Source organism: Trichosurus vulpecula, chromosome 4 (genome assembly GCF_011100635.1).
Source record: "Trichosurus vulpecula isolate mTriVul1 chromosome 4, mTriVul1.pri, whole genome shotgun sequence".
Classification (NCBI taxonomy): domain Eukaryota; kingdom Metazoa; phylum Chordata; class Mammalia; order Diprotodontia; family Phalangeridae; genus Trichosurus; species Trichosurus vulpecula.
In genome coordinates this window covers 292,703,811-292,847,989 of record NC_050576.1, presented here as the reverse complement: position 1 = coordinate 292,847,989, position 144,179 = coordinate 292,703,811, and the positions used below count along the sequence as shown (strand labels likewise).

Genomic DNA, 144,179 nt, shown 5'->3' with positions numbered 1-144,179 from the left:
ATTAAGCTTTATTACAACTACAAAGGAATATTTAAACATTAATCAGTATTTTTTAAAAGGTGTTTTTTTGGGGAAAAGAAATCTCAGCAACTTTTATGTGCCGTGTATACTATACCTATTGATTAGTATTGGGTATTTATATGATTCTTAATTTTAAGAAGTTCATTAAAATCCATCATTGTTCTCTATGGTGAGAGTATAGAACCACTAAATCTTAGAATTTATAGACTCGTGCTCTCTTTCCTTTTCTCTCTGAATGAATTTACAGTTGGCTCATTCCATCGAGGTTTTGGCTTCTTGGAAGATTCCATCTGTAAGTCTATGTGCTGTCTCACCTTTGCTTTATACGATCTGCCTAGCATTTCTTTATATGATTAATTTCTTTTAGTACACATGTTACCCCTGACCTTTTTAAGATGCTATTCACTTGTGATTATGCAGGGAGATTCTGAACATCCTTCCTTCACATGAGTGTCTGCTTTCAATGGATCCATCGCAGACAAGGGTTCTAATTATATAAGTTAAGGTAGACAAGGCTATGGAATAAGCTATTTCTTAGAAAAATACATACTAAAACAGCAAAAGCTACAGTCACCAAAGCCTCCATAGCCCTCCTGTGGTAGCTATTTATTTGATTTTCCAGTAGAACTCTTCTACAGAGGAAGAGTGGCCTCAAATCTTTAAGCAGGAGAGATATGTGATTGAAATAAATCTGTAAAGCTAACAAAACAGTTCACTAACAAATCTCTTATATTCTGCCTCCACCCCATCCCCACCCCTGACATTGGTGACTCTAACCTGGGCCAAAGATGGGAGATGAATTAAGGTAGAGGCAGGCCAGAAAGTGGAATTTGAAAAATGCTGTCAGTGCCCTATAAATTTCCCCCCTTCAGGAGAAATCCCAAGTTGTTCCAACTGAGGTTGGGGTAGTTAGGAGGTACGGTAGATGGAGTGATGAGTCTGAAGTGAGAAAGACATATTCCTGAGTTCAAATCTTGCCTCAGACACTTAATTAGCTCTGTGACCATGGGCAAGTCACTTAACCTTCTTTACCTCAGTTCCTCCTCTGTAAAATGAGCTGGAGAAGGAAACGGTAAACCATTCTAGTATCTTTGGCAAGAAAACCCCAAATAGAGTCACAAAGAGTCAGACTTGACTGGAAAATGAATCAAAAACTACAACAATAGATTCTAAATGAGAGGAGGCTCTATTAAAAGGAAGGTGAAAAAATTTCAGTTATTGTATGATATGTCTTACTAAAAGCCATGCCTTAGAAAATCAGAACAAAACAAAATTTTTATTGATTTTTTTATTTATTTCATTTAGAACCCATACTCAATGGCAGATGTAACTAGAATGCAGCAACTCAACTTTCCCAAAGGATATGCAGTTTAAAGGACACTGACAGTATTTTTCAGATGAGCACTTTCCTGTCCTGATCCTGCTTGGTTCTGTCTTCCAATAGTGACCTGCTGATGATCTGGGATCTCTCTCTAAGGATGCCATTCTTTGATAATGTCCTGGTGTCTCTGATTACTCACTGACAGTGGGTGGTATCCAGGACTTCCTTCCCCTATAAGATCTTTATGCTGAGGACTGAGGTATTTTCTTGCCATCTTACCTATTCTCCCCTCCCCTAAGTAAATTTATTAAAGTGATTTGAGGGCACCTTTACTTCTTGCCCCAGTTGTGCTTTGTGTTGTGTGCTGCAAGAGGTATAATTATTAATTATAGCTCTGCTCAGAATCTGCATGAGGACTAGCTACCAATATCGGGCTGTACAAGTATGAGGGCTGGGTTTCTAAATACCATAAACTACTTTAACTCTTCTATTCCAACAGATGCACAGACTATTTTTAACAAGTACAAATCAGTACCATTTCCAATCTAAACACTAAAGTCTAAAATAGATATGCTTAGTCATTGGGATGCACATTTCTTACTCCAGATAGCAAAAACAATTAAAAGGGATTATAGTAGTTTGCTCCAACTGGTCAGTTTTCCTTAACTCAGTCACCCTTTCATTGACAAGGGGCTTCCAAATAGCATCTACTGGTGAGATCAAAGGGAGACACCCCCAGGTTCCCTCGGCCTAACAAACTTGTATCTGAGCAGTTTCTGAACAACAGAACCTCCCACTTGATCTTTACAAAGGCCCCAAGAAGCTGGAATCAGGCCAAAAATGTGATCTAAGTGAGGTGATCTAAGTGGGCACCAGCTCAAGAATATAGTAGACATGGCTGATTATTTTCTCCCTAACATGGAAATGCTCAGAACTAGTTGAGTCACTGATTTCATTGGTCATTTTAAAAATCAGTAGCAAAGCTCATTTAGATACTATAAGTAAAGTACCACAGTATTTCACTTTCTCCAAAAAAGCTTTCTTGGTTCCCCTTAAAGGTAGTGTCTTCCATTTGCTGATTATCTCCAGTTTATCCAGCATATATAGTTTGGCCAAAGCTGTTTGCCTGTTGCCACCCCATTCAACATAGAGTAGGCACTAGTTGTTTTTTTTTTGTCTTTATAAATTCTCTAATAGAATAGTATCTGACACATAGCAGGTGCTTAACAAGTGCTTGTTCACTGACTGACACAGTGATGTGCAGATTAACATATTGGTCTGATTCCTTTTATGAAATCAACTTTGAAATGTTACCTTTCTTTTTTTTATTAGACATGTGACTTCACTGGTGTAGGGTACTCTGCCAGCACATATTGATTCTCACTCTAAAACTGATAATGATAATAAATAATAACAATAATAGTTAACATTTATTTAGTGCTTTAAGGTTTGCAAAGGGCTTTAACTACATTATCTCATTTGAAAATAGACTTTGGTCAAAGTTCTAAAATCCTGGTAACATTTGTGTAGAGCTTTAAATTTGCAAAACACTGTGCAGAAGATTAACCATTCTGTCTCTCACAATAACTGTATAAAATATATGCCACCGTTATCCTCATTTTACAGATGAAGAAATAGAAGCCAAGAGTTTAATGATTTGCCAAGGGCCCAACAAGTAGTAAGTATCTAAGGGAGGATTTGAACTCAGGTCTTCCTGATTCCATTTTCAGCATGCCATGTACTGCATCCAAGTCATATAGCTAGTAAGTGTCTGATGAAGATTTTGAATCCAACTCCTCTTGATTGGGTTTTATTCACTGTACCACCTGGCTGCCTCTAAACTCTGCCCCTTTTCTAAAATGTTTTAATTGATACATGTTAAGTATTTGTCTAATTTCAGTCATTTTCATTCCTTGCATTCCACAGGAACAATAGGAGATAGGTACTCATGGAACATTTTCATTAAGCCCTGCCAAAAAACAGTGATTTGAGAATTAATTCCATTTCAGTAAATTTATTGTTGGTCTGTCAAAACTATAAAAATTAACTAATTTAGAGCAATGGTGGGTGGTTAAATGGATACACCCTCCAAAGTGTTACATGTTACCCCAAAGTAGCCTGTTCTTTTCTTAGAAAGACTCTTGGGTAAGCTACAGTCTACTGGGGAATATGGAAGGCACCAGAATCCTATGAAATTGAAAGTATTTATTTCAGGAGCTTGGGCTAAGCATATCAGTGGAATCAGTTTAGTTTAGAAAGTATACAGAATTGTAGAGGATAGTTAAGCTGTGTTTGGGTGCTAATTATTGGCACCCTCAGAAAAAGTTGATAAGCATTGATGTTAAAATCACCACTATATTATGAAGGAAGGCTGTCATCAAGGACCTCCCCACTCCTTTTGGGAGGTGACTTTTAGTACCCTCCCCACCTCCAGTCACTTAGTGCTTTTATCCTATGTGCACCACTTCTTGGGAATCATCCCATGCTTTGGACCCCCATCACTTGCCCCTCTGCCTGGCAGCTAGGTGACACAGGGGTTAGAGCACTGCTCCTGGAGTTGGGGATGCTTTAGTTCAAGTCTGGCCTCAGACAACTTCCTACCTGTGTGGCCCTAGGCAACTCTATTAACCTCTGCCTGGCTCAGCTTCGTCAACTGTAAAATGAGGGAAATAATACACCTACTTATCTAGGATGGTTGTGAGGATTAACTAAGATAATATTTCTAAAGTGCTTAGCACAGCACCTGACACATAAGGTGCTTAATAAATACTTGTTCCCTTTCCCTCTCCTTTCAAATTTCACTGTCCTCAGGTTTGGTGTAGTCCTGCTTTCCAATGTGACGATTAGCTAAAGTAGTGAATTAATCTAACTTTGTGAAAGACATTAATATACTAAAGGAAAAGAGGGCTCCACCTTCTCCCAGGTAATTTGGTGCTTTCTCATCAGCCATCTGTCTTTGACTCTTCATTTTTTTATCTTATGGGGAATAAAACTAGAGGTGGTGTCAGCCAGTGAAAAGGAAGTGACTTTCAGAGCTCCTCAAAGTAATTGCATTATACATGTGTCTGCTTTATCTTTCTTGGCCAAGGCTTTATCTCTATTGCCACGCTTGAGTGAAACTAGACACTGTCTAGTGTTTGGCATTTTAGAGAAATACCAGGATAAAACAGACCTCCAGCTATTGTGGAAGGTAATAAGTAGTTGGAATTGTCTTTTGCATTTGAAAATACTACCTTGACGAAGTTATTTCTCATGCATTTAGAAGTTTTTGAAAAGATTGAGGACCATGGGAATCCATATTCGCATACATTATAATATTGTGTTTGAGCCAGTCTACTTTGATGGATTTAGGATTTAGTCTGTAAGGACACTGATTCCACAAATAGAGATTATGACCTTGCCCCATAATTTCATTCTCTCAGTGTCTTTCCCCTCTTCACCTCTACTGTTTAGAAGTTCTGCTTTCCTTCAAGCTCAGGTGCCACCTTTTGTATGAAGCCTTTCCTAATCTTCCAGGGCTTCCAGGGCTCTACCTCCTCAAATTATCTTGTATTTAATTATCTATGTTTGGGTTCTGCCCTCTTCTTCAGGAGAAGGTAACCTTTGAAGGGAGGGAGCCTTTCATTTTCATCTTTCTACTGCTGTAGCCTAGTACGGTGCTTGGAACTTAATACGTGCTTGTTGAATTGAATTAATTCTTTTGAGGATCTACCTTATGTTCTGGAAATGTCTCTCTCTCTCTCTCTATATATATATATATTTTTTACTCTCTTAGAAGTACCAGTGAACCATTTGGTCATATGTTGTTTTCTGTCATTTTCAATAAAGGACCGGGATGCCTTGTTTTCTAGTCATACATGTCTATAATTGGTTTTCTTTTGGAGGTGGGAAGGCAGGGTAATTGGGGTTAAAGACTTGCCCAAGGTCACACAGCTAGTAAGTGTGTCAAGTGTCTGAGGCCAGATTTGAACTTAGGTCCTCCTGACTTCAGGGCTGGTGCTCTACTCACTGCACTGCCTAGCATATATGTCTATAATGATGTCTTTGATGCCACTTTTCATTCTTAATAAGGTGTCCCTGGTATTTCCTTCCATTGCCCTTTGGATTATATGCATTAGGATTCTTCAGAAATCTTGTTGTTCCGTAGACATATAGCATAACTGAGAAAATATTTGCGTTAAAGAGATTTTTTGTGTCATTAAGTATATTTCAAACATGGGAAAATTTTCTGACTTTGATTTCATCTCACTTCCAATTCTGGGCCCAACTCATTGTCCATCTCTATCACCTCTCTGAGATATACATATATACATACATACGTAAATACACATATACACACAACGCATATGTGCGTATATGTGTGTGTGTGTATGTGTGTGTGTGAATAGGCTAATTTAATGGGCTGCTTATCCAGCTAGATTTCATAGAACAGACAATATATATCATCTACTTTATTTTTCCAATGTGCTTAATTCAACCAAATACCTTTGACATTACAGATTTTTCTGAGGAGTTTTTGCAGCGTTCAATTAAAAATGTTAACATACATTTATTAATCACTGATAATGTTCCAGGTACTGTTTAAGGCATGGAGGGGGATATAAAATCCAAAATGAAACAATCTCTGCCTTCAAGAAGCATGGAAACAACATGTACATATTAAAGTACATCCAAAATACATACAAGGTAATGTTTGTGAAATGGTACCAGTAGTTGGGAGGAATCAGAAAAGGGATCTTGAAGAAAATAGGGTTTGAGCTGAGCTTTGGAGGAAACTAAAGATTCTAAGAGATGAAGAGGAAGTGAATGAGGGACAGTGTGTGCTAAGACACTGGTGAGAAAAGGAGTGAAAATCAGCCAGAAGGTCAGTTTGACTGGACTAAAGTAGGTATAAAAAGAAATTATATATATATATATATATATGTGTGTGTGTGTGTGTGTGTATGTGTATATATATATATGTATATATATATATATATATATATATATATATATTTATATGTGCACACACACACACACAAAATGAGGTTGAAAAGGTAGATTGGAGTGATTGTGGATAGGGAAGCTGGTTATATTTAATCCTGGTGGTAATAGGATGATATCAGAGTTTATTAAGTAGGAGAGTGATATAGTGAGACTTATGCTTTAGGAATATCGCTTTGGCAGCTGTGTTAAGGATGGATTGGTTTTGAGATAGGGAGAGAAATTAGGAAGTTATCGCAATAAACCAGACAAGAAATGATGAAGGATTGAATTTGAGTGGTAGATGTATTTATGGAGAGAAGGGGATGAAAACATGAAAACAAATGATTTTACGGAAGTAGAACCCATAAGATTTGGCATTAGATATATGGGATGTGAAAGATAAGGAGTATTTGGGGCTTGATGCTATCAGAATACAGTCTTATAGCAATAGGAGCATTTGGAACACTTCACTATCATTTTTTTTTCTTTGCCTGCAAGACAGTTTCTGTGACCCTGGAAAATAACTGAAGTGAACATGTGTTTTCTGTTTTATGCCTTACATTATGTCACCCCTCCATATGGTTTCCCCTATGCCTTATTTAAATGACCTGTGGTTCTTGAAGACTGTCCCAGTGGAGCTCCAGCAAGTTCTAGCAAGCCAGAAAAGCATCGAGTATGGGGCTTCCAATGTAGTTTGGTTCTTCTAGTAGTGTATCATTGACTTGATGATTATTGAAGACCATACCTTAAGAATATCAACAATTAAATAAATGTTTATATGTGGTCCAAGAATTGTGTGACTCTAAATATCCTCTGCTTCCCTTCTTATCACTCACCCTTGTCATCATGAAAGCAGAAAGGAGTCTGTAGCTGTGTTTTATTTACTTTATGGGTCACTGTATCTAAAAAAAATTCATCATCTCTCATGAGTTGGCCAACATCCTCGTGATGAGTCCTCCTACCTTTCCATACTTAACAAACCAGTCCTTGGTTAATAAGATTTATCACTTGGACTATACACAATCCACAGGGACATGGTGGTAAAAAAGTGGGGAAGTGTATTCACAAGCATACAGCTCTTAAACTATCAGTGGATATTCATTTAAATGTTACTCCTTTTAGTGGACGATCTTCATCTAATACTCAACAAGTCAATGATGTCTAAAGCAGTCTAAAGGAACTAAATCACATCTTTATTGAAATTTATGTTATAAATGAAACCAGAAGACATACAGAAATTGTAGCTAGTTGTTCTTAGGCATCTTGCCCTACAGATGATGAGCTTAAACAAATAGAACACCACAAAAATAATTACAGCTTATGTGCCAACAACTGCTACAGAGAATGAAATGGAGAAATTCTGTGAAGAGCCTGACAAGCATCTCTAAATTAAGTCAATATACACCTTGGTACTCTATAATTTTATTAAGTTGAGCACAAGGGAGGATAGCAAAAATACATTAGAATATATAGTTTGGGATCAAGAAATGAAAAAGACATGTGTAGATTACCAAGAAAGCTCCTGCTTGTACAGAATAAATACTCTCCTTAAGAAGTCATAAGTCCTTGAAAATGGTAAGCACTGAACAAAACCAATAAGGATTTAGAAGGAAAGATAAAGATAAGACACTGAATCCCTTTCTATCATTTCTAACCTGATCTGTTTAAAGAAAGCTATGGGTTTCATTTCCATGTCCAAAAATGGTAAAAAAAAAAAAGGCAAAACAAAAATATTCACTTTATTACCATTTCTTAGAGAGTTTTAAATTGTAAAAGATTTACTACAATATGGATGGCAAATTCCAAAAACTACCTCAACCAGCAAACATGTAATCTTCTTGACAAGCTAAAAGACATGCAACCAAAGGACACAGTTGTTTAAGTTCCTGCTCCCCTGCCCTCTTAAATCATTCCAGAGGAGTATGACAGACAATTGTGAACACTATATCTTTCAATAACAACAAAAGGCAACTGAATGGGAAATAGATGTAGAGATTAGCATGAGACCCAGCTGATTTAGATCATCCAATGAGCATTTGCCTATTAAATTGGAAGGAAGAATAGACCTGAAGTTGAACAGATCTGCTAGTGTCTCTATTGTGAACTATTCTTAGTGGTGATAACAATGACGAGACTGTGTAGTTTAATGGAGAGGGTTCTGGAACTTGAGGCAGAAGGTTCAGATCTGGATTCTTCCATTTACTTCCTGTGCAACCTTAGGCAAGTCACCTCCCTCATTGATCCTCACTATCCTCATCTGAAAGACTGAAGGTTGGATTACATGGTCTTTCAGGTCCTTTCCATCTTAAATCTAGGATCATATGATTCTATGAAAAAATGGAACTCTTGCATTTGTGTGATAACATGGCAGTACTTGAGCTATTATGTGAGGATAGGTACCAGACCAAATCTAAACTTTGTGAAAGCCAGGAAAAAACTACATACAAATTAAGAAGAAAATAGTTTCTCTCCCACAGCTGGTTTTCCAGACATCAATAAACAAACATTTATTAAGTGCCTCCTGGGTGCCAGGCCCCATGTTAGACTCTGTGTATCAGTAATTAAGGTGGGCTTTTAGCACTTATTTAATCAAGTGCCCTTGGAAAGTTTGGCCATTGTTTCTTTGATTAAATTAGGAGTCTTTGATGACCTCCTTGTCTAGGGAAAGCCTAGTTTAAGTGGGTGTGAGTCACATATTTGTGATGTCGGAAGCTTTTAGGCCACGTGGGTTTAAGTCACATGTTTGTGACACTTTTAGGTCACGTGGGTGAGTCCAATATTTGTGATGCTCTTTGACCCTGAACAAGATATATAAACCCAGAGGTTGGCGTTCTCCCTTGGAGCTCTTAGTCCCTGGAAGAGTGTTGTGTGACTCTGGCCAGCCATTGTTAAGAGCTCCCCTGTTCGTAAACCCAGATGTTGATGCTTCCCTGGTAACTATGAATTGTGATTTGGTCTGTTCATGTTGTGTATGTTTGTAACTTGTTTGTACTTGCTCTGAAGTTTAGGTTTCTACCTTTTCCTCCTGAACTAAGTGAGTTTATATGTATATGTTGGATTAAAGTAAGATTGTCAACCCCTTAATGTTGCTTTCTTTAGTAAAGCAGATCAAAGAACCTGTGCTGGAAGCTCTTGATGCTGGTCTTGTTAGGTCTTACACCTCAACAGCAGCTGCTAGCCGAATTGTGACTACACTCTGAGTATATAAATTCAAAGAATGTGAAAAACCCTGTAGTTAGGAAACTTGCCTTTTATCAGAGGAGACAATAAGCTTTAACAGAATAAATATGAAGTGAATAAATAACAAGTAATAGGACAGAAGATACAGTGGAGGATGTTGTCAGGAAAGACTTCATGTGAAGGATGGTACTTGGGCTGAGTCTTAAAGAAAGAAAGGGATTATTTGGGTGGGAAGAGAGGAAAATACTTTGTAGCTATGGCACATGGCCAGTGCAATGGCAAAGAGATGGAAAATTGAGTGTTCTGTTTGAAGAACGAATAAAACTTGATATCTATGGTGATGGAAAGATATGTTGGGACAAGGTTGTGAGCACCTTTCAAAGCTAAGCAGTGGGGTTCATGTTTTATCTTAGAACCAATAAGGAGTCTCTAGAGTAGAGTGAACAGAAGAGTCACATTGACAGATCTGTGCCTATTGAATCAGGCAACATGCTTCCCTTCTTCGCTGTTCTTTCCCTTTCCCTTTTCTTATTCAACCTGTTTTCTCTGTTGTTATTTAACAAAACAGACTATGAAATATTTACACTAAAATTTGTACTTGCCTGTCTCAGAGTGATCTGTGAAAAGATCCATCACATTACCTAGGGAAAGGAAAGTTTGAAAAAGATAGCACTGGACTTTTTTGTTGTTCTGTTGCAAAGTAGGTATCATATAACTTTTCTTGAGTTGGCGTTGCTGTTTTTTTCTTCCTATAACTTTTATTTGTTTGTTGAGCAACAACTCTGAAAATCACAGGGATGCTAAAAAGTGACAGGGTGCTAATTAACTTACAAAAAGAGACAGATTTTGGAATGCAAAAATCTAGCTTCATATTATTTTGGTTTCACCATAGGAATTTCACATATCAAAAGCTGGGACTTTATCCACGTCTCATTACGTAACCCAAAGAGCTGTAAATATCTGAGGGATAAAGGAGAGACTTAAGTCACAGTCTGGTTTTCCAGAACAACTCGGCCTCTTTAATGAGGGCCTTTAGAGTAGTGTAGGAAAAAGGAACACTCTTTGCCTATTCCATAACTAGAGAAGTTAACCTTATATGGAATTTAATTGAGAGACTGTAACCTGAACTAGATATTTTTCAGAATAATTTCATGTCTTTGCTAATGAAGAATACAAATGTTACAGCAAATCACTAATAAGGTGCCTGAAATACACACACATACACACACACACACACGTTATTATCATCATCACTGGCAGGACTATGCTGCCATTGTGACTTAATATTCAGTCAGCTTTAAGTTATGTAAATGGCAGTAGTTGTCAGGAGGCTTAGAAGTGATTGACAATCTGAAAGTATCACATGTAGACATCTCATATGGTTGGTTCGATTATAACTATTAACATTCTTAGAGGGGTTTTGTCACCCTGTAGAAAGATAGATACATTTATTCCCTAAACTTTTCCCTTTGATTGGATCTGTTTCTAAACTGCCTTCTCCCCAGAATAAAGGGAAACGTTAAACAATTTTTCTTCATCCTTATTATACTCCCATCCCCTTTTCTTCCCATAGCTCCCAAACACATTTGGGAGAGAAAAGAGGCAAAAATGGCATCAAAAAGATTTTAATATTTTAAATAATAATTGCTTTTATTTATGAAAAAAAGTTCTGCTGATGCTTTATGTATATGGAATTATAAGGTTGACCCCAATTTGGATAAATGACAGACTGTTCATTCTTCTCTCTCTCCTCTCTCTCCCTCTCTCTCTCCTCCTTCTCTTCCTCCCCCTCTCCTTTCTCTCTCCCCTTTTTCTCTCCCTCTGTCATGTAAAATCAGAAATAATATAGCTGAACAAAGTAAGTAGAAATGTACATAAAAGAAATGGACTTTGTCTCAGACTAAATAAATCTAAATTTCCAAGTTATTTTAGCTATGGTTGCCCTATACCTAACTTGGCCTCTGACCTACTTTAGGCCTGGAGCACCAAACCAAAATAATGGCTTTCTCAAGACCAGAACACTCCTGACAATAAATGTATCTGGATGACCTTCCTCATACTTATACTACTCCACAAGAGAAAAGTAAATTAGGCATGTATTACAAGATATACTAGTGGCTCCAAACAATCTAGAGATACAAAGCCCAGTGATTACAAGATGTAGAATCATAGCATTTAGAGCTGGACAGAATCTTAAGATTTTATTCCTCATCTCCATTCTCATTTCACAGAAAAGAAAACTGAAACCAAAAGAAGTTAAATCACTTGGCCAAAGATAAATAAAAATTAGCAGATTCAGAATTCAAACCTCAGTACTTTAATTCTGAATCAAGGTGTTTTACACCACGTCATATCAACTGCTTGGAACTGGCAGCTGCAGAGATTGCCTCCAAGCTGGCTGTTTCATTGGCTTGTTAAGATCCTTGGACTTGGATTTGACTCCCTCCTCTGATGCTTACTTACTGTTGGTCCACAGTCAAGATCTTTAATCTTGCTGGGCCTGAATTTCCTCATCTGTGCAATGCTGGTACCATTTATATCACAGTGATAAGAAGAGAGAAACAGGGCTACACAAATATGAGCTCTTGTTTTATTATTTGTGGGAAGGCAGTGATAGCTTTATTCAAATTAATACATTGTAGTCACAGGGCAGTGACCCAAACAGTAACTATAGACACTGACCAGAGGAGAGATTATGGTTCATAGGAGTGGGTGGAGATCAGCAGGTGACAAATTGGTTGTTCTGGTCATAGTTGAATTTGGAAATAAAATACCCAAAGTGGTAATTATTTGGATGAGGAAGGTCATGACCATCCTTTCCCCCTTGTGTAACCTATGTAAATACGTTTTGTTCTATTCTGAGGCAGTTATGTGTCAATAGGAGACAAAAATGAGACAGGAAGACCTTTTAGCCTCTTACTTCCTTGACCATTCTGACTTAATGTAAATATCTTGCACCTTACCTTCCTAAGTAAAAGTTCTTCCATCTATCCATTTTTGTAATGATTTATTGGGAAAAGTTCTTCACTTAATAAGTCTGAGATGAGAAGTAAGCCCTGGATACTTTCCCTGCCTATCATGCTTAAGCCAAGGAGCAAAGCTAGAATGAGTTTCTCCAAAGGCCATGACCACTATGAAAAGATGAAATGCAGTCCATTCAAGGAGATCTTTACCCAGAGGCAAAAAATGTCAGTGAAGAAAAGAGTTAGAGAGCTCTGCTGAATCTGAGCTAGACTGCCAAGTCCAATAGTAGCTTCCCTACAATAAGTGATTTAACATTTATTAAGCATTTATCATGTATCAGTTTGCTAAGCTCTGGAGATGCAAATACAAAAATCAAGTCACTCTCCAAGCTTCTTAGGGAGCTTACATTCTTTTAAAATTGTTTTTATTTCAATAACTTTTTATTAAATTTTTTATATCACTAAAATTTTTAAAAGTTATCCCTCTACTTTGAACACCTATTATAACAAAGAGATGCCTATATAACAAATAATATTTTAAGAAGACAAAGAAAAACTAGGAGAAAATGTCAAAACTAATCAATACATTGCAAAAATCTGAAAATATGTGCAATATGTCATAATTTTGGACCTCATATCTTGGCGTGGGGAGGAATGGGAATTTCTTCTTTGGAGGCAAAATTCTTTATAATTTTGCAGCACTCATTTTTTATTTCTTTTGTGCTTCCTTCTGTTTATATCATTGTCACTGTGTCTATTGTTTTCTTGGCTTTGCTAATGTCATTCTGCAACAGTTTATGCAGATTTTTTTCTTGCCTCATTGTACGAGTCATATTCATCATTTCTTACAGTTAGGTGGCATGGCAGATGGAATGTTGGGCTTGGAGTCAGGAAGACCTGAGTTCATATCCTGCATTAGACATTTACCAATTGTGCAGGGCAAGAAGCTTAACCTTCATCTGCCTGTTTCCTCATCTATAAAATACGGGTGATAAATATAGGACCTCCCTCAGGTTATTGGGAAGATAAAATGAAATAATATTTGTAAAGTGTTTTGCAAACCTCTGTTTATTACATATTGTACACATACACACATATATATACACACACATTGCACTTCATAAATACTACCTGTTATTATTCTTACAGCACAGTAAGATTCCATTACATTCATGTACCATGATTAATTTAGTCATTTCCCAATCGATAGACACCTACTTTGGTTCCAATTGTGCTGCCATAAACATTTGGATGGATATGGGGACTTTTGTTCTCCCATTGGCTTCCTTGGGGTATAGAACTAGTAATGGAATCTCTAAGCGAAATGATATAAACATTTTAGTCACCTTGTTTATAAATTAGGAATTACCTTCCATAATGGTTGTCCTGATTAATGGGTTCACCAATTATGTGCTTTCCATGTGCTTATCTTCCAACAGTTTTTATTATTTCCATCTTTCATTGCCTTTGCCAGTTTGCTGGGAGTGAGGTGTATCCTCAGGATTGTTTTTATTTGCATTTCCCTTATTATTAGTGATTTGGAGCATTTTTTCTATAGTTATTAATAATTTGCAATTTTTTATTTGTTCATCTTCTTTGACCACTTGTCTATTGAGGAATGATTATATCTCTTTGCCCATATCTACAGATTTCTCTAAATATGTTTATATTATATTCATATTGGATATATTTATGTACATGTATGTGTTAATTGTTTATATATCTTAGATACAAAATCTTTATCAGAAATATTTGAAAGGTTTTTTCCCATTCTGCTTCCTCCTTTCCTATTTACCATGAGAATTATTCGTTTGTGCTGAGGTTTTTCAATAATATGTAATCAAAGTCATCTATTTTGTCTTTTATAATTGCCTTCCTTTTTTCCTTTAAAGGTTTGTTAGAATTCTACTGCAAATGTATCAGGACTAGAAGCTTTTTACTTTGGTAATTCCATTAGAGCTAATTCTCTTTCTTTTTCTGAGATTGGATGATTTAAGATCTCTATTTGATTTCCTGTTGGTTTGGGTATTTTATAGTTTGGAAGGTATTCCTTTATTTATTTTGTGTTTTCAGTTTTGGTATTGCAATTTAGTTAATTTTTTTGCTTAGTAATTTAGATGCTGAGGCATTTGGAGAATATAAAATTTGAGGCTTAACACAGATGTTTCTTTTCTGTGGTTCCTTACAACATAATGTAATTTCCTTGTTTATCTCTTCTTATGTTGTGAATGTTTGTTTTTGCTTTGTTAGTGCTTGTGACTCTTGATTTTTTGGATTCATCTGAAATATGCTACTACTACTGTTAAAATTAGCTAACATTTATATTCCACTCAGGCACTGTGCTGAGAGCTTTACAAATATTATCTGATTGATTCTCATGATAACCCTAGGAGGGAGGTGCTATTAACATCTGCATTTGATAGATGAAGAAACTGAAGCAGACAGAGGTTAAGTGACTTGCCCAGAGTCACACAACTAGTTAGTGACTGAGTTCAGATTTGAACTCATGACTTCCTGAATTCAGGCTCAGTGCTCTATTCACTGCACTATCTAACTGTCCCTATGATCGCTAATTTTTGTTTTTACCTGTCATAATAGGAGAAGACATCACATATAAAAGAGTAGTGTTCAGGGAAGGGTGTTGGTTTGGTAAGTCATAGGGAAGGTCAGTTGAACAAGAGAGTAAATTACCAACTCATCCTTTCTAGGAAGTTTAGTGTTAAATCGATTACTGCTCCTAGAACTAGAGGGGTGTGGTAGTGTAGAAAGGATCTCTGTACAGTTGTGTGAGAAGAAGGTGGCTAGACAACAGCTCGACAGGTCTACCTCTGAGTTAGATATGAATTGTGAATACCAATATTTAGCCTTAAACCCAAGAGAGAAACTAAATGGAAGTATCAGGGTTGGAGGGTCAGGGAGGCTGGGGCTGGGACTAGAAGGCATGGAATGAAGATGGTTGGAGAGTATGACCCCCATTCTTCACTGAAAAGCCTGAAGTCTAGTTCAACTGAAGCTTGTAGTGATAGCGATCCAGTTGTATCTTTGTCCTCTGATAACCCCTCTCTGCTTTATCTTGAAACTCTCTTATTATTCTTTGTTTCCTGGTCTATGTGTGTGAGTGTGTGTAAGGGGCCATAATCTGTGGTCTATAAATTTGTCTTTATAAAACTTGTTTGATAACTGTATTTTGTTGTAATTGCTTTGTTTTGCAATCATTTGTATCTAATTTTTGTATTTAAAAGCATTCTTTTGAGAAAAGGTCTGTAGTTTCGCCAGCATGCCAAAGAAGTCCAATATGTGAAAAACAAGGACAAAAAAACAAGAAGTTAAAAATACCTCCCTAGTACCTCCCCCTGGCAAGTTAGAAACAGGCCATAATAGAAGATCAATTGTTTCATGAATTATTGGTCTGTTCTGTTGTGGTGGTTGAAATTCCCTTTAACTGTACCTGGGGTTAAGACCTGGGACATTTAAATATTAAGAACTCCTATATACTTTATATATATACACACACATATATAGCATCAAATAAAATGTTTAGCATCAAGTAAAGTCATCTGAAATCACCTCCTTAATTTGATCAAAATTAAGAAAGCCAAGATGCAGGATTCAGGCAAAAAAAATCTCCCCCCAAACAAAAAAACCTAAGATAGGGTTCTGATTTTCTTGAAGGTCTTAAACCTTAAAATGTCTTTGTCCTTTTTATACCACTATGTTTATACACAAATGCTATAGGAAATGAATCCCAATCCCATATTTAATTATATATTCTTTTCTATTTTGAGGAAGTTGTTTTCATTTGTTTCTCCTGCATATCATTCTACTTACTTTGGTTGGTAGCAGCAGTATTAGGAGTATTCTAAATGTTTGATCTGAGCAGTTTATGAGAAATGATAGATCTTTTATTTTTAATGATTTTTTTGAGTTTTTCTATTACTAATAAAAGTATTTCCACATGAAATGGAACCGAAAAAGATGATTTTATATGTGAAACCACAAATCTTTAAGTATAGCTTATCTTTAATATTATATAAGAAAAGCAACTTATTACTCTCAAAACCATCCTGCTTATATGTAGTTTCCTCTGAACTTTTATTTCTCCTCCTCCTCCTCCTCCTCCTCTTCCTTCTCCTCTTCCTCTTTTTTTCCTGTTTCCTTCTTCACCTTTCTTCTCCTCTTTTTTTTCTTATAAAAGGGAAAAACAAAATCTTTGAAACAAATGAGCATAATCAGGTAAATCAAATCCATACACTTGTAATGTACAAAAAAAGTATTTTATTCTGGCCCTTGTATTCATCACTCCTCTAACAAAAGGTGGGTAGCATATATTTTATAAGGTATCATAGTCATATCTGGTCATTGATTTGATTATAACTCTTTAATCTTTCCAAGGAGTTTTTCTTTATGATGCTGTTTCTGTTTAAATGGCTCTCCTTGTTCTTTTCCCTTTACTCTGAATCAGTTTATACAAGTCTTCCCGGACTTCCTTGAAGTCATGCCTGTCATCATTTCTTTCAGTGCAACATTACATTCGTATAACCATAGTTTGTTCAGCTATTGCCTGACTCATGCACATTCTCTTAATTTCCAGTTCTGTACTACAACAAAAAAGTGATGTTTCATAAGTGTTTGTACCTAGGGCTCTTTTTCTTCTTTCTTTGATCTCTTTGAGGATATAGGTAAAGCAGAAAGTGCTTAGTGAAGGCTAAGCAATAGTCAATGGAGTTTTGATGCCTGCTAGTGGGCAAATAAAGTTTCAGATTATAGCATTTGAAATCCTAGGGGGACAGTAGTGGAAAGTCAGTTGTTCAGTGAGCATTTATTACATGGTTACCATGTGGCAGAGACTGTACTAAGCTCTAGGGATACAAAGGCAAAAGGCAGTCCTTGCTCAAAGGACACATCATCAGTACCCAAGAGAACTGGTTTAAATCCTGCCTCTACTACTGATGAGCTTAAGAAAATCACTGCTGACCTTCAGTTTCCTCACCTATAAACTGAGGGAGTGAAAACAATGACCTTTAATGCCCATACAAGGTCTAAATCAGTGGTGGGATTCAGCTGGTTAGCACCAGTTTGGGAGAATCAGCACCTAATTTTAGGATGAGTTTGGGGAGCTGGTTGTTAGTGGGGGTGGTGGCTGCACCTTGGCTTGGTTCTGTGGAGAACTGGTTGTCCATTTACTTGAATCCCACCACTGGTCTAAATCAATTATCCTGTCAGCAGTATTATCTGGGAAAATTTTGGTCGCATAATTCTTTTCCCATTGAGCAAAATAGCTTCCAGTAGGGTGAGAATTATGTGACCAAAAGCAGCACGTGTGGATGACGTTCACATAAATAAACATTTTTGTTTCCTCAACAAGGTACTTAAAAGGTGAATAGTGCATGGAAATGAAATAAATAACAAAACCACAGGCAAAAAAAAAATAAAAACATGAAATTCATTCATTGGAAATATTACTTATTTAGGAAAAGTATGCTATGGGCAAATGAGTAAATAGAAATTATTCTTTTGTTCCAAAATTTAGATAAACTCTAACAACCCCAGCATTGGAATTTCATTCATGTAATATCATACTCAATGCATTTCCAAGTGCATAAATGTGATGAGAGATATGATAAATATTTTTCTGTATTTTTAGATGATCCTAAGGAAATGTGCCTAATGTGTGAATCATATATGCTCTTTCTAAGCATAGAAGAATAAGTCAGATTTATGTAATGTAGAACAAGTCCTTTTATCTTTCTCAACCTTAACTTTCTCATCTTTAGAGCTAGTTGGGAAGGGAATAAGCATTTACATAGCATCTACTATGTAATTGGTACTATGCTACGTGCTTTATAATATTATCTCATTTGATTCTCACAACAACCCTGGAGATAGGTGCTGTTATTATGCCCTTAAAGTTATTTGCTCAGGGTCACACTGCTAATAAGTATCTGAGGCTATGTTTGAACTCAGGTCTTCCTAATTCCAAGCCCAGTGTTCTATCCGCTACACCATGTGACTTCTCTTGTGAGATGAGTCTACTAGATCAACTATAAGTTGGCCAATCTGTCAACAAGCATTTGTTAGCGTTTACTATTGGCAGACACAGTGCTAAGTGCCGAGGCTACAAAGAAAGTCCAGAGTAAATTAAAAAAGGCCCTTCCATCAAGGAGCATACAATCCAAGGGTAAGATAGAATATAAGGAGCCAGGTGCATAGAAGAGATATAGAAAGTAGATAGAAGGTAGTCTGAGAGAAGAGGACATTAGTACCTGAGGGCACTTGGGAAGGCCTCTGGCAGAAGGTGGGTATGAGATGATTCTTAAAGGAAGCCAGGTGAGGAGGTAGGACATTCCTGGAGTGGTGGTGGGGGAGGCAGCCAATTCAAAGAGGCACATTGATGGTAAATACAATACTATGTTAGAGGCACTGCAAGTGAGTCACTATAGCTGGATTGTAGAGTATGTGGAGGGTAGTAAGGTTTAAGAAGACTAGAAATATGGGGGTCAGATTATGAAGAGCTTTAAATGCCAAATAAGTGGTCTTCATATTTGATCCTGGAAATAAAAGGAACTCATTGACATGGGTTCATGACATGGATTAGAAAAAATCATGTTGGCCCCTGAGTAGACTGGAGTGGGAAGAGACTTGAGGCAGGGAGACTAATTAAGGGGCTTTTTTTTTTTTGCAAAAATCCAGACCAAAGATGATGAGGGCGTGAATTATAGTTATGGCTGTTTTGATTTCAAAGAAGTGGACACGTACAAGAGATATTGTGGAAGTAGAACAGACAAGATTTAGTAACTGGTTGGTTATGTGGGGTGAGTCAAGGATGAGAGCAAGGCTGCAGGCTTGGTTAACTGGATGGATTGTGGTATCCTTGACCCTCTTAGGGAAGTGTGGAAGAGGGGAAAGTTTGGGGGGAAAGGTAATGAGTTCTCTTTTTGGACATGTTGAGTTTGAAATTCCCGTTTGACATCTCAGTGAGGAAGTTGGACACATATAACTAAATTTTATGATCCTATGATTGATAAGCTAATATCCTCGTGCCTAATTATAAAGGTAGGCTTCCCATTCTTCCTCATTCTTGAGAATTAAATTTCCTTTCTCCTGGCTTCCATCTTTTCCAGATTCCCTCCCTCCAACAAACTTCTGTTGAGAGTCTAATACAGAAAATGCACTTAGGCTTGTAAAAGGTAGAGAGTAAATTCCATCTATCTTTACTTTTATGTTAAAATTGATCTGAGAAAACAGTAGAAACATACTTCTTTCTAATTCATTTACTAATGTGCTTGGAAATGTAGTTGGTTCTTTTTCTCCATCTAGAAAATATTAATATATTCTTGCAAATCAAAGACCTAATTTAGTGACCCTTGGGGTTCTATTCAAGTTTGAAAAGGCAGAGAAAAAAGAGACCAAACTAAATCTTGCTTGACTGCATCACCTCTGGTGTGTCCCGTTGAAAGGAAAACTATTTCATGGATATGCAAAAAACGTGGAAATACTGAATTATTTGAATAATTATTTTAATGGCATGGTTGGGCTTGGCCTCTGGAAGTCTAGACTGTATACTGTAAGAGTATGAATGGAAGAAGACAGGTTCAGAAAGATAAAAAATGGATGAAGAGAGATTTAGATAACCAACTGTTATCTCCACTTCTCCACATGGTGGTTGATAACTTAAAAATATCTTCACCTACCTTTAATTTGAACATCACCTTCTTCTAAGAATGTACCTCTCCTCCCTCTCCAAATCAATGAATAAATCATCCTTTCTAACTAGATATGTAATATAACACATTCCTTGCTCCCCACCTCTGCAAATAAAAGGATCAGATGCATTTAGTCAAGTCTTTTATTGTGTCTTGGTTATTACAATTACATAGCATTCCATTTAACTTTTTTACTTTTCATATATTATTGTAATCATTTGTGATGTTTAAAAAGTTCAAGAGACATAATTTCTGGATAATTATCCATTTTATTTAAAATGCTATCATTTTAATAAAAGGTCAGTGGCACTCTCAAATGCCAGTCAATCATGGCGGCAGGCTCAAGGCTCATATGCCCTTGGAAAAGTGGATGTTCCAGATGGTGGCAATCAATGTTGATTGGTTAACAAGTAATGAAAGAAAATGAATATTATGATGAGGGGCTTGAGCTATTCAAATGAATTTTGATTATGTTATTTACTTCTATACGATCCCCAGCCTTGAGGAATCTAATCAAAGAATTTAGCCCCACACAAACCTATGTAGAGCACAACAGGCTTCCCCATCCTAGATTAAATTCCTCTTAAGGTTGTGTGGGGTCTGTCCATGACTGAGAAGAAAATTCAGTCTTCAGAGATTGAGCTTAAAAATGAGGACTTTAGAAAAAGGGGGAATTCTAGATCTCCCCAAATCATTGGTTATTAATAATTATTTCTCTCACATTGTATATATTTCTGCTTACTTTACTTTGTATCAGGTCATATCCAACTTCCTGCTTTATTTGCTGGAGTTTACCTAAGTAGATCTCTACCTTAGGGTTTTTTTGGGGGGTGGGGAGGAAGGAGGGGTCTTCCATAGTTACTTTATGGCATGTTCAATTAATTTTTGAGATGGGATTGTTTAATATCTCCATTTCATATTATGTTAATTTATATTTTAATAGAAAATCCTCCATTTATTTTAAAACTTCAGGTTTTCTGGCATAATATTGTGGTTAGTAGGGTTGGATAATTCTTTTCCTTTCTAACAGTGATTTCACATTTTTGTTTTAATAATTTAATTTTTCTTCATTTTCTTTTGTTTCAGGCTTACTGAATGTTAATTAATTTCATTAATCTATTCAGAGAGCTTTTACTTTATTAGTTTTATAATCTTTGTTTTCCATTTTGCTGATATTTCTAATTTAAAATATTTCATCATTTGTCTTCATTTCCTAATTTCTAATCCTTGCTTTTTCTGTTTTGCTTTTGAAAACACATTTTATCCTCTGAGGATTGATTTAGGTGCATCATTTCTGGGGATAGTTACTATCTTTATGATTTGCTCATTAGTTCATTTACTATTATCATAAATGATGGATATGGACTTATTACTAAATCTTTTATTAATGATTGGGCTTACTTGCTTCATGTTTCTATTGCTCGTGGTGTTTGCAAATTGAATAATCTGCTTGTCTCTCTTTTTTAAAAGCAATGTCTCACATGCTTCTAGTTGTTGAAATTCAGTTTTTTCTATCTATGATCATCTTCAGGTTTCTAGATTATGTTATTTTGGGTTGTAGTTTAAGTTTCTTTGTTTTATAAAACATACTATTCTGTTCCCTTCTTGGGAATGAGGATTAGTTCTGGGTCATTGGAATCTCCTTTTCTTTTATATTTGACAATATCCCCTGCTCCCCTTGTCTTTTTGAAAAAAAAATTGTTTGTTATGGTTCATTTGAAGTTTTACCATTTCATGCCTTGAAGTAATAATTGTGGGGCTTTTTTCTGATGGTGTTCTGGGGTTCTTCTCACAATTAAAAATGGGACAGTTTCCTTGTATTTTTCCTAAGTATGGTATTCACATTTTTTATTTAGTATAGAATATAATCTTGTTAGGTTATCTTTGTTTTTCCTGTCTTTAAGGTCCATTATTTTTAGATTACACAGGATACATGTACTCTTTTAATATTATCCTTTGTTTCTCTTCTTCCAACTTTTATTCTACTTCAGTATTTTTTAAAATATATATTCCAAATAAGTTATTCTCTTTTTCAGGGCCTCTACTTCTTTGGAAAGCATCTCTATCATTTATTCTTTTTTTCTACTCTGCTATTATCAAGTTTTTAATTCTGCATTGAAATCTCTGATTTCCTAGATGAACTCATTCATTCCTAATTCCTTCTTTTAAAAACTTTATTTCTTTTTTGAACCATTAAGAAATTTCCTGATTTTGAAATGTTCCATGATTTTTAAGAAGTGAGTAAAATTCTTTTTTATTAGATAATTTTGAATCATTTCCCTTTGATGTTTAATTCCTTTTTTTAAGATTTTATTTAGTATTTTATTTTTCCCTAGTTGCATGTAAGAACAATTTTTAATATTCATTTTTAAAACTTAGAGCTCTAAATTCTCTCCTATCCTTCCTCCCCTCCCTCCTGCCATTGAAAAAGTCTGCAATTCCATATAGGTTATACATGTGTAGTCATGCAAAACATAGTCCTAATAGAAATGTTGTGAAAGAAAACACAGACAAGAAAAAACAGCAAGAAAAATAAATTTAAAAAAAGTATGGCTCAATTTGTATTCAGACACAGGAACAGTTCTTTCTCTGGGGATGGATAATATTTTCCATCATAAGTCCTTCAGAGTTGTCTTGGATCATTGTATTGCTGAGAATAGCTAACTCATTCAATTGATCATCTTACAGTATTTCTGCTACTTTGGGTACAATGCATTTCACTTTGCATCAGTTCATGCAAGTCTTTCCAGGTTTTTCTGAGAGCATCCTGCTTACCATCTCTCAAGTACAATACTATTCCATCATAATCATGTACTACAATTTGTTCAGCCATTCCCCAATTGATAGACATCCTCTCACCTTCAAATTTCTTTACTCGCAGAAAAGAGCTGCTATACAATTTTTGTACATATAGGTCCTTTTCCTTTTTGTTTATCTTTTTTTGGGATACAGACCTAGTAGCGGTATTGCTAGATCAAAGGGTATGCATGGTTTTTTAGCCTTTTGGGCATAATTCTAAATTACTACAGAATGGTTGAATCAATTCACAACTCCACCAACAGTGCGTTAAAGTCTCATTTTTTCCCACATTCCCTCCAACATTTGTCATTCACCTTTTCTGTCCTATTAGCCAATCTAATAGGTATGATGTTTAATTCTTATTTGATATGTTTTGAACTCTTGTTTTTTGCCTTCTTCCTTTATCATCTTCTTTGTTACTTTATTTGTGAACTAAGATTTTATTAAGGCTTTCTCATTTGAAATTTTAGTCATTCAACCTTTCTATGTATTTACAGAGTACTTTTGCTTAGTTTTAATAAAATGTACTAATCATAATTCTTACATTCCTTGTTCTTTTTTGGTGCCCCCCCTTCCACTGCTACACAGACCTCTGAGGTTAGGCTATTATATATCCTTAACCTCCTTTTATTGGGTCTATGACTGTCAGTCTCACCTGGGTCACTGCCCTAAGTAAGCTCAGATTTTCACTCAGTTCCCAGTTCCCTTTCCCTGAGGTTTCTGCTATGTTCTAAACGCTGCTACTGTTTTCTGCCCTCCACTTACCACTTCCTTTAGTTCTCATGTTTTCTTTCAAATGAGTGGGCAGGATCACTGCTTGCCATCTCTTGTGAGTTTGGGGAGAGAGACATACATCAAGCTGAATCATTTCCATGGGGGTAGTAGGCAGAGATTCTCACACCCGGGCCAGAAACCATACAACCCTCAAATTTCCTTACTGTAACACTACCCAACATGTTAGTGGGTTGGGGTTAGGGATGTTGTGTGAAATTTAAGTAATTAATTAGTAATGAGATTTAAAGTTTGTATGATCTTTGTTTTCTTATCTTGTAGACTCAGTTTCTCTTTATGGTTAGTACTTGATTCCTTTCCCTGTAATTTTTGTGTTGTTGGGGGATTTCTGAGAGCAACCACTGTACTATCTTGCAGGTTACATCAGTTAATAGTTTTTATAAGCTAAGATTAATGCTTTAAAAGATTATAGTTAACTTGTGATATAGACTGAGAGATAATGATAATAATATATGCTGGAAAAAGGAAGATAATTTATTGTATCCCTGCAGCAGTTCTGTACATATCCTAACTTGACATGAAATGATTACTATAGTGCCTTCAACTTGGTGAAACTCAACAAGTATTGCTAGCTCAATGGTAATGCAAATGATATCTTATTTAACATGTCATTACCCTATTAGTACCCTCATTACCCACTTCAGTGTAACCATCTTAGCTAGGTCATTTAGCTGAGTCACTACATCTGCTGCATTTGAAATTTTTCCTCTTTTTCATGTAATTTTCATACACATTTTACCAAATGACCCCACTCTCTCAAATTATGGTGTTGTATAAAAAGAAGCAGTTATCATTTCCCATTAAATCCTGTGTCATCTTGAAACATCATATTTTATCCCCATCTCACCTTTTCAGATAAAAGGATTCCATATTCTATAATTTCTTAAGAAATAGGTATATATATGTAGGCATGTATGTATAGGTATCTATGTGTATGTGTTCATATGTTTACATACCTAATTTATACCTCTCTTCATTTCACTCTTACTCTTTTTTCAATTTCATTGCTAACTTTCTTCTTTAGTCCACATTATACACAGTATTCTAGATGAGGCTGCCTTATTATCTGATGTAATAGCATTATGGCATATTCTCTTTAAGAGGCTCAGATCTCTTTTTTGATGTATATGGAAATTCAGAAATTCATTCCATTTACCAAAGAATTGATAGTTACAATTAAAAATGGCAGCTTTGGAATGAATGGGTGGATTGATGGATGAATGAAAGAAAGAGTGAACAGATATCTCTTTCTGTGTTTCTAGAGTACCTTTATTTAGTGTTTTTAATAATGTATACTATTTCATAATGTTTGTCTCTTGGATAAAGAATGTGAAACTCAGAGTATACTTCTATAACTCAATTCTTGCCTCTTTCTTCCCTCACTTTTCCTAGTCCCCTACCAACCAAAAGGAGGAAAAGGAAAAAAAAAACAGTGGAAAAGGGAAAAGGACTGGGTATACTATAAAAACAAGTTGATTTGTTTGTTCAGTTTATCTCTTTGGAATTTAGGCTCTCACTGGTTAAACATCATACCTATTTTTCCACACTACCCCATTCTCTAATGCACCTTGCACATTTATGATGAATTATGTCGGTTCTACTATTGTGTTTGAATATATCCCATTAATAATAGTTGATTCTCCTGGGAAAAGAGAACAGAAAATCCTCTCCACTTGCCTTCTTTTCTTTATCATAATAGCCACCAGGCTTCTACTTGCTATCAGAATTATCATCATTCCATTTTGTTCCATGGATGCATCTCATAATTTGCAGTGTGAATTGTGCATCCCTGCTAAGCTGCAGGCACCATCTATGCTATTACAGTTTGCTCCTCAGTCTTATTGGGTTCACTGGGTCTCTGACTTGCCACTAAATAATCCCTAGATGCAACAACATATTGAGGCCAAAAAAGAAAGGGAAAGAGAAAGGATAGATACCTTGACTGTCATCCCTCATTGAAGAGCTTATGTGTGAAGAAAGTCTGGAGCTGTAGTCAGTGGCACAGAAGTGCAGAACTCTCATTTATTTTCTCTAGTTGCAATTCTATGCATCACTGGCATTAGATTCCTCCTCTGTACTGTTTTAACATTTGGATTTTAAGCACTACTTTGATATGTGTGTCAGCCATACCTGGGAGCCAAGAGTTTTAAATATGGCCTCATAGTTGCATTTTCTTATGTGAGCAGTTGTCGGCTCTTGCACAAAAATTGTATCCCTAAATGTATCAGTAATATTACAATGGAATTGAGATATCCCAGATTTATAATAGCAATTGGGACTTGCAGACCATGACAATTGCTTCTCGAATGCTTGTCCCTCACTATATTATAGGGTCATAAGATTCCAAAGTTGGACCTTGGAGATATCCTCTTCATTTTACAGAGGAAGAAACTGAGGTATAGAGAAGTACAGCAGTTGTCAACTGTTACCCAGCTAGCTGGGGACAGAGTAGCCAGATCAATTGACTCCAAATCCATGGCTCTTTACACTATACATACAAATACATAATTCCAATCCAACCTTGCCTGTGTCTAAATGCCTGGCTCAAGTTGTATCTCCTTCATGAAACTTTGCTCAATTGCTTTGACCTCTCCCCTCCACAAATCCCCATCCTTTCTGAAGCCTCCTCCTCCAATGCACATAGGCTTTATACTATGTTGCATGATACTTGATTACATAGTATTTTGAATTGTACTCCATTTGTGTCATAAGTGTATAGTCTTGTCCCTCTATACCATAAGCTCCTTGAAGCAGTGATTGTGTTTTACACCCTTTGCATGTTCCCTTAGTACTTAGCACTGTTGTCAGACAATGTTATAGGCTCCTAAGGCACTTTTTTGTTGACTATTGATTAAATACTGAGATTTGAACCACTCTATTCATTTTGGGACCCATATTGGTTGGTTGAGAGTCAGTGAGGAATAGTGGGTATAGAGCTAGCCTTAGCCAAGAAAACTTGAATTTGAAGTCCATTTCTGCTATATTCTGACTGTATGACCCTGGACAAGTGACTTAGCCTTTTACCAAAGACCCTGCATTCCAGATAAACTGGTCTTTTCTCTATACCTCACACATAATATTCCACCTTCCATCCCTCCGCTTTTGTAGTAGCTATCCCCCTAGGAACATATTTCCTCCTATTAGAATCCTTTTTTTTTTCAAAACTTAGCTTAAGTACCACATGTTATATGAAGCCTTGCCTCATCCACCCCAACTGTACCGTCCTGTACGCTCCTTCCCAAACTACTTCGTATTTAATTGCTTTGAATTTATTTTCTTTTCATTTATCATGCATATTCTTATCATGGACTTGTCTCATTAGAGCCCTGGATTTGGAGTTAATAGACCTGGCTATTCTGCCTCAAACAGGCTGAATAACAGTAGACATCTGCTATACCTCTCTATGCCTTATTTTCTCCTTCTATAAAGTGAAAAGGATATCTCCAAGATCCTACTCTGGTGAGTAGGGATTATTTCATTCTTGGTATTGGTATCACCAGTACCTAGAACAGTGGTTAACTCATAGTAGGGACTTAATAAATGCTTGTTGAATGATACATTGAAAAATTTCTGTATTGGCAGAAAGAGTTTCTAGGTAATCCATTCCATATGCTGATGAAATCACTGTTTCTTTTTTTTTTTAGTCATGTCCAACTCTTTGTGAGGTTTTCTTGTCAAAGATACTGGAGGGGTTTGTCATTTCCTTCACCAGCTCATTTTGCAGATGAGGAAACTGAGGCAAACAGGGTTAAGCGACTTGCCCATGATCACACAGCTAGTAAGTGTCTGAAGCCAGATTTGAACTCGGGAAGATAAACCTTCCTGACTCTAGCATGGTGCCCTATCCATTGTGACTCCCAGCAGCTCCTAAGGTAATCACTAGTTTGGTTAAAAAAATGATTAATGAGCTCAACCTGTAAAAGGAACCCTATGTTCTTAAAAGTTGGAAGCTTAGCTTTTACTTTAGAAACTTTTAATTTTCAACATGGAGAAGAGAATTATTTTTTTGATTTTTGGTGATTCTCCATCCCCTGTAGTTAGGCCACTTGAAGTGGTGATTCCTGTCCCTTAATGGTTGACTAAATTTAAGGGTTCTCTGCCTAACTACAGATCATAGCTCTAGATGCTCACCATCATGTAGGAAGAATTCTCAAAAAAACCCTAACCAACCACTTGAGTCAAGTTTTGATTACAAACCATGCTGGAGTTTTGTGCATATTAAACATAATTACATTGTTAATTAAAAATACTTCCACAGTTCTTTCTTTTATTTATTTCCTTTCTAAAAATAGTAGTGATGATTGAAAGTATGATGTATTGACTAGGGACTGATAGGAACCTAGCAAAGTCAAATCAGAGGATTTAGAATTGAGATTATGTATTGTAAATCTCTCATTTCACAGATGAGAAAACTGAGTCACAGAGAGGTCAGATGATATGCCCATGGTTCCTAACATAGTTCTTTGGACTCTAAATCCAGGGTACTTTTCATTATACCATATTGTAAGTTTATCAATTTCTGCAAGCTAGAATAAATTATTCCAGGAAGTAGTCTGTCTGGGTTTATAATGGACCATACTTGCCCTCTAATATATGTTGTCTGATGTACCTTGTCCTCCCTAGATTGGATCTTCCAACTGAAGAACAAAACGAGCCTTTTTCCTTTTAAATAACTTAATATATTTTCCATCTTCCTTGCTCTGTTCTTAATATTGAAAGGCCACTGAGCTCACTCACTTCATATTGCATTCCTTATTTGATAAATAGTATAGTAACCACTACTTCCTAGCATCCATCTCATAAAGATTTTTGTACATCAGTGCATTGGAGGATAATATAAAAGGACTTCACACCCCCCAAGTATAAACCTTTTTTTTTCTTTCTAGAATCTATTTATAGTTTTCTGATATCAGCACATCATCTCAAGAAGGCTCATTTTCGTGCACCGGCACATCTCAATTTTGTTCTGACCCAGTGAGTCCTTGAATTACTCAGGTTAGTATCCATAGTAGGGATGAAATAATATGCTATTGTTCATCTAAGAATTATTAAGAGCTTTCTGGGCTTGGTGATAGCAAGATGTAGGTGTAGATAGAGCTTAAAGTGCTGAGATGACTGGCTATATGATTGCTCAAAGACCCTGAGTCATCATGGTGCCTGGGAGTAAACACCGAATGACAGCACTCAGCTCCCTGCTTCAAGCACCTAATAATGCTTCCTAACCAGGGGACCAGAGGCAGCCAGATGACTCAATGGATAGAGCACTAGACCTGGAGTCAGGAAGACCTGAGTTAAAATCTGTACTCAGACACTTACTAGCTGTGTAACCCTGGTCAAGTCACTTAACCTCTGTTTGCCTTATGTACTGAAGAAGGAAATGATAAGCCACTCTAAATCTTTGCAAAAAAAACCCCGTGCACTGGATTGTTGTGCTAAGGTCCATGGGGTCATGAAGAGTCAAACATGACTGAATGACTAAAAAAACAACAAACAAGGGAATAAGTCTGAGTTTGTTATGTGAATTAGATTCTGGGATACAGAAAGCTTGGAGTCATAATATTCTGGCTTAATAAGGGTTTGCTTCAAAACCTAGAGGGTCAGAGATTGACCAATTTTCTGCTTTTTTCCCCTCTGAAACAAATCTGGGCAGTCATTTATAGCAGAACACTTTCAAATCACTGGATAAAAGACAACTAGTGATGTCTAGGCTTTTGGACCTTACTGATAATCTGGGACCACCTTCTGATTGCACATCCTTTTCCCAACTAGCAATTTAATAATTGCAAAATATCGTCCATTGATTCATTCTGCTTTGGTGTTTCCCATTCCAAGTGCTAATATGCGGTAGGCTTTCTATCAATGTTTGATGGCTTTATAGTTTTTCTCTCAATCATCTTAATACTATCAACATTTTCTAGAAGAGTCCTGAGAATGCAGTGTAAGTTCTTTGAGGGCAAGGGTAGTATTTTGGTTGTTATCTGAGTGCCCAGAGCTTAGCACAGTGCTTGGTATGTAGTAAGTGCTTAATAAATGCTTGATGATGATGAAGATCATGATGATGATGGATATGAAGACTTTCCTTCAATGAAGGTCAGCTGTCTCCTGCTTTAAGCCCATGATATTGTCTGTCTTGATTAGTTTCTACTAGAGTCCTCCTCTGATATCTCGTGATGGCATGGGCAGTGTGTTGGTTCCTCAAAAACTAGGCATGAGGAACATAAGACCTGATCATTCCCAACAAGATGTAAACAGGCCTGGTGGAGACAGCTACATCTATCATTTTAGGACCAGCTGAGCCATGTGCAGAGAGGCACACCACCAGGTTTTCCTGAAATAGATGAATCTTTTCATCCGTGGAAACTCATTTAATAGTCTACTAAATTATACAGAACTTGTAATCTGCATGGGTGCAGGGTATGAACATGCCAAAAAAGTTTCAAATCCTTCAAGTGTTGAAGTAATTGGTTTTCCATCATTACCTTTAGTAGTCATGTTCTAAGTATTTTTTATAAAAGTATTTTGGAAAAGAAGCTTGGTTATTCCAGGTTTCATAAACTTATTGTTTGTAATTAAAAAGTATGCTTTGAACTTTATACACTTGGACTCTGTTGTGCCTGATTGCTTACACCTCAAATTTGAAAGACAGAAACAAGAAAGAGTGCCAGAGTTGGAGTCTGATGACCTGGGTTCAAATCCTGCCATTGTTACTTAGTCAATAAGAATTTATTAAGTACCTATTATGTGCCAGGCACTGTGCTAAGCACTGGGAATACACAAAAAGGCAAAAACCAATCCCAGCTTTCAAGCAGCTCACAGTCAAATAGGGGAGAAATACATATGTACAAACAAGGTACATATTGGCTAAAGAGGAGATAATTAACAGAGGAGAGGAGGTTGGAATAAGGGGCACCCTAATGTAAACAGCACAAGAAGGTGAGAGGCCTTGAATTTGGAAGGGAGGAAAAGTCTGTTAGCTTAGTGGAATAGAAAAGTTGCAGGTCAGCTGTAGGGGCTGAAAGAGAATTTGATGCCATTGCCCTTGAGGTGGATACCATCAGGGAGAGAAGCAATCGGATAACCCTGAGGAGAGAGACTGGGGAAACAGAGTTCAACTCTGGCCAGCTTCTGGGGTGGTTGGAGGTCACTGCACCTCCATAGTCATACCTGAGCTTGTCTTTCCCAAGATGATTGTCGCATCTGATCCCTTTTCCTCCTTCCCTCCTCCCAGCAGCTTCTATGGATTTATTTACTACCTGTGTGGCCTTGGACAAGTCACTTGACATTTAATGGCCTCAGTTTGCTCATTTTAAAAAATGAGGGGAATGAACTAGACCACGGGTTCTTATTCTGGAGTCCATGAAGTTCTTACATTTGCATGACTGATGATAGTCAATAGTTAATGATGACAATGATGATAGTTAAGATAGTTTCCTCCATAATCTGATCTATTTAATTTTATGCATTTAGAAACATTATACTGAGAAAGGGGTTGATAGATTTTACCAGACTGCTACCAAAGGGGTCCATGACATCAAAAAAGTTAAAAATCCCAGAACTAGATGATCTCTGAGATCTCTCCCGCTCTAAATCTATAATCCTACAAAGTACACAGCTAACAGGTATCTTTCACCCCTACCTTTCCTCCACCCCCACTGCCTTTATGGAGCCAAAAGATACGTGTGACTTAAAGGGGGGCAAGATGATGAACATGAGGAACCAGATGAAGGGAAATATATTGCTATGAGACAACGGGCATTCCTTTTCTTTTGCTGCTTCTTCTTTTGCTGGATGAGACTGAAAGTTAGGCTGTTTATTTCCTATAGGGGAAAATCTTTCAGACTCACAGTTGTTTAAGGAGGCAGAGATAATTCTAAAGGAATGTAGTAGGAAAAATAGCTATGGCTTGGGGACTGGAAGGTGGATGGGATAAGACCAGAGGTATTCTCCCTCCTGAGACAGAGTCCACTTGCAGAGGGACTGGCAGAAGCAGCCTGAATTCCTGAGTGTCCCTAACACTTGCCAGACCAGGGGTAGAGAACCTGCAGCCTAGAGACCTCCTAGGTCTGTGGGTGTGGCCTTTTGAGGGAGTCCAAGTTTTATAGAACAAATCCTTTTATTAAGGGGATTTATTCTGTGAAGTTTGGATTCAGTCAAAGGGCTGCACTTGAGGACCTAGAGGGCTACATGTGGCCATGAGGCTGCAGGTTCCCCTCCCCTGCCCCAGACTGAACTTCCCAGGATGTTTTGCTGTGGCAGTCTCTTGGAACAGATTCCTTGCTCGGGTTGGAATGCTCAGAGAGGCAATGAACTCTGGGGCTTGGAGGTTTGACTTGCAGGGGATTACATAGCATGTAGGGAGATGCCCTTTGGGTGCAGTAATATCAACTACTTCATTCATTCGCAATATTCTGATTAAAGTTTTAGACACTGTGCTTTGTAACTGAGTCAATGAGATTCAAAGCTAGTGACTTAAGGAAGGGGGAAAGCCATTGGGAAAGAGTAGAACACAACCTGATTGGGTCAAACACATCAGCCACAGTCTAGGAGAAAGGATCTGGGCCAATATGTAGAGGACAGGAGTCAAAGGTGGTGGTGGGAGCAATCTCCAAAGTTTTCTGGGATCCTGAGGGAGACCTGGGGGCCAGGCTGATAACCCTGAGTACTTTCTGGTGTTTGATGGCATACCGAAAGGTGTCATGGGTGCTTAATCAACAACCGTTATGTTGGTCCTAGCACTTTGGGGGAAAAATTTAAACCTAAGTCCTCAAAAAGATGGCAAATAATAGCCTTTCTGCTGCTATTATCATTGTCTAAACCACTATCTCATGGCTCTGTACACATTCATTCACTCAACAAGAACTTAAGTCCTAATTTGCATAGCAGGTGTATATGTGTCTTCACATTTAATATGGAGCAAGTATTTGGGTGACAGACACCCAAAACTAAGACTGTGAGCTCCTTGAAAGCAGGGGACTGTTTTTGCCTTTCTTTGTATCACTGGTGCTTTCCACAGTGCCTAACGCATAGTACTTTTTGTATTGACACATCTAAAAGGATAAAAAAATACAATTACTAAAAGTAAACCTTTAGTGTTTGTATGATGCAGAGCCCTTATGCCATTGCCTCATGTGAATATGTAAGGGAGGGAGGTTACAGTATACCTTTAAGCATCTGGATGAAGAGCATTTGGCCATCTGGATAAAGGCGATAGTGTGAAAGGAAGAACTGAAGGAAGCAAGTGTTTGCCTATATAAAGTAGAGAGTGTCAGGTAATTTTGGGGAAGGACTAGGGCTCTGGTGACAGCTATGAACAATTTGAGTCATGTGTTTTGGATACTGGGAAATAGTGGAGATGTGGGGACCAATGTGTTCAAAGCAATGTACGGAAATACAATTTTCTTTGGTGCCTCTTAGAATCTTTAGTTTGCTGCAAGGCTCAGTTCAGGTGTTGCCTGCCATGTGAATCTTTCCTGATTTACCCTTACCTAGAAAGTGTTCTCCTCCACCTTTAATTATCTTGCATTTATAACTGTAAATGTCACAGAATGTAAGTTCCTTGAGGGCAGGGATTATTTTTCCTTTTGTGTTTGTATTCAAAGCACTGAGCACAGGGTCTTGCCCAAAGTAGGACTTAAGTTCTTGTTGAATGAATGAATGTGTACAGAGCCATGAGATAGTGGTTTAGACAATGATGATAGCAGCAGAAAGGCTATTATTTGCCATCTTTTTGAGGAATTAGGTTTAACTTTTTCCCCCAAAGTGCATTTCCAAATGGAGTATATGCTATCACCAAATGGTGACAGAGTTCTTGATTCAATTTGAATTCATTCTGAAGTCAGTCTTGCTGTCTTAAGTACAAGGATCATACTTTGATAGCAGTACAACTTTTCTATTTCTCTTATGGGCTCTTGTCATTCAGAGGGCATGATTCTGAGAACAGCTGATCAATTAAAATATTAATAAAAAGAAGGCTCATTCACTGACCTGTTCAATTAACTAAAATGGAAGTCCATGATATAAGGAGACACCTGTGGGCTAGGCTTTAAAAAGTACACATTGGAGTAGGATTTGTTATATTGGGACTCTCTAAGCTTCCCAGGGTGGTAACCCTCAGATATCTCCTGCATCCAGATGTCTAATTCCTACCCTTCCCTCTGTGGTCTTCTTCTGGCTCCCTCGCTCATCTGCTCAGCTCCTGTTTTGTGTGTGATGTATCATGGAACTGAAAATGCCAGCTGGAGCAACCTGATAATGATGAGGACAAGAGGGTGGCAGCTCCTTGAAGGAGGAGATTCAAATAAAATCAGGAGTTGCTAATACCTAACAGAACTTGGTCAATACAGAACATTCAGCAGCCTGTTGACAGTCTACGGGATGTATATATGTGAAATATTTAGAGGAGCATTTTGGGTGTAGGACACAAAGATCAAATGATGAATTACCTAAACAAAAGGCCACATATATAACCAGGATTTACTGTATTTGCTGCGATAATAGTTCTTATACAAATTCTTATTTAAATACCCACTAAAGTCTTACTTAAATGCTTTACTCTTGTCAAATGCTTCTTTTTGGAGACCAACCTCTCAGACTGAGCCCAACCCACAGGAAATCATTGATGGGGCTCCTTTGCTGGAGATGGTGCCCCTAGGCTTCCTAGGCCAGCAGGATCTTTACATGTGGGAAAAGAATCAATTTGCTTATGTGATTCTTCCCCAATTGTTGTCCAGGTCTCAAGCACTTTTGCCCCCTTTTTGTATAGTTAAAAGATAAAAACAAGAACACATTAATAGCATATTGTTATTTCCTCAATCAGAGGAAATCTCTCTCTGTGTCTCTCTGTCTCTATCTCTCTCTCCAACCCCCCAATCAGAAATTAATTTACTATTTTTGATGGGTTGTGTGATTTTGTTAGTATAGAGAACATCTGATAAGGGACTTTCTTCCCTAATGCACCTTCATTGTAACTGATATCCTTAGAATGAGTTGTGTGAGTCATTGAGAAGTTAAGTGAATTGTACAGGGTCACATAGCCAGTGTGTGGCATGGGCAGGATGTGATCTTAGATCTTTTTCACTCATAGGGAAGCTTGCTATCTGCCAGGTGCTACTTCCTCTTCTTTCACTGTGAAAAATCTGAACTAATCTTTCTTTACCAAATGGGAGCCTGATTTAAACCATTTTTAATTAGACTTCCTTTTGGCAACTCCCAGTAGGACAGAAGGTCACCTGCAATTATTACAATGCTGTATCTGACACATTCTTCATGCTCCTTATTCAGGGATTGGAACTGTGTTTTGCTTATTAATAATTGCTGGATAGTTACAGGGAACATTTCAAATGAGAAATATATTTAACCAATATGCTTCTTTAATCAAAATAAAAATATCTAGAATGAATTAATTCAGAGTAATTTATCCATATTTAACAATAGATTGCTCAAGCATGTGCATGAAAAAGTTATAATCCATAATTTCACAATGATAAAAGAAAAACAATGAAATTGCCCTCCCCCAACAAATTAGGTAAGGTTTTTTGTTTTTAATATATATAATAATATGTAATATATAAATATATATACACACATTATATTTACATATACACCTATTTATATGTATATATATACACACTTCCAAATACGTATATATATACACATCCAAATACATGTGTGTATGTGGTATATATGTTTATTCAAATACTATATGTATACGTATACTGACTATACACAAACTAAAGATGCTACATACATGTGTATATATATATGCATATATATATAATGTATATACATATATGTATAGTACTAATACATATTACTAGGACACAGTACATAAATATCATAAATTGTGTATATGCACATATGTATACACATGCATATATACAAACATTTGTTTATCCAAATACATGTGCTATATGTACATACCGAGAAATACATGTGCATCTATGTGGATAAACAATGGAATATAGAAATAAAATTGAATAGGCATTCTAATAACAGAAAAAGATATTTTTACAGAAAGTTTTTTCTCATTCTTTCTTCATTTGATGTTGATCAGATCATACCATTTAAAAAAGTTATGCCCATGCAACAACACACTAGTTAGTTTATAAGAGAATATGGAGGAAAGAATAGAAAAAAAAGAAAGCATGCCTTCAACTTTACAGTAGTAAAGCATCAGTTGCATCTTTCCTCTTCTCTTTCTGGTGGTGTAGTTGTATCTATCCCATTGATAGGCCTGCCTATTACTCAATATCTGATCTGCCTTATTGACAAACTGAATTATCCACAAAAGGTTTCCATTGATTGACTAATTGGTATGGACCTTTTTATTTTAAAATGAACTTCATTTTAGCATTTACCATTCTGCTATGCTATCTTGAAGGTAATGTGAGATGGTTCTCATTATTGGGCTTCTGGTTGGTCATGGTGTGCCAGACTTAAGAAAGTAGTGGAGAAACTGTTAATAGTAAGATGAATAACTGTTAATAATTAACTGTTAATAGTACAGTTTAAAAGTGTTTATTTGATTTTTTCAGCAAGCCAGTTATTAAACATTTGCCAAAACAGTTTCGTCTAGGTCAGGAGGAAGGAAATAAGCATACGTAGAACACCTACTATGTGCCGTGCTCTATGCTAAGCACTTTAAAAATATTGTCTCATTTGATAGCATGAAGTATTTGATTTAATCATCACAAAAATCTAGTGATGTAGGTAAGGGAATTATTTCCATTTTGAGGGATGGTTCATATGAGGTTCAGAGATGTCTTAGGATTAGTTCTGTGCCACACAATTTATAAATGACAAAAATGGGACTAAAATGTAGAGCCTATTTTCCCCAAAACTGTTCTCTTTCTCCTATGCCATGCTTCTTCCCTAGTGAGCACATTTATCAGAAGATAGTCCTGGGGAGACATGATAGGGACTATCCTAAGGATTTTGTCATAAGGATTATAAGGCTAGCATCTTAAGTCTGTTGTCTAAACCAACCAACCAATCAAATAACAAGTAATTATTAAGTGCTTACTATGTACCAGATATTGTGCAAAGAGGTGGCGATACAAAGGAAAAGCAAAACCAGTTTCTGCCATCGAGCAACTTACCTTGTAATGAGTGAAACACCATCTATAAATCAATGTATACAAGGTAAACGCAGGGTAGATGGAAGGTAACCTTAGTGGGATTGGCTCTAATAGCTCAGGAAACGGGAAACAGTTCTTAAGGATTATAAACTACCTGAAGAGGTCATTCCTGTTCTAAAATTGCTCTAGAGTAGTGATGTCCAATCAGATTAAAAAAGGAGGCCACCAAACCCTAAAAAGATTCCTTGTAGGCCACTTATTGCTTTCGACGACCACATACTCATAGCATCTATGTTTTATTGTGTTTTTATTTATTTTGTTAGATATTTCCCAATTGATTTTACTTTGGTTCAACAGTTCTCAGAAAGTGTTGCAGGCTGTAGGGGAGAGTGTTTGACACTTTTGCTCTAAAGGGTCAATCAGTTTAAGTGAAAACTCTGTCATACACACACACACAGAGACACAAATAAACACACACATAATTTATATATAGATTTTTTATATAGTTTTTGGTAGGTGAAATTCAGATGAAGTCTTACCTAATGTACACATTAGTTCCCACATTGACTCCCTTACTGTCAATTGTTAACATAGATTTCTTCTCTAAAAGGCAAATAAGGCTTCCTAATGTTAAGATAGCAGTTCTTCAAAGATCTATAACTTCATTGGAGTAGTTAATCTAGATGCAGATCACAATTCTCTCTTATTTATTAAATGATCCATCTCCCAGAGTTGCTGTACTAGAAAAATTCAATGTCCTTTGGCCAACCTGGTGAGGAGCCTTTACAAACTTAGTGAGGTTTATTATAGGTCAAAAGACACATAATCCATTGCCCTTCTAGCTTGATGGGATCTACCAACTCTTGTGCTACATTGGTATAGACACTGAGGTAGCAGAATGGGATTTCAGCGGAGGAAGGTAGACACATCCCAAAAGATAGCTGAAGAATCTGCAAATAAGTCGTTTGCAAATACTGGTGGCTGTATTCAGTCTGCAACAGTTATATTTCAGCAACAGTACCAGGGATGCATCAAATCAGGTGGAAGCTTTTATATCTTCGGTTGCTATTACTCTTTGGTAGTGATAGGGGACCACTACAGTTGCTCAGCGATTATTTATGGTGTGGTCAGAACATGTGTTTTTGAAAGTGGTAAATATTTTAATTATAATTCAAATTTTATTTAGCCTCATAGGATATACCTGGAAAGACCTTATTTGTATGATGAGTAAGGGGAAGCATTCTTCCAGAGATATGGAAATGCTCACCTGATTTTATTTTGTGCTTTTTAAAATTCAGGATGCAACCCCCACCAAAACATGATTTGACTGTGATTGATGGTTGTCTATAAATACCTTAATTTGTTGGTTCCATGATCTAATAATTTATAACAACCCTAGCTAGCACTTTTATAATACTTTAAGGTTTGCGAAGCTCTTTACAAATATTACCTCATTTACAGAACATATTTTTCTTAGTAGTCTCTCACATCACATGAGATGTAGGCCCCTCAAAAGATTTTGGCCCAGCTGTTCACATGGAAAAAACAAAGTGGTTGGTTTCATAGGAGAAAGCCACATATACATATTTTCACTTAAAAAGTAGGTTGTAAAAAGACTAGAAGTTCAGGTGGTTGATAGATTTAACTATCAATAATACATTATTTATTTATTTAGACAGATTATTTATGTATTTAAATATTTATTTAAAATAAATTTATTATTTATTTAACTATTAATGATACATTAATAATGCATCAATCAAAAAATCCCCATGTATTCTGGATTTTTGCCATCCTTCAAAACACCTGTTACTTTGGACATTTTCAAAAATGGAGAAGCAAGATACCTACATAAAAGTTATGTTTAAATGTCAAAGTGGGTAAGTAATCCAAAGTTCATTAAAAATACTCTTTCAGAGACATTATTACCAAAATACCAGGGCAAATGGGGAAGAATCTGGCTAGGCAGTGTGGTAATAGGATTTGAATCTTTTTATCTATGTTATTAGGGGTGGCAGATAGGAAAAGAGGAGGCAAAGTTATACCAAAAGTTATCACAATAAAATAAAGGGGTTAGTCCATTTAATCCATGGGAGAAATCCCTGCTTCCCCTCCCCCTACCCCCAATTTTCAGTTTTTCAGTGTATTGGTAATTTAAGGATGTAGTAATAATGTGTGTGTGTGTGTGTGTGTGTGTAACAGCACCTTTTATAGTTCACTAGGATGTTAAGGGAGGATGTAGAATGGTTTCTCACATTACATTATATCACATCATATGAAGATGTTGACTGCCATTTAAGATTTTAATTTAAGAAAAAATATTTAGATATGTTTTAACAAAAATAAGAATGGGAATACATAGAGAAAAAAGTTTTAAGCTGTTCTCTGTTCTCTTTTAAATGTTTAGCAATTCTTATCATAAAAGAGGGTAAAAATGAGAAATTTAGAGAATTAAAGATAAGTGAAATGAGTAGGGAGTTGTCTCTTTTTAAATAATTTCTTTTAAAAATAAATTATGTTGGTATCTTTTAAATTTTGATATTATCTAAATTTCTCCCAGTACCCCTCTTCTCCCTCTCTCAGAAAGACATCCCATTTAAGAAAGAATATTTTAATGACAAAAAGAGAAAAAAGATCACCACATTGATCATTACATCAAAAAAAGCCTGAAAATATGTATAATATTCCACACCTATACACCTACCATTGCAAAGGGACAAGGGGAGATGTCTTCTCATATCTTTTCTTTGAGGTCAGGCTTATTGTTTGTACTTCTCTAATGTTCATTTTCAAATGTTTCATAGTTATTCATTTACATTGTTGTAGTCACTGTATACATTGTTTTCTTTGTTCTATATACTTCATTCTCCTTCAGGTCATATAATTCTTTTCCTGTATCTCTGTGTTCATCATGGTCATTGTTTCTTACGACAGAATAAATGCTCCATTCCATTCCATTCATGCAGCACAATTTTCTTAGACATTTTCCAACCAATGGGCAGCTGCTTGTTACCATAAAAAGTGCTGCTATGCAAATTTTGTTGTCTATGAGGAATTTCTTCTTATCAATAACCTCCTTGGTACATATGCTTAGTAGTGGAATGTATGGCTCAAAGGCCATGGACATTTTAAGTAACTGTATTTGTATAATTCCAAATTTTTCTTTAACTAACAACATCTCAGTGTGCCTCTCTACAACTCCTCCAACTTTGTCTCTTTACGTGCTTTCACATATCTACAAATTTACTGGACGTGAGGTGAAGTTTCAGGGTTGTTTTAGTTATAATTGTCTATTATTAGTGTTTTGGAACATTCTTTAACATGCAATTCTTTTGAGAACCATTCATATCCTTTCACTATTTATCTTTTGGGAATCTCTATCTATCTATCTGTCTATCTATCTATCTACATATCTATTGGTTGTCTATGTATCCTAGGAAGCAGACTTTTGTGGGAATTCTAATTATAAAATTTTTTCCTATTCTGTCTTATTTTTTCCTGCCCAAGAATAGAGCTGGGCTTTGGCAAAATCTTGTTAGGGATGAGGTTAATCTGTGTTACTCCTGTTTCTGCCCTTTGGGATTCCTCTCATTTTCCCCAGCCTGTATTACCCGCTGCATGACCAAAACTTTACCATAATACTTTATTTGATCTAGCTCTCCACATCTTTCTTCACTATGTCCCCAATGAAAAATATATTTCTCTGCTCCCTTGACCAACTTATTATGAAGGCACTGATTTTTGTTAAGTTGTTTAAAAGTTGTATCTGACTCTCCATGACTCTGGGGTTTTCTTGGCAGAAATACTGGAGTGGTTTACCAATCCCTTCTCCAGCTCATTTTACAAATGAGAAACTGAGGCAAACAGGGTGAAGTGACTTGCCCAGGGTCACACAGCTAAGTGTCTGAGGCCAGATTTGAACTAAAAAACATGAGTCTTCCTAATTCCAGGCCAGGTACTATATCCACTATGCCACCTAGCTGCCCCAAAGGAACTAATAAGTCATCATCATTAATATCATTAAATTTAATGGTAGAGAGGACCTTAGATATTATGTAAACCAGTGGTGTTAAGCTCAAATAGAAATGATCCGTGTGAGCTGCATATTGATTTAGAAAATCACAAATTGATCTCCATGGCCAGGAACTGGGAGGTACTCTTTTTGTCACAAATGTTCTCTACACATTTCATTATTTAGTGCTCCATCTCCCCACAAACTCTACTTGTATTTGTTGGAGAATTTATGCTAGATTTTGTGGAGAATGTTTTGTAGCAATTATTTTTTTTTTGCTTTACTACCATAATAAATACCTTTTGATAGAAGCTTATTGAAGCCATACTGACTAAAATGAATGGGAAGCATATTGATGGGGGCTTGTGACAATCCTAGAAACTTAGCTCCTCAGAATTACCCCTGCAACCTTGACAGAGTGGCAGTTGCCTTCTGGGGACTCCACCCACCAAGACTAGTTGAAGTTAGAGAAATAGACCTGGAGATGATTTTACAAAAGGAAGGAAGCATCTACTAGATCCTTGATTAAACTTACATTCCTGCTATTAGGAGAAGTGACCATATTTTTCTGAAATACATTGCTAGAAAACAATAATTTCTGGGAACAGTAGGAAGGTACAATTCACTCCCAATTTGGAACACCTCTGGATCTCACAAATATGCTTCAGAATAAGTGAGGGAAACTGTAGAAGCAACTAAGCAAACTGCTGATACAAATTTAGCTACTTATGGCCATTAGAATTCTTCACGTGCAAGAACTACATCCAAATCTCCAAGGGAAATCCTACTTGAATAGAATACTATTTGGGATATTACCCCTTAGATGAAATGATACATACTTGTATTATATGTAACTTTTTCTGAAAAGTATAGAGAATTCAGTGCTCTTAGGCAAATATCCCGGCTGCAACAGATCATAGACATCAGAGCTTGTGAAGCAAACATCACTATTGCTTGCCAAGCTCCACTGGTTCAATCTCATTCCTAAAATAGAGAGTAATTAGGGCTTAGAATATATGGATATCAACGAAAGCAGTCTGATCCAAATAAGTTTTTTATTCCTGTTGGAAATAGACAATGGGAAATTGTAGCATCGGTGATGCCAGTCTTTTGACTGATGCAAAAATTCAGTAATAGAATGGAATATTCATGTAAACAAGCCTCACAAGGAAAATATTCATAGCTGGACTGCTTTGATTGACCTGAGGCAGCACACCGGGTCACTAGCATTTAGCATCTGTTGCATTTCCCAAAGGCAGAAAGTCTGTTGCTTTAGAAAGAAACATTTCAGAAACATGCCTGTGTCAGAAATTGGAGCTGAGACCTGAAAACTGATTATAAAAACAGTACGGTGTGTCTTCTTATTTCCCTTCAATGTCATTTAATTCAAGTCTACTCATTAGAGGGTCAGAGAAAATTTCTCAGTGCAATTATTCCAGGTTCAAATTAAATATAACTACTCCCTGAAAAAAATACTTGTATTAAGTGCCTTTTAAAAAGACTTTTAAGCAAAATGGGACAGGATGCCATGTCTGAAGAATATTTGGAAAGAATTCCTGGGATTAAACTATAAAAATAGACCAACACTTACTGGCCAACACACCTGGTATTTTTCTACTTTTTCTAAACCAATAAAGCATTGGAACTTATTGATATTTCCGTGTGAAGGTGTCTAGTTTAGTGGGAACATCACAAAAGCTTAATTTTTCTATTTCTTCTAGGAAAATCAGACAAGCTGGGCCTAGATGTGGCAGAAGAGCAGAAACGCTGGAGGAATCCTAAAGTAAAGGTAAATTAACCTTAGCATCTAGACTGGTTCTATAAACACTAGTTGGACATCTTAAATTACTGAGGATTTAGTCCTCAAACTTGGGTGCCAATTCAGGCACAATTTTAGATTCTTTACATTCTATAACTAAATTCTATTTATATTTTATAAATATATGTGTTTGAACAAAGGTACCCTTTTGGTTATATTCAGAAAACATGAAATTTGTGTTTAAAAACAAAACAACAGCAACAAAAAACCCATTTGTATTTTATAATGCTTTTATTTTGTGAAACATTTTTTCTTGAGTGTTTCATTTACCCTTAAGTATTTTGAGGTAGGCAGATGCTACCCCCATTTTAAAGATGGAGAAACTGAGATAGTGAGGATAGTTGAGTGACTTGAGAAGACTAGATACCTAGTTACTAATGAAGTTGAACTAGAATCATGATCATATTATATTACACTGCATCCTGCCAAAATGAGAGCGTGGCATGTGTGTTTGTGTGTGTGTGTGTGTGTATGTGTGTTGTGGGGTAAACAGTATAGAAGTAGCCAATGCTGTCTGGAACACACCCACATAATCAAAGAAATGTGGAAATGGTACTGAACATTAGGGCATTCTAGTCTTGCACTATATGTATTTATTTATTGCCTAAATACTTATTACAGTGAAGTCAATTTTTTATTTTGCTTAAGCTTCTTTATTTTACCATTGATATGCTTATGTATCTTACACAGAACTTGCCATAGTGCCTGGCACATAGTAAGTGCTTAATAAATGCTTGTTGACTTGTTGCTTTTCAACTGTTTTCAGGTGTCTTCATTGTAAACCCCTTACATTGGGGTGGGGTGTATATTTTCTATTTTTTTTATTTTTCTTTGTGACCATCATTCATTCTAAAGCCTGTAAGTAAGCAGTTTGTGAATCAGTTATCTTTAGGGGACGCATGCAGGAATTCTGGATAAATGAGGTCCTAGGGGTGAGGGGAGGCGGCCTTTCCAGCTGGAGCCTGCTTAGGTCAAAATAATACCAACCCCCAGAATACCACCGTGTAGTTATGGCTTGGGTTGACTGGCAGCTAAAGGAAAAACCACCCTGAGATTTAATGATGAGTAAGAACATCTGTGGGAGAAGTCCATGCCTAACAATCTCAAGAAGGAAAAATGGAAGAAGCAGCAGGGCTTCCATAAAATTAAAGAAGAAGACATCAAAGGGGAGAGGAATGAGCTTTTAATTTCTCCACATGCCATTTTACAATATTCAGGAAATGCTGTTGAAACAGTGCAGCTGAGTACAAAGACAAATGATCACTCCCAGTATGAGCTTCCAAAGCTCTGTTCATTATGTGAGCCCCGTCCAGTGTCATGGTTTTGAGTGGAGCATGAGAAATAAAGCACTAGGCTATTGCTGGTTTGCATAAGTGTCATGCAATATGTCTTGCACCAGCTCTGTAGCAATTTTCCTTATTCCTAGAAAGAAACTAGGTCCAATTGGCCATCATTTTTTTTTTGTTTCTCCAAGCTCAGCAAACTTATTTTCTCATTTGCTCTTCATCTTCTCAGATCTTTGATCTTTCAAATTATTTTCCATTCTCTTAATAGTACTGTTGTATAGCTCAGATGAAGACAATGGTAAAAGCTCACTAAAGGGGGTAGAGGGAGACACAATAATATCTCACTTTTAGGGGCAAAAATCACCTTCAGGCAGATGCCATCTGGTCTTCTTCTTGGTTTCAGACTGCAGAGTAAAAGTTATATACTTTTGGTAATCTTCTTCTGGCAGGGACTGAGCCAATCTAATGAAATCTTTTCATACCACAGTCACATAAATCTACATACATATTAGGTAAGGCACCACATTCTTACAAACCAAATAGAATTTCATGTCGAAATAAACACTTTACTTATAATTTTCACTTAATGCCTTTCATAATTATTAAATCACACTCATAACAGTAGATAATTCTTAGGATTGATACTTTATCATCAAACTTTCAGCAAATTTGACTCAGGAAAGAATATCACTACAATTTCTTCCTCACAATAAAACCAAAATCCAGACACCTGCACTGGCATGTGTAATGTACTTTAGACAGCATCCTCAATTTCACCTTTGTTTTCCTCAGGGTCGGTGATAGTTTCGGTTGGCTTTAAAGACTCCTTTAGTGATATGGCATCCACCTGCTTCTCTTCATTTTCATTGGGTTCCTCGTTGATCCACTGATGGAGACAATCTTGTTCTGAGTTGCTCCTGACATATCCTGGTAAATTCACATGGCTGTCAGGCTGTCTGTTGACATTCCTAGGAGCTTTGCCAGAGATTAGCACCAGGCGGGCACTTGTCACCATCTGAGACTGGCTGCTGGTACTATGAGTCATGTTGGTGAGGACAGAGCCATACCGATAGTTGCCACACGGAGTTGTCCTTTTCCAGTCAACGGCCAGATTCCATCTGGTCCACGTCTTCTTGATTTCAGCTTGAACCTAGAGCAAAATAATTTGACCATATTTTTAAAATCATAAGTGAAAATTGCAAAGTTGTTTTAAGACTATTTGACCAGTTTTAAGTTCTTTGCCAAAAGTGGGTATGGGGCCAAATAGAAATTGCTTATTGGTGGAGAGAAGAAAACATCTCCTGAAAGTAGGTACCATGGGGAGTAATCCACCAAGTAAATAATGTGTACTTAATGCTCACTGTGGATAGATGTGATGGGGGTAGTCTTTAGCTAGCAATGTGAAAAACACTCATCATTTTTTCCCCGAGGAGTACTGCAGGAGGGGAAAAAGGGAGAAAGAAGGAAGGTGTTAAGAATAGCCATTAATGAGAAATTGGTTTCATTAGGTTAGAACTTATCCTCAGATTTCTGATTTTGTTTCATCATGCTAATTGTCCAGACTGATGTATTCTAGAAGAGGGATACAGGGTGCACCCCATTCTTAAAGTGCTTATGAACCCCAATGACATTTGAAATAACATTTGCCAAGACCTTTTCCCCTTGGGGAAAAATGAAAAATAAAACAGTAAACAAACACACATATAGTAATACACATATCTCAAAAGTACAAAACAAAAGTTCTCCTCAAAGATTCAATAAGATTCCCTTCAATTTAACACAGTATGAACTAGTCAATTTCTAAACCTTGGCTGTGTGCGGAATAAATAGCTAGCCAGCACCAACAGGAGCCACAGTTATATTTGCTTATTTTTTCTTTCATCATTTCTTTTCCAGGGCTTACATCAGATTTGTAATAGGAAAGGGAGACAACCTGTAGCTTCCCCCAGCCTAGATCATCAGTAATGAAATTGCCTTAAAATGTTTAGGTCATAATTTGCCACCAGTTTTTTGTTACTTTCTAGTCCATTAGAACTACCTAAACTTGACCCATCACCAGTTTGTAATAGGGGTAGCTAACATGTGGTAAAGGGTTTTTGCTAATTAAAATACATGTTGGAATTTCTTGAGAATGTGGACTCAACCAACCAATATGGTAAAAGAGGTCCAAAAACCAGTGAGGAGAAGAATGCCTTAAAAGGCAGAATTGGCCAAATGGAAAAGGAGGTCCAAAGGCTCACTGAAGAAAATAATTCCTTAAAAATTAGAATGGAGCAAGTGGAGGCTAATGACTTTATGAGAAGTCAAGAAATTATAAAACAGAATCAAAGGAATGAAAAAATAGAACACAATGTGAAATATCTCATTGGAAAAACACGGATCTGGAAAAGAGATTCAGAAGAGATAATTTAAAAATCACTGGACTACCTGAAAGCCATGGTCAAAAAAAGAGCCTGGCCATCATCTTTCAAAAAATTATCAAGGAAAAGTCCCCTGATATTCTAGAGTTTGAAAGAATGTACCAATTGCCTCTTGAAAAAGATTCCAAAAGGAAAACTCCTAGGAATATTGTCACCAAATTCCAGAATTCCCAGGTCAAGGAGAAAATATTGCAAGTGGCCAGAAAGAAACAATTTGAGTATTGTGGAGACACAATCAGGGTAATACAAGATCTAGCAGCTTCTAAGGGATTAAAGGGTGTGGAATATGATGTTCTGGAGGTCAAAGAGCTAGAATTAATCAAGAATTATCTATCCAGCAAAACTGAGTATAATACTTTAGGGGAAAAATGGGTATTCAGTGAAATAGAGGACTTTGAAGCATTCTGGATGAAAAGACCAGAGCTGAATAGAAAATTTGACTTTCAAATACAAATATCAAGAGAAGCATGAAAAAGTAAATAGGAAAGAGAAATCATAAGGGACTTATTAAAGTTGAACTGTTTACATTCCTACTTGGAAAGATGATATTTTAAACTCATGAGACCTTTCTCAATATTAGGGTAGTTGAAGGCAATATACATACATACATATATATATATATAATACAATATATATTATATATGTATATATAGACAGAGGGCACAGGATGAGTTGAATATGAAGGGATGATATCTAAAAATAAAATTAAGGGGTGAGGAAAGAATATATTGAGACATGGAAAAAGGGAGAGATAGAACGGGGTCAATTATCTCACATAAAAGAGGCAAGAAAAAGCTGTTGCAATGGAGGGGAAGGGGGCGGGGTCGGTGAAAGGGAATGAATTAACCTTACTCTCATCTGACTTGGCTTAAGGAAAGAAAAACATACACACTCAATTGGGTATCTTATCCTACAGGAAAGTAGGGGGGAAGGAGATAAGAGGGAAGGGATGATAGAAGGGACAGCAGATTGGGGGAGGAAGTAGTCAGAAGCAAACACTTTTGAAAAGGGACAGGGTCAAAGGAGAAAATAGAATAAAAGGGGGGTGGAAAAGGATGGAGGGAAATATAGTTAGTCTTTCACAATATGGCTATTATGGAAGTATTTTGTATAACTACACATGTATAACCTATATTGAATTGGTTGCCTTCTCAATGAGGGTAGAGGAGGAGGAAAGAAGAGAGAGAATCTGGAACTCAAAATTTTAAAAACAAAAGTTAAAAATTGTTTTTACACGCAACTGGGAAATAAGATATATAGGCAATGGGGTGCAGAAATCTATCTTACCCTACCACAAAGTAAAGCGGAAAGGGATAAGATGGGGCAGATGGGGTGATAGAAAGGAGGGCAGACTGGGGGAAGTGGTAATCAGAATGCATGCCATCTTGGGGTGGGGGGGAGGGGAGAGATGGGGACAAAATTTGGAACTCAAGATCTTATGGAAATGAATGTTGAAAACTAAAAATAAATAAATTAATTAAAGAAATAATGTGACTCAACCTAGCTTATATGCATGGGATATCATAAAGTAATGTTCAATACCCTTAGAGTTAAGTTGTCTAATGTTTTCCTGGAGGGTTTCAAGTCAGTGCTTGGAACATTTAGCCACTGCTTTGTACCTCTTAAATGAATTTATCATATGTTATAATTATCTCATTACTTAAACATATCTACCAGATTCCATGGGCAGTTAGGTGGCACAATGGATAGAGTGTCAGGCCTGGTGTCAGGAAGACTTATCTTCCTGAGCTCAAATCCAGCCTCAGACACCTACTAGCTGTGTAACCCTGTTTGCCTCAGTTTCTGCATTTGTAAAATGAGCTGGAGAAGGACATGGCAAACTATTCCAGTATTTCTGCCAAGAAAACTCCAAATTGGGTCACAAAGAGTTTGACACAGTTGAAATGACTGAACAACAAAAACAACACTAGATCCCAAGAGGATGGGTATCAAGTCCCATTTAGACAAGCACATGGTTGGCACTTAACAAATGCTTGTAGATTAACTGATTTCCTTCCATGCTAGCACTGTGCTCTGTATGAAGCAGATGCTTAATAGTGCTTGCTGAATCATATTTTTATTGAATTGAGAAGTTTTATGGCCCCAGTATTATGAGAACTTGAGATCATAGCTTCATGGACTGAGACTTAGTTTAGAAGTCATCTAGTCTAATCTTCTCATTTTACAGATGAAGAAACTGAAACCAGGGAGGTTAAGGGACTTGTCTGGGCTTAAACTGCTAGTAAATGGCAGAGCCAGGATTTGAATCCAGGTCTTTAGACTTGAGTAGAACACCATGAAGGAACATCAGCATCTGCGAAGCTTTGCTAATTTTCATTGGAATTTGACTTACTGCTCTAAAGTTTTACAGGGAAAATGACTCCTCTTTCTTTTATCTCTTAACACTGGAAAAATTGTCACCTTTCTGAAGTGGCTTGAATGCTGTCACACCCTTAATGAATGCTGTTTTCAACTTACCTCTCCATTGCAGTAGCAGTAGATGATAGAAACAAAGAAACCCTGTGGAACGAAGAATCAGGTAATTAGTGCATTTGAGCATTCAAAGAAAGGAACAAATTATCACCCACTTAATATATCGATATAAAAATGATTCACAACTTTCCAGACCATAAAATCATAGAATTAAAGCTTAAAGAGACCTTAGAAGATATTTAGTCTAGTTCTCTCAAAAAAACTAGAAAGTTTATAGAGAGTAAATGTGAGAGTTGGAATTCGAACTCAAATCATTTAACTCAAGATTCAATACTCTTTACATCATACCACTTTTCCTTCTTAGGGGTATTTATTTCTTCCTTGGGAATCTAAATAAAAAAGATAAATAATAAAGATAAATTATGGTAGAACCATAATTTTATTTCGAAATTTATTCCCACTAGTTCCAATTGCATTATGATTGAAAGACTATGGAGTATTTTTTTGTGATTCTTAGCTACTTAAAAAGGTATAATAATGGCATCCAGCAGGGTATAACAATCAGTGTTGAGAGTTTCAACATACCCAACAGCCACATGGCATAATGAAAAAAAAAGTATTGGACTTAGAGTCAAAAGACTTTGCAAGAAATCACAATTCTGCCACTTAGAAGATGTGAGAACATGGTCAAGTCACACATTTCACTTCTCTAAGCTATATACCTTCGTCAAAAAGAAGCAAAAAAAGGAAGGGAATTGGCCAACATTTATCACCTTTCTGTCCTTTGTACCTGAAAGGAGTTAAAGAAGAGTTCACAGTGCATCCGAATCTGCCATCCTAATCCAGTGAAAGTATGGGGCAGACACCCAAACACAATATAATGGACCCCAAAGACCAAGATCAGAACCAAAGTAGACTTCGCAAGTTTTCTGAAAAAGAACGACAACAATTTTTCCCCTTAGAATTAATTAGAATATCTTGAAGTAAACATGACTCGAGAAAGAAATGGTGCATTGATTAATGAAGCTAGGAGTCTCCCTCCCTCTCTCTCTCTCTCTCTCTCTCTCTCTCTCTCTCATCTATCTTGACTCATCCCTTCTCCAACCCAGCTATGTTGTCTCTCATTCTTCCTTTTACTTCCAAATTGAAAAGTGGACTCTATTCTCATTTCCTCTAATTCTTATCATTGACTTTTCCTTAATCTTGTTTTATTCCTTCAACTTAATAATTAAGATTCTTTTTTTTCAAGCAGTAAGGACTTGGAGTAAAAAGATTGGATTTGGGTATGTCATTTCAACTCTCTAAACCAGTTTCTTTATCTACAAAATGAGAACTCTAATTCACTGAATTATCTTAAGGAAAATTCTTTGTAAAAGCCCTACCAGTTTTAGCTGTAATGCTACTCACGTAAATGAATGCTTTTCATTGTCCTAAACATTCATGATTGCTGAACTTAGGGTTAAGCATCAGGCCAAGTATGGCCATTATAATTACCCAGAATTCATTTAAAATATTTCTCTTTTATCCATTTAATATTTTGGTTGTCATAAGGTATATGGTTTTCCTGCTGTCTTCATTTTGCATCAATTTCTGTGTCTCTCTCTCATGCTTCTGTGAATTCCTCATAGTTATTGTTTCTCATGGCACAATAATGCTCTATTATATTTATATTCAAATCTGGCCTCAAACACTTACTGACTGTGTGACCCTGGGCAACTCATTTAACTTCAGTTTGCACCCGTTTCCTCACCTCTAAAATGAAACTAATAACACCTACCTCCCAGAGTTGTTGTTAGGATAAAATGAGATAGCAATTCTAAGTACTTTGCAAAAGTGAGTCCTATAAAAATGCTAATTATTTGTCCTCCTCCTCCTCCTTCTTTTCCATCTCTTCCTCCTCCTTCTCTTTCTCCACCTTCCTTCTTCTTATCTTCTTCTTTCTCCTCTTCCTCCTTTAATATTTTTCCCTGTATGTTGAACCCATATGTCTTTAACCTCATTGGAGTATATGTTTAACTATAGGATCTCAGAGTCAAAGATTACCAGCAATTTAGTGACAGTATTTTTCTAAATTGCTTTCCATACTGTTGTACTGATTCACACTTCTGATTCTGTCTCAATTCCACAGCTCCATCCAATGTTGATAGTGTTTGTCATCTTTGCCATTTTGCTGGTTGTGAAGTCATACCTCAGTATTGTTTTAATTTTAATTCCCCTCCCTTTTTAGCTATTTGGAAAAGTGACATGACTGATAGCTTCCAATTCTTTTGAGAACTATTTGCTTATGTTCTTTGATCATGTAACCATTTGAGGGAATGGGCTCTTGGTTTTATATATTTATTTGTTTTAGTTACCTACACATCTTAGATACAAGATCTTTATCAGTAATATTTGATATGATTTCCCTCAAAATGACTACTTCCCTTCTTGTCATAGTTGTGTTGGTTTAGTTTGTTGCAAAAGTTTCCAATTTCATGTAATCAAATTTCTCTATTTTTATCATCATATTTATCCCTAATTTGGTTAAGAATTCTACCCTAGACACAAAAATAAAAGGGATCAGATATGTTTTTCTTCTATGTTTTAAAAAAATATTGTGACATTAACATTTAGGATATATATCAGGTTGGAACTTATTGTGGTATATGGTGTAAGGTGCTCATTTAAATCTAATTTATGCCAAACTGCTTTCTAGTTTTCATAGTAATTCTTAGAGTTCTTCACCAAGTAATTTATGTTTTGGTGTTTTTTGAACATTGGGTTACTGAATGTTTCTAATAGTAGTTTATCTAATCTGTTTCACTGATCTACTTTGCTATTTTTTTAACCAGCACAGCTAGTTTTCATTATCACTGATTTAGAATATAATTTGAAATTTGGAAGCACTATTACAATGCATTTCTACTCCTCCACCTCCATTATTTCTCATTCTTTCAAATGAATTTTACTATTTTTCATATCCATTTAAGGTATCTTCCTGGTAGTTTGATTGGTCTGGCACTATCTATTTATTAGATTATATAATATTGTTAGATTGGTAGATTGACTCCCAGATATTTTATACATTTTGTAGTTATTTTATTTATTTATTTTTGGAGGGGGGGTGGTAATTGGTGTTAAGTGACTTGCCCAAGGCCATACAACTAGTAAATGTCAAGTGCTTGAGGTCGGATTTGAACTCGGGTCCTCCTGATTCAAGGGCTGGTGCTTTATTCACTGCACCACCTAGCTACCCCTTTGTAGCTATTTTCAATGGGGCTTCCCTTTCTATTATTTCCTCCTGGATTTTGTTATTGCTTCATAGAATTGATATAATTTTATAGATTTATTTTTTAACCTGCTTCTTTATTGAATCTGTCAATAGCTTCAATTAGTTTCTTTGCTAATTCTTCAGGGTTTTCTAAACAAATCATGGTGTCATCAGCAAATATGGATAGCTTCTTTGCCAGTGTTTGTGTCTTTGATTTTTCTTATTTTTTTGTTCTCCTTAGCATTTTTAGAAACATGTCAAATTACAGTGAAGAAAGGTGAGCATCCTTTATTTACTATTAAATTTATTGCTGTTTTTCTATGCCATATATATACTGGTTTTAATATATCTATCTATCTATCTATATATATATATATCTATATATATATCACACTAAAAACTAATATTTTTTGCCTTTTGATCCCAGTGAGAGAAAATTTGCAAGGCAACAAATTAGCAGAAGATTAGAGGAAAGGGGATTTGGCATATTTGTTGTTAAGAGCATTTGTCAGTTATTGCTCTACATTCCACATGATGTACTCATACATCAAAAGGTTATTCCATAAAAAAGCCCTTCTGTGGTTATACATTAGAGGGTTTTTAGCATAACCATTGTGTTTTGCCAAAGGCTTTTCATGAATCTATTGATATCATGTATTTTAATTTTTTTATTTTTAATATGGCTATGTTCACTCTTTTCCAATGTTCAAGCATTCTTCTATTACTGATCTAAATCCAATTTGATCATATTAAATTTTTTTTGATATATTGATATTGTCTTTTTGCTAGCATGTTTTTTTAAATTCAATTGAATACATATTTACTGGTGATCACCCTGATTTACCTTACATGTCCGCCAGTCCCTTTATTTCATCCTCATCATATCCTTCTTTTATGCTCTATAAAGTACATTTTTTCATTATTCAAAATTTGTCTTTAGAACTCCTTTCTTCAGAAGGACTCTCTGGAATAAATGCAAATACTGTTTGATTTTTCCTATACTAACCCTTTATCTTATATCTCATCTCTGAGAGGCTTTAAACCCTCTGAAATCAGAGGCTTTACTCTCTCTGTGGGATATCACCTAATTGCTACTTTTCTAGTGCCAGCCACTTTGTAGGCACTCAGTACATTTTAATTGAATAGAATACAGCAGAGAGGAATGCCATTAATTTTACCTTTGGTGCCTTAGAATCTTTGTATAATGTGTTTGAAATGCATTCCATCTCTCTAGGGCAGGCATTCTTAACCTGGAGTCCATAGACTCCTAAAGGGTTTGTGAATTGCTTTTGAGGGTCTGAGAAGTTGATGGGGAAAAATTATGCCTTTATTTTCACTTATTGTTAACAGAAATTTAGTTTCCAATTATGAATTTAAAAATTTAAAAATATTATCCTGCTGTCATCACTCTGCATCATTTCCTTTGTCTTCTCATACTTCTCTGAATTCCTCATAGTTATTGTTTTTATAGAACAATATTATTCTATTGCATCCATGCATCATGATTTGTTTAATAACATTTTTTCACTTATCTGTAACTGAAATTTAACCTCCAAGTAGGAAATTAAAAAAATATCATTCAGAAAAGGGTCCACAGGTTCCACCAGACTGCTCAAGGGGTGAATGACCCAGGAAAGGTTTAGAACCCCTCTTATGGGGTGAAATCATAAGTCCTTCTGAGGTGTTTTGTCAAAACCAAGGCTGCTTTGAGAACAGTGACTATATCAATGGCACAAGACAATTTGGTAAAAGTAAAGTGAGAGATTTGCCTCACAATACCACAGTCATTCTTCTTCACTAATGGCTATCACTAAGATGGAGTTTAGTGATCAAATTTTCCAGGTCTGACTTTGGATCTCCTAGAAGTTGTTACAACACCCTAGGAACAGTATGCTGATTTGCTTGGCAGACCTATCTCTGCACATAGGCATAACATCTGCATAGCATACATCATCATTATACGCAGGCTTTGCAGACAGCTCAAATAAGAAGGAATTAATTACCTATGAAATGATTAAAGAAAGTACTCATAGAGAAAGGCCTGCCAGAATCACAAAATGCATGAAGAAGTTAAAATTATTGGGGTCCTCTTAAGAAGGTGGATAAACACATTGTCTAAGTAAAACTCAGAGGAGGACAATTTTAATTTCCAGTGCTTGAATGATTCAATGCTCAAACTATTAAAAAGGTTAGGATTATTTTTCCATGTAAGTTTGAATTGGAAATATATCTTGTTCTTCTAGAGATGAGGATTCCAACCTTCTATTGTCTAGCCAAAGGACTGACAAAATAATAAAAAAAACCCTTTTATCTTAAATTTTATAGATTCTTCTATTTGTTCCTAGCATATAAGTCTTAGAATATCTGAATTAATTTATTTCATTTTAGAGTAAGTTTTAAAATAATATACTACTGTTTATAAGAATGTAATATTTATTTTTAGAAATTATAATTTGTACACATATATGTGCTCCTATTTAATTTTGATGCTTTCCCAGGAGACCAGATCGATGCTTATGAGATGAAACCAGTGTTCAAGAGGGAAGTATTTATTAAAATAGATTTTAAATTTCATTTATGCATTATTACTTTTAATATGACCTCACTTGTTATATGAAAAACAATGTGTGAAGAAAGATATTTTGAAATAAATATAATTTTTAAATGAAATACGAATTTAACCTGTATCAGCACAAACCTAAATTTTTATGCATTAATTTACTTTTCAAATCAAGAACTGCACCAGGATAGAAAACTTAAACACCCATTCACTATTTTAGCCTTTTTGTTTGTAGGATGAAGCCCCAGTGAATACATGGTGATAAGATCTCAGAAGTGGAGCAATTAATAGGGTTCCATATTCAGTATAGAGAGTACAGTGATGAAAAATCAATCCTTTCTTCATACGCCCCACCCATCAGTTTATTCATACCATCCAAACATAACCATTTCTGGTCCCTTCTAATTCTCTATGCATTTTCATCTGACAGTATATGCTTAGTGACTGGCTTGCAGAGGAAGGATCAGTCATGAAATTACCAGTGACAAGAGAACAGTGACTATATCAATGGCACAAGAAATACAATATTTTTTTAAAAGGGCATCTCAGGGGAGAGATGAGAGCAAGTGAACAGAAGGCTTGGAGAAAGATCAAATGATGGCATAAACATTTCTTAGTAACTTACAAAGAGTTAAGAATCATTGCCAATCAGAGCAAATTAGAAGTTAAACAAAAGCATAATCACCTTACATATTTGTATCAAAAACGTGGAATGTCATTGGTTATCCCCCATGCCTGGAATGATGTCATTCCTCCTTTCCACTTCCCATGTTTCTCTTCCTATAAGACTCAACTCAAGGATCATCTTTTACATGAAGCCTTTACTGATTCCCCCAAACTGCTAGTATCCTTCCTCCCAAACTACCTTGGATTTAACTACATTACATGTATTTATACTTATTCTCTTTGTAGTCTTTCTGCATACATTTATATATCTACTCACCTGTTAGCCATTTCTTTAGAGTTGGGATTATTTAATTCTTTCTACTTGTAGCCCATTAAATTTTAAGTTCCCTAAGGGCAGGGACTATCTTTTGCCTCTTTTTGTATCTCCAATGATTATCACAGTGCCTGGCACATAAGTGCTTAATGAATATTTATTGACTATTGACTAATGTTTAATAAATGCTTGTTTATTAACTGCTGATGGATAATTTGATTTTGAAGGCTTAAGTCAGGAGTGATCAGTATGCTGTTGTCTTTGTAAAGAGATGAGGAAATACTTGTTGTAGGTCCAAACAATCAATTAACACTCATTTATTAATTGGTTATTTTGTTTCAGACATTGTGCTAAGTTCTGATAAAAGTAGAAGTAGTCCCTGAACTAAAAGAATTTACATTCTAATGCAAAAGAACACATACATAAATAGGAATATATGAGAAACATATAAAGCAAATAAAAATTAACTTTGAATGGAAGGTGCTAGTAACTGGAGAGGGGTGAAAGGGAGATTGGGAAAGCTCATCTATCTAAGGTATCATTTGAGCTGAGTCTTGAAGGAAGCCAGAGATTTAGAGCTAGAAGGGATCTTGTAGATTATCTAGTCCAAAGATGAGGACCCTCCAGCTGAAGAAAGTATATGGCAGAGCTGACACTCAAACCTAGGGCCTTTTCTACTACACTATATTATGAATTAGAGTAGAAAGAACCTGCATTCTTTAAAGGGGTATCTGTATGGTAGCAACTAGTTTCTGCTTAGGAAAAGAAACACTGGCTGTAGTCCTAGTTGGAGGAACACTCCCCAGACAAACCACCTGTTTATAAATGGGGTGGGGTAGTTTTCTCCCAAAATCCAGCATCCAAAACCAAATATGAAATCTAAAATTTTTTGCTTAAGCTAAGATTGCATCACTGAGACTTCATTTTTCATGTGAGCATAAGGAGAAAGGGTTAGAAAAGGCAGAGAAAACTGAGCATAGGTAGGCATCAGGAGGAAGATAGCAGAGTAAGCAAAGAAGAGGCAGAACTTTAGATTGTTTGCTCTTTTCTTCCCTTTATGAGATGTGGAGTATAGCAACATTTTTAAAAACTGCCAATGATATTTTTATTGCAAGTGACGTTAAGATCATATCTAAAGAGTTAGTGAAGGAACAAATATTTGTTCCATAGCTCAACCTACATTAGCTACTATGTTACTATCATAGGGAGGGGCTATAGGGTTAAGAAAATTTCATTTTTGCTCTGTATTTCAGAGGTCTCATTACTGTATTCACAGACAAAATATTACCCTATTGACTGATTACAGATACTGACCTATCCAAAGTTTATTAAGGCTATTTTTCCCTCTCGTTTATTTGTCCACTTGAACATTTCTTGAGAAGCAGAACAGGGCTGATGGCATGTGACCTTGGCCAAGTTACTTTCCTCATTTGTTAAGTGATGTGATTGGACTAGAATGATCTCCAAGGTCCCTTCAAGCTCTCATGTTTTATTAAATGGAAGGAAGATACCATTTTCATCTGTCCTCCTAAGGGTTTTTCACTAAATTCCTCATTAATCTGATGATAGATCTAGAACTCTTATTTAGTTTGAAGGCTTTCATTGTAGAAATAAAGATACAAGTTTTTCACTTCATTATCTAAGGGTGAAGAGCATAATCGGCACATCTGGAGGTTCTTGAAAGATTATGTTGGACTAAGTAGGTTGAAAGAATGGGGGTACACCCTCAGACTTGTTCTACTGGATTTCCTACCACATTTGTGGGAGAAGAGACCAGAAAAGGAAAGGTGAAAGTGTTTGGGGGACTTTGGAATCACGAAAAAGAGCTGAAATTGAATTTGAGGAAGACCCAAGTTCAGAAAATGAGTTAGAGCTGAAGAAAAAGAATGACTAGGCAAGGAAAAGGGAGAGAACTAAGTGACTTAAGGATATGGTGGGCTGACAAAGGAGAAGAACTTAAGAAAGATGAGAAGATAATTGGTACCACAAAGTAAGACAGTTGTCAAGGAGAGAAAGGGAAGAAAGTTGGCTGTGACCAGGAAGTTGTTAATGAGATGCTAATGAGGTGAGAAGAAAAGTGATAGCTCTTGATTTGAAGAAAGCCCATAAGCAGGTTGCAATAGCAATTCTCCAAGAGCTTCAAAGTGAAAACAAAACTAATAATAATAATAATAATGATAAAACAAGATATCTCTGATAGCAAGATATCATGAGGTAGAAGAATATGGTCCAAGGTAGAAAAGGAAGAAGAACCACTGAGTAGCAGGAAATAATTACAAGACTCTTTCTGAAGAGGTGGCAGTTATATTCCATGAACAAGAAGCAGTGACATCCTCCAAGAAATACCGTTTCTTCACAGGTGCTGTCAAGTTAAAGATCATCTAGAAGAAAAGGAGTGGTGGTCATAGGATTTAGAACTGAAGGGGATTTAGAGGTCACTGGGTCCAATTCACTCATTTATTTTCAGTTAAGGAAACCAAGATGCAGAGAAGTTAAATGATTTGCCCAGAGTAATAAAGCTGATAAATATAAAAGGTAGGATTCAAAATGAGGTTTCTTTGATTCTAAGTTCAGTGTCTTTTCCCCTACAACAGAGGTGCCAAAAAAGTAGTGAGCAACACTCTGAAGCGTTGACTGAACCAGATTAAAATGTAATTGGGAAAGAGTTAATGAAATAAATAGAAATACACTAAAACATAGATAACATTGCATTTAAAAACTAAGTCATTATGTGGCCTCATACGGATCCTTATGTACCAATCAGTGCCTCCCTTTTCTATTTGAGTTTGATACGTACTGGCCTACATCATGTTGCCTTTCTGGTGTGGTGCTTGGTGCTGAGAGGAATTGGAGCTGCTATTTGGTGACTTGATAAGAATAAAAGTCTACTGTCTTCATGGTGGAAGATCTACAACCTGAGTTTTGTCTTACAAAATAGTCAATATGCACTTCTGGGGATGCATGTGGACATAATGTGAAATCGGCAAAAGAAATCTAGGAAGCTTTGCTAAAGATTCTGAAGTCTTGGTCAAGAAACTGAATATATCAGGTGGTGTTTCATCACTTATGCAGATTAAAAAGTGAGGGCTTCTGAACAGAAAGGTAGATTTGGAAATGGAACTGCTAGTTGAGAAGATTATGATTGAGAATGGGATGTGGATTTCTATACCACAAGTTAAAATATAGGCATCACAAATTACTAGCCAGGAATAGTGTACTTAACAAGTGATAGTCAAAATTGTTTTTCTTGCAAATTTGATCACGAAGGAAAGAAAATTGCATGTGTATATCCACCTAACTCTAAATACTAAAGATAACAACAATGCAGGATGAGAAGTTAGCAGTAAAGACATGTCTAAATTCATAGGATATAGCATCCAAGAAACTCTATTGCAATACTTAAACCATGGACCAAAATCTATGCACAAATGCACAGAATATAGGTAAAAAAGATGAATTATAGACCCCAATGACAAGAGGCAAATCTGACTTCACAGGTAGGTGTTGCTAAGATTTTAGTCTAGAAGGGCACATCTTAAAAAAAGAAGATTTAAAAAGGGGGGTGGGCCTGGAATGGCGTTGTATATTAGGAAGGTATATTTAGATGAGAAAATCCAGGAACCAGAAGGGAATGCATAGTGGAGGGAATTTAATTAAAGATCAATGAAGTGTAACTATCCGACAATTGATATCATGGTGTCTATATCAGCAATCTCTACAGAAAGTGGAAATCGATGTGTTCAGGGAACAGACCAAAAAGGGGGGCAGAGGGGTGCTATTGCAGTGATGGTAGTCTTTAATTATTTGGACAGATGCCTGAGTGCTTTCTTGTTTTGCTTAAGAATAATATCATTCTTCAAAATCAATAAGTGCAACTCTGTTCTGGACCTGATTTTCACCAGAAAGGAAAAACTGGTTGTTGGGGTGGAAAAGATGAGGAAACAATTATTCTCTCTTAGAATTCGTGTTAAGGAGAGAGAAGTTGGGAAAAGTCTGACATGAGTCCGAGATTGGGATAGCAAATTTCAAGTACTCAGAAAAAAGACAAATAGGATCTTACAGACTAAATTTCAACAGGGGAAATTGGCCCAGGAAAGATAGTAATTCTCAAGAATGAAATTATAAAAACACACATAGAAGTATTGCTGATGATAAAGTAAGAGGGTTTAAGGAAAAGCTGCTTAACTATTGCAAAGTAAAATGGGCTTCTTCAGGAAACTGCTGGGGTCCTCTGCACCTAAATAAATGGAAGATGACTTGTGTATTATAGCAGGGATTCTCATTCAGGTTTTATATACAGAGACAGGTGACTATCAGTGCCCTTCTAATTGAGATTCTAGGACTTTAAACAAAGCAAATCCATTATCTTGATCTTTCTAGGGAATGCTCATTGTTTTTGTACTCAAGAAAATACATTATTTATTCAAAGTAGGTCCCTTTAAAACATTTTAAGAGAAAGAAAACTGCTGCGCTATGCACCAAAAATAATAATTATGTTTGTAAACATCATTTATATTTCATAAAATATATCCAACTTTTCAGTCAGCTATACCCATGAAACAAAGGAAATGAGGACAGGTTAATCAGCCAGATATTTCTCACAAATGTTTGTTTCTTTGATTTCTGATTTTTTTCCTACACAGAGACATCACCATCAGCCTTTGACGGATTCCTATCCCAGAGTTACCTGTATTGTTTTCTTGTGTCATATCCAACAGCATTGCTCTCCCGTATTTAGTGGCCAAGACCCTCACAGTGTTGAGGAATAAAATAAAGTTGAGCTGAAAAACAAAGTATGAGAAATTAAAAATCAGCTGTGAGTCAATTCGTTTTGTGTAAATAAACATGAACCTTCCTTCTGGGTACATATTCCAGGCCTCAGTCTTGAAAATTATTGCCTTACCTGTTGGTATTTTATCCAACCTTAGAGGTATCTATGCAATGTATTTACAACTCCAATTTATATTCTATAACTTAGCACTTGTTATGTGTCACCTTAAACATTGTGTTGCATGATACATATCTTTGAAAAAGTGAAAAGTAGTACATAGGAAACAGAAGTTGGCTGCTTTATTGACATACTCAGTTTTGAATTTGTTTCTGACAGATCATAGGCACCCACAGGAGGCACTTTAAATTCAATATATCAAGGACTCTTACAGGAAACATTTTTAAAATTAGCAATTATTTATTAAGACTGAATGGTGTACTGGATGAAGAGCTAGCCTTTGAAGCAGGAAGACCAGTGTTCAAGGCCCTCTTTTGATACATCATATTTGTCTTATCCTGGGTAAATCATTTAACTGTTTTAAATTTAATTTAATTTATTTTGTTATTTACATATTATTTTAGATATTTATATATATTTAATTATTTTTATTAAATTTAATTTTATTTATATAACAAATTTATTTTATTTTCAATTCATGGAACAAAACAAGCACTTCCGTAACACAGTGGAATAGACGACACCTTTCTAAATTGTAGAGTAGTCACCAAGTTCTATTGGTGGGAGGAGTTTCTTCACTGGGAAGGCTCTAAACCAATTAAATCACAAATCTAGTTTAGTCAAGCACTGTGCTGTCTGTCCTCCAGGAGCTTTCCATCTACTGGAGAAAAGAATAACACAGATAAGTCAATGCAAATATTGGAAACAAGATTCTCTTGGAAATCATGTATACTTCAGAGAAGGAGATATAGTTATGCATTGGGGGGTAGAAGCCTAGTGTACAAAATGTTGTCTAGCTGGTCCAGCAAGCACTACCCCTTCCCCACTCACAGCCCCTTTAGGGTTTTTTTTACATGGGGGAACAGCATGGCACGGTGAAAAGAGTCAAGTCAAAACAACTTGCTTTTGAATCTTGCTTATGACAGCTTTTAACCATACACCATACACATACACCACACAACAATATACCAGTCATTTCACCTCTGAGCCTCAGTATATTCATCAGTAAGATAAGTATAACAGTAATTATATTAATTACGTTATATTATAATTATCACATATCCTATTTCATAGCTATGTTATGAATATTAAATAACATACTTGTAAAACACTTTGAAAAGTTAAAAAAAAAATTCCATATAGGTTCCAGCTGTTATTAATTAACAATTTACTTCAATGTTGAAGGGGGATAGGGTGAGAAGTGAAAGACCTGGGATTTCTACCTTGCCTTTTCTTCCTTCTTTCAAACACCTGAAATGGTACTAGATTTCATATCTTGCAAATTTAAACACCTACTTATTAAAGTTCTTGTCTCATCCCACCTTCAGGAATCCCACAAGCTTTGCTGCAAATCCTCTTATGTGGAAAAAGTCAGAACTTGCCTGAACTATGTGAGACTGTTGGTGAGTTCTAAATGGCTGGCCCTCTCCTGGGGATTTGGCAGTATGGTAAACTCAAATGAAATATTTTTCTTAGTGTAATTTTTGACATGATGTGATTCTTATGCCATTTCAATTTTATTTTATTACTTATGGGATGGATTATACTTTAGGAACACAATAAATTATTTGTGGGACAAAGGGAACAACCTTTTAGCTCAGATGCTAGTAGACTAGGTCACTATGTCCCTATGTGCTGCAGGGCCATATTTGTTCATAATTATTTATCTTTTAAAGCAAAAGCTTCATTATATCATACCATTCTAAAGCCCTATATAGGCATATCATATATAAGCAAATTTTCTAATTGAACTATAAGGATGGTCATGCCACAATATCAACTATTATGATTATCAGATTGATTTGGTACTAGAAAAGCAGACGGGTTCAAGGATTTAGATGCATGAGAACCAAAAGTAATTTTTAAAAACCAGTTCAATGTTTGGCAAACCCCAAAACATAAATTACTTGAGGAAAAGATTCTCTATTTGACAAGAATTAGTGGAAAAAGTTGAAACCATTTTGCTAGAAACTAGGTGTTTAGACTAACATCTTATAAAATATATATATAATAATAACCTCAACCTGAATACAAAAGGTTACATCGTAAAGAAAGAGACTTCAGGAAGGCAACCCTTGTAACTATAGTTGGGAAGGTAATTTTTAACCAAAAATAAGATGTATGTGATCACAAAAAACAAGAAATAAATTAATCGCATGAAATTAAAAAAAGGATTCACACAACTGAAATCGCAGAAAGAATAAGAAAAATTGTAGAAAAGGGAAAATATTAAAAATCGTGACTGATACATTTGACATCTAAGATATACAAGATAATGACACAAATCTATGGAGCCAATAAATAAGTGGTAAATGATAAAAGTAATTTATAATATAATGTCTTTTGTTGTTATATCACATTCCTTTATTTATAAATTTAGCCTTCCAATTTCTTCTACTCAGTGAGCCATACAATGTGAGAAAGGATTTGAATAGAAGACTATATACATGTATGTCTGTGTATATACACATATACATATACACATATACACACACATATATACATATATACATATATATATGTGTGTCTGTGTATTATGTATATTAAATCAACAAAACCAACCAACATATTACCAGTGTCTGGCAGTATATGCAATATTCCATACCCATAGTTTCCCACCTCTGTAATAAAGAGGATAAGGAGCATTTTCTCACCTTTTTTCCATGGCCTGTGTTGATCATTCTAATTTCACCATGGTCAATTTTATTTTTGTTATTTCCATTTACGTTGTTAAAGTAATTAAGTGGAGGCAGCTACGTGGCTGAGTAGATAGAGCACTGGGCCTGTAGTCAGGAAGACCTGAGTTCAAATCCTGCCTCAGACACTTGCTAGCTGTGTGACCCTGGGCAAGTCACTTTACCTCTGTTTGTCTTAATCCACTGGAGAAGGAAATGGAGAATCATTTCAGCGTCTTTGCCAAGAAAACTCCGTGGACAAAATTGGCATGCTAGGGTCCATGAAATGTCAGGCATGATTGAATGACTAAACAAGTAATTAAGTAATTATTTTCCTGGTTCTTACTTCACTCTGCATTAATTCATAATAATTTCTATGCTTCTCTAAGTATTTCACTTTTATCATTTGTCATGGTGAAGTAGTATTCAATTACATCCATCCATGTACCATTATTTGGTTAGCCATTCCCCAAGTAATCTTAACTCGGAGATGCCTCCACCCAGTGCCTTTCTTTTTTCAGCTGATGAGTCCCTGGTTGTAATGTTAATGGGGCAGGGTGGCGGGGAGGAGGTGGTGGTGGGTGGTGGTGGGTGGTGGTGGGTGGTGGTGGGTGGTGGTGGGTGGTGGTGGGTGGTGGTGGGTGGTGGTGGGTGGTGGTGGGTGGTGGTGGGTGGTGGTGGTGTAAGACCTTCCCTGCCCATTAATAGGCCTCACATGGAGCCCATTAAGGGAAGCTTGCTTGCAAATAGGAAGGCTTGCACACCTTTGGTTAATAAGCTAATTAGGCAATGAGTCAAGTTGTGATGCCTTCTGACTCTGAGCATGTTAGCTGAAAGACTATATATTGTGAGAGGTGAGCTTTTGCTTTGGTTGCTCACTTATGAGAAAAAGATTGTGATTCCCTGGTCATGGCTCTGAGTGTCTATGTTCAGGACTCCCCAACTCCTCAAAGCTAAAGGCTCTCTCAATTCAGTGGTGGATGTAAAGCTTTGACTGTCTGTTGGTCTTTATTTCTCTTTGTATTTTTTCTGTGTAATCAAAGAAGATCATTGACCCCTTCTAAGTTGCTTTTCTTAGTAAATCAGATCTAAGAACCTGCACTAGCAGCCATCCTGGGTATGCCAGTGTGGCTTCTGTTACACTGGTCCAGACTATCATTTCATCATTTCACTTCACTCCAAGATCCACTCATTATTATCCAGACTTATCTACCTCCTCCCCTGTAGCCTTTCCTCTGAGCTAATACCTTTCTTATCACTTTTCTCACTGCATCCTAATTTTCTCTTGAGATTAGAGCCTTTTTGTCTTTTTTGCTTGTTTTTTTGTCCTTCGGTGAATGACAACAGGGCCTGGCACATTAAAAAAACAAACTTAAACAATGTTTTCTGTATCACTAATGGTTATCTTTTTGTTTGTTCTCAGTTAGTTGTTCTTACTAAAAGAAAGTGCTGCTGTGACTATTTTGGTGTATACATGGGCCCTTTTATCTATCTTTGACTTACCCGGAGAAGTATACATTCCTATCAGTGGGATTTTTGGACCAAAGGCTATGAATATTGCCATCATTAATGTAATATCATATTTCAAGCTCTCTGCTCCTTCGTAGTGTTAACTGCTATATCTTGTGTGACCCTGATTTTGGCTTCTCAGTTCTTTAATTCTTTTTTTTCTAACTGTATTAATTTTTCTTTAAGTAGGAAGCTATTGATTTTGGGTATGAGGTTTCTGGGAGTTTTAATTTTGGAGTTTCTTTCATGGAGTGACTGATGGATTCCATTTTTATTTTTCTCTTTGGTTCTAAGAGATCTAGTTATGATTTCATTACATCTCATGCCCAGTTTTTCAGGTAGTCCAATGATTTTTAAATTACTTTCTTTTATCCATTTTCCAGATCAGCTATTTCTGTAGAAGATACCTTCTATTTCCTTCTATTTCTTGGTCTTTTGACTTTGTTTAATATTTCTTTTTATTTCATGGAGTCATTAACTTCTATTTGGTTCATTCTAAGTTCCAAAAAGTCTTTCTTGTGTAAGGGTGTATACTTCTTGTGCTAAGCTCTTAATTCTCTTTCCAAGTTTTAGCTCTATTTTTTCAAGTTCTTTCTGCTAGCATTCTTAATTCATTTATAAAATCATTTAAAAAACCCCGTTGTAATCTCTTGATTAGTTTCTTTAAGTAATTCTATCTGTACCTGTGACCAAGCTGTGTTTTATTTTGTAGCTTATCCTGTAAATATTTTGGAATTACTTTCTTCTTTGAGGTTTGTGACTTGTGTGTTCCTGCCATCATAATAGCTCTTATCGTGGGATATGATTTTCTTTTGTCATTTGTTCATTCTCTCAGCATTACTTCCCAAATACGGACTTTTGATAGGGCCAAGTACTACCCACTTCTGGAAGAAATTTCTGAGGCCAGCTTGGTTTTGTGTTCTCTTGATCCTCTTGTTGCTGCTTTCTCCAGGCGCTGAGTGATGCATTCTGCAGGGATCATAGAGAGAGGTCAGGCTAGGGACTTGCAAGCTTACATTGGGTCCAAAGCTATCAACCTAACACAAAGTCTAATTGCTGTCTTCTTTGTTTAAACTTTGCAAGATCCTGAAACTTGTTTGAGTCCAGGGTTCCAAGAATGGACTTGCACCTTGTTAGAGCTCCATTAGATTGCTGCTGGTCTTGGCCACAAACAGCTGGAAAGCTCTGTAGGTTCAGAGGTGCAGAAATATGGGCTTCCTTTTGCTTCGAGCTTCCTGTCTTCAAAAATCTGCCACATGCTTTAGCTTGAGCTTGGCTGGATCTGAGACTTTATTCCAGGTCCAGAGTCAATGAATACTGCTCACTTCTGTTCTTGCTCTTTGCTCACTGAATAGTTTCAGGCTAGTGACTGCTCCTTACCCCATTCTTTCATGCCTAGACACAGATTTTCTCATCAGTCCCCATTGGATCCAATAACCAGATGAACATTGAGTAATTGAAAAATCAATTAAGAACCAAAAGAGCAGAAAATTAAGTGTATCTCTCTGATCTTCACAAAAAATTGTTGGATTATTGGAGTAGAACGTTGTACACATCATCAAAAGTGGTCATAATGCTTTATTCTTTTTGTTATGGTGGGGATTAAAATCTAGGAGCCGGTACGTGGGAAGAGGAAATAGTGAGTGTTTTCAGAAACGACTATGAAATTCAATTTTTGACAAAAGGCATATAAATTTACTTTGAGATAATTATTCCTATTAGAAATTAAAAAAACAATTTTTATCAGTAAATACTTTGATACAAATATGGAGAAATTAGAGGGCATTCAGAGAAGTATAATAGCATAATTCTTTGAAAGTAATACATCTTTAACCAAAGATTGTTGAAGAATAGACCAAACAAAACTGAAGAAAAGTGAGTTGTTTTGAAGAAATGTAAAGGAAGACTGTGATTACTTTTAGTATTGATTAAAGCAGAGGAAATTTTGGCTAGACATATGGAAGAACATCATTATATTAAGGGCTATTGAATATCAAAATAATATTCTGAGGATAATTGTGGGATAGTTACCTTGTAGATGGTTAAGAAAAAATTCTCCTTGACTGGGTTGTGGGATAAGATGGATACCTTAATGTAATAGTTGTTCAGTCATTTTCAGTCATGTCTAACTCTTTGTGACCCAATTTGGGGTTTTCTTGGCAAAGATACCAGATACAGTTTGTTATTTCCTTCTCTAGCTCATTTTGCAGAGGAGGAAACTGAGGCAAACAAGATTGAGTGACTTGCTCAGGGTCACACAGACAGTAAGTGTCTGAGGCTTGATTTGAACTTGGGAAGATGGGTCTTCCTGACTCCAGAGGCCCAGTGCTATATCCACTATGGTGCCACCTAGCTATCTCGAGGTTCTTCCCAGATATAAAACAATGTGACTATGTGCCAAAAAACAAGCTTTGACTATCATATCTTGGCTGATTTCCAAATCTCTGCACATATCTCTAACCTCTCCCCAATCTAGTCCTGTATCAACAGTTACTAAATGACATTATCCATCTAGATATCCTGTAGGCATCACAGACTGAAAATATCCAGCCCAGAATCCATCATCTTTTATCCTAATCCTCCCCTTCCTCCAGTTCTGCTAAGTATTACCAATTTTGCTAAGTACCACCATCTTTCCAATCCCCACAGTTATTTTCAATGTATAACAACTTTCATTTAGTCTTTTTACATCCATTCAGTTGCCCAATTCTGTCTCCAAAACCTCTCTATGGCTACCACCTTAATTCAGACTCCCTTTACCGTTAGCCTGAACTCTTACAATAGCTTCTTAATTTATCCTCCTCCTTCAAATTTCTCATTTTTCTAATTATATCTTCCATACTGCTACTAAAACAATCTTCTCAAATCAAAGATCTGACCATGGCATCCTAGTGTTAAAATTTTTCCAGTGGCTTCAATTTTAGACTCAAATCAAAACTCTTCAGTATGGTATTTAAAGACCTTCATAATCTGACTACAACCTCCCTTCCTAGACATTTCACATTACTTCCCTTCAAACATTCTACAACCCATAAGAAAAATGACCTACCCGTTATTGTTTGAACTTAGAATTTCATTTCCTACCTTTTTGCCTTCACATTGTTCCCATACCAAAAAGCGCTTCCTCCTAACCTCTAACTCTTAGAAGATTTTATTGTTTTTTTTCAAGGTTCACCTCAGGTACAACTTTTTACATCACCTCCTTCCGGATTTCACCTCTCTCCCACCCCAGTTATTAATACTTGAATCAAAAACAACAAGCATTTATTAAGCACTTACTATATTCTGGGCACTAGGCTAAGTTATCCTGTATTCATTTACCTATTTCTTCAACAGGACCTCCTGCCCCCAAGTGCTTAATCATGGTGTGGTGGTGACCCTGAGTTCTTAAAAATTACGACTATGGAACATAGGCTTCATCAGTTTCTACCATACTGGAAAATCTTCAAGTGTGGTACCAGTAATAGATTATATCTGCCTTATAAGAGCCAGTCTAAGTACAAAGGTTTGTAAGTAGGTTGGTCACATGGTGAAAAATTCTTTGGCCATGCACAAATCATGTGTTTTCTCCTGTATTTACAAAAGAAGAATGATAGAAAGTAAGAAGTTGCTAGAATAAGATCTGCACAAGAGAAGAAGGCATAGATTGGTTGAAATCTGAACCATTGGAAAGAATATCCACATCCATAAGATCACAGATCAATTAAAGTATCAAAGTACTTGTATTCACTAGAATACATATCCATTGGGAGGGTGAAAGCTGCCTAAAAGACAGGCTGCTTTTTCACTTTTCTATTTGTATTCCTAGAGGTAATAGAGAGCCACTGGCATTTATTGGACACAGGGTTGACATCATCAGACCTGAGCTTTAGGAATATGCGTTAGGCAACTGAATGGAGGAGTTACTGGTGGAGGGGAGAGACTGGAGGCAGGGAGGCCAATTAGGAAGTTATTGCAGTAGTCCAGGCAAAGGCTGTGAAGACCTGGATTGGGTTGGTGGCCATGTGAGTGAAGAGAAGAGGTCAAGAGAAGAGAGACTTACAAAGATAGAATCATTGGGAAATGGTAATGTATGCAAAGAACTTTGTAAACTTTAAAGTTCTATATAAATGGCCATTATTATCAAGCCAAAACAGTTTTATCTCTGGCTAGAGGAAGTCTATAAATATGTGGATTCTGTATGCCAATAAGTGGGATCTGATTAGGTAGCTGAGTCATACACTGGTGATAATTAACATGTGCTCATGCATGCCATATCCTATGATGAGTCCTTCCTTGCCAGAACCAGTTCTTGGTCTCATACTTCTCTGGAATTAGTTTTTTAATGTTGTTTCTCTTTGGGGTTATTTTTTTTTAATGTCTCATCCTCCCAATTGGACTCTAATGTTTTTTTTTTTATAACAGCCAGAATTATGACTACGTCTTCCTGCTATGTTTCCAAAGGACTGGTATAATATTTTGCATATAATGGATATTTGAAGATAGTGTGTGTATCGTATGTATGTGTTGAGTATTGATTTTGCCTCCTATGTGATCAGTGCATTATGCTAAAAATAGGAGATAGTGTGATATGGTTTCTACCCTAAAGAAAACGACAATCATTTTTCCAGAAGTTATTAATGGACACCAACTGCAATTTGCAAGTGTTTACATAAAAAAGTACACTAACCTATGATTTCCTACCATGTGACTAATAGCTATGTAACGCAACATGAGTTCACGCTTTTCTGGATCCAAAAATAACCCCCTTGTCTGTGAACAATAGTAACTGGTCCCCATTGCCACAAACCCTCTGCAGTCTCTCTCTCTCCTCTGCCTGCCTGAAATATTGCCAATCACTTCAGTTCTAAAGATGTTAATGCTGGAAGGAAGAATCAGACACAGAAAATGATTTTTGTAATTTCCAAAGGAAGCTAGATTCAGAAAAAACAAAAACAAGAAAGCCATCATGCACATACGGGATTGTTTTTCTCCTTCTCCCTCCTGCTCCTTGCCCTCCACCCACAAACACTGCAGGCATGTTACTGGAATATAGATGATTGCATCTGTGTTTATATAAAGTAATACTGTTTGATTTTTCCTCAAATGTTACTGTTTCTTTCCAGTTGAGGAACTACCCTGTTCTGCCAATGAATTAGTATGGTGACTTGTTTAAATAAAATTGTTATTGAATTAAATTATACTCAGCAAAATTGAGTACATGGAAAAAATCTCATGGCAACTAATATCTCTGTAAAACAGGCTTCTAAACTCTGAGCAATGCCAATGTTTACTTTCAGTGACAATGAGCATAATCCAATTATAAAATAAGAAAAGAATATAGACAGTCCCTTGAAGTCAGGTATGATGGGATTTTTTTAATTTTTATTTTTTCCTTTTTTTAAAATTTATTTATTTATTTAACATATTTACTTTTCAGCATTGATTTTCACAAGAGTTTGAATTACAAATTTTCTCCCCATTTCTACCCTCCCCCCACTCCAAGATGGCATATATTCTGGTTGCCCTGTTCCCCAGTCAGCGCTCCCCTCTGTCACCCCACTCCCCTCCCATCCCCTTTTCCCTTCCTTTCTTATAGGGCAAGATAAATTTCTATGCCCCATTGTCTGTGTATCTTATTTTTCTAGTTACATGCAAAAACATTTTTGTTTGTTTTTGAACATGTTTTTAAAACTTTGAGTTCCAAATTCTCTCCCCTCTTCCCTTCCCACCTACCCTCCCTAAGAAGTCAAGCAATTCAACATAGGCCACATGTGTATCATTATATATAACCCTTCCACAATACTCATGTTGTGAAAGACTAACTATATTTTGCTCCTTCCCATCCCATCCCCCTTGATTGAATTTTTCTCCCTTGACCCTGTCCCCTTTCAAAAGTGTTTGTTTTTGACTACCTCCACCCCCATCAGGCCTCCCCTCCATCATCCCCCCCATTTTTTTGTATCTTCTTCCCTCTTCTTTCCTGTGGGGTAAGATTCCCAATTGGGTATGTATGGTATTCCCTCCTTGGGCCAAATCTGATGAGAGCCATGTTCACTCATTCCCCCCTCATCCTCCCTCTCCCCTCCTCCCACAGAACTGCTTCCTCTTGCCACCTTTATGCGAGATAATCCACCCCATTCTATCTCTCCTTATCTCCCTCTCTCAGTATGTTCCTCTCTCATCCCTTAATTTGATTTTATTTCTTTTAGATATCTTCCCTTCATCTTCAACTTACCCTGTGTCCGCTTGCTCTCTCTCCCTCTCTCTCTCTCTCTATGTGTATATATTTGTGTATACACACACACACACAGACACACACACAGATATATACATACATACACATTCACCCATATATATATATATATGTATATATATATATATATATATATATACATAAACATATATGTATGCATATTCCCTTCAGCTACCCTAATACTGAGGTCTCATGAATCATACTTGTCATCTTTCCATGTAGGAATGTCAACAAAACAGTTCACCTTTAGTAAGTCCCTTGCAATTTATTTTTCTTTTTCTTTTTATTGATTACCTTTTCATGCTTCTCTTGATTCTTGTGTTTGAAAGTCAAATTTTCTATTCAGTTCTGGTCTTTTCACTGAGAAAGCTTGACAGTCCTCTATTTTATTGAAAATCCATATTTTGCCTTGGAGCATGATACTCAGTTTTGCTGGGTAGGTGATTCTAGGTTTTAATCCTAGCTCCATTGACCTCCGGGATATCGTATTCCAAGCCCTTCGATCTCTTAATGTAGAGCCTGCCAGATCTTGGGTTATTCTGATTGGGTTTCCACAGTACTCAAATTGTTTCTTTCTGGCTGCTTGCAGTATTTTCTCCTTGATCTGGGAGCTCTGGAATTTGGCGACAATATTCCTGGGAGATTTCTTTTTGGGATCTATTTGAGGAGGCAATTGATGGATTCTTTCAATTTCTATTTTGCCCTGTGGCTCTAGAATATCAGGGCAGTTCTCCTTGATAATTTCTTGAAAGATGATATCTAGGCTCTTTTTTTGATCATGGCTTTCAGGTAGTCCAATAATTTTTAAATTATCTCTCCTGGATCTATTTTCCAGGTCCGTGGTTTTTCCAATGAGATATTTCACATTGTCTTCCATTTTTTCATTCCTTTGGTTCTGTTTTATAATATCTTGATTTCTCATCAAGTCACTAGCTTCCACTTGCTCCAATCTAATTTTTAAAGTAGTATTTTCTTCAGTGGTCTTTTGGACCTCCTTTTCCATTTGGCTAATTCTGCCTTTCAAGGCATTCTTCTCCTCATTGGCTTTTTGGAGCTCTTTTGCCATTTGCGTTAGTCTATTTTTTAAGGTGTTGTTTACTTCAGTGTATTTTTCAGTATTTTTTTGGGTCTCCTTTCTCAAGTCATTGACTTGTTTTTCATGGTTTTCTCACATGCTTCTCATTTCTCTTCCCAATTTTTCCTCTACTTCTCTAACTTGCTTTTCCAAATTCTTTTTGAGCTCTTCCATGGCCTGGGACCAGTTCATGTTTTTCTTGGAGGCTTTTGGTGTAGGCTCTTGCACTTTATTGACTTCTTTAGGCTGTATGTTTTGGTCTTCTTTGTCAGCAAAGAAAGAATGCAAAGTCTGAGACTGAATCTGGGTGCGTTTTTGCTGCCTGGCCATATTCCCAGCCAACTAACTTTGAGTTTTTCAGTGGGGTATGACTGCTTGTAGACTAGAGAGGTCTATGTTCCACTTTTGGGGGGAGGTGCCAGCTCTGCCACACCAGCACTGCTCCTTCCCCAAGAACTCCCAACCCAGACTGGGCTTAGATCTTCAGCAGGCTGTGCACTCCTGCTCTGATCCATCACTTAATTCCTCCCACCAGGTGGGCCTGGAGCCGGAAGCAACAACAGCCGAACTGCAAACTCCTTCCACTCCCGCAGCTTTTCCCACTAACCTTCTCAGCAATCTTTGGTGTTTGTGGGTTGAGAAGTCTGGTAACTGCCGCAGCTCACTGATTCAGGGCGCTAGGGCATGCTCTGCCCGGTTGCTGGTCTTGTTGGTCCACGCCACTCATGCTGGGCTCTGCTCCACTCTGTTCCTAGCTCCCAACTCTGTGTGGGATAGACCTCACCCAGAGACCATCCAGGCTGTCCTGGGCTGGAGCCCTGCTTCCCTCTGCTGTTTTGTGGGTTCTGCCGTTCTAGAATTGGTTCAGAGCCATTTTTTATAGGTTTTTGGAGGGACTCGGTACGGAGCTCACGCTAGTCCCTGCTTACCAGCCTCCATCTTGGCTCCGCCCCTCCTATTGGATATTTCTTACTCAGGTATGATGGGATTTAACTTACCTAGGGACTAGTTAACACATGGTTAGTTTTTCACTTCCAAGAAAAATAAGCCACCAAGATATCAAAAACCAGTCAAACCACGAGGTATTATTGGGTACCTTTGTGCCTCTAAATGTAAATGACTTCTGACATTCAAATTCTGAATACGAGAAGTTCAAAGAACAAATAAGACCCATCTCTTTCAATATCCTGTACCGGATAGGTCCTTGGTGTATAGTTGTGAAATTTATTCCATCATTATCATTTTTAAAAATCTTACTCTGGTTAAAAAAAGAGGGCTGGCTAAATTGTGATTGAGAAGCTCTAACTTCACATCCATGCACTGGGGGAATGTAGCTGCAGATGTGTTCTCTGCATATTTGTAAATTGAGATAACTTCAGATGCTTAAGCCTCACACTAAAGTGTACTAAGCCCTCCTTAATGTTCTCAATATAGTCTGGTAAGTCTTGTGAATAAGGATGGCTATTTTTGCTTCACTTCTTTAAATGTCAAACCAGAATATATGTGTTTGTGTGTACACACACACACACACACACACACACACGCACGCACACCCCTTCTACCCCACACACATACATTTAGTTTCATCCAATAGACATGGTATTCATTTGCATGTTCAGTATATTAAGTTAATGAACAAACAGGGGCAGCTAGGTGGCTCAGTGAGTAGAGCACCGGCCCCGGAGTCAGGAGCACTTGAGTTCAAATCTGGCCTCAGACACCTGACACATTTACTAGCTGTGTGACCTTGGGCAAGACACTTAACCCCAATTGCCCTGCCTTGTCCCTCGTAAAAAAACAAAAAAGAATGAACAAACAACCTTCTAAATGGTCTGATATTGAAATCATGGTATCTAGATAATGTAAAATCAATATTAATACATTCATCCTTCTAACATTTAATAGACGTTAGAAGATGAGATGCTACTAGAAATCTTCTATAGAAGGGGTTCTGAACCTGGAGTCCATGCACTTGGTTGTGGATGATTTTTTTTAATCATCACAATTCTATTTTAATGTAATTAGTGGCAGAGTAGATAGAATGCTTGGCTTAGAGTCAAGGGGCTCTGAGTTCTAATCCAGTCACAGATACTTACTAGTTGTGTGACCCTGGTCACTTAACCTCTGTTTGCCTCAGTTTCCTCACCTGTAAAATGGGGATAATGCTATCATATACCTTCCATGGTGGTTGTGAGGACCAAATGAGATAATAATTGTTAAGTGCTTAGGATAGTTACTGACACATAGTGAGGGCTACATAAATGTTAGCTAATATTATGCTTATTGTTCCTATTACTATCTAATACTGTGTGTTTTACTTTATACATTTAAAAACATTATTGTGGGAAGGGGCCCATAGCTTCACCAGACTGATACCAAAAGGGTCTATGACACAGGAAAGGCAAAGAACTATTTTTCTATAGGTTTGTCACTCAAGCCCTAAAACATCACCAAGTTTCTTCAGAAAAGTCTTTTGAGAGGCAAAGAGACAAGTCTGACTGTAAACACTAGAAAAACAAAGTAGATGACACATATTGATAAAGCCTACATACTGATATAAAGCTGGTAGCTAGCTTATTGAATTATTCTGTCAATATGTGGATCCTGGATGTTCACAGAAGAGCCATAACTAGCTATTTTAGCACCTTTGGCAAGCAGTATAGAGTAGGGTCTCAAAAAATTTTGTAACATGAGCAGTAATTAGGACAAATTCAATTTAGCAGAAGGGAGAATTATTTACTAAAGTGACTCACAGATGGAAATTGTTAACAAAGTTGGAGTAGTTTCTCACTGTAATTTATACTTTATTAGCTTCTTTCGTTTCTGGGCTCGTCTCCTAACTCTTTAGACTTTCCTCCATGCCACTGCATCATCCCTCACTTTGCAACTTCAATTTGATCCTGGTATCTTTATACTGGAAGTATGTTCTACCCCTTCTTCTGATTGACTGGCTCCTCCCAGTTTCCCCATTTCAAAAAATGTTCCTGGACCAACCACTTCTTTATTCCTCTCAGGGATCTACTCTTTAACTCTCCAGACTTTCTCCACCAGGTCTTCTCTTGGATACCTTTGCTTCTCCCTCTCTTCCCCCTTTCAGCTTCTTTTTCTGTGCTCCTTGAAGGCAGGGACTATCTTTCTTTTTTTCTTTTATTTATATTCCTAATAATTAGAGTAATATTTGCCACATAATAACTGGCTAATAAATGCTTTGGACAGCTAGGTACCAAGGTAGATAGAGTGCTGGGACTAAAGTCAATAAGACTCATCCTCCTGAATTCAAATCTGGTCTCAGACGCTTATTAGCTGTGTGACCCTGGGCAAGTCATTTAATCTTGTTTGCCTCATTTCCTCATCTGTAAAATAAGCTGGAGAAGGAAATGACTGAAACACTACTTAATAAATGCTTGTTGACTTAATTTGACTTTCCTTGTCAACTAAGTTATGATTCCTGTTGATTCAAGCTGCATAAGTGGTTAAATTGTGGTGTTTTCCAAATCCCAGTATTCTGGGGCAAAGCTCTGATTGCCCTGTCCTAGTTATGGTTCTAATAATGAACTGGAAATATGATGGAGGAAGAAGAAGAGATAGGGCTAAACTGTGTGTGTGTGTATATATATATATATATATATATATATATATATATATATATGCATTAATTTAAGTGATTGTACATTGTTTATAGCTGCCAAAGCCCAGCTCCTTAAAATTGATATTCTCCTTGTGATACCTAATGGTTATAGTTCATACTGCACCACGATCCCCAAGGAAATTCAATTACAGGAACAAAAACAAAGACCAAAGAATAATAAAAACCATTCATGGAGGACAAAACCAGGCCAGATATTATCTCATACGTGGTAATTTCTTTGTTCCAGACATATATGGTAATATATATAATATATATTATATTATGTATACAATAATTTATTATATATTATAATAATATTTTCATGATTGAAGATATATATAACTAGAAAAAGGGGTGGGAAATTCATATAGCAAGAACTAGAGATGCCAAATGGACAGTCCAAATTGTACACTGGTATGCTCAAGACAATAGGGACAAAAGGAAGACCTTCATTGGACCAATTTTCTATGGAACACTTCTTTCAAAGCATAGATGAAAACATGTAGCAAGAGAAGGCTTGGAGAGGGTGCAATTGGCAACGTAGGAAGGAATACTCATCAATGACGTCATAGGTCCATCAAAAAAAAGCATAATCTTCAAAGTCATTTTGGCCCATAGATATCATGCTACAGTGTTTCCAAGACAGCATAAATACAAATAATTTCCAAATACAACGTAGTTCCCTTTTTCCTAAGGATAACTGGCAAAAATGCTAGGGGAGCATACAGTCTTAGGATCTAACTCTTAATCCTTCTGGACAAATTTTACATTAGCCTTGCTCTATTAGTCATTGTAGAGGGATTTCTCTCTACAAAAGAAAGGCAATTTGAATCGGATGCTAGATGCCAAGTTCCACAAAACTGACGGACCCATTAATCAAGTGTGACAGGATATCCTGTCTTCCAGCATCTTAGAGCCCCATCTCTGCAATGAAGAGAAAGAAGTACGTTCTCCTATCTCTTCTTGGAGGCCTAGCTTGGTTATAATGACAGTGCGTAGTTTCAATTTTGTTTTTGTTACTCGATATCCATTGCGACAGTCATCGTTTAGATTGTTTTGCTGGTTCTGTTTGCTTCATTTCACATAAAAAATAGGAACCTTCCTAGGCCTCCGTGTATTCTTCATGTCTATTCTATTGTATCACATTCATGTAATAGTCTATGCTTACACGTACCGTACTTATTTAGCCATTCCCTCGATCAATGCTTTTCCATTTTATGTCTTGCTGCTCCAAAAAACTGCTGCTAAAATATTTTAGCATGTATGTGGAATATGGATTTTTAAAGATCATTAACCTCCTCAGGATGTATGCCAAGCAATAGGATCTCTTGGTTAAAGATTATGGCTATTTTACATACTTTTTTAGTATCATTTCAGACTACTTTCCAAGATGGCTAGACAAACTCCCAGCTCCATCAGTAGCATATTATTGTGCACAACTTTTGATTACCCCTCCAACATGGAGCGTTCCATCTTTTGTCATCTATGACAATTTTCTGGGCATGAGGTGAAACCTCAGAATTGTTTTGCTTTTTGCTTTTACAACCAGATTTGGAATTATCTTTTATATGGTTCTTAATAGAATTCAGTCCTTTACTATATAAATAAGATCAATGTGAAGGTATATGTAGAGCCTACATTGGATTACATACCATCTTGCGGGGTGGTGGGAGGAGAGGGAGGGAGAGAAAATTCGGAACTCCAAAACTTGTGGAACGGAAAACTAAAAATAAAAAATAAATTTATTTAAATTTTTTTAAAAATAGTGTTCAGTCCTGATTTACAAAGCTTTCTTCATATCCTTTGACTCCTTAAGAATTAGTGAATATCTTTTGATTATATATTTGTGTTAGTTAACAATATATTTTAGATACCAGACTCTAATCAGATATATTTGATATGAAATTTTTTATTAACTATTTCTCCTATCTTACTTGCATTGATTTTGTTTTTGTGAGAGCTTTTTAATTTCTTGAAATTGGAATTCTCTGTTTTATCTTTTGTGGTCACCTCTAGCCCTTTTGGGGTTAAGAATCCTCCTTCTAGTGAAAGTTATCTTATAATTTCATTTTTATGATATTATCTTTAATATTCAATGTTCATATGCTTTTTGGAGATTACTCTGGTATCTGAAGTAAGATATTGGTTTAAATAATTTATGCCAAATCTCGTTCCAGTTTTCATAATAGTTCTTGCCTAATTGGGAATTATTCTTAAGATAATTTTAAATTTTAGGGTTTATCAAACACTGGGCCATTGCATTTAATTATTCTAGATCTATCTTTTCCAGGATGCTCCTTTGATCCATTTTTCTATTTTTTTATAAAGCAGTATCAAGTAATTTTGATGATTGATAATTTATAGGATAACTAAAAGTCTGCAAATATTTCCAATTTTCTTTTAATATGCTATAATTATATGTGTGTTTAACATATTTAGTAGACCCCATGGGCAGCTAGGTGGCACAGTTGATAGAGTGCTGGGCCTAGAGTTAGGAAGTCTTATCTTCCTGAGTTCACATCTGGTCAGAGACATTTACTAGTTTTGTAAGCCTATGCAAGTCACTCAACCATGTTGGCCTCAGTTTCCTCATCTGTAAAATGAAGTGGAGAAGGAAATTGCTCCAGTATCTCTGCCAAGAAAACTCCAAATGGGGTCACAAAGAGTTGGACATGATTCAAAACGACTAGACTACAGCAATCAAGTAATTTTGATGATTAATGCTTTATAGTATAATTAAAAGTCTGCACATTGTTCCGATTTTGTTTTTTACTATTTACATGAGATCCTATCTACATTTTTTGTTTCTTCAGGTGAGTTTTGTCATTTTATCTACTTCTATACAGTGCCTCTTTGGTAGGTAAAATAATAAATCTGTTATTATTTTATATGCACTGCCCAGTCATGAGTACTGAATCTCCCTCTAGTAACTTATGTTAGTACTTGTATCTATATAAACTGTGCTAAACGGAAATAATGCTTCGTGGTTGGAGATAAATCTGTTCCCCAAATTATATTTCCTTGGGCCCTCCCCTTGCCTTCTTTTTCTTCCAGGCCTTGTTCCTGACCCCACAGCCCTCTCAATCTAGACATCTTTCTCCAAGGCCTGTCCCCTCCTACCACTGATGCTTCCTCCTGGAGCCTCCATTTTTTATTTTATAGGAGGCCAGCCTAGACTTCATTCCTTCCCCACTCTTGTTCCTGGCTTCTAGACTTTAAAACCATACTTCAAAACCATGCCCCCATGCTGGGTACCTTCTCCTTCTTGTCCACCCCTCTTTGAGTTCCTTTCTATGTATTGTGTTCCTTTGGCAGAGGCTTGGGATTTTGTCCCCAGGGTTTAGCATAGTGCTTGGCACATAGTAAGCACTTAATAAATGCTTGTTTCCTTCTTTCTTTGATGCCTAGTGTTCATTCCCAAGACTACATCTCTCCTCTGGCACAATGTTCTCCCTCTCACTCTTGATGCTAGCTGATCTCTTTTTCTCCTGAGATAGAAAATTAGAGCTGTGGATGGGCTGCCTGGGGAGGTTGGGAACTTCCTATCCCTGAAGCTCTTTAAGGGGAGAGGTTGAGTGACCTTAACATGGATGCTGTAAGAAAAGGTCTTTCTATTAACGTACAGACTATACTAGAAGGCCTCTGAGATTCCTTCCACCTCTAATGTAGTGGACTTGGTAGGCCAGGCGAGGGCAAAGGGGATGAGTGGGACTAGTTTGAAGCATACCCTATGGAACACATGAATATTGTTCTGAATTGGGCTGTGTAATAGAGCATGTGCGGAGATGAGCCTGTGCTCTGGCCCCTTCTGGTGATACTGGCCCATCAATACACAGCTAGGTGGCACAGTCAGTCAATAACCACTTATTGAGCAACTATTACATTCCAGACTCTGTGCTAAGTGCTGGGATAAGGCATAGTGAACGGATAGAGCACTGAGGCTGGAGTCAGGAAGACCTGAGTTCAAATTCATTCTGAGACACTAGCTGTGTGACTCAGGGCAAGTTATTTAATATTTGCCTCTGTTTCCTCAACTGCAAAATGGGACTAACAGGAGCACCTACTCCCCAGCAGTGTTGTGAGAATCAAACTAAATAATTGCAAAAAAAGGGAACAAATAAAAAAACAACACTTGGCACAGTGCCTGGTACACAGTAGGTACTAAATAAATATTTGTCCCCATGCTCTTCTTCTCCCTGTGATCCATTCTATGTCCTTCAAACCAAGCCCTACTCTCCTCCCACACTAACCTTCTTTGATTCATGATGGATTGGGGTGGTAGTGGTGGTGCTGCGTATGCAGTCTAGTTAGAGGTGAAAATTTAAGTGGCAAAATTTCATTCACGTACTTTGAAAAAGCCAAGATTTTGAATTGGTTTAGGTCAAACTTAAAGAAAATCTTTAAGGATGTGGTTCTTTCTAAACTAGGCTAAGTTGGATTAAAGGGGCCATCCCTTGATTAACTTCTTAAAGGGGCCTATTCACTGAATGGGCATTACCTCACTCAAAGAGAGAACCTGAAAAGACCTTAGCCTAAAAGGGCCAGGGCTTCCTAATGCATCTTGGGCCATCTCCAGTCATTCTGGTGAACATCAAGCCACTGGACCCAGATGGCTCTGAAGGAGAAAGTGAGGCTGGTGACCTTACACAGCCCTCCCTCACTCAAATCAAAGTCAACTGCAAGTCATGTCATCATTTCTCAGATGTCATGGTCCTCTTCCAGTACGAAGGACAAACAGGCTAAGTTGGGAAGTTTAGCCACCTGCCCTTCCCCTGCTGTTACATCAGGTTCACCAAGACTACCTCAACCCTCAGAATCTTAAATCTCTTTCCCAGAACATTCTTCCCCTTCCTGGCTTTGTGTAGTTGAACTTCAGAAGATCACTTGGAACATTTCCATATTTTAAAGAAATTGATTTTAAATCTGAAGCTCTGCATAAGAAAAAAATACTAGTATACAAACATGATGATTCCCTGGTATCTGGTTATTTTTTTTAGAAAGAAATAAAGAGAAGAGGACCGGCCTGTTTAGTATTTAATTTTTTTTTAAACTAGGCTTGTGATTTCATCAGTATATGGGTCTCCCAGTGAAAAACTCCATTTACTCTGAAACTTGCAGTCTTAAAGAGTAGCTTGGGGGGACTAACAGGTTGAGTGATTAATATAGGGTCCTTAGACAGTAAGTGTTTGAGAGGAGACTGGTCTTCCTGCCTACAAAGCCAGATTTCAATACACTATACCATGCCACCCTCCGGCTCTCCATCAAATGTATTCCAGTGAGCATACACAATTCTTAGGTGACTTGAGATTCTAGAAAATGAGCTTCTGCTATCTAGATGTGTTTCATAGCTTCCTATATTATACCTGACCCTTCAGACAACTGGACACAGCTGTGCTATAGACATTAATGGCACATTTTTCTCTAGGGAAGTCCAAATAAAATCATCCTAAAGATGAAAAGACTGTAACAGAGGAGGAACAGTTTTGGTTGTTTGAAGTGTTTTTCACTGACATAAATTAAATAAAAGAATATTACATCTGATTTAATAAAAATAAATTTGTTGCTTTTCCATTTACAAAGCTAATGTAATTATTTTAAAAATAAAAGGGTTGTCTAAGCTGGAGTCTTGGAACATGAGATTCTTGCCAACTAGTAATGCTTAATCCCTCCTGAGTCACTGCCTTGTTGTGGTGGAAGGGTTTCCATAGCTCAATGAAACTATGAACTATGCTATGTAGGGTTACCCAACATGGAGAGGTCATAGTAGAATCCTGACAGAAGGTGATCCACCGGAGAAGGAAATGGCAAACTACTCCAATTTTCTAAGAAAACTCTACGGACAGTATTAAAATGATAAAAGATATGACACTGGAAAATGAGCTCCTCAGGTTGGAAGGTGCCCCACATGCTACTGGGAAGGAGCAGAGGATGATTACAAGTGGCTCCCGTACTAAGCAAGTGGCTGGGCCAAAGCCCAAGTCAACCGAGTTTGAAGCTCAACTGTGGATGTGCCTAGTGACAAAAAGAAAGTCTGATGCTGCAAAGATTAATATTGCATAGGAACCTGGTATGTAAGATCTCTGAACTAAGATAAGCTAGATGTGATCAAACAGGAGATGGAAAGATTAAACATTGACATTTTAGATGTCAGTGGACTTAAATAGATGGGAATAGCTGGATTTAATTCAGGTGATCACTACGTGGACTACCATAGGCAAGAATCCTTTAGAAGAAATGAAATAGCCCTCATAGTAAATAAAAGGGTGAGAAAAGCAGTATTGGGGTATAATCTCAAAAAGAATCTCAGGCAAACAGTTTAATATCTTGGCAATATAAGTCTGTGTTCTAACCAGTGATGATGAAGAGGCCAAAGTTGATCAGCTCTATGAAGACCTGTAATATTTTTTAGAAACAACACCAAAAAACTACCTCACACTTATCAGATTGACCAGTATGACAAGGAAAATGACAAATGTTGGAAAGATGTCGGAAAATTGGGACACTAATGCAATGTTGGTGGAATTGTGAGCTGATTCAACTATTCTAGAGAGCAATTTGGAATTAAGCCCAAGGAATTATAAAACTGTGTCTACCCTTTAAACTAGCAATACTATTACTAGATCCGTATCTCAAAGAGGTCAAAGAAAAAGGAAAAGGACATACACGTACAAAAATAAAGCAGCTCTTTGTAGTGACAATGAATTAGACATTGAGAGGATGTTCATCAAGTGGGGAATGGCTGAACAAGTTGTGGTATATGATTATGATGGAATACTATTGTGCATTAGTTTGTCCTCAGAAAAACCTGGAAGACTTACATGAACTGATACAAAGTGAAAGTGAGCAGAACTAGGAGAACAGTGTAAACAGTAACAGAGCATTATTGCATGATGACCAACTGTGAATGACAGCTATTTTCAGCAATACAGGGATCTAAGACAATTCCAAAGAACTTATAAGGAAAAATGCTGTCCACCTCCAGAGAAAGAACTGATGGAGTCTGAATGTAGATTTAAGCATTGCTTTCACAACCTAATATGGAAATATGTTTTACATGACTATACATGTATAACCTATAGCAAATTATTTACTGTCTTGGGAAGGGGAGAGGAAGCAAGAGAGTATTTGGAACTCAAAATTTAAAAAAAAATCAAATCTTAAAAATTGTTTTTACAGGTAGTTAGAAAAATAAAATATCAAAGGCCAAAATAGAGGAATGCCATGAGGATGATACATGCTAAAACAAGAATAAAGTTCAGCTAAAAAAGAGAGAAAATAACACCCCCAAAAGATGTCACATTCATCATAGAAAATTGCACTTCTAAAGTAGGAAATCCAAAGATAATTGGAATAACATTCAAATTCGGCCTTGCGGTACAAAATGAAGCAGGGAAGAGTCTAAATGAGTTTTGTCAAAATAACTTGCTGGTCACAATAAACACTCTTTTTCAATAATCCCAAAAGTGACTCTACACATGAACATCCCTAGATGGTCAATATCAAAATCAGATTGATTTTGTACTTTGCAACCAAAGGTGAAAAAGCTTTTTATAGTCAATCCAAATAAGACCTGGACTGACTGTGGCTCAGATCATGAGCTTCTATATTGCAAAATTCAGACTTAAGTTGAAGAAAGTAGGGAAAAGCTTCAGACTGTATTGGTATGACATAACATGCTTGTGAAAATGAAGTAGAATTGATGGATAGATTTAAGATCTGATAGGTAGAATTCCTGAAGAACTATGGACGGAGGTTTGTCATATGGTACAGGAAGCAGAAATAAAAACATTCCAAAGAAAAAGAAGAGCAAGAAAGACAAATGGCTGTCTGATGAGGCTTTATAAGTAGCTGTGGAAAGAAGGAAATTGAAAGATAATGGAGAATGGAGAAAGATAAACCTAGCTGAATGTAGAATTCCAGAAAATAGCAAGGAGAAATCAGAAGGTTTTCTTAAATGAGTAATGCAAAGAAATAGAAGAAAATGATAGTATGGGAAAGAAAAGAGATCTCTTCAAGAAAATGAAAGGTATCAAGGGAATGTTTCATAGAAAAATGGGCAAAATAAAAGACAAAAATAGTAGGGACTTAACAGAAGTAGAAGAAGCTAAGAAGAGGTAGCAAGAATACACAAAAGGACTTGACAAGAAAGATCTTATCATTAATAACCAAGATGGTGTGGTTACTGATCTAGAACCCTAAATCCTGGAGGATAAAGTCAAGTGAGACTTAGGAAGCTTGCTAACAATAAGGCTAGTGAAGGCAATGGAAAGCCAGTTGAGCTAAAGATCATGCTGTTTAAATGTGGCACTAAAAATGCCACCAAATTTGGAAAACTCAGCAGTGACCCTGGATTGGAAAAGATCAGTTTACACCCCGATCCTAAAAAGGGCAATACCAACTTATCTCACACAATAGGAAGGTTTTGCTTAAGATTCCATGTAATAACCTCCAAAATGGCACACAGTGGTGTGAGTAGATAGAATCACATTGGGTCCCACAATACATAGCCATGACTGCTCATTTAGACTTTACTTTCTTTTTAAAATAATATATTATTTTTAACTTTTAGCAGCATATCACAATACCATGGAAAGCTATGAGACCTTAGGCACAGATTCAACCTTTGATCATCCCATTTTTCCTTATGCCTTCTTCCTCCTAAACTCATTGTTTATCCTCACCATGATTTGGCCAACACCCCTGCTCCTGCCTTTCCTCCTCTCAATCTTGACTGTTTCATGAACCATTTCACCTCTATCCTGTTGTCTGTTCTTGAATTCCTTATCTGTCCTATCATTATTTTGTATATTACCAACCTCCTATCCTGGAATCTTCTTACTATTTACCTCCTCTGTTCCTACTCCATATGCTGTGAAAAGAGATGAAAGAAATCTCAACCATGCTGACTGGGTTTACTATGTGCAAGTTATTGAATCTCAATTGGGTCTTCAAAGCAGCAAAGCAATCCTTTTGTTCATAGTCTTTCTTTTTATTTGTATTTGGATTCCTAACACTTAGCACAGTAGAAAACATTTAATCCTCTCTCTCTCCCTCCCTCCCTCCCCCTCCCTCCCCTCCCCTTGCCCTTCTCAGTCCTCCCCTCCCTTCTCCTCTACTCTCCTCTTATTGTTATTTGGTTGTTTCAGTTGTGTCTGGCACTTTGTGACCCCATTTGGAGTTGGGGTTTTCTTGGCTAAGATACGAGAGTAGTTTGCCATTTTCTTCTCCAGCTCATTTTACAGAGAAGGAAACTGAGGCAAAGAGGGTTAAAGTGACTTGCCCAGAGTCACACAGCTAGTAAGTGTTTGTGGCCGGGTTTGAACTCAAATCATCCTGACTCTAGGCCCAGTGCTCTATCCACTGTGCCACCTAGCTGCCATGTAGATATATCTATAAATATTTTTGTGTGTATGTATACATGTATATATACGTATATGTATATATGTACATATACATACATCTGCATGTATACACATATGCACAACACACATGCATGTTTATACAATATATGGCATTTGTATACATGCTATGTATGTGTATGTATATATGTGTGCTAATATGCCTATGTGTATGTGTGTGTATATATGTATACACACACATGCACACACACACACACGCACACACACACACACACACACACACACACACACACATATATATTTGAATGCCCAGAAAGTGTTAAGCCATTTGGCTATGGACTACTTGAAACCATTCTTCTTCACTCTAGCCCTTTTTGGCCCTCTCACCCAGGAGTAGTACAGTTCACACCCCTCTTCCCCCCATCCCTCCCCAACATATTCTTTTGTTTTGATAACTATAGTCAAATTAATCCCTCCATTGCTTCTGGAAAAACCAAATGTCACTTGGCTACGCTGTTGTACTGCCTACTATCCCCCTTGACCTGTCAGACCAAAACACCATTCCCTGGCTACCACTCCCCTGTGTGTATTCTCTTCTTCAGTTAGAAAGTAAATTCCTAGAGAGCAGGGAAGTCATAGCTCTTGAATTTGCATCTCTAGTGCTTAGCGTAATGTTTGACACAAATACTTAATAAAGTTTTTTCACTTATTCATCCATTTATTTTCTCTCCATAAATTTTCCTTGCTGACAGATGACTGAAACCTAGGAGAGTGCTTATTTCTTGGCTAACTGAGGGTCACTTAAAACTCTTAGTTTTAGTTTCCTAAATTGTAAATTAGGAATAATAATATTTGGTTGATCTGCTCATGGGACTGCTGTGAAAATCAAATGAGACAACTGACATAGGTACGTTGCACTGTTTTTCATTTAAAACAATAAATTGCCAACCTGACACAGAAATGAACAACTGTAAATATTCATTTTCCAGTTCTCTTTTGCTGGGCCCTTTCTCCTTACATTCCTCCTTTTCTCAGTTCTGATTTTTAAAATTTCCTTCTTTCTGCCATTTTCCTTCTCCTTGTATTATCTATTTTATTTCTGAAACATTCATTTTTTGAATAGTTATTTCATGTTATGTTCCTACCAACTTAAAGGTGCGCGCACGCATGCGCACGCACACACACACACACACACACACACACACACACACAGAGTTTTCTAGGAGCCTTATCAAAATTTTGGCTTCTATTACTAGTAAACATGGCAGGTCCTTGATCTTTAGGTGGCCACATTCATTTTAAGTTGCTCCTTCAAACATGTTCCAAGTGAGCATCCTCCTATGAAGTATTTCTTTCTTTCATTTCCACATATTGCCCTCAAGTTCTTAACCCTCTCATTAGTGTTTCCCTGCCCAGACAAGTATAAAAATTTTGGCAGCCCCTTCACGTCATTTCCCCAATATCTTTTCAAACACTACTTTGTATACTCTTTTAATTTGGTTTTCTTTTACTCCCATCCTATTTATTATTCCTTTCAGTTCTCTCCCTTTTACATTTTGCCCTTTCCTAAAACACTGAGTAGACAGAATGAGATCCCTGCCTCACTTGTTTTTGCTCAGTATTTCACATTTATCCATTCTGTGATAACTTTCAAAGGAAGCAATCAATTTTGACTAAACTTGGTAGACTAAAAACTATCAAGATACGCTTTAAGTCCCATTTGTGCAACAAGATGGCAGCCAATAGAGACTTTCAGATGGGTGTATCTTTTGGGCTGGATTGCTATTTGAAATGTGGGTAGAGATAAAAAGGCTATTATAAAAGTCTTAAGTTGTAGTAAGATTTTTGGGACATATCTATCAGATGTCCTAAGTGAGGTTTACAGTCATCAAAAGACCTAATTATCTTTTTCTTCTGAGGGATTCTTATGTCTCCAAACATGATTTAAAAGGTGAAATAATCTTAAACATATCATTTCCTATCCTGTCCTCCCACCTCTATGTACATCCTTTATTCTCCTTTCCCTTTATTGATCTCTTAAGTATCATGACATCATTCCAAAGAAAAGTTTTGGAATTATCATTGTCTGCCCTCCTCAATTGGATAGTGAATAATAATCTAGATGCCTCTTAATTGCATTAATGTTATTATTCCATATAGTCATTTTTTAAACTCAGTGGTTTTTTATGTATGTAAGCAAAAATTAAAGCTTTTTTTCATGAGATTAACTTTTCCCCAAAGATAATTTCTTTTAATTTTCTTTCCTTTCACTGTTTTACTTCTGTTTCCAATTTTGCTTTGCATCAGTTTTGTTTTACATCATATGTTGAGTGTATACTTAACTCTGAACTGGGAACAAAGGAAAGGAAACATCTTAAAATAAATTTTAAAAAGAGAGAAATCATGACAAGGGAGAGAACCAGAGGAAGAATAACAAAAGAATAAAGGACTACAAAAGTATGTTGGGAAAGGATGTAGAAATTGATAGGTAAGGGATTTATCAGAAGATAGAATACAAAAATCTACTTTAAGAATTCAAGGTTTTATAAAAAGTTTAGCTTTCTCTCTTAGTTAGGACCAGTAATATTGTTTCAAGGAGGTGGAGGGAAGGCCAGGCCTGTTTTATCACTGTGGTAATGTATCATCGCATTAAAATACAAAAAGTAAAATATATTAAAGTTCATACCTTTAAGTTATCCATCCTCTTGCCCCAAATTCATCCTCCAAGCTTCTCTTAGGGAGTCTGGTTTAGTCTGATAACACTTAGTATGCCTCAGCAAACATGCAAGAGGGTTTTATTACAAATGTGCTGCATTTTGTGCCTGTCTATACTTCAAACTAAAGAGGTTCAGAACCCTGGATTTGCTCTTGGTCTCCTGGGGGTTTTATTTCTGATCTGAGGCCCTCTGTGCATTTTTATCTTCCTCATGCAATAGATCCTGCCAAACTTTATCTTTAATAAATATATCTTCTTCTTTCCTTCCCCTCTGTCCTTGAACCTGTGAGCTTTTCTGCAGATAAATAAAAACTAACCCTTGAGGAAAACCACATCAGACTCTTAAAAAAGAGAGGCCAAGTGTGTTATGAAGATACTATGAAGTTAAATTTAAATCAATAGATAAGTAGCTTGATTTAGGATGTGTTAGAATTGAACTAAGTGTTGTGGAGGAGTTTACAAAAATATAAAAACCCAACTCTTGCCCTCGAACAACCTACAGAATAAAGGCTGGATTTATATCAAGAAGGAATTGGTTGAATCTCACTTTACTATTTATTATTTCTGAGACTTTGGATGAGTGATTCAACTTCTCTGTGTCTTAGTTTCCTTATCTGTAAAATGAGGAAATTGGACTGGATAAGGACTAAGGTTGCTCCAAGCTCTATATCAATGATGTTATGTCTCTCTTTCCTTTCTCTGTATTGCCAGTACTTAGCAGAGAGCTTGGCACATAGTAAGTACTTAATAAATGCTAGTAGACTAACTTAACTACTTCTCATCCTCCTAATACTATTGAAATGGAACTGGTAACTTATCCATGATGCCTTCTACTGTCATGGATAGTAGAGCTTAGTAGGTTAAATCTAGGGAGAGAAATAAAATGCAAGGAATGACGAAGGGGCAGTTTCAAGACCTACTAGTCTTACCATTATATATGTATATATATGTATATATATATATATGTATATATATACATATCACTATATGGGTTTTAACTGTAAGATAAACATGGTTCCCTGTTAAATTGCTTCTTTTCCTGAGCTCTTATAAAACCTGAGGAGCAGCCACAGGGACCAGCAGATAGAATAGATGGGAAGTTCTTTCAATTTTTATTTGATGTTTCAAAATACTCAGGGCCCTTTTCTCTAGGTATCTTGGAAAATAGTCCTTGTACTAGAGACTCTTCTTACATAGCTATTTTATACTAGTAAACCGCTCTAGAATAAAATGATAGGCACATCATCTTTCTTGATATTTCACCAGATTTATTCAATTTATTATAATAAATTTATAATATATATAATAAATAATAAATTATTAAATTCATTCTCTACCATTTGTTATTTTTTAAAAGTGAATTTAGCTTCAAGTTGAAGCTTTAAGTTTATTTAACATTTAAAATTCATTAAACTTACCCCAATGGCTGCTAATATAGGTGCTTGATAAATCCACTTGAAGTCCCCAACGTTAAGCTCCCAGCACCTGTAAAGCCAAGAGGGATGTTCTGTGAATAAAGTCGTAGAGCATTAGGCAGTTATTAACTAAACATTCAAGATCTTTTAACTCTTCTCCAGACTCCAGGATTATAGTCCTTGATAACTAATCAAGGTACTGACAGATTAATGACTTAGCTAAAGGAGAAAGGAAGGTGTGGAGCAGGGAATAAGTGTAAATGTTAGGCACTAACTAGGTGCTGTTTTACAAATATTATCTCATTTCAACTTTCCAACAATCCTTCAAAGTAGGTGCTATTATTATCCCCATCTTACAGTTGAGAAAACTGAGGCAAACTGAGGTCAAGTAATTTGCCCAGGGTCATACAGCTGGAAAATGTTTGAGGTCACATTTGAACTCGAGTCTTCCTGACTTCAGGCCTAGTGCTCTATTCATTGTGCCACTAGCTACCTCACACATTAGACTGTGAGATCATTGAAGGCAGAGACCATCGTTTACCTCTCTTTTTCTCTTCAGAACAATGCCTGGGACATAGTCAGTGCTTATTAAATGTTTATTGACTGACTTGACCTAAAGTAATAAAATCTAATTTAAAAAAAATGGAATTAGTCCCAGTTTTTCTAATAAGAAAAGCCAAGTGCCTTCTGCCTTCATGCTTAATGGAAAATAGGCTTTTATCTCAACAAGTCAATCGTGTGTTGAAAGGACACAAAGATATTCTGAATGTGATGTAAATGGATTTTCTTTTTATTGAGTGACTATCAAAACTTGTTGACAGAATGCTTGCCTATTTTTGTTAAAATGCTTACAAAATTTTTTATGGAGCCCTTTGGGATGTAAAAACTACAACATAAAAAAATAAAAGAAGAGGCTTTTATCTTGGACCTTTTGTAATAGAGAACTCTGAAATTTCTTGTATGTATCTAAGAAAAATAAAACAAAAAAAAATTCACTCAACCCATGGTAATAGTACAAGGGGAGAGCAATAAACTCCCCATTATGAAACGTAGCCTAGAAAAACCCAAACCTTTGCCAGTATCTTTTTCTTATCTTGCTATATTTAATTTTTTATTGTACTAGCCTTCCTATGTGTGAGTAGAAACCCTTAATGAGCACATTTTTAACAAGTCAAGCAAGCAAATAACCACCAAATGCTTCATTTGTGCAATTAGATATTTTGCCCACTTTATGCTTCTCTTGCTCATCTATCTATTAAAATTATCTTCCTCTTAAACATTAAATAGTTACGGATTATGTTTTGGCAGCAATATCTGAAATCTGAACCACTTTCCCTGTTAATCAGGGAACTTTTGGGTTGTCTGCTCCCTCCATTGGCTGTTGCACAGACAAGAAAAAGCAGGACCATTTTAGCATTGCTTTTAGGATATATGGTTAGAGGGATAACATCTCTCCCTCTCCCATGCTATACCAAACCACCATCAGCCTGTAAGTTCATTGAAGGCAGGGACTGCCTCATTTTTAATCTTTGTATCTCAGCACCTCACACAGTTCCTTGTATACATTAGACATTTAATAAATGTTTGTGGTTCATTGAAATAAAGTTTCATCACCTCCCCCAGGCTCAGATCCCTGGACTCATCCTTGACTTTTTCCTCTCCCTTGTTGCCCACATATTACCCAAGATGAGCTACTATGCCTATCCACCAACTCCAAATTGCAGATGAGTAAGGACTCCTTAGATTTACTTTAGCACATAATTCATGCTGACAGCTCCAAAAGTAAATGATCACTCAACAAAGCATGGCTTCAGATGAGGAAGTCTCCATTACTGCAAGAGTTTTGCAAGGTTTTAGCTCTGCCTTGAGAACAAAACGGCAGAAGAGGCTGATCATCAAGGCATTCATCTCATTGTGTTTATCACTGTCACTGCTGACCTAACATATAAGCGTGTGCCTTTGTTTGCTCTTGTATACTCAGGCAGAACCACAAGCTCATTCCAGGCTATAATCAAGTCTACTGTCTCTAACTGACTTTGCCTGACTTAGTCTCTGCATGGCTTTATATTACCAACATTTCCCTCCAAGTTTTAGGATTTTTCCATGCTCTTATTATATTGAAGTGGATTTTGAACTTTTATGTTGATACTACACAGGTTTTGTTGTTTTTCGTATTTTCCTCCTTTTCCCCCCAGATGGAAATGGGACAGAGAGGAAATACATTTTTTGTTATTTAGACATTTTTGTTAATTGAAAAAAATTAAATAAAAATAAATTTTACATGTGTAGACTTTGCTGCTCTTTATTCCTTTCATTTTGACTAAGTTGCTAATGCTAAACACAACCTAAGCAAAACTCTGACATCTATAAACCTGGAATAAGAAAAAAAGAAAAGGAACCTAGAAATGAGGAAGTCATTGGTACCTCAAGGGATTGTAAAATAATGGTCTTCAGATCTTTATTTTTTGAATATTTCTAATTCTTGCCAGTGAAAACTATGGAAATTTAGAACTGGAATTGTCCTAGATACTAAGATTATAGACTTGAGATGGAAGCAATCTTAGAGATCATTTTATCAGAATGGTTTTCCCAAACCTTCAGTCTGACCATGTCACTCTCCTATAGAACCAATTCCCATGCTTCCATTTTTCTTCCAGGATCACACATTAACTCCTCTGCTTGTCATTTAATGATGTGGCCAACATGGCCCCAACCTACCATTCCAACCTTGCTGTACATTACCCTTACACATTAGAGTCCAGCCAAACTGGAAGAGCCTTCATACCTAGTACACATCCAGCTCCCTTTCTTTCTACGTCTGCATCGGCTGTCCTCCATGGCTGGAAACCTCCTAACTTGCACCTCTTAGGAAACTCTAATTTCCTTTAAATCTCCACTCAAGGGCTCCCTTCTTTTGCATGAATCCTTTCCTGATCCCTCATGCTGCTTGTGTCTTTTCTCAAAATGATCTTGTATCTATATATTATATATAACTATATATGTATATGTTGTCTACCTCAATAGAATATAAATTTCTTGGGAAGTGATTATTAAATTTTTTTATCTTTATAGCCTAGCACAGAGCCTGACATATATTAGGAATTGTAAAAATGCTTGTTAATTAATTGGCTGATCTCTCTCATTTTATAGACAAGATGTGTGTGTGTGTGTGTGTGTGTGTGTGTGTGTGTGTGTGTGTGGTAGAGTTCTAGTAACTGAGATCCAGAGTGATTAAATGAATTATCTGACTTCACACAACTAGTTAGTGGCAGAGATAGAATTAAAACTCAGTTCTAGTGTTCTTTTTCACTTTACCACATCATCTTGAAGGGTTCCTTCAAAATATAGGGCAAACTAATAGGTCCAGGAAAATTCAATTTGGACAACTCAGTTCCCAGATTCTTAAGTGAATCAGAATCCCAGGAAAGACTCACAGGCTGAAATGATGAGTTTGTGGAAAGTCAAAATGAACCTTATAAGAGCATAGATTTAGAGTTGAAAGAAACCTTGGAAGTCATTTGGTCCAATTCCATCATTTTAGAAGAAATCGAGGCCCAGAAAGTTAAAGAGAATAGTCCAGGGTCAAAGCTAATAAGTATCTGAGGCTGGATTTGAACTCAGGTCTTCCTGACCCCAAGCCCAGTGATCTATCCATTTATACCAACTTATTGTCTATCAAGGAAGTCCTATGCTTTGCCTTTAGGTACATTTAATTATTCCAGAGAATTTAAGCCATCATTTTCTGGTACTATTATATAAAACTAAAATCCAAGTGTGTCTATAAAATGTCCACTGTTGACAACTCTAATAGTATTTCAATACCTAGCTCTTAGTGGCATAATCTTCAGCTGATCAAATTTCTTTCACCCAGTTTGGTTGCTTTGGTTAATGGATTTTCAAACTCTTCACATCACATCCAGCAATTTAACAGGACACTAGAGAATATCTGGAGTGAGGAATCTTGCCATCTGGCCTGCTGCTATGCCATATACATCATACCCACCCCATTCCCACCTCTTACTCTTAGAACAATAATCAAATAAATACTACCTTGGCTACTGAAAACGGATGACAATATACTAGCACATGGCTTTACCCAAAATATTTGGGACTGCTTACATGAAAACATCCTCCCCTGACCACCATTTCCATACATGTGCCATAGCTCCCTATTAGAATGTAAGCTCCTAGGATGGTCATTTTTGCATTTGTATCTCCAGTACCTAGGACACTGCCTACTCTACAGTAAGTCTTTAATAAATTCTTGATGATTGAATTTATTTATAATAAATGTTATAACCTAAACAACTTAATTGCATTTGAAGTTACTTTAGAAAGTATTTAGTTTTCAATGAGTAGAATCCATGAATGACTTTTCTTTCTCAACATTTCTCTATATTGTTGGTTCTAAGACAACCTACAAATTGAAATCATGGGTAAAAATCTCCATCTGTAAACTGTCTCTTATTTAGAAAAATTGTTAATGGAAATCCTAGTAACATACTCTCAAAATTCAAAATATGATATTGATACTAATTAATAATAATTTAATATTTTGATTTAATATAATAATAATTATTTACTTCTTAAAATTCCCTAATACATGAACTAGTATAATGAAAATATAATCAGTGAGTAAGGAATTAAAATTCCTAGTAAGCTCATAGACAGCAGGGATCCATAACTTGCACTTTTTTTACTATCTCCTTTAGAACTAAATTATTGCTCAATAAATCCTTTCAAATGAGTAAAAGCGAATTTATTTATTTTGGCTACCATTTGGGTGACATGGGGAAAAGAACCCATTTTCCACCCTAGACTCATTAATCTATGCCTTGTTTGAGAGAGAGAGTTGCTTGACTAAAACTGGCCATGTAAGAGGAGCTAATCAATAATTTAATCACGAATTTCCCACAAAAGATCATCTTTCCCTAGATATCATGGATGAAGCCACCTAATAAAGGCCAAATTATATAGTCCTAACACAGGGATGAGAACACGGCTGACATGTTAAAGGATATGACAACTGGTATAAGCTAGAAATTTTAATGGCTCTGTTGCAGGAACTGGAGATATTTTGCCTAGAGAAGAGAAGATTTGTATGGGTTAGGTAGTGGAATGATGATGATATCTAAGTATTTCAAGGCCTTTCATGTGGAAGAGCTATTACACATGTTATTCTTGGTCCCTGAGGCCACAGCTGGAAGCAATGAGTAGAAAATACAGAGGTGAAGATTTAGGTTTAATGGAGGGGAAAATGTCTTAACTCTTGGCTTGAACTATCCAAAATTGAACATTTCTTAGGTATGGTGGAAAAGGAGTTCATATATAGGAATCATTTGGGCTCAGACGTCCCTTCCGACTTGACAGTTCTGCAATATGATCGTTTTGCTAAATGAGGAGTTTGATTTTTCCATGTGTTAAAATTTTGTAAATAAAACTCGAGCCAAATCAAGTTTACTATACCCTAGCTTATGAAACCAATGTATAATCTTTTGTAGCTAAATCCTGACACATGAGCTGGTTTTCCAAAACACAACAAAATCAAATTATGGGAGAAACTCACTGAACTTGTGGCAGGACATTTAAAGACCTGAGTTAAAGTAAGAGGTGGTATAATAGAGAGCTGCCCTCAGAAACAAGAAAGACCCAAGTGTAAATCCTGTCTCTAACACATACTGGCTATGTGATCCTGGGTAAGTTACTTAAATTCTCAGTGCCCTAGGCATTCTTAACTTGCAGTCATGCACTTAAAAATTTGTTAACTGTATTTCAATATAATTGGTTTCCTTTGTAATCCTATGGATTGTACTCATTTAAAAACATTACTCTGAGAAGAGGGCCTTAGACCTGCCTGATTGATGCAGGCCTATACACACACACACACACACACTAAGAACCCCTCTTGAAAGGTACAGTTATATATTGGCAGTGAAAATTGCTCATTGTGAGCTCCCTACAATGTGGGAAAGATAGGTCTATCTAGCATTAAAAAGGCAAAATAAAAAAAAACCTACAATTAATGAAAATGGCACACAAGTCTTCCATGGCAAATTGGAAGACTCATTCAAAGAGTTATAAAAATTGGCATTTTAACTAGAAAAGTCAGTATATGCCTTAGAAAAGGTGGATATAATAGAGACGGTGGATGGCATGCAGTATAACTTTTCAGAGAACACTGTGAGCATGCATAAAATAATTTCTAGCTTAGATGATATGTTGTTGAGAATTTCACTTGGAGTTGATGGACAGCCAAGTACAAAAAAATTCTTTATTTTGTTCTTAAAGTATATGATGCATTACCAACCTCTTTATTATGATTACTGTTTAAGATATTCCCTATTCAAGCTGTTCTATTCAAACTGTCTCCCATTACCAATTCAAATGTAGCATGATCTTGTAATGATTGGGTCAGCATATATAATAAAAATAGTCAAGGTATGAGAGGGAAATAACTGCTTCCAGTCCCATGTATGGTTCCACCCTTCATTCTTAAATGACATTTTATAAAATGTCAGCCTTCCAATTTTTAATTCAGTCAGCATCATGGTGTAATGGAGAGAACCAGAAACAAAATTTCTGAGTTCAAGTCTCTGCTCATTGTAACCTGAGAAAAGTCACTTTTAACCTTGCTGTGCTAGTATAATTATGACTAAAATAGGGGAATTAGGAAGTGGTTTGTAAGCATAAGGCAGTATATAAGTGTAAGTTCTTTTTAACAACAGTTATCAGAATAAATAAAGAGTATATTAAATATAGAGACAGCAAATCTGTCCACGATCCAACTATGGAATAGAATATGTTTAAACTTGTAGAGATTAGAGAAGACTTTAAATGAGATTAGCACCCCACTACAGTCAGCAATGATTCAACATCTAATAATAATAATTTAAAATTTTGATGGTATATTTCACTTTAGAACATCTTCCTACATACATGATCTTGTGAGATTAGTTACAATGAAGAAATAGAGACCCATAGAGGTTAGCTGACTTGTCTAAGGTCACACAATGGGTAGAACCAGGATTAGAACCCAGGGTTTCTGGCTTGCAGACCAGTGTTCTTTCTGCTACTATAAAGACCACTGGTATTGAAAGCTCTTCATAACCTGGTACTTCCCTACCTTCCTAGTTTTTTTTGTATGTTACTCCCTTTCACATATGATGTGATCTAGCAACAAGGCCTTCTTCATCTCTCTTGAAAACAACCGAATCTCTTGTCCCTTTGCTCTGGTTTTACACCTAATACCTTGAATAATCTACACTTTTCTCTTTGTCTTTTAGTTTCCTTGGCTTCTCTCAACACTCAGCTGAAAGCCCACATTGTGTGGCTTTTCTAGTCCCCCCAACTTTGAATGCTTTCTCCTTTCAGATTACTTTAACCTACTCTAAATATTTTGTTGACCAAGTAGTTGGATAACAGTATCCTGGTGGAACAAACTATCCTGTTGAATTCATGGTTTTTACCTTCTGTCCAGGTAACAAGAAGTAGAGACTAGTTCCTAGACTTTTTTCAATAATTATATTCATGCCACTGGTACAGAAAAATTGTGTAAATTGATCTATTTACTGTGCTAAAAGAAGCATTTGAATCATTGTTCTGAAAACAATTTTCCCACTTACTGGAAGTATTACAAGAGTAAAACTTAGAAATGATGTTCAAGTCAAACAGCCTTTTCAAGTTGCCCAAGCAATCTTATTAAAATTGTAGAGGAGAGAGTAATTCTGCTGATATCTGATTGGAGTTGACTTGTTTCTAGTGTGATATGCATGTGGCTGTTCTTCAAATGATGCAACATCAGTCTCAAACTAACTACCCAGAATTTACTACTCTGGAAAAGCTGTCTTCCCTGTGGCGTGTAGGATAGGTTAAGAGAAGAATGTAGAAAATACAGTTTAGCAATGTAGTAATCACAAAAGCTGTTCATTTCTTTCTGTTTTGTAAGTTTTTCTTCTTTGTGGCATTATTTCTGAAATCTACTCTTTCCTTCAAATAGACATAATATATGTATTCCATTAATAGTATTTCATCATGCTAAGGTGTATATTAAAAGAAGACTGACATTTAAAAACAGTGGTTTAGCAGAATAGCAAAAATACTTATATTTGAAGAGGGTAAGCAATGGCCTGAAATGTAAAGTCCATACAATTTTAATTAGCCATTACAATTACAATTCTCATCTGGTTTATCATTTCACAAGCTTCCAATCTTCTTTTTGATATGAGAGGCAGCTGAGTCTATCTTTCCAGCTTGCATTCTTTTCCTTTCTCATCCCCTACGGTCCAGTCAAATTGAATTTCTCACCCTTTCTTGAACATATCTGGTACCTCTCTCAACTTTATATCTTTGCTCCCATCATTAATTATGCCCAGAATGTCCTCTCCCTCATCTCCACTCAATAGCCTACTTCTTCAAAGTTAGATATCACCTCCTTAGGAGGACAGATTCATATATTTGTAACTAGAAAGGACTTTAGAGGTCATCTTATCCAACCCTTGCAATTTAATGATAATATTAGGCCTGGAATCATGAAGTGACTTGCCCATGGCTACACAAGCAGTGAGCAGTAGAAACAACAGCAGAATCTCTACGGTCTAATTCAAAATTTAATGTTCTTTCCTTTCCACCATAATACCTATCCAAGAAGCCTTCCCTAATCTTCCCAGTCAGAAGTCATCACTTACTCCTCAGAATTCTCAAAGTACTATGAATCCCTCTTTTATACCTGAAACCCTATAAGTAGGCCACACAGGATACTCAGTAAGAACTGTGGAAATTATATCTAGGTATATTCAAATAATGAATCCTGCGAATTGGTTACGTCATTTAAATTTGCACTATATATTTCCATTGGCCTTGAACCAATTACCATATTTTGTATAATTTTAGCTTTGAGTAGTATAAATTCAAATACATGCAACCAATTCACTGGATTAATTCTCACACTAATCAGGACCTACCTGTATATGGAAATATAGAGGTTAGTTTTCTAAGTCAACTGAGTGGAGCTGACACCTCACCATACCTTTATCATCACAGGGACTATGAGATTAAGAGGAAAATGGGGAATTTCAATAATGATTTAGATCATTAAGGGTCAGCCTGGCTTAGCGGGTAGCAACTAGAAGACCTTGTATAAATCCTGCCTTTGACTTCTATTGTCTGTGTGACCATAAACACTACTTAGCCTTTCTGTCTTCCCAGCATTCCTATGAGACTATAATTTCCAGATGAATTACTGGACTACATTAATGGAAGGAGTTTCCACATGGGTTAGTTCTCCACAACAATGAAATCATAGATTTGGACCAAGACCACAAAAACAACAACAAAAAACCACAGAGGGAATTAATTGGTCATGAGGTTGCGATGTGGGATAATGAAAAAGAACTAAATGGAAACCCAGGCTACTTGGGTTCTAGTTTTGGTGCCATTACTGAGTTTCTGAGTGACCTTGGACAAGTAGTGTAACCTTTCTTGTCTCAGTGTTCTTCTAAAATACGGGAGCTGGACTGGCTGATTTTTAGGGTAACTTCCAGGTTTATATCTCTGTACCTGTACTTTGTATTATTATTACTTGTAGTCCTTTTTGGGGGGTGGAGGGTTGGTTTTACCAATACACTTGCCAGCAAACTATTGTTATATGCTAGCAAACTTGTAAAAAGTCAGACAGCAGTTGGCGTATTCTGTTCCTGACTTGAGACTAAAAGAAGCATAAAAAGCAAGGAGGACTGCACAGCTGAACGATTGAGATCTGCTACCTTCGTCTTTGTGTTTTACGTGATTCGCACATATCCCACCCCAGAAAGATCAATGCCTTATAGCAATCATCAAGTAAAAATTAGTTTGTCATTCAGTCATTCTTTCATGTCTGACTTTTCATGTCTGACTTTTCATGTCTCTATGGACCATGCTGTCCGTGTGGTTGTTTTGGCAAAGATACTGGAGCAGTTTGCCATTTCTTTCTCCAGTAGATTAATGCAGAGGGTCCCACAGCTAGTAAGTGTCTGGATTTGAACTCAGGTCTGACTGACTCCAGGCCCAGTGCTCTACCTACTGAGCCACTTACCTGCCTTCTTAAAACTAATCATCTGACTCAAAGTATTGTATCAGTTAGTCACCTGACTAATTTTTACCTGCTTAGTGCTATAAGGAATGGATCATTTTGGGAGGAGGGGTAGAAATTCTGTTAGTTTTGTGTAATAATTTTAGTTCTATCACAATGTGTTGTATATCGTTGACATTCCATTTGGATTCAGATTTTATCCAGTATTACTTAAAAATTATGTCCCCCAAAATAACATTTTTTTTCTTCTCCCTCAATGACTAAGGTAATTTAAAATAAATTATTTCAAAAAATTTAAAACTTGTCATTTTTAGTAAAGTTGCATACCGTCAATACATTTTTAAGGAGGAAAGAACACCAATCATTATCATTGTTTTTGTATCTTATCTCCCTAAGTAAATTAAAAGCTCCATGAGGGCAGGGCCCAGGCTTCATCTATCTTCATCTCTCCTTTAGTATTAACCATAGTCACTTAATAAACGCTTTTGGAATTGAACTTGATATAACTAAGTCTGTGTTTTTATCTTATCCTGCTTTGCTCAGAACATATTCTTGACATATTTGATATACGCGGTTACATCCTACAAAGGAATTTTTTCCCCAGAGTGCCACATTTTTGTCCACATACATGGTGACCATTCAGAATGCAGAGAAAAATAAATACTGGCTGAGGTAGTCTAGATTGGAAATAATCAAGGCCTTCCGCTAATCTCGAATACCAAGGAAAGGGGTAGATTTTTCTTTGGAGAGACTGAAAGATACTTCCCTCCCCATTGGATTTTATTATACCTCTGCAGAAAATTGAACATCTAAGAAAGCTGGCAGAGTGGCTCTTTGCTACTGGGTGACTAAATTTCATTAGAAGAGCAATTACCAGGACCTCAATAAGAGCTACCTCTTCCATCTTTAGAGAATTTTTATGCTGAACAAAAATTTACTTTAATGCAACTAAAAGGTTGCATATCTTTCAAACAATTTAAGGCATTAAGCTTTTGGGTACAAACATCAGTGAGAGTCAACATTTGCCAAAAGTTTCATTACCCTATGGGAAACGGGAAAATCGACCCAGACATGAGCACTTTTACTTACATTTCTTGTTTTTCTGTGGAAGTTTATTTTAGGTTTTATCACTCATTCTTCAACCAGATCCTTTAAGGTGGGTATCTCCTAAGGTCCATTCCACTTCTTCCTTCTGTATTTTCTTCGTTATCAATCTTATATATTCCCATGGCTTTGACTATAATCTCTTATATATGATCCTTACATCTTTATTTCAGGTCTATATTTCTAACTATTGGACATTTTTATTTGTAGCTCCATTGGCACCTGAACTCCAAATGTCCAAAACTAAGCTGATCTTTTTTGCCCTCCAGGCCTGCTCCTTCTGACTTCCTTGTTGCAGTTAACAGTACCACCAATCATTCAGTCTTCCATATTGAAACCCCGGTGCTATTTCTAACTTCTTCCAAGCCCTGTCTATTCTACCTTTTCAATTCCTTTCATATCCATGTTCTCTCCTCTATTAGGCCTGTTGTAGGAGAGATTGGTGGATTTGGAGTTGACATCTCTGGGTTGAAATCCCATTTCTTTTTCTTTTTTGGGGGGAAGGAGGGAAGGCAGGGCAATTGGGGTTAAGTGACTTGCCCAAGGTTACACAGCTATTAAGTGTGTCAAGTGTCTGAGGCTGCATTTGAACTTAGGTCCTCCTGACTCCAGGGCCGGTGCTCTACTCACTGCACCACCTAGCTGCCCAAAATTCCATTTCTGATGTTAGCTATTAGGACTTTAGGTAAGTCACTTAGTCTCCCTGGCCCTGATTTTCCTCATCTAGAACTTGAGAATGATATTTCTTATTATACTTATCTCATAGAGTTGTTGTAAGGACCAGATGAGGTGACATATGAAAGAAAAATCATAGTTTTTTTTTTACAATGCAAAAAAATCTCAGAGAGAATACCATAGTTTTAAAAGCACTTTGTGGTTCTGGCATGTTAAAGAGAAGGGGATGATAGTTTTCCTTCCTTGACACGAACTATGCTATTTTAGAATATGACTCCATTAAGTGCCGACCCTCTTTCCCCCTCCTTGACCTGGACTATTATTACCATCTGATTAGTCTTTTCAATTCCATCCTTTGCATTACTTCCATGTTAGTCTCATTAGGCCTAGAACTTCTTATCCCATTTCTCTGTTTAAAGTCTTTCAATTAATCAATAATAATAACAGTATTTATATAGTGCCCACTATGGGACAGGCACTCTGCAAAGAACTTTACAAATGTTATCTCATTTGATTCTCATGACACCTCTTAGGCATAAGTGCTATGATCATCCCATTTTACAGTTGAAGGAACTGAGGCAAATAAAGTTTAACAACTTAGTGCCCAGGGTCACACAGCTAGTAGGTGTCAGAGGTTGCATTTGAACTCAGAATATCTATTTCCTGAGCCCAAGCTCAGGATATTAGGTATTCCACAACCTAAAGCTCTCCTACATTTTCTCCTTATCCGATACAACTCCCTAACCATCATCACTTCTATTCTTCAGTTAAGCTGAACCATTTATACGGGTCTCTAATGGCTTCTTTGCTCTCTGCCTTTATGTATACCTTCCCTTATGATTGTAAGGAGTACTTAGGCTTTCTGTCACCTCATTTTCCTAAATTTTTGTAATCCTATCTATCATTTTATTTATTTTTTATTATGATAAGTTATCTTGTTTCTTATTGTGTGTATAAACTAGGGCAAGGCAAAGTGATACAGGATGAAACTAACAACATTGTCAGTGACATAGTTATACAAAAAGAAAACCAGGCCAGTCTTTATAGCTCTAGATTGAACTACATCTTGACTTTTCATTGAGGTCATCAATTCAAAGGATGATCATTGCAGTTACTAATGTAAATTTTAGACTGTTATTTTTAACTATGGTAAGTTTAAAAGTCAAGCTGAAATGTATCCCTCTGCATGAAGATTTCCCTGATCATCACCAATGGGCAATGACCTTCTGCTTTGGCCCCACTTTGGTTGCACCTCTTAAATGGACATACTAGTTTTCCCCTTTACTAACTGAGTAATTTAGTAACTTCACAGAACAAATCCCCTTAATAAAAGGATTTGTTGTGTAAAACTTGGACTCAGTCAAAGACTGCACCCAAGGACCTAGAATGCCACATGTGGCCTTGAGGCCACAGGTTCCCCACCCCTGGTTTAGTTGCTCATATGTGTCCTATCTTCCTACTGGAGAGTAAGTTCCATGAGGATAGGGACCTTCTCCTACCCAAACTTCATTTCTCTCCCAGCATCTTTCACAGTGCTCTGTGTACAACCAATAAGTACTAATTGAATTTAAGTTAATCCAGAAATTAGATTTTATTTCCAGAATCTAAAAGTTAAAGAACTATAATGTAAATATAGAAATGTACAGGATGTGCAGATGCTTAATTATATTCTGTGATTTTGACATGACACCTAAGGTTAAATACATTAATAGCTAATCCATCTCATTTAAAATTACTATCATAGATTCTCTTCTTTTCCTTAATGAGTTTGACAAAAACAGCAAAGTGCATGTACCAGATAGAATTTTCTTTTCTTGTTTGACTCATCATTGCTCAGCACAGAAATGAGATGAAAAATGAACAAGTCAATGTTCATCCATCATTCATCCCCTAGAGGGAAATATGCACAAATAGGGACATGGGGTACCGTGGAAGTGGGAAGAGAGGTTCTTCACAAAATTCACCTGAAGCCAATTAAAATTATTTCACCAAGTGACCAACAATCTGACAGAGGATAGCTGGTAACAGTATAGCGCATCACGACTGTCCTTCAACTGTTAACATTTTCCACCGTTTCCAATACTATACAATTTAGGAGGAAGATTCTCAAATTTTTTTTCCTCTTAATATGGGAGGATTAGACCTCAACAATTGCCATTTCCCTGATTAACTACACTGTTAGAGTCTTCAGAGACAAGTGCTAGTAGTTAGAAAAGGGAGCATGGAGGCTGAATTATTTAGGAAAAACTGAGTAGAAAGGGGCCACTTTGGTTTTTAATGAGAATGTATGTAGGAAAGTGCTTTGAAAATCATAAGCTATACTCTACTGGTACTTATGATTATGAAAACTTTCAGAATATTGTTTATTTTGTTATATTTGTTATTTAAAACTTTACAACCTGCTTTCCTTTATTTAAAAAAAGGAATTATCATATTTTAGAGTTGAAAAGAGGCTCATGGATTAAAAACTTGGGTACTTTGAACTTTAGAAAAACAATTGAGAGTTAAAAAACAATATAATTCTTTCTTTGTGTATGTATGTATATATATATATATGTGTGTGTGTGTGTGTGTGTGTGTGTGTGTACACACACACACATATGGAGAGAGAGAGAGTGCTACTACTACTAGCTACCCGCTAGTTACTGTTTAAATAGTTCCAGTTTCCATTTAAAAGCTGAAGAAACTGAGCTTCAGTGATATATGTCTGTTTCATGTAACAAGACCTAGAGGAAGGCCTCAAGTAGATAATGTATATATTCTGTAGAGCATCTAATGGACAAGGAACAAAAAGGTTGTTTTTGCATTCATGAAGTTAATTTCCCCATTCCAGATGCCTTTAAGTATTAAAGGATATATCTGAGGAAAAGACTATATTCCTCCCCCCACCCTTTCTTTTTAATACTTAACTCTCATTTGCTACTGTTGCTCGTACCACTGTCCAGGCCACAACAAACACTGCTGGAAATCCTATAAGTAAAAAAAAAATAACAAGTTTGTGGTAACATTGATTTCAGGTTTTTAACCATACAAAATTATCATTGAAAATTTACTGGACTCAACTTTAAAGATGTCAGACATTGCTTTGTGCTCTAGAAGAGTTCCTGTGACTTTCATTACATCAACTAGAGAGTTATATCGAATCTACCGACTCTGTGCAGATGACTTACCAGTTTCTCTAGAATTTGTCACCAGCATTTGCTTTTCTTACAACTGATAATCTAAAGATTGTGGTTGGTTTAATTGAAGCATGAGAGGTTATAGGATCAAACTCTTAAGTGGAAATGGCTGAGGAGACCAAGGGCAAAAACATGATAGAGTCTCAACATTTGGCTTCTAATTTTATATGTATGGGTACCATGATTTCAATGGAGAGTAAATGATCAAAAGCATGGGAGATGACATTTGAAGATAAACTTAGTAGGTTAAGACACTTCCATCTGGAAAGCTTAGAGAACAAAGGATTGAAATTCATCAACTGACTAAGGTTGACCCAATATGGCGATTCTTATTTTCTTTTTATCATTTCAGGATATTAACAATTTCTTCAATCCAATTCTGATCATGACTTATATTTAGGCCCCTTCAGTATCTATGGTCTTATTATTCCAATAGCTATAGGTTTGCATGCTCCTCCTAAATATTTTTGTTTTTCTTTTTTATGTGTATCAACAGGTGTATATTTAGCTCTACTATGTACCAGGTACTGTGTTAGGTTCTAGATATTAAATATAAGAGTAAAATAGTCCCTGTCCTCAAGGAGTTTACGTTCTATATTATCCCCCAAAATTATTCTTTGTCCTCAACTAAACTGTTGGAAACTCTTCAAAGAAGCCACTGTCTTCAACTTTTATTCCTTTCTGAGCCCATAATATTTTGTATAATATTCTGTATTAATGGCAGTACTTAAAAATTATTAAATTAGTATAATTTGTTTAATGGGGGAGCACAACTGGAATTCAGAATTTAAAAAAAAATTAAATTTAAAAAACCATTATCCTGGGTGAATATATGTACATACATATATATGTACATATATATATATATATATATATATATATATATATATATATGTACATATATATATATATATATATATATATATATATGTATGATTGTTTCACTTGTTTCAACCTCTTCAATCAAATGAGCCCAAACATCAAGGTCACACGCTTTTACGATTCTCATGTATTTATTTAAAGAGGAAATTATTTTAGAAAATATTTAGTCCGGTTTTTATGCTTGCTTCTGATTTCTTTCTTAATTTTTTTTGAATCTTGATTTTATAATAGCTAACATTTATATATTGCCCACTGCATCCCAGGCACTGTGTTAAGTACTTTACAAATATCTCATTTGATCCTCACAATAACCCTGGGAACTAGGTGCCATTATTATATTCATTTCATTGTTGAGGAAACTGAGGCAAACAGAAGCTAAGTGACTGGCCCACGGTCACACCCCTATTAAGTGTCTGAGGTCAGATTTGAACTCAGATCTTCCTGATTCTAGGCGCAGAGCTCTATCCACTGTGCCATCTAGCTACCCCAACAGATGACAATTGAATATATAATTAAGCATGGGAGAATATTCATCTGTTATGCAAGGGGTATATTCTGTAGCATACGTACACACATATGTATACACATATACGTGTGTGCGTGTGTGTGTGTGTGTGTATGAAAGGCAGCTAGGCGGCACAACAAACCTGGACAACACATTTAGCTGCTATTTGCTGCAATTTTCTCAATTCTAAAATGGGGATAATTATAGCATCTACCTCCCAGGTTTTTTTTTGATGATCAACTAAGATGATAATTATAAGACATTTAACATAGAGCCTGGCACATGGTCGTTGCTTAATAAATGCTTGTTTTCTTATTTCCTTATGAAGAACATAGAATGTTTAAAATTGAAAATTAGTGAACAGAATAATACTGATATAATAAGCATAAGAGGATAGATTTGAAGTTGGATTGGACCTTGGAAAAGTTATCTACCCCAAACCTTTCATTTTATAGATGACAGCTGAGATCTGAAGAAGTTAGATGACTTCCCCAAAATCACATGGGGATTCCTGCTAAAAGCAGGATTCACATCCAGATCTTCTAACTTCAGATTTAAAATCACGTATGATGCTGCCACAATTGATGTTCAAAAGGAACAACACTGTAGACTAAACAAAATCACCTAAGATCTAAAGATCATAGATTTAGAATTGGAAGGGGCCCTCCAGCTCAATCTTCTCATTTCACATGAGGCTCAGAAAGGAGAAAAGACACCTAAGGTCACAAAAGGAGGAACCAACAGATCCGGGATTCAGCCAGCTTCTCTAACTCCATCTTTCTTTCCACCGCGCTGTGCTATCTTCCATGTTCTTTTAAAAATGGTTATGAAAGATGCTCTGATATGAGGCTTGGCAACAAGGAAATGACATTATCACCACCACCACCATCACCACCACCACCACCGCCACCATCGTCGCCGCCACCACCACTGCCACCACCACCACCACCATCACCACCGCCACCACCACCACCACCACCGCCACCATCGTCGCCGCCACCACCACTGCCACCACCACCACCACCATCACCACCGCCACCGCCGCCGCCACCACCACCGCCACCACCACCACCACCACCGTCATCATCATCAGTTGTTGTTGCTATTGTAATAGTCATAGCTGTATAGTCCTAGTCTTAGCAGTACTTTTTCATGATAAAACAGATATTTAGATTGTTTTGTTTGGCAATACATAATTCAAGAACTGCAGTTAAGACTGAAGAGAGACATTCCATTTTCTGTGAGGACAGAGAGGTAGCACTTTTAATGCTTTCTATAAACCTCAAACAAATGAGAAACCAAGTTTTTAGAATCATACATTTAAAGCTGGAGGGGAACTTTGAGGTCCATCTATTTGAGTTCTTAACTTCTTCTAGTGTGGACCCTTGGCAGTCTGGTGAAGCCTATAGACTCCTCCTCAGAATAATGTTTTATATTCGTAAAATAAAATACATAGGATTACAAAGGAAACAAAATATTGCAATCAAAAGCATAAAACACATTTTTAAAAACCCTAGTTTATTAAGGATTCCATATTAAGAACTTCCAAATTTCAGAACAATTTCCTCATTTTGCAATTGAGGAAACTAAGGCCCAGAAAATTGTGATTTATCTAAAGTCACAAAGGTTGAAAGTGCCGGAACTAGATTTGAATTTGTCTTTTTGACTTTAAATCAACCACCCTTTCCCATACTACACAGTACATCAAATAAAAAACAAAACAAAACAAACAAAAAACCCACAAGGTGGAACCAACTAATCAAAATGCCTCATGAACAGGGATTAGTTGAAAAAGACCAAAGGACAATATGTATGTGTATGTGTGTGTGTGTGTATGAATACACACATATCTACATCTACATCTACGTCTACAACTGTGGCTACATCTCCATCTCCATCTATTTCTACATCTATGTCTATATCATCTACATCTATATCTATATCATCTACATCTACATCTGTACACATAGATACTGGAGTGGTTTGTCATTTCCTTCTCCAGCTCATTTTGTAGATGAGAACTAAGGCAAACAGGGTTAAGTGACTTGTCCAGGGTCACACAGTAAGTATCTGAGACTGTATCTGAATTCAGGAAGATGAATCTTCATGGTTTCCAGCCTCATGCTGTATTCACTGTGCCACCTAGCTGCCTTATAATCATGCATTTTATATATGTACATATATGTAATACAAAATTATCCATCATACATAACCATATATATAAAACCATGTTATATATAATTATACATTATATGTATAAAATCATACATTATGTATATATATAATTTATATTCACATATACACATATATACACAGAGAGAAAGATAGTCATTATCAACCATTTGCCTTTATTTTGTAAGAATTTTGTTAGAATAAAAACAAGCACATACTGAATGAAGAAATGAAGCTGATAACAGGTCTTACAACAATGATTTTCAATAATTATCTTTAATTAGCTCAAGGCAACCCAAGTCAGAGATATCCTCTATTCCTCTAAAAGAGCTGATTCTCTTTTTCTTGCATTTTTACTATGATGAATCAGCAAAATGGGGGTAAGTAAAGTCACTTAACAAATCAACAGAGAGTGAGCAATAAAATTCTAAGTATTTACCTGCCTGGGTAGATGTTAAAATAAGAACTTTTAGGTCTGCTTGAATAACCAATGCATATAAGGAATGTAAGCAAGTACTTTCCTCTAATGAAGCCAATAAATCACATACTAGGAAGAAAGTTTGGAATCAGCATTTCTATGAGTTACAGAGGCAAAGAATTCTGCAAAGTAGTGGAAAGTCTACTGATTACTAGATTTTTCTGATGAAAGTTTAGAAAGAGGAGTCAGAAGCAAAAATAGTATCTTCTCAATTTCACAGCAAGACAGAGTATTATGCTATATTTTAGGATTGAGAGAAAATGAAAACAAAGTATTACAGGAATCTATTGAGAAGTTAACGCTATTAAATGATCCATAGAGCTTCATTGCAGTAGCATGTTATCTGCATTGAACATGTGACAATCATAGCTAGCACTTATATAGTGCTTCTAGGTTTGCCCAATGCTGTATGTGATAAATCATATGATCCTGACAACCTTGTGAGTTAGGCGCTATTATTACCTCCATTTTACAGATGAGGAAACTGAGGCAGACTGTCTTGTGTCTGAGGCAGGATTGGAACTCTGGTCTGCCTGACTCCAAGTCCAGTGCTCTATCCACTGTGTCACCTAGACGTAGCTTGCCTCCATGGTCATCAAAAGAGGTAGATACTCGTTTCACATTTTGAGTCATTTTTCTTTTTATAACTATATCAGTAAAAAGAACAGCTAACCTGTTGGATGACAGACTCAGGATAACAATAATCCTAATAACAGCAAAAGCAATGACGAACAAAGCACTTTTGGGTTTGCAGAGGGTTTTACAGACGTCTCATTTCATGTTCACAACAACCTTGCGATTCTTATCCTCATCATACGGATGAGAAAATTGAAGTAAGTGATTTGTATAATGTCACACAGCTAGGAAATGCTTGAGGCAAAATTTGAACTTGTCTTCCTGACTCCAGAAACAGTGTCCTATTCACTGTGCCTCCTTTAGATGTCTAAAGTTCACAACAAGAACAAGAACAACGGACTGCAAGATGAAATTTGAGAGGCATGTGCCATGTCCTAAAAAAAAAGTCAATCTTACAAGTGGAAGATTGAGAATATGTGGCTAAAGCAGTACAGATGCAAAAAATCTGGAGATGTTGGTGAATTTGGAACTCAATATATGCCTTCAGTATGACCCAGTAGCCAAAAAAAGCTAATTAATTCAGAAGTTATCTAGAACGAGGGCAGCAGGAGTCTTGCTGTACTATTATGCCCTGATTGGAACACATCTGGAATATTATAGTTAGTTCTGGGGGACACATTTGAGAATTGACATTAATAAGCTAGAGTACATCTAAAGGATGATGGCCAGTTACTCAGTCATTGACATGTATTAAAAGCCTATTATGCACACTTACTAGATGTGTGACCTTAGGCAAGTCACTTAACCCCAATTGCCCTGCCTTCCCCCTAAAAACAAGAGCCTATTATGTGCCAGGCACCATGCAAAGGGCTGGGGATAGAAAGAAAAATAAAACCATCCTCTGATCTTAAGGAGCTCACAGTCGAATGGGCAGAGGGAAGGGACCAACAGACAAACAACTGTGTGATGCAACCCAGAAACAGAAAAAAAAATTAAATAATGGACAGAGAGGAGGCACGAGGATTTAGAAGGATCAGGAAAGGCTTCCAGTGGAAGGTGGGGTTTTAGTTGGGACTTGAAGGAAGCCAGGAGACAGAGACGAGGAGGGAGAGCATTACCAGTACGGGGAATATTACTGAAAATACTCTGAGTCAGGAAAAGAGTGTCTCCTTGGTAGAACAGAAAGGAGGCCAGTGTCACTGGATCACAGTGGGGTGACATATAAGTTGTAAGAAAACTAGAAAACTGGAAAGAGGTAAATTAGACTGTCAAACAGAGGATTTCATATATGATCCTGGAGGTGATGAGTCAATGGAATTCATTGACTAGGGAGATGATATAATCAGGCCAGTACTTTAGAAAAATCACTTTGTAGCTGAATAGATAATGAACTGGAGTGAAAAGAGACCTGAAAGAGAGAGATGGATAAGCGGTCTATTGCCATAGTACAGGTATGAGATGATGAGAGCCTGCTCTGCTGTGGTGGCGGTGCCAGGGGAGAGAAGGGGGCATGTTGCAGATGTTACAAAGGTAAAATTGACAACAGATTGGATATGGGGCAGGGTGTGAGAGAGAAAGGAGTTGAGCATGATATCTAGGTTGTGAATCAAGGTTACTGAGAAGAAAGGGGTACCCTGTAAGCAAAAGGAATGCTAAGAATAGGGGAATGTTTTGGGGGGTGATAATGAGCTCAGTTTTCGACATGTTGATTTTAACCTGCCCATGTGACGTCTAGTTCAAGATATTCACTAGGTAATTGGAGATGTGAGACCTTAGAAGTCTGAAAAGAGGTTGGAACTGGATACTTTGATTTGAGAATCATCAGCAAAGAGATGATACATTGGAGCTGATTAGATCACCAAGTGAAATAATATAAAGAGAGAAGAAAAGAGTGCCCAGGGTAGAGCCCTGATGGACATTGTTGGTTAGCAGGTGTGTTCCAGATGAAGACCCAGGAGTAGTGAGATAGGTAGTGTGAAAACCAGGAAAGACTAATGATGAAAGCCTAGAAAAGAGGGTATCTATTGTTGGTAGTCAGAAGTTACAGAAGGTCAAGATGGATAAAGACTGTGGCAGAAGGCATCTGAGTGATGTGAGATGAGAAGGAAGGAAGAAGGAGGAGCTCTCAGCAAATAGCCTCATTTTTTTTTCAGTAAAACATGAATCAAGGTTCTCATCTGAGAGGATAGGGGAAGAGAAAGCCATGGAAGGTTGGAGGAGAGATGAAAAGATTTGGAAGACCCTCTATGGCAGACGATAAAGTGACTAGATGCCATAAAAGGATTAGCTGAAGGAACTGTGAACTTTTGAATTGGAGAATAGAGGTGTGAGAGAGGTGGGAGAAAAGGATATGAAAGCTATCTTCAAGTATTTGATGGCCTGACATGTATAAAAAGTATGTAGCTTGCTCTGCTTGTCCCCAGAGGGCTGAATTAGAAGGGAATTGAGGTTTCAGGGAGGCAGATTTCTGCTCAACGTGAGGTATGCTTTCTTAAGACTTAGAGATGTTCAGGATTGGAACAGGCTGCCTCAGCAGGCAGGGACTTCTCCTTACTTGACATTTCCAAGCAAAAAGTTGTTAGGCAGGTTATAGGAAAGGTTCTTATTCAGGTATGGCTTGGAAAAGGTGCCCCTTCCAACTCTGTGATTATAAAGCTGATGGTGGAAAAGAGCTCTATAAGAAACATAGGTAGATAAACTGGACCAGGTCTCTGTAGTTGTCATTTTCTTTTGTAGGGATCAGTGATATCATTTATCTCAAGGTAACGCCTTCTGTCTATGTAGATCAGCAACTTCTTTGCAATTTATAATATCAGAGAGTTGCCTAGGGGCACCAGGAGATTAAGTGACTTGTCCTGGATCTCAGAGCCATTGCATATCTGGTAGGAAAGGCTGGTTGTTGCCACTACTCCACATTATCATATATGTACGCATGTGTGCAAATATATTTGTCTAATTGTCTTCAATGATAAATGAAAAGACCAACTTAATATTGAATTTTTAAAATATCTTTTATACATCACATTACAAACAAATATAATTTTTATTCAAACTGGCAACTATTTTTTTTCTTCCAAATGAGGTAGTAAAGTACTTAGTACAGTAATTGGCATATAGTAGATGCTTAATAAATTCTTGTTCCCTCTTCCCATTTTTACTAACCAAATTGTTAATGCTTGGCTCTCATTCTAACTTAAGGGGAAAAAAATCTCATTTCTTCCATATGTAATTATCCATATTTACAGGGTTTCCTAAAATTCTCAGAGCAGTTCTAAGCTTTAAAAGACTTTTGGTATGCCCTGTATATGCATGCACATGCATGTACACACACACACATGCACATGCATGTACTCACATATACAATTTATCAGACTCAGGAGGAATGGTAACTATTTTCCTTTAGAGCTTGATATCTAGTTTCAGATCTGGTGTTCTACAGGCAAATTGCCCAAATATTTCTGTCTCCTTAGAAAAATCTCTATTACTTCCAAAGGGCCTTTTTGTTTCTTCCTAGAGTTTTAAAAAAGTTTAATACCTAAGTCACTAAACAATTATCAACCTATCAGTTAGTGAACCTACTATTTTTGAGTAATTTAAAAATTAAAACAAGTAAAACTAAGTTATTCTTCCCCATTTTAACTACTTTGGCTAGATCTATTCTGATGATTTAAATTTTTTTGCCTCTTTCCCCTTGAAGATGCTTTCATAGTGTGTTAAAATTGTGATAAAATTAAGCTATAATGTGTACCTTCGAAACCTGGGCCCTATGAAACTAACATTCAGATTCACAAATTTGGCCAATTTTCCAATTTCAGTCTTTTTTGGTCCCAAGATTCACATTTGCATTTACCAAGAGACTTTCACTGAATCCACAGGCAACCACATCCAATATTTCTTCATGGGCAAACATGCAGTAGATGGTGCTTGGATTGTGACTTTAAGGAAGAGGCTGATTGTTAGGCAGAGGTAAAGGGGAAGTGTGTTACAAAAATTTCAGTAGCCTTGCTTTGCTTTTTGGCCAATTGTTAGATGTATGAAAACCTCGGTTAGGCCATTGGTGCCTGGCGGTGCTTTTACTGACCTCTTATTCATTCCCTAGCATGCTCTTCATAGCAACTCTCACCACCCCTTTTTCTTCCCTTTTCAATTCTCTAGCCTCTATGATCCCTGCCACCTCCCAATAGCACTACCAGGGTGGACGACCCCATTTCTTACTTACTGCAGAGAGTGTGTAAGGTCGTCTGATGTGGGCTTCTTTTACTCTCCTCCATACCACAAAATTTCTTCATGTTTTCATCTATCATCATCCTCATCCCTCTTTTTACAAAGGAACAAATGTATTTATTCCTTTCCAATGCTCCCATCTCTGCCTATGTATTTGACCTTTTCTGCTTTTCTGTTCTAAAAATACCAATACCTAAATAAATGAGTTAAATGTCTTTTTATCCCAGTCACCCCCACCTTTTACAAAATTGTAAAATATTGGGCAGAAACAGTGAAAGGTAACCAAAATTATATATTGATATAAGATGATCCATTTTCCCATCTCTTCACATCACTCTTAAAAACACTAATTTAATGAAAACACTATTTGTTTGTTTTTTAAAGCTTAATATTTCTGCCACATCAATTGAGTATCTATTAAATTGCCAGGCACTATGCATTCCAGGAATACAAGTGGAAAGCATTAAACAATCCCTACACGTGAGGCACTTACATTCTAATGGGGAAGGTGTTGAGTGCACACACACACACACACACACACACACAGAGTATAATACAAATAAACACAAATGTATAAACGTGATTGAATACAAGGTAGTTTGGGAAGGAGGGCACTAACAAGGGCAGGATCAGGAAGGATTCTTTGCAGTAGATGCTGCTTGGATTATGACTTTAAGAAAGAGGCTGACTCTGTTAGACAGAGGTAAATAAGGAATGTGTTATAGGCATGTGGAATAGCCACAAAGGTTTGGAGATGGGAGATGGAGTGCTGTGTATGAAGAACAGAGAGAAAGCCAATCTGCCTGAATTACAGGGTGCAGGAGAGTAATGTCCAGTGAGGCTGGAGAGACACATTGGGGCTATGTTATGTAGAGTTTTAAAAGCTACATTTTTGTTGTTCAGTTGTTTCCACGCTTTGGGACTCTGTTTGGGGTTTTCTTGGCAAAGATACCAAAGTGGTTTGCCATTTCCTTCTCTAGCTCATTGTACAGGTGAGGAAACTGAGGCAAACAGGGCTAGAGTCAAATTACTAGTGAGTATATGAGGATAGATGAGGCTTCTTGTCTCCAGACCTGGTATTCTTTCCACTGTATCACCTAGCTTCCCAGAAGCTAAAAAGAGGAGTTTATATACTGTCCTAAAGGCAATAATCACCAAATTTTAGAAGTATAAGAGAATGTATTCGCTATCTAGTACACACTGTGCATGTTACAGAAGAGCAAACAGGTCCCTTAAGGCTAAATGGCTTATAAAAAGCCATATAGACATGTCAGAACTCAAACTTTGATTTCTTTGAACTTTTTTTCTTTCAAACTTTGACTTCTTCTTTGGTGCTATTGACATGGTACACTAAAAACTGGTGTAACAAAAAGAGGGACGTTTGGCTTGTGGAGGGATGCACTGACTACTATGGGTTATGTTATGTGGGCCATTGGGTAGGCCTAGACTACTGAACAAAAGGTGAGATTAATCAACTGTGACAAAAAATTACCAAGCATATACCTCATTTTCAAAGAATATCCTCATGAGATTTGTCCAGGCAGCAGGGGGCAAGGCTCATCATGTAATATAGCTAATAGCCTGAATAGCAGGGAAGTCTTTAAACTACAGTGTCCTCTTGTGCATTCATTGAAGTTTCTAATTTACAAATATCATTTATAGTCACTTTAGGATGTATTCCATTTTTGAAATCTTTCTCAGAATGAAAACTTAATTTCTTAGAAAATAACATCAAGCAATCCAGAACAAAACCACCACCAACACACACACACACACACACACACATACACACACACCCCACCCACTAACACCACCACCAACAACAAAGAAATGACAGGAAATCTAACCCCCTCCCCCCAAATTAATGAGAAATAAAATTTAGAATGCTTTAAAAAATCCATCTTGAGTTTTAATGAAAACCACATCATCGTGAGGCAGGTTGATTAAAATAATTCTTACGAGTCCTACAAATTAAATGCATATTAAGTAACTAAGACAGTAAGAGTTTCAATTAATTGTTGGAAAGAATTAAGGATAACACAGAGGTTATGTGTGTTTGGTTGCAATAAAAAGTAATATTCTTTGGCTTCATTAACTACTAATGAAAGACATGAGAGTTTCTTTAAAAAAGGCAGGCCACCTCTAGAACCAGAATTTTATTCATATTTACTATTATAACATTTTCATAAGTGAAGTGTCAGAGAGAGAGAGAGAGAGAGAGACAGAGACAGAGACAGACAGATAGTGCCAGTGACAGAGCAACAGCAGAGATAGAGACAATGCAGGAACCTACAGGTCAGAGAGAAAAGGAGGGAGGGAGAAAGAAAATGTCAGTAAAATTATTCAATCTGAAAAGACAGATGAAAAAAAGAAAACTAAAAACCTTACCCCATCCTACCAAGGTGAAGCCCCAAAGATATTTGGTATCTGAAAAGAAAGCCACAAAGATGAGGCTGTGCAGGTACAGGCCTTCCACAAGGATCCAATAGTAGTTTGTGGCCAAGAAGTAAATAAACATCACAACAACAATCTTGCAACCCACCTGTTAAAAATAATGAAAAGCATTATTTTCTCCATGCCAGAACTTTCAGCTGAACTAAATGTCAATGTGACACTATTCAAAACTTCAAACCTCAGGGCTGGTTATTCTTTTTATCTTTTATCCTAACACTTTACATGATAATGTAAAAACCGAAGTTGTATTTTAAGCATATTTCCTCTAAGAAGTTCAAAGACAGTAGTTGTCAACAAGCATTTATTTATCAGGTTCCCACTCTATGTCACATACCATGATGAATTCTGGAGATACAAAGAAACAATCTCTGCCCTGAAAGAGTTTATTTTCTAATGGTTTAGTAGCACAAATCTACTAGTGAGGAGAGAGAAAATGATTCATCAGTGAAACTAACAAACTAGTGGATTAACTCAGGTATTGATCTTGTTGCTAAGATCTAGGTTACTCCAGTGCTCCTGGATATAGTACTGAGCCAGAAGCCCAATAGCCTGAATTCATGAAGGAGTGTTTTGCTCTCTACCAACTGGGAAAAGTCAGGCTCATTATTTGAACAATACACCCATTTTCTGTTAGCCAGAGAATGACCAGAATTTTTTTTTCCACTTTGAGGATACATATAGAAACAAAAAAAGGGGAAAGGGAAAGCACCTTCAGGAGAACAAAAACATGCTAATTAAGACCATTCACTATCAGTCCAGATGTCTCATGATTTGATAACTAAAGGGAGTCTAATGACATTGAATTTTCTGCGCATGTCATGAGAATCAGATTCCAAAATATATTTCAATCTAATTTTTTTTTGCTATTGTCACTTCAGAGATTTCTTGAATGAAAAGTCCCATCCATTTTCACACAGGAAATGTACCAGGGATGAACAAGTCAAAGGGGAAATCTAAAGGGAATGGGAGAAACAATGAAATCAGTGATGGAGAATGATGTGTTAGATGTCCTCTTTGTGTTCATAGGAGTCCTTTCAAGGAGATAAGCTAGGCCAAGTAGCATCAGCCCAATGGGTGGCATTCTTGTGTCTTCCTCTGTGTGTACACGTGTTTGATTTTTCTTTCTGAAAGGGGTTCTAATTAGTCATGAACAGACAATACTTACATATTGTGATTTGTCCACTGAGGGTGCTATCATTGTATCTTGTGGATCACCCATCATAAACGACTCCAGGTCTTTCATGCCCATATGATCATGGGTCACTTTATCCTTAATAAAGATGCTTACAGCCCTCAGCATGAATGAAACAAATAAGTGCATGTGGATGTAGTTCCTGGTGCAATGCAATCTCCTGAGGACAAGAAACAGAAAAGGTACAGATTTAGAGAGAATAACTGAGGGGAAAAAGAAGGGAGAAAAGGGAACAACAAGAAATGCCATGAATCTAAATAAAGATGGGACTTTTTGCAAATCTGTTAACGTAAAATGGAGGTTACGTGAAATTTAATTATATGTTTAAAATTATGTATTATCATGTTCCCAAACTCAAATATATCAAATGAATGACATTTCATATCATGTCCAGCGAAACATTAGATGCACTAAATGTTATTGAATCTCTCATGTTTATCCCAACAAAACTTTGGGGTCAATCCAGAGATCCCACTGAAAGGAATGTGCCTTAAGGAGGGCAAAGATAGAAGGAAAGATCCTACATATGTCAAGATATTTATAGCAGCATTTTTTGGTAACAGTAAAGAACTGGAAACAAAATGGATGCCTATTATTTAGAATATAAACGAATGAATTGTAGTGGATGAATATAGTGAAATATTAGTGAGCAATAAGAAATGAAGAAAATGAAGAATATGGAGGAGCATGGCAAGAATTTTATTGACCCATGCCAAGTGAACTACACATATCAGGAAAAATTTATACAATAGGGATAATACAATATGTGGAAAGAACCAAAAAAAGAATACTTCATAATGACTAAATTTGTCCCTAAAGAAGGTACATCAGAGTTATCAGTCCTCTCTTCTTTGCAAAGGTGGGAGACTATGCATGTGCAACACTGCATATACTGTTACAGTAGGTTGATTTCACATAGTAGATAATTAATAAATACTAGTTGGTTTGAAGTGAATTATTTTGTGTTTTGTGGAAACTTGATATTTTATACACAAAGGAAAATTACCAGATAGAAGCAGATGAGGAATTTAGCATTTATTTAAGGCAAAGCATTCTGCTACATGCTAAGGATCCAAAGACAAAACAAAAAAGAGTCCTGCCCTTCAGATTAAATCTATGAACTAGCTAAGGGAGAATTAGTTTAGGAGATTAATTCAAGAATTATTCTTTGAAAGTAATATATTTGGGGAAACAAGATTTTCTCACTCCTGTTACTCCAAAGTCCTTGAATTTAATCATTATAAGGGCTGAAGTCTTTCTGTGATGCTTATCAGAGGTGTCACTGGGTTCTTGACATCTATACTAGCAGACCCCAGTGTTTGAGAGGTCCTTCCAAGGCAAACAGCTTCACATTTGGGCCTGGTGATGGACTAGGTAGGTATCTGCAAATCATTAGAGGAACAGCTGGGTAAGTTCAGAGAGGATCATCCCAAAGTTGGCATCAGGATGATGGACTTTTGGCCACAGCAACTATTGGAGATCATGTACCAATTAGTAGAATAATCGTGCTCTTTTCACTAATGAAATCGGATATCTTTAAAATATTATAGTAACAGAAACTGAATTCCTTGTGTGCTTCTATCATATTTTTTTCCTTTCTGTATGCCCAAGAAACAACTTTGTTCATTGGTATAAATAGAAGTTTATAAGTTAAATGAGCCCTTAAGCCACAGATACTCATTTTCGTGACTCACACAGCAAACGAATACATTGCAATGTTGATCTGCTGGCTTCTAGGCTTTTTTCTGTTTTGATCCATTGAGATTTTTGAAAAATTCACCAACTTTCTTATGTGATAAGAGCTTTGCCAACAAAATTGAATAATGGAACAATGCAAGACTGATTATATAAAATATCATGTGGGATAAACGTGTTTCAACATAGATTGTCCTGAGACAATCTATGTCTTCAATGGATAGGAAACAAGACCTCTCTTGTTGTATGGAAGAAAATGAGAAAAAGGGAATCATGACTGATCTGCTCACCGGAAATAACCAATGATGACAATAGCTACAGCTAGGGAACTGAAGGAGATGGAATATCCAATAGTGTACATGATGGAGAGACGGTCAAAGAACTCCTGTTGGAGGAGAAACAAACAAGCCTATGTCACATAATTATTCCCTACTTATTTTCCTTCTCTGTGTTAGAAAAAAAACATATGCAGAAAATATGACACATTTTCTTTGGACACGGAATCACAAAATGTATATTGTTAGTTACTTTGTGGTATGCTACAAACAGGGTTGAATTTTGTGCTTTAGACAATTTTAATCAACTTGTACCTAATCTGAATCATCCCTTTCCTTCTCCCCCTTTAAAATCATTACTCCCTTATTTTGTTTGCCCATAATTTGGGAATACTTGGAAATCTTTCAAAGTACAAAGGAAGGTGCCAAAATTTTTCTTAGTAATCTTTCCCCAAATTTAAAGAAAGATGCTCCCTAAACCTTTAAAGTTCACATTGTTCTTTTTCTTAACTAATCATTTAAAGTAGTATCATTTTGCAACAACCAATAATGAATAATACATACACCAGAATTTACTTCAGAGCATTTGAAAATTTTAAGTCTTGGTGGAAATAACTTTCTAATATTTTCTGAGATTATATTTTCAACATTGAGAATAAAAGATAGGTTTAAAAACACAATTGAACAAATTACATTCCAGAACTTGGCCAGAGCTCCAAAATATGTATCCAATCAGATATTATAATTTTCTTTTTAAAAAAATTTTAGATACCATTATGTGTTTTCTACTTCTGTTACCATGCTATTTTTGTGAGATTACCAAGAACGGTTTTGCAATGGATATGTAGTTCAATGTTATCAAAAATATTTTTATAACAGATAAAATTCACAATCATGGATATAGTAAGATGAAATTCCTTTTGAGGCATCTTGCACTAATATGAATATTTTGTTACTGTAGTTGCCAGAGAAATTCCAAGACTGAATACCTTTTTAAAAGGAGATATTTGGTAATGAAATATAGAGTCAAAACATTTAACAACTTTCCAGAGAATTTATGGACTAGAATCCCTTGGTGCTATGGAGGGGTGAGGTGAAGAAAACAGGTTCTGGCTGTTTAAAAATTAAATATCAGTAGCACAATATTTAACATTCATATAATGCTTTAAGGTTTTCAAAGAGCTTTACATGTATCAACTCATTTGGTCCTCCAACAATTCTATGACATAAATTATTGTCATTTTATGTATGTGGAAACTGAGGTTAAGGAAATTTAAGTGACTTTCTCAAGGTCAAAATACATCTGATTCACGATTTATGAAAAGGTTACTGAATTAAATTGAGAGAGAGAGATTTAAAACTTGTACACTATCCTTAGAAATCTCATTTAAACCTTTCGTTAATTCCACTCCATTTCTATGTACCTTCTATATAATAGGTATTTGTGAAATTGAATTTCATCACATTTATATAAGTAAATGAAGTACTGCATGAATTTTTATTAAGTATAAGAAAACAAGCTCTGTTACAATATGTACACTACTCTATATTACTTAGAATGAAAAATTCTGGAGATCCTGCTTATTGCTCCTTTGTCACAACTTTGACCTGGGAGTCAAAAGACCAAGATTCAAGTCTCTCCTCTGCCAACAACTAGCTATTTCACCACAGAAAAGTCTCTTCATTTCTCTGGCCCTCAGTTTCCTCATCTGGATGCTGAGGTGGGGGATGGATGGGGGTAGATGATCTTAAAAGTACCGAAGAAAGGTCTAACATTCTATGCTTTCACAGATAATAGCATTTGCTCTGCCTGCCTGACAGAATCATTGTGAAATAGCTTAGTAAGCAACTACTTCATATGATATTGGCCTCATCCTAACACCCAAGTTGCTTTCTTAACTGTAACTTTTCAAAATTTGGCAATCAGAACTGTGATTTCATTGCTCCAGAAAACTTTCAGTGAAGGAACCCTACCAAACCTAATCTATTCCTGGGCCACACCACTAGTATATTTTAAAGACAAGACTTGAATCCCCTAGGGGTTCCTGCCTTTTAAGGTGACTGTATCTCCATTAAGCCAAGATACCTCTGACTTTTCAAATATTCATGAAATTGATAACCAGCCATTCTTTATAAGATTTCAAAACTCTGCCATGTTTCTAAAATCAAAAGGTACTCCCATTGAGTAGAGGGGCAGCCAGAGATTAAAATAATTTGGGCTTCAAGGAATGTATAAGCAGGCCATTCAATAAGAGACAAGAAGCAAGCATAGGGTAATAGTTTGAAAGGGCCTTTTTAAAGACCATCCAGTTCAGTCTCTTCATTTATCATTGCTGTTTTTGCATTTGGCTGAGATGCAGAAATGGCACCGGCCTGAGGAAGAAACAGAAAGATGTCTCATTCTCTGGGGGTGGTGCATGAAAGAGAAAATAAGCTCACACAGTATGGACAATATAAGAAAGGACTGGGATCCAGGATGCAGGAATATATATAGTAGGTGCTAAATGTCTGCTTAATTGAATAAAAGGAATCCAAGACTCTTCCTAAGGAAGAGAGAAGAAAATGAGTTCTATACATAATTGGGTGATACTAGAAATGTTCAAAGGGTCAATGTGCTATGCATTTCAAAAAACCCAACATCCAGATACCGTTCCTGTGCTGCTTTCTGATTGCATGTAGTTGAGGCATTCTGAATAATTGACCCATGTTTTATTTAAACTGTGCATAAAATCCCAGGTTCCATTGGGGTTACAGCGCCTGAAGGCAACTCCTGTAAAAAAATGCAAGGAAACATGTTTAGTATGATCACTTCCTTTCAGTTCTATCACAATCATAAAACAACTAGCTTTTCGTTTTTGATTCAACCATTTCTGGAGGAGTTCAGTACCTTTATGATTGAAGTCATAAACATAAGAAGGACACGGGACAGCCAGCATTTTTCCCACTGTTCCTCGGGGCCAGCAAAGTAGTCCATCCCATTCTGGAAAACAATTTCCCTCTGAAAGAAAAGAAAGGGAGGGCAAGAGGGAAGGAAGGAAGGTGAGATGAAATAAATGAAGAGAATGAAAACATAGGCAACATAAACCTACATCTTCAGTTTGTTTATTCGTTTTTGCAACAGCCTATAGTACCATATAAAAATCCAAGGAATTCTAAGGATGCAAGAGAAACTTGGGTGTTAGGATGAGGCAGATATCATATTAAGTAGTTGCTTACTAAGCTATTCCACAATGATTCTGTCAGGTAGGCAGAGCAAATGCTATTGTCTTCACTTGATGGATAAAGAAATTGAGGCACACGCAGGTTAAAGAATTAGCCTAAGGTTAAGTACGTATTGTCAATACGTACTCAATCTTGTCTGAAAGACTCTTGCTCTGAAATAGAGTTCTTCTTCCCTGCTTGTCCCTGAAGCTACTTGGTTATTTTTGTTAAAAGCACAACCACTGGGACCTTCATATTTGCAAGAATGGAAAGCTGTGTGTATATATTAAGATGATGTATTTATATTTGCAAGTGTGAACAATGCCTGAATAACTTACCTGATATGAGTTATTGAAATTAAAACTTGAGCAACAGGACTCACTGTTTACAAAATATTCCCTAGGCAAAGGACCTCTAGCTCCTGGAAAGTCTGTTAGATATGCTTTTGGGCATTGCTCACTAACTTTGTGACCTTGAGAGCAAGTCACCTAACCTCTCTTGAGCTTCTAGCTCTAAACCTACAATTCTATGATCCTAAGTCTTTATTTTCCCAGTGTCTAAACAAAATGTCAGGAAATGTGGCAGGTGGGACAGATTGACAATCACACCTAGGACTTAAGCTCTAGGCTTAACTTCTTGCTGGTCATTTCAACAATCCCAGGAAGTCCAACATTTCATCTGAAAGATAGACTTCATCATTGTCTGAGCCCAGGGTCCTTGCTGATAATTTGGGCTAATTTCCAGCAGGCTTTAAATATTTGTTTAAATCTCTCAAATCAGAACACATCATATCAGATATTTTGTACCCCCAAATAACAATTCAGTAACTTACTCTACTATACTCTCTAATTTTCACTCTATGTCACAAATTCTGTTTCATCAATAACTGAATTCTTTCCATTGATTTAAAATAAAGAAACAGACTATAATTCTGTTCTGGGTAGTCAACACACTGGAGTTTTACCATAACATTGTTCACTAGAAAGTGACTTTGTAGAAAGTCTTTTGAAGCCTTTTGACTTTTGAAGAAAGCACGTTTGCTTTGACTTCAAAGTAAAGGGAACATTGGGTTTGCCTTGTAATTTGATGGGGAAGGGAATAAAGAGACAATTTAAAATTACAACTTAAATCTCATGCAAAAAAAATCTTTCTTTTTATCTGCTCTGAGGAAATGTGTCTTTAATGCCCGTCATATTACTGGCATAGTTCATTCCTCCATATACCTTGATTTCTGGGACAATAACTTAAGAAAATGGTTTGGTTTTATTTCTGAGAATATATTCACAGTATTTTACCCCAAGAAAATCAAATTTTCTTAAAGCAAGCTTCATTTAGCCCATTAAGAAATAAAAGTGGTGACATTATATGTCACAAACTAAAATATGCATTTCTTTAGCAGACCTCTACACCTTGATTCCTGCTTCTTTCTCTGTGCTCAAGCCCACCTACATCTTTTCCCACTGGCACAGCTGTCTAAACTACTCTCCTTGTTTCCACCCACTCTGGACTTGTCGCCTTCTTTCAAAGTACTGCTTATGATGTAACAACCTCCATCCTCATTTTCTTCCTACACAAAATATTGTATCTTTTCTCCTTCACTATTTCTAACTTACTTAGCTCATAATGTCCATGCTATATTCTCCAATACCTTTTCTACCACATCTTATAAATTATACCTATAATGATAATAATAATAGAATTTATATTGCATTTTAAGGTTTACAGAACACTTGATATTTATTTCAAAAAATCCTCTCAACAACCCTGTGAGGTGGGCGCCATTGTTATCCTCATTTCACAGAAGAGAAACCTGATGTAGAGAGAAGTTAAGTAATTTGATCAAAGTTATCCAGATAATAAATGCCTGAGGCTTGATTTGAACTCAGGTCTTTCTAACTCCAACTCTAGCTTTCTACCCACTGTACCATCTAATTTCCTTATACTTATCTCCCATCTGCTATTTTCCCCACCAAAATGCATGGCTCAGTTGTAAGAAATTTTCTGGCAGGTGTAATTTACACAATTGTTAATTGCATGTAAGTTCTTAAAGATGCTATCCTTCAAATAAATATCAAATCAAAATATTGGTTTATTTGTTAACTACGTGGTTATTACAACTAATAGTTCCTTTTAATGATACTTAACATATTCAAAAAGACTTTGCTATAGTTACCCCACTAGAAATGTCTATTTCCAAAACATTACTCCTCTTCAAACAAAATAATTCAGAGGCAAGATTACTTAATTACACAATATTTGAGTTTTGACCCTTTGATAAAGAAGGTCAGATATTTCTGTAACTGAGGCTCAGAGAGTTTCTAGAAGATGCTCAAATGAGTGTAAATCTTAATTAGCGTATTTGTCCGTCATCATCTTCTCACATATAGTAACAGTAAACTGTATTTCATTGCTTGGCAAAAAGGAAAAATGGATGGCTTCCTTTTACAATTAATTGCATAATGACTCACCCATCTCCCTTCCTAAATTAACACCATTAATTTTCACACCCAAATCTTTGTAGGTGCCAGCACAAAAACTAATTATTAGTAGAAGTTTTTAAGCTGTGGCATTAAAAATAATTATTCTAAGACCTTGAGAGTGGAATATCCATGTTTCCTATGCTTCTACCTTTTATTCCCCTAAGTTAGGACTGTGCTTGTAAGTTTTTTTTCTTTTTTTCTTTTCTTTTATTTAATTTATTTAATATATTGAGTTTTCAGCAGTGATTTTCACAAGAGATTGAATTACGAATTCTCTCCCCATTCCTACCCTCCTGCCCATTCCAAGATGGCGTATATTCTGGTTGCCCCGTTCCCCAGTCAGCCCAACCTTCTGTCACCCCACTCCCTTCCCATCCCCCCTTCCCTTCTTCCCTTGAAGGGCAAGATAAATTTCTACGCCCCATTGCCTGTGTATCTTATTTCCTAGTTGCATGCAAAAACTTTTTTTTTGAACATCTGTTTTTGAAACTTTGAGTTCCAAATTCTCTCCCCTCTTCCCTCCCTGCCCACCCTCCCTAAGAAGGAAAGCAATTCAACATAGGCCACATGCGTATCATTATGTAAAACCCTTCCACAATACCCATGTGGTGAAAGATTAACTATGTTTTGCTCCTTCCTAACCTATCCCACTTTATTGAATTTTCTCCCTTGACCCTGTCCCTTTTCCAAAGTGTTTGTTTTTGATTACCTCCTCCCCCGGTCTGCCCTCCCTTCTATCATCACCCCTTTTTTATCTTCTTCCTCCTTCTATCCTGTGGGGTAAGATACCCAATTGAGTGTGTATGGTATTCCCTCCTCAGGTCAAATCCGATGAGAGTGAGATTTACTCATTCTTCCTCACATGCCCCCTCTTCCTTTCCTAGAGAACTGCTTTTTCTTGCCCCTTTTATGCGAAATAGTATACCCCGTTCTATCTCTCCCCTTTTCCCTCCCTCAATATATTCCTCTCCTATCCCTTAATTTGATTTTATATTTTTAGATATCATCCCTTCATATTCAACTCACCCTGTGCCTGCCCTCTCTCTCTCTCTCTCTCTCTCTCCATATATGTATATATATACATAAATGTATATATACACCTACGTATATACATACATAGACACACACATATGAATATATATACATACACATATATATGCAAATATCTTTCAGCTACTATGATACTGAGGTCTCATGAATCCTACACATCATCTTTCCATGTAGGAATGTAAACAAAACAGTTCAACTTTAGTAAGTCCCTTATGATTTCTCTTTCTTGTTTACCTTTTCATGCTTCTCTTGATTCTTGTGTTTGAAAGTCAAATTTTCTATTCAGCTCTGGTCTTTTCACCGAGAAAGCTTGAAAGTCCTCTATTTTATTGAAAATCCATATTTTGCCTTGGAGCATGATACTCAGTTTTGCTGGGCAGGTGATTCTTGGTTTTAATCCTAGCTCCATTGACCTTTGGAATATCATATTCCAAGCCCTTCAGTCCCTTAACGTGGAAGCTGCTAGATCCTGTGTTATCCTGATTGTTTTTCCACAATACTCAAATTGTTTCTTTCTGTCTGCTTGCAGTATTTTCTCCTTGACCTGGGAGCTCCGGAATTTGGTAACAATGTTCCTAGGAGTTTTCTTTTTGTGATCTATTTGAGGAGGTGATCTGTGGATTCTATCCATTTCTATTTTACCCTCTGGCTCAAGAATATCAGGGCAGTTCTCCTTGATAATTTCTTGAAAGATGATATCTAGGCTCTTTTTTTGATCATGGCTTTCAGGTAGTCCAATAATTTTTAAATTATCTCTCCTGGATCTATTTTCCAGGTCAGTGGTTTTTCCAAGGAGATATTTCACATTGTCTTCCACTTTTTCATTCCTTTGGTTCTGTTTTATAATATCTTGATTTCTCATAAACTCACTAGCTTCCACTTGCTCCAATCTAATTTTTAAGGTAGTATTTTCTTCAGTGGTCTTTTGGACCTCCTTTTCCATTTGGGCTAATTCTGCCTTTCAAGGCATTCTTCTCCTCATTGGCTTTTTGGAGCACTTTTACCATTTGAGTTAGTCTATTTTTTAAGGTGTTGTTTTCTTCAATATTTTTTCAGTATTTTTTTGGGGTCTCCTTTAGCAAGTCACTGACTTGTTTTTCATGGTTTTCTCGCATCATTCTCATTTCTCTTCCCAATTTTTCCTCTACTTCTCTAACTTGCTTTTCCAAATTCTTTTTGAGCTCTTCCATGGCCTGAGACCAGTTCATGTTTTTCTTGGAGGCTTTTAATATAGGCTCTTTGCCTTTGTTGACTTCTTCTGGCTGTATGTTTTGGTCTTCTTTGTCACCAAAGAAAGATTCCAAAGTCTGAGACTGAATCTGAGTGCATTTTTGCTGCCTGGCCATGTTCCCAGCCAACTTACTTGACCCTTGAGTTTTTCGTCTGGGTATGACTGCTTGTAGAGCAAAGAGTACTTTGTTCCAAGCTTGAGGGGATGCGCCGTTGATTTCAGAGCTATTTCTATACATCCAGCTCTGCCACACCAGCACTCCTCTTTCCCCAAGAACCACTAACCCCGACCTGTCGCAAATCTTAAGCAGGCTCTGCACTCCTGCTCTGATCCGCCACTTAATTCCTTCCACCATGTGGACTTGGGGCCAGAAGCAACTACAGCTGTAGTTCTGTAGCTGCACCACCCCCACTGACCCTGGGGCGGTGGGCAAATTGCGAACTCTTTTCACTCTGTCCCCCGCAGCTTTTCCCACTAACCTTCTCTGTTGTCTTTGGTGTTTGTGGGTTGAGAAGTCTGGAAACTGCCACAGCTCACTGATTCAGGGTGCTAGGGCCTGTTCCGCCAGGCTCCTGGTCTGGTTGGTCCTGCTGCCGCCCAAGCTGAGGTCCACTCCCCTCTGTTCCGTGTGTGATAGACCTCATCCAGTGACCATCCAGGCTTTACTGGGCTGGATCCTGCTTCCCTCTGCTATTTTGTGGGTTCTGCAGTTCTAGAATTTGTTCAGAGCCATTCTTTATAGGTTTTTGGAGGAACATGGGGGGAGCTCATGCAAGCCCCTGCTTTCCAGCCGCCATCTTGGCTCCACCCTGCGCTTGTAAGTTCTACTGTTTTTATATTGGTACCAATATAATTGTTGGTGATCACAGTATGTAGTATAAAAATCATAGAAGAGAAAGCAGTGACTTTGAAGTCGGAGATTCTGGGTTCAAATCCTGGCTCTCTCACTTACTATTGAGGTTATTATGGGCTGGCCATTTAACTTTCTCTGTAGAATGAAGGGGTTAGACTTCTGGGGTGGAGCCAAGATGGCAGCTGGAAAGCAGGGACTTGCATGAGCTCCCCCCATGTTCCTCCAAAAACCTATAAAGAATGGCTCTGAACAAATTCTAGAACTGCAGAACCCACAAAATAGCAGAGGGAAGCAGGATCCAGCCCAGTAAAGCCTGGATGGTCACTGGATGAGGTCTATCACACACGGAACAGAGGGGAGTGGACCTCAGCTTGGGCGGCAGCAGGACCAACCAGACCAGGAGCCTGGCGGAACAGGCCCTAGCACCCTGAATCAGTGAGCTGTGGCAGTTTCCAGACTTCTCAACCCACAAACACCAAAGACAACAGAGAAGGTTAGTGGGAAAAGCTGCGGGGGACAGAGTGAAAAGAGTTCGCAATTTGCCCACTGCCCCAGGGTCAGTGGGGGTGGTGCAGCTACAGAACTACAGCTGTAGTTGCTTCTGGCCCCAAGTCCACATGGTGGAAGGAATTAAGTGGCGGATCAGAGCAGGAGTGCAGAGCCTGCTTAAGATTTGCGACAGGTCGGGGTTAGTGGTTCTTGGGGAAAGAGGAGTGCTGGTGTGGCAGAGCTGGATGTATAGAAATAGCTCTGAAATCAACGGCGCATCCCCTCAAGCTTGGAACAAAGTACTCTTTGCTCTACAAGCAGTCATACCCAGACGAAAAACTCAAGGGTCAAGTAAGTTGGCTGGGAACATGGCCAGGCAGCAAAAATGCACTCAGATTCAGTCTCAGACTTTGGAATCTTTCTTTGGTGACAAAGAAGACCAAAACATACAGCCAGAAGAAGTCAACAAAGGCAAAGAGCCTATATTAAAAGCCTCCAAGAAAAACATGAACTGGTCTCAGGCCATGGAAGAGCTCAAAAAGAATTTGGAAAAGCAAGTTAGAGAAGTAGAGGAAAAATTGGGAAGAGAAATGAGAATGATGCGAGAAAACCATGAAAAACAAGTCAGTGACTTGCTAAAGGAGACCCCAAAAAAATACTGAAAAAAATATTGAAGAAAACAACACCTTAAAAAATAGACTAACTCAAATGGTAAAAGTGCTCCAAAAAGCCAATGAGGAGAAGAATGCCTTGAAAGGCAGAATTAGCCCAAATGGAAAAGGAGGTCCAAAAGACCACTGAAGAAAATACTACCTTAAAAATTAGATTGGAGCAAGTGGAAGCTAGTGAGTTTATGAGAAATCAAGATATTATAAAACAGAACCAAAGGAATGAAAAAGTGGAAGACAATGTGAAATATCTCCTTGGAAAAACCACTGACCTGGAAAATAGATCCAGGAGAGATAATTTAAAAATTATTGGACTACCTGAAAGCCATGATCAAAAAAAGAGCCTAGATATCATCTTTCAAGAAATTATCAAGGAGAACTGCCCTGATATTCTTGAGCCAGAGGGTAAAATAGAAATGGATAGAATCCACAGATCACCTCCTCAAATAGATCACAAAAAGAAAACTCCTAGGAACATTGTTACCAAATTCCGGAGCTCCCAGGTCAAGGAGAAAATACTGCAAGCAGACAGAAAGAAACAATTTGAGTATTGTGGAAAAACAATCAGGATAACACAGGATCTAGCAGCTTCCACGTTAAGGGACTGAAGGGCTTGGAATATGATATTCCAAAGGTCAATGGAGCTAGGATTAAAACCAAGAATCACCTACCCAGCAAAACTGAGTATCATGCTCCAAGGCAAAATATGGATTTTCAATAAAATAGAGGACTTTCAAGCTTTCTCGGTGAAAAGACCAGAGCTGAATAGAAAATTTGACTTTCAAACACAAGAATCAAGAGAAGCATGAAAAGGTAAACAAGAAAGAGAAATCATAAGGGACTTACTAAAGTTGAACTGTTTTGTTTACATTCCTACATGGAAAGATGATGTGTAGGATTCATGAGACCTCAGTATCATAGTAGCTGAAAGATATTTGCATATATATATATATGTCTATGCATATATATTCATATGTGTGTGTCTATGTATGTATATGTGTATGTGTATATATGTATGTGTGTATATGTATATATATGCATGTGTATATGTGTATATATGTACATATATGCATACATACATAGGTACATATATATATAGACAGAGTGCACAGGGTGAGTTGAATATGAAGGGAAGATATCTAAAAGAAATAAAATCAAATTAAGGGATGAGAGAGGAATATATTGAGAGAGGGAGATAGGGAGAGATAGAATGGTGTGGATTATCTTGCATAAAGGTGGCAAGAGGAAGCGGTTCTGTGGGAGGAGGGGAGAGGGCAGGTGAGGGGGGAATGGGTGAATCTTGCTCTCATCAAATTTGGCCTGAGGAGGCAATACTATACATACTCAATTGGGTATCTTACCCCACAGGAAAGAAGAAGGAAGAAGATAAAAAAGGGGGGGGATGATGGAGGGAAGGGCAGATGGAGGTAGAGGTAATCAAAAACAAACACTTTGGAAAGGGGACAGGGTCAAGGGAGAAAATTCAATAAAGCGGGATGGATTGGGAAGGAGCAAAATATAGTTAGTCTTTCACAACATGAGTATTGTGGAAGGGTTATACATAATGATACACATGTGGCCTATGTTGAATTTCTTGACTTCTTAGGGATGGTGGGTGGGAAGGGAAGAGGGGAGAGAATTTGGAACTCAAAGTTTTAAAAACAGATGTTCAAAAACAAAAAAAAAATTTTTGCATGCAACTAGAAAATAAGATACACAGGCAATGGAGCGTAGAAATTTATCTTGCCTTACAAGAAAGGAAGGGAAAAGGGGATGGGAGGGGAGTGGGGTGACAGAAGGCAGGGCTGAATGGGGAACAGGGCAACCAGAATATACATCATCTTGGAGTGGTGGGGAGGGTAGAAATGGGGAGAAAATTTGTAATTCAAACTCTTGTGAAAATCAATGCTGAAAACTAAATATGTTAAATAAATAAATTTTAAAAAATAAAAAATAAGAAAAAAAGAAAATCACTGCTGAAAACTAAATATATTAAATAAATTAAATTAAAAAAAACAAAAAAACAAAAGAAACAAAAAAAAAATGAAGGGGTTAGACTAGATGGCCCTTCCCCCAACCCCTAGCTCTAAGTTGATGATAGAAATTAAAGTTATTTTAAAATCCTTTAAATGTCCATTCAGTTTTCTTGGCTTGAGATTTTGTTTCTATTTTTCTTTTTTAATTCTTGAGAGAAATTAGAAATGAAATGTTTTTTCAGTCCCCTTGTACTTTCATTTTACTCATTCAGGTTTTAATTCTATTTTCTTCTCTCAATTTCCACCTGAATTTGCAAAAGTAATTAAATAAGGAAATCTTTATTACTTGCTATGACATAACGTGATCACAGAGTCATGATATATTATAGTTAAAAGAAACCTCAGAATTCATCTCAAACCCTTCAATTTTATTTGTTTTTTTAATTGTGGATTTAATAAATAATAAATGAAATGAGCTTTTTCATATGCAGATTAGAACAGAAAAAGATCTTAAATGAAACTGTGAACCTGTGTCACATGTAGCTTGCTTTTTCTCATTAAGTATATAATAAATTCATTATGTAAGTTTTAAAGCTATCCTGCTTAACTGACCTTCCTTCTGTTCTGAGCATTAACCTCCTCCCCCTCACAAGCTTCAGTGACTCTCTTTTATTTGTTTCTTATTTTTTTTGAGGAGGGGAAGGGGCAACCCTATCACCTTCTCTTCTAGTTTTCTCACTTCTCTCCCCACCAAAAGTGAAAAAAAGTAAAGAAAATCCCTTTACCAACTATATCTAGTCAAGTAAAGCAAATTCTCTTTTTGATCTAGTCAGAAAATGAATGTCACGTTTAGCACCATGAGTCCGTCACTTCTCTTTGAGGCAGAAGGGAGAATGCTTCTTTATCAATCATTTGATTATCAAATGAATAATATTTGCAAAGTTCTTAGCACAGTGACTAGCATATAGTAGGCAATTAATAAATGTTCTCTTTTCTTCTCTCCCCCACTGCACTGCCCCTCCCACTCTCCTTCCCTTCCTTGTTCTTAAATGTTTTCAAAGTTATTTTTCCTAGTTCTTCACACTTTATTCTGCATCAGTTATACACTATTACAAGGTTTATTTGAACTATTCCCTTCCATAATTTCTTATAGGTCAATAAAATTAAATTACATTTAGATACCAAAGATTCTTCAGCCATTCTATACTTGGCAGGAATTCTTTAAATTTTTATTCTTTGCCACAACAAATACAGAGAATTAATACATACACACACATGTATATTATATGTACACACTACATATATACATGTATGTAGGTATTTTTCTATTCTTTCTTTGATTTCTTTGGTTTACAGGCGTAGTAGTGGTACTACTAGTTCAAAGTCAACAATTTTAGTAACTCTTTGGATATAGTTCCAAGCTGCTTTCCATAATAGAATTTCATATTCATACCATTTCATACCTTTACCAATAGTCCATTAGTGTGCGTACTTTTTCATAACTCCTCATTATCATTTTCTTTTTTGGTAATCTTTGCCAGTCTAAGGAAAGTGAGGTTTCAGTTTTTAAATGTGTATTTCTTGAATTATTAGTTATTGAAAGTATTTTTGTTTGTTGATAGCTTGAATTTTTTTCCTTTGAAAATTATATCTTCTGACCTTTTAGTAAACAGGGAATGACTCTTCCTCTTCTATGTTTGAATTAGTTCCTTCCATAACTTAGAGATGAGATGCTTATGAGAGATTTTTGTTGTAAGTTTTCCCCCACTTAACTCTTTCCTTCTGATTTTACCTGCATTGGTTTTGTTTGTGCAAAATTTTTAATTATGTAATTATGTAATCAAAATTGTCCATTTTGTCCCCTATGATCTCTCTGTCTTTTGTAGGGTCATGAAATCTTACCCATCCATAGATGTGAAAGGTAATTTTTTTTCTCCTTTCAGTTCGCTTATCATGTTACTTTTTATATCTAATTTCATTTGGAGCTTATCCTGGTATGTAGTACCAAACATTGCTAACTAATTTGTGCCAGACTGTTTTCCAGGGTTCCCAGTAATTTTAAAAATCAAACTATGAGTTCTTCTCCCTGTTACTGGGATGTTTTGATTTATCTAGCACTAGGTTAATAGATTCTGTTGCTTCTGCATGTTGTGTATCTAAATTGTTCCATAGATCAATTTTAATTTTTTTTAACAATTATCAAATCATTGTGATACTACTGTTTTGTAATACAGTTTGAAATATGCTATTACTGGGCCCTGTTTCTTCCCACTTAAAAACATTTTTCCCTTGAGATTATTGCCCAAGTTCTTTAATGTAATGAGTATTTTTCCAGTTCTGGAAAGTAACTCTTTGGTGGTTACGATTGTTATGACACTGGACAAGTGAATTAATTTAAATAGTATTGTCTTTTTTTTATCATATTGGTCTAGACCAATAAGGAATTAGTAGGAATGCCTTTATTATCATAAAAAGTGTTTTGTAGGTATTTGTGTATAGTTCCACGATGTGCCTTGGTAGGTGATTCCAATAAGGTCAGCTTTAGCTATATGCCCAAATTTTTTGTATGTTGTTTTTTTCCCAGTTTCTTCCATGATGCCTACCCCATTAGGTTGTGATGTCCTCAAGGGCAGGGACTGTCTTCTATCTTTCTTTGTATCCCTAGCATTTTTCATGGTGCCTCTCAAATAGTAAGCATTTAGTAAATACATATTGATAGACAGTCTAATACCTCTTCTCTCTCATACTTTTCTTTGGAGCCTCCCAAACATTGAGCTAGCCCTGGCAATGTGTGTGTCAATGTCATTATCAATGTGTACATCCCTTGAAAGTACGCTACCCAGGTAAGTGAACTTATCCACAGCATTTAAAACTCCATTTGCTGTAACCGATGCTTCCGTGTATGGATGATGTGGTGGTGGCTGATGGAGCACCTCTGTTTTCTTGGTGTTAATTTTTAGGCCAAAATTAGCACAAGCAGCAGAGAACTGATCTATACTTGGTTGCATCACAGCTTCAGAGGCTGCACTGAGTGCACAATAATATGCAAACAGAAAATCATGCACCAACACTCCCTCCACTTTGGTCTTGGCTTGTAGCCTTTTCAAGTTGAAAAATTTCCCATCAGTGTGGTAGCTGACCTTGGTGCCATGTTCATCCTCATTGAAAGCATTTGAAAACATGGCTGACAGCATCATGCTAAAAAGCATAAGAGCAAGCACACAGCTTTGTTTCACTCCATTGGTGACTGGGAAGGCCCAAGAGCATTGTCCATTGTCTAAAACCTAGGCAAGCATGCCATCATGACATCATGATTCATGACGTCATGATTCTTTTGATTTTGATGATTCTTGATGTCTCATAGAGTCATTGGCTTCTACTTGCTCAATTCTAATTTTTAAGGAATTGCTTTCTTTAATTAGCTTTTGTACCTCTTTTTCCATTTGTCCAATTCTACTTCTTCAGACTTCTTCTCTTCAGTGAATTTTGTGTACCTCCTTTTCCATTTGGCCAATTTTACTTTTTAAGGAATTGTTTTCTTCGGCCCATTTTTGTCCTTCCTTTTCCAAGCTGTTTACTCTCTTGTATACCTCTCATTTCTTTCATAGTCCCTAAACTGGAATTGGCTTTGTCCCTTGCTATGACCCTGAGAAATTTCATCCAGATGCTGTTGATCATGCTGGCAGCAACCTTTCTTGAGGACCTCAAGTGCTTGCTACTGAGATTCTGCTCTGACCCTTCCTGTCTGGGCTCCCTGGATGCTGGGCTGTCTCAGTACTAGTCTTATCCTGTCTCCTGATAAGATTCAGGCATGTACTGATACTTTGTCCTGCTGTGGTGCAGGCTCACACTTCCTGAATGCCACCCTTCCTGGGCATTAGTCTAGCTTTGTTTCATACTTTGGTTCAAGCTGATCTGTCCACATGCTGATTTGGTCCTGTCGTGGCTCTATTAATACTCTCATTTTACAGAGGACTAAACTGAGGCAGGAGTGGGGGAGGTGTTAAGTGACTTACCCTAGCTAATGACAAGAAAAATGCCTGTTAAAATCAGCCCAAAATTTTCTTATGTTCACTTGTGTCCCAGTTTTTCTAGGTACAAAAAGATTTAGTTTTAAAAAGTATCTTTTTCCATAATTTTACATTATGCCATTAGTGATTTCCTCTCATAAAGCACTGTATAGTATAAAAAGTGTCTGCTTCATCTTCACAACCCTTTGAGATAGTTTCATTTTATTATATCAATTTTACAGATGTAAAAGGGCAGTTAGGTGGTGCAGTGGATGGAGGGCCATGCCTGGAATCAGGAATACTTGAATTCATATCTGATCTCAGACCCTTACTAGTTTATGTGCTCCTGGGCAAGTCACTTAACCCTGTTTGCCTCCATTTCCTCATCTGTAAAATGAGCTAGAGAAGGAAATGGCAAACCATTCCAACATCTCTGCCAAGAAAACCCCGAAAAGTTAGACACAACTGAAAAAATGACAAAATAACAATACAGATATGAAAACTAATCCCTAGAGAGATTGGGTGACTTACTCGAGATCACATATCAATTAAGAAGCAGAAATGGAGTTTAATTCCAGTTTTCTTGATCTCTAATTAACACTGTATCTATGACATATATTTGTATGTGTGTGTGTATACATATATATGCATATATGTATATATGTATATATATACTTATCACTTTATACCTTCTTTTCACTCTCCTAAAAGCATATGCATGTATTTAGGTATTTTTTATTTCCTTATTTAAAAACATAAATTTGCCCAACCCTTCATAGATCAGTTTTAATCATATCTAAAAAATTTCTCAAATAATTTTGTGGCCTCTTGGTGGACCTGCAGATTAGCAGTTTTTGTTATTCTCACTGAACCTAAAATAGATATCCAAACTGTGTATATTCTATACAAATGAGAACCTAGCTTTAAAGTTTTCATCTCCCACTTTAAGGAGACTGAAGGAAAGGTTGCGACTTGTGTGTATTCTGAGATAACACAGAAGAGTTCTGAGTCTCCTCACCTCCTTCCTGTTGGTGAGCTGTGATGTTCAGTTCACACTGCATCTTAGCCTTCAGCAGGAGGACAATCTGCTCTTCCATTGTAATCATGCCATCAGAATCTATCTGCAAAAAACAAGCAAGTGAAAAGTTAAATGACACATTTCCCCAGAGAGATAACATTGCTTTTGTCTGGGCCTCCAAAAAAATGGGGAGGAATAGAGTTATTAAAATTTTTTTTGAGTTAGGTGCCCAATGTATTAATTTTCTGATGTAAAGCCAAAAGATGCCACAATCTGTAAGGATTTTATTCTATTTTGATTTTAGCCTCAAGTGTAAAAAGTTCACACTACAATATGTAAACAAAGATAACATAATTTAAATCCTTAGTAAGAAACTAAAAATGTTTTTGATTTGTGAAGAGTAAACATTCAGTTTGTAAACTATCAGACTTATACTGGTGTCTGTTAATTATGACAAAATACCTTATCAGGGATGTGTTTGTGAAGGGAGTGATTTCTATTGATTTCATTCATTCATTTGCTAAGCAAATATTCAGCATATGCTGTGTGAAGGCATTGTCCTGGGTGTTATAGGTAATTCAAAGAAACAAGATAACAACTTAATGTACTGTTAAACTACAAAGCCCTAGACAAATAATTCCTGTGATGCTAATACTTCCATCATGTGCACTAGTAGTTCTTGGAACATTAGTCTTATAATAATCATTTATTAGTCTTTCTGAGTAGAGCAGTGATAATAGAGCATAGTGTCTGTGTGTGTGTGTGTGTATATGTGTGTGTGAAACTAGGCTTTCCACACTTCATTATGAGTACAGCAACTTTTGTTAGAAGGGAAGAGAGTATAGAGAAAACATCAGATTGATTCTGTCAGCTTGAAATATGAATTCATTATGATGATGTGATATGTATATATAATTACATATATGGAAACTATACACAATAGGGTTGTAGTTTCATATACAGTCCTATAAATATAAAATGATTTACTTTTAATAAAAATTGTTTTATTATAATTTTTTATATTTTGTGTTTTTACATTAACATTAACAAAGATAATATTTCCATATACAAAATAGAAAAGAAACAGAGAGTTGGTTATATGTGAAACTTTGAATGTTTATTATATATAGCTTCTTTCATATAATATGAATATATTGATATATATGTAAATACATGCTATATTGATATACATATGTTTAAAAGTAAGCTATTTATAACATAGATCTACAGTTCCATGTAAAATCCCACTTTTCTGTCCTACTTTATATGTGGAAATATTTTCTTTGTGGTGTTCACTAAAATTAAGAATAAAAAAGTAAAATTATAAAATAATCCTGTTACTCCAAAAGTGTGTGCACATGGAGCTTAAAAATAATGTTATAGGGGCAGCTATGTGACACAGTGAGTAGAGCACCAGCCCTGGAGTCAGGAAGATCTGAATTCAAATCTGGCCTCAGACATTTGACACACTTACTAGCTAACTACCTTGGGCAAGTCACTTAATTCCAATTGCCCTGCCTTCCCCTCTCAAAAAAAACCCTCAAAAATAATGTTATAAAAATTAAAATCTAGAGCATTGAATGCCCTGTCCTTCCATTAGGCAGATTATCAAACTGACACAAATATAGGGCCATGAGATGTCCTAGGCTATAGTCAGGCCTATACATATGTCAAGGGAGGGAGGGGACCTCGTGGAATAGATAAAATTTCAAGCAGAAATTACATGGGCTGTGGAGTAGATGGAATTACAAGCCATAGAAATTAAGGGATGCTGCTGACTGCTAGCCCCTGCCATGTGGGCAACTGGAATGTAAAGGTTTCTTTGTTTCATGCCTATCAGAAAGCTTTGCACTGGTGATGTAGGCCCTGTTTTCCTCAGAAACATGTACAAAGCACCCAGCAAAGGGGCTCTTTGGTCTTTCTTGACCTCAGGTGTCCTCCACCTCAGGCAGGCTACATTAGCCACTGTTTTGAGATTCTCTGCATAAGGGAAAAGGAAACCATGGAAAATCATCGCTCAACAGATCCAGAATAAAGACTTCTGTCCCAAAAGATACAAATTGTCAGTGTTGGAGTTGCTATGGGAATACAGGCACCCTAATATGTGCTAAGCACAGTGCCTGGCATGTAGTGGCACTTAATAAATACTTGATGATTTCCCCTGTGTGTTTTAAATCCAACCATTCTTGAAATCAGTTTGATACTAAGTGAGAAAAGTTATTCAATTGTTAATATACTTTGATCCATCTATCCCACCACTGGACATATACACCCAAAAGATCAATACCAGAAAGAAAAAAAACCCAACCATATCAAAATATTTCTAGCAGCACTTTTTGTTGTTGGAAAAAACAGATAAACTCTTATAAAAAGGAGGTGACTGTCAACTAGGAAATGACAAAATGCATTGTAAGACAGCTAGGTGACACTGTGGATAGAGCACTGGGCTTGGATTCAGGAAGACTCGTCTTCAAATATAATTTTCAGACTCATACTAATTGTATGACCCTGGGCAAGTCACTTAACTCTGGTTGCCTTGGAAGAACCACATTATATACACAATTGCTATAATAACATTTATGAAGACAACGCCAAAAGGCAATAGAACTCAATATTGTTCCAGTGATCAATATTTGTTCCGAATTGCTGATGCTAAAATATACATCCCTCCTTTGATTAGAGAGGTAAGGGGTTATAAGTGTGGAATGTTACATACTCAATCAGTCATGTTTTTGGCATCAAGAGGAATAGTGATAAATGGAGGGGGATTTTGAGGAAGTAGTTGTGATGTACAAAATCTAGTAATAAAGCAAAGTTAATTCATTTTGTTAAATATTAAAATTATAGTTAAAGGATAAAATATGGGAAATAAATCTGAAATTGGAGGCATGGGTAGAGAAAGAAAAATTACAAAAATGCTTAGAGTTTCAGAAAAAGGAAACTTTGTACCTTGCTCAATGTAAAACTCATATAATTTTAGATCTGGAAGAACCTGGAAGTTCAGCTAATCCCAACCTCCTCATTTTACAGATGATGAAACTGTTTTATCAGGATGAAAATTCTTTACATAGTTTATGTGAGACTGACTGACTCAGTGAATAGGTAAACACCTACTTATTCAGATTTTATAAATTCTAATGGTAGCTCTGGCGCAGACTCTACTTTTAATATTTTATAAAATGGTTTCATTTAAAAAAGACCAAAAAGTGAACTCAATCATGCATTCTATGTGTGTTTAAATACCAAACAGGTCTAGTTTTCAAATAAGGACAACAGAAACCCAACCTACACTGTTGCATAGTGATGGAGAAGTGGCAGCCTAATCATATCAAACAGTCCCCCAAATTCCACATGTCAGGTGGAAAGAAGGAAATGAGACATTATTGGCAACATTTCAAGAGATTATGGGAAGGAAACTTTTTCTTCCTACTCATTTTCCAGAAATAGTTACCCCCAAATCCTCTTTTTCTCTCTGCCTTTATGAACAATGACTCATTTTTACTTGACATTTTGGAAAACATTGAGTTACTTTTGAATCTATTGAATCTCAAGAATAATCAAAGACTATATAATAAAAATATAATAATGAATTATCAATAAGATATTTTACTAAAATTAGATGTTTGTGTACCTCATACAAAGAATTTGTAGCCTGTATCACTAAAAAGTTCTAGAAACATCAAAAACAATACATCGACTGAGGAGCAAAAAGAGAGGGATAAAAAAATTCGAAGGCTTGGGTGGTAAGGGGGAGTAACCTAATGACTCAGTATTGAGCAAGATGCCCAAAAGGTTGATAATACTTATAATGACCTTTGTGTGTTTGTCACAAAGCTTTTCAATCAGTTCCATGCTCATGACTTATTTGAATACTACAAATATATAAAATAAACATAACTTTTGTGATTATGCCAGAGTTTTGACATCCATGTAGAAAACTGTTCTTTATTTAAAACATGCCACCAATATCATAATGTTAAGAATAGTGGTTGGCTTAGGCATATTATTGTTCTGCCTAACCTTAAATCCATGATCACCTCTCCTAAAGAGAACTGAATATGAGTTCCAAATTAAAGAGAGAATCAAAATATCTTATCTGATTGATTATATGGATGACATCAAGCTATATGTCTCTGTAGAAAAATATAACAATAGTTCCCTCAATACATGGAATCCTCCAGTGAGATCAAAATAGAATTTCTACTTGATAAGGGCAAAATTCTTAGTGGCCAAGGAATGCTAGAGACTGAAGGCACCAGGTGAGAATCTTGGTTGTATTGAGTAGATAGATAAAGATAATATCTACAAATATCTTGATATAATCTAAGAAAGACACAACAAGCATAAAGATATCAAAGAAAATGCTGTGGCTTAATATAGAGAGAGAATTACTGGCATCCTAAAATCAAAGCTGAATAAGAACACATTTAAAGCAATTAAATGCTATTCATTACCAGAATATAACATACACTTTTGGAACTGTAAATAGGACATTAACAAAATTAGAAACTTTTCTAGCAAATATTTGTACAATATGCACCAAACTCAGTATCTGTTACAGTAAGATAGCTATAGAAAGAATATCACTTCCTCACTAAAAAGCTCAAGAGGAATGACAGATATTCTCAGAACAGATTATAAATGGAAGAAAAAATTACCCTATAAGAAATATTTTGGGGAAAAATCAGATATAATTTTACTGAGCAATATCCAAAATCAATAAGGGGTCCATGCCATTGGCTTCATTGAATGTAACTGAAAATAATTGACCACTGGATAGAGCTGATGAGAGAGTTATGATCCAAGAAGGCAATCATAAGGGCCTTCTGTATGAGTAACATGAACTCAGCCATCACATTGCCAATGAAACATCAGGGTTTAATTCCCACACCACATCCTTTTACTGTAGCTAATAGACATTTTCTGTAGTTTCTTTCTTTTTTATTTTTGTTCATAATTTCTGGTTTTCATAGTAAATTATGACCTGTTAATAAAAAAATCTGAATAAGTAGGTGCTTGCCTATTCACTGAGTCAGTCAGTCTCACATAAACTACGTAAAGAATTTTCATCCTGATAAAATTACAAAAATGCTTAGAGTTTCAGAAAAAGGAAACTTTGTACCTTGCTCAATGTAAAACTCATATAATTTTAGATCTGGAAGGACCTGGAAGTTCAGCTAATCCCAACCTCCTCATTTTACAGATGACGAAACCGTTTTATCATGCAGTTTTGTTTGTGGAAATAGAAGGGTTTTTGATGTTGCATTAGGGCCAGATCATTGCCACCAAAAATCAGAGAAGCTATCCTTAAGGAATCTAGATTCAGTGATCAACATACAATAAAACTGCTAGAAATATAGGCCTCAAAATATCCTAGAGTACCTAGCCTATGTACTATACTAGAATTGGACTATCATCATGGACCAAACTGTTGACCATAACCAATCCGACACAACACTGATTCACCAAAGCTCATGAAAAGCATTCTATACCATACCAAATATTCATAATATCTAACTTCACAGAATGAAAACCTTTCCAAATAAAGAGATCTGGCAGAGGAGTACAAATCATGTAGGAGAAGGAAGGTGTATAACCTTTCGTTTTCCAGTCTTTTACTGAAGTGTACTGAAAAGGCTTTTAGATAGCCTATAGAGAATGACCTTACATCCTAATACATTGCTTAAACTACAAAAACCAATGATTTTATTTACCTGTTCAATATACTAAGAATATTAAATAGAAAACAGTAATAGTGATTGATCCAGGAATCATTTCTAACTATGCCTCATAGAAAGACATAGGAAAGAACAAGCAATAATAATGAATGTAGGATATCTTATATAGTGTTTTAAAATTTGCAACAAAAAATCACATTTATTGCCTCAGGCAGCTGGTAACACAGTGTATAGAGCATTGGGCTTAGAATTAGGAAAGCCTGAGTTCAAATTTGGCCTTAGGCACTTACTACCTGTATAACCCTAGGTAAGCCACTTAACCTCTTTTGCCTCAGTTTCCTCAACTGAAAAATGGGGATAATAACAGCATCTACCTTGCAAGGTTGTTATGAGGATCAAATAAGATGATATTTGTGAAGTGCTCAGCACAGTGTCTGGCACATAGTAGGCATTATGTAAATGCTTATTCTCCCCTCCCTTCATTTGCAACTTGCAACAAACATGTGAGGTAGTTGTTGCAAATTCCATTTTATATATGAGGAAGCTAAGGGCCAGACAGATTAAGTAATTTACCAACGGTCACATAGGTAGTATCAGAGGCAGGGCTTGAACCTGCTTCTCTTGTTTCGAGTCAATCAATCAACTAGCATTTGCTATTTATTATTATTTACTTTTTCTTCAATTACATGTTAAAGCAATTTTTAACATTTGGGGTTTTTTTTTAAGTTTTGGGTTCCAAATTCTGTCTCTCCCTTTCCTCTCCCCTGAGACAATAAGTAATCTGATACAGGTTACACATGTAAAACCTTTCCATATTAGTAATTTTGTACAGGAAAACTCAAAAAAGGAAGAAAGGAAGGAATAAAGAAAAGGGAAGGAGGGAGGGAGGAAGAAAGTTAAAAATAGTATACTTCAGTCTATTCAGATATCAGTCCTTTTCTGGAGGCTATTAGAATGCTTCATCATGAGTCCTTTGGGATTGTCTTGGATCATCATATTGCTGAGAATAGGTGTTGTTCACAGTTTTCCATCATACAATATTGCTGTTACTATGTACATTGTTCTTCTGGTTCTGCTTACTTCACTTTGCATCAGGTCACCTAAGTCTATCTAGGTTTTCCTGAAATTGTCCTGTTTGTCATTACTTATAGAGCAATGATATTCCAACATGATCCTATACCACATCTCTTCAGCCATTCCCCAATTGATAAGGCTCTGCTTGATTTCCCATCATTGGCAATCACGAAAAGGGCTGCTATAAATATTTTTGTATAAGTAGGCCCTTTTCCTTTTATAAAACTCTCTTTGGGATATAAACCTAACATCAGCTAGCATTTATTAAACATCTATTGCATACCAGGCACTGTGCTAAGAACTAGGACTCAAAGAAAGGCAAAAGACAGTTCTTACTTAAAAAAGTATACAGTTTAATGGACTACAGGCTAGCATTTGAACTGATACTTGCACATAGATTGCCTGTATAACACACGCAAATAGTGGTCAATCTAACCTCTGTACAATCTCATGGAGGTAGAATTCACTACTACCCAAAGCAGTCCATTCTTAATTTGGGATATAATTCTCATTTCACTGGAGTACACAGATTTATAAGGAGGGTTAATTTGCCATTTTATTTATAGACATAACTCCAAATGCTTTTGTCCTAGGATGTAGATACAGCTGCAGAGACTTTCCCGTGTAGTTTTAGGAAAAAAGAAGTATCCAGAAATTATTAGAGAGATATCTCCACAATACTCTGAAGACAAAGGATACAAGAAATTTAACTGGCTATAGATTCAGCATTTTTGTGACATTTCATGCCCCATTTTAATTAATCTTATGTAACTCTAATAAAATAAAAGATTAATGCCTTTAAGTATCAATTGTATCTTCTAAAGTGGACAGAATATGTTCCTTACTGAGAAATGACATCAAAAGAATATCTTGCCTTTTTAAGGGAAGAGTTGCTCCACTCAAGTATTAATGTTAGAAACTGAAAATATCAACTGTCTTCTCCAAAACAAATGTCACATATATCACACACCAAATATGTGTATGGATTCACCTCTTTATAGCTATAGGTCATGTAGATGGAGTAACTCAATAGTTGCCCATCTAACTACATGTCATTATCTGAGAGATACACATTCTCCTATTTGGTTTTTCTTATGTGGATTATTGGTCAACCCCTTTCGCATGACCATGGATCTTAAGGAAAAAAGTATTCTGTAGTTCATTTCATTCAACATTATATCTATCGGTATATAAAAGCATCTAGAGTAACTTGTCCACTCTATGGGAAGAACAGGGAGATATCATGACAGTAGCAAATAGCTTTGGTGAGTATAGGTCTCCATATTTATGTCTCACTAGATAATCAGATTTATCCCATGTATCATTTGGATCCCAGTCTTTGACACAAGGGACCTGGATATGATTTAGGGCTGGGTTAATTTCTCACTAAATCTTCCTGAATCATGATTCCATCCAGGAGTTTAGAAATTCAGTATTTGGGTCATCTGAAAATCTCTTTGTCTTATTCCCCAAGCAGAACTTAAGTTTAAAAGAATCAAAGTGTTTGAAACTGAGTTTATAATAAATTTTAAGTACTTAACATGACAGAAAACATTAATTAAAATTTTCAGTAAGGGCAATGATTGACCTAAGACAGATTTCATTCGTTTACTCTAAATAAAATACAAAAATCTCAAAATTATCTTAATAATTTTGAATGAATGAAACCAAATTAGTTTAGGATTTTTTATGTTAAAAATAAAATTAAAATACAGGGAATTAACTATACATTTTGGTCTTATGTAACCTAGCCTTCATAATCACCTTCACTCTGTAGTGTGGTGGTGATCCCCTATTCTCAAAGGCTATTCCAATGTGGCAAAAGCTCTGACAGCTGGAAACATTTTTAATATATCCAGCAATAGTATCTCTGA

The 144,179-nt window shown here is 36.5% G+C and overlaps 1 protein-coding gene across 1 annotated transcript; it reads right to left on the bottom strand.

Annotated features, from left to right (window-relative positions):
- Positions 1–44,583: 44,583 nt before the first annotated feature.
- Positions 44,584–121,502, bottom strand: PTH2R (parathyroid hormone 2 receptor). Its single transcript, XM_036757129.1, is given in 12 exon segments — positions 44,584–45,087; positions 48,836–48,877; positions 49,581–49,719; positions 60,228–60,270; positions 60,273–60,321; positions 89,104–89,192; positions 103,856–103,915; positions 115,350–115,503; positions 116,581–116,767; positions 118,593–118,687; positions 121,226–121,347; positions 121,465–121,502. Coding segments are annotated over 11 exon segments (1,332 nt in total). The 5' UTR covers positions 121,304–121,347; positions 121,465–121,502; the 3' UTR covers positions 44,584–44,691.
- Between the last annotated feature and the right edge of the window lie 22,677 nt (positions 121,503–144,179).